Here is a 121,896-nt window from a genome sequence, read left to right on the forward strand (position 1 = left end):
GCTCAAACTGTTTCCAAGTAACATAAATGTATCCCAGAACAAAGCCCAAAAATGTTTATACAAGAAAACCACAGCACAATGGCATGCAATAAAAAATTAGAAGGCATTCCAGCAAGCAGGCAAATACAGCCTATAATGAAAAAAAAATTAATAGAAACAGCCCCAGAAATGACACAGGTGACAGAATTAGTTAAATTAATTAGGAACATTAAAACAGCTATTATAATACAACTCCATATCTTCAAAAAGTTAGAGGAAAGTGTGAGCACGATAAGAGGTATGTAAGATCTTAAAAGGACCCAAATCAAACTTCTGGAGATGAAAAAAGAAGCAATGCTTAAAATGAACGATACTCTGAATGAGATTAACAGCAGATTGGACACTGCTGAATAAAATGTTAGTAAGTTTAGGGTGCTCAGCTGGCTCAGTCAGTACAGTATGCCACTCTTGATCTCAGGGTCGTGAGTTTGAGCCCCACGTTGGGTGTTGGAGATTACTTAAAAAAAAAAAAAGATTAGGAAACTTGGAGACACAACAATAGAAATTATTCAAAATGAAACACAGAAAGATAGAAGACTGGGGTAAAAAAGAACGAAGCATCACTGAACTGCAGGACACCATGCAGCCTAACGTATGTGTCCTTAGAGTCTCAAAGGGGAGGAGAAAGATTGATGAATGGAATGCATATATGAAGAAATCATAACCCAAATTTTTCTATTTATGATGAGAAGTATAAACTCACAGATCCAAGCAACTAAAAAAATCCCAAGCAAGAGAAAAATGAAATAAAACACAGCAATTCAAATCAAAATGCAATTGTTGAGGACCAGTAACAAAAAGGAAATAATACAAGCAGGGGCACCTGGGGGGCTCAGTCAGTTGAGCGTCCAACTTCGGCTCAGGTCATGATCTCATGGTTGGTCAGTTCGAGCCCAGCATGGGATTGTTGCTTTTAGCCAGAGAATCCCTCTGCTCTAAAGCAGAGCCTGCTTTAGATCCTCTGTCCCCCTCTCTCTCTGTCCCTCACCTACTCATACTCTCTCCCTCAACAATAAATAAAAACATTAAAAAAAGGAAAATATTAAAAGGAGCCAGAGAAACGAGATACAAATACAGAGAAACAAAAGCAAGGGTGACAGGAGCGGTGCCAGAGTGCACACAGAATATCCTTAAACTACTGCAAGATAAAACCATTAACGTAGAATCCTAGACCCAGCAAAAATCTTTTAAAAATGGAGTCAAAATAAAGACATTTGTAGACACAGAAAAGCTGAGAGAATTCATCACCAGTACACCCGCTGAAAAACAGAAAAAGGAAGCTCTTCAGGCACAAGCTAAATGATAACCGACTGTAAATATGGATCTATACAAAGAAATGAGGAGCACTAGAAATGGCAAATATGGGGATAAATATAAAAGACTTTTCCCTTACTTTAAAGTTATCTTTAAAATAATGATCCATTTAAAGCAAAAAATAATAGCCATGTATTGTGGGGTCTATGATACACGTGGAAGTAAATACATATGACAACAATAGCATAAGGACTGGGTGGGGACAAAAGGAAGTATATGGTGGTAAGGTCTTTATACTATACGTGAATTAGTATAATATCACGTAAGGTAGACTGTGATAAGTTAAAGATGTATACTATGAACTCTAATGCAGCCATTTTTTTTTAAAGTTTATTTACTTATTTTGAGAGAGAGAGCGTGAGTTGGGTAGGGGCAGAAAGAGAGGGGTGAGAGAGAGAATCCCAAGCAGACTTCGCACTGTCAGTGCAGAGCCCAATGTGGGGCTTGAACTCACCAACTGCAAGATCATAGTAGAAATCGTGAGTGGGACACTTAACCAAATGAGCCACCCAGGCACCCCTCTAATGCAGTCATTTAAAAAAACAACATGTATTGCTAATAAGCAGATAAAGAAGACAAAATAAAATCATCAAAAGTGTTCTGATTAATACAAAAGAAGATAGGACCAGAATAAAAAGCAAACAACAGATGAGACAAATAGAAAACAAAAAGAAAAATGATAAATTTTAACTCAATTGTATCAACAATTACAGTAAATGTAAATGGTCTAAACACACAATGTAAAGCCAGAAATTGTCAGAGGCAAGCATTAGCCTAACACCAAAACCAAAGACATTTCAAGGTAACAACAAGAACAACAACAACTATTGTCTATATATCAATATTCCTTACGAACATGGATTTAAAATTCTAGCAAATCAAACCCAATAATTTATAAAAACAATAATATTTCATAACCAAGGAGGGTTTATCTCAGGGCTGCAAAGTTGGTTTACCATTTGAAAAGTCAAACAATGTAGTTCACAACTTTTGCAGACTTAAAAAGAGAAACATTTGATCATCTCAATAAAAATAATTTGACAAAATTAGTATCCACTTATGCTAACACTCTCAGCAAACCAGGAATAGAAGGGAAATTCATTTAATTAATAAAGGGCATGTCCTGAAAACCCATAGCTAATATCATACTTAAAAATGAAAGACTAAGTGCTTTTTCCCCATTAGATTGGAAACAAGACAAAGTTGTCCTTACCACTTCAGTTGAACATTTTACTGGAAGTCAGAGCTACTGCAATAAGGCAAGTAAAGAAACAAAAGTTTATAAATTGGAAGAGAAAAAGTAAAACTTTTTCTGAAGGAATCAATAAGAAATCTACTAGTACTAATAAGTGAATTTGGCAAGATTGCAGAATACAGGTCAATACATAAATATCAATTGTACTTCTATATACTAGCAACAATCAGAAATTGAAAACAATTTTAAATACCATTCATTAAAAACATTAAAATATGAAATGCTTACCCACAATGATATGGTCAGCTAATCTTTGACAAAGCAGGAAAGAATATCCAATGGAAAAAAGACAGTCTCTTCAACAAATGGTGTTGACAAAACTGGACAGTGACATGCAGAAGAAGGAAACTGAACCACTTTGTTACACTGTACGCAAAAATAAATTCAAAATGGATGAAAGACCTAAATGTGAGACAGGAAACCATCAAAATCCTAGAGGAGAACATAGGCAGCAACCTCGGCCTCGGCCTCAGCCATAGCAACTTCTATGGCCTCGGCCATAGCAACTTCTTACTACACAGGTCTCTGGAGGCAAGGGAAACAAAAGCAAAAATGAACTATTGGGACTTCATCAAGATAAAAAGCTTCTGCACAGTGAAGGAAACAATCAACAAGATTAAAAGGCAGCTTAAGGAATGGAAGATATTTGTAAGTGACATATTTGATAAACAGTATCCAAAATCTATAAAAAATTTCTCAGACTCACCATCCAAAAAGCAAATAATCTGTAGCAGCTGGGTGGCTCAGTTGGTTGAGCGTCTGACTCTTGATTTCAGCTCAGGTCATGATTCCCCTTCAGACTGTTGGGCTCTGTGCTGAGCATGGAGCCAGTTTGGGATTCTCTCCCCCTCTCTCCCTCTGTCCTTCCCTTGTTTATGCTTGAATGCTCTGTTTCTCTCTCTCTCAAAAAAAAAAAAAAAAAAAAAAAAAAAAAAAAAAAAAAAAAGTACAACTACCTTAGCATCCAGCAATTGTACTATTAGGTATTTACCCAAAAGATACAAAAAGACTGATTCGAAGGGGGCACATGCACCCCGATGTTTATAGCAGCATTATCAACAATAGCCAAACTATGGAAAGAGCCCAAATGTCCACTGACTGATGAATGGATAAAGAAGAGATGGTACATATATACAATGGAATATTACTCAGCCATCAAAAAGAATTAAATCTTGCCATTTGCAATGATGTGGATGGAGCTAGAATGTATTATGCTAAGTGAAAAAAGTCAGAGAAACAAATACCATATAATTTCACTCATATGTAGAATATGTAGAATTGAAGGAACAAAACAGATGGACAAGTGGGTTAAACAAGAGAGGGAAGCAAACCATAAGAGACTCTTAACTATAGATAACAAACTGAAGTTTGATGTAGGGAGGTGGATAGGGGATGGGCTAAATGGGTGATGGGTATTAAGGACGGTACTTGTTACGATGAGCACTGGGTGTTATACGTAAGTGATGAATCACTGAATTCTACTCCTGAAACCAATATTACAGTATATGTTAACTAACTAGAACTTAAATAAAAGTTTGAGGGGGCACCTGGGTGGCTCAGTCAGTTGAGTGTTGGACTTCGGCTCAGGTCATGACCTTGAGGTTCGAGAGTTCAAGACTCATATTGGGCTCGCTGCTGTCAGCACAGAGCCTGCTTGGGATCCTCTGTCCCTCTCTCTCTTCCCCTCCCCTGCTTGTGTTCTTCCCTATATAAATAAATAAATAAATAAATAAATAAATAAATAAATAAATGTTGAAACAAAAAACACAATGAAATGCTTAGGAATAAACTTAACAAAGGAAGCATAAGACCTGTACACTAAAAGCTGTAAAACATTGCTGAGAAAAATTAAAGACCTAAGTAAATGGAAACACATGCCTTATTCTTGGGTCAGAAAACTCAGCATTGTTTTTTAAAAAGATTTAAAAGTAATCTCTACACTCTTTGTGGGATTCCAACCCTCAATCCCGAGATCTAGAATCAGATGCTCCACTGACTGAGCCAGCCAGTCGCCCCAGAAAACTCATATTGTTAAGATGTCATTCCTCTCCAAATTGATCTATGGATTCAATGTAATCTCAATGAAAAAAATCCAGCAGGATTATCTGTGGAAATTTACAAGTAGATTCTGAAATTTGTATGGAAATACAAAGGGCCTAGGGTAGCCACAAAATTTTTGAAAGAGAAACAAAGTTGGAAGATCTACAGTGGTAGTAGTATTTAAATGGTAGTAAATCCACACTATTGAACACTATTCATCAGTAAAAAGGAATAAATTATTGATATGTGCAAAATGGATAGACATTAAAATCGTTATGCTGAATGAGAGAAGTTTGACAAAATGTATACAGTATGGTTCCATTTATGTAAAGCAAACTAATCTATCACAACAGAAATCAGATTAGTGATTGCCTGGGACAGGGGTCAAGGGAGGGATAGATGACAAAGAAATAAGAGAAAACCTTAGTGGGGATGGAAATGTTTGTCCTCTTGATTATGGTAATGGATTCAGAGGTGTATACCTATGTCATGGTACACTTACTGTACTTCTTGCAGATTATTTTATATTGATTACACTTCAATAAAACTGTATGGTTTGACACCAGTATTAATATTAGATGTAGTACTTACAAGACCTAGTTAGAATTCTAAATGTGTATATTAATAGAGCCTGCAAATTGGTTTCTTCAGTGTTTTACCTGTAGAAATTGTAGTCCTTTTGCAGTGATCAAAGATATATTTTACCAGTGCTACTCCTTTCCTACCCAAGAGCCTTCTGACAGTTTTGGGTATGTATGCATCTATGTGTTCTGGTACCTATGTTCAGTTACTGTTACTAAATACAGGAAAAAAAAGGACAGTGTATTCAATTGCTTTTAGGCCTGCTGCCTCCTTGGTTTTTGGGCAGCTTGCCTTCTTTTAGACCTTTGTCAGTGAGACATGTTCCAGATCTTGTTTCATGACTATAGTCATAAATGGAAAAGTTATTTTCAGTGCTAAAAAATGTATGAAGGCTCTGAAAATGCTAGACATTCATCCAGGATCTCCAGTGGATTTGCATGGGTGGAAGAATAGAAGACCACTGGTTTACACTGTTTTCAGATAACTTTATGATCACATATATATAAAATAGTGAGAGTACTAAAATGATCTCATTTCTTCTAATGAACCTGAGATTAGCATAATTTTTAATGTAATTATTTGCTTTCTGAGAATCAAGCATGTACTTGTTAAGCTAAGTATAGGTAGTCTTACTTCATGATTTAATAATATAAACACTGCTGTGCTAAATAATTACCCAACTCTTATAAGGAGAAAGCCACAGGTATCACTTACAACCTAAAGTAATTTTGGTACCTCATTTTTTTTACTTTAACAATTTTATTTAGATGTAATTCATATACAATTTCAACCATTTAAAGTGTACCGTTGAATGGTTTTTCCTCTATTCACAGTTATGCATGCAGCTATCACCATGATCTAATTTTACTATTTTTATCACCCCAAAAAGAAACCCCATACCTATTCATAGACACTTCCTATCCCCTCTCTTCCCCCTCCCAGCTCTAAGCAACCACTGATGTACTTTCTGTACATTTGCCTATTCTGGACATTTCATTTAAATAGAAAGATACCACATGCGATCTTTCATGACTCGTTTTGTGACGTGATCTTTTGTGACTCGTTTCTTTCACTTAGCATGAAGTATTCAAGATTCACCCATGTGCTAGCATGTATCAATCCTTGGTTTCTTTTTATTCTGAATAAAATTCCATGGTATGGAATTATTTATACATTATTTATTTATCCATTTACTAGTTGATGGATATTTGTTTCCCCACCCTGTTTTTTGGCTATTTTAAATAATGTACTATGAACATTTGTGTACAAGTTTTGAGGTTGGATGTGAGTTTTCCATTTTCTTGGGTATATATCTAGGAGTGGAATTGGTAGGTCATATGGCAACTCTATGGCTAACATTTTGAGGAACTACCAAACTGTTTACCATGGCGCCTACCAACTTATATTCCTACCAGCAATGTAGGAAGGATCCAATTTCTAAATACCAACGTAAAATACTTTGCAAGCTTCATTTTACCCCATAAATTGTGGGTCCCATGTTACCACCAAAATGCAGATCTATTTTAAGGAAGTTGCTTTTTCCCACTTGGCAAAGAAGTTCCAGATATAATTTTCTTTCTCTAAGAAAATGGATTTGAACTGGTTTATCCTCAGGTAACTTCTAACTAAAAACCTGTGCTTCTCCAAATTCTTCATCTTGCAACAGAAAGAATGGCTCTTCTTATTTGCACCTTGCAGTCTGACCTAAATAATAATAATGTTTGTTTGGCAAGGAAAAAATAAAGCTGGAATCCAAAACCTGAGTCATTGTTTTAGGTAAATTATCTATAGTCTGAACTCGTTACCCTTTCTGCCTGTGAACCAAAATCTTGGCATGTTTTGTCTTCAGTTGCTTTTGAAAAGTTCAGGTATTATTTTACAATGTATGAATAATTTAGTAAGTGGACAAAAAGGAAGAAATTGAACCTACTTTTTATATAGGTAACTTTCAATGTAAAAACATTAATTTTATATTAATAAAAATATAAAATTATAATATATAATTATATTAATAAAATATAAAAATAATATTAATAAAACATTAATAATTTCCATCTAGGATGTTATAATCATAGTATTAATCAGTATCAATTATAATATTAAAGCCCTGTTGTACCTCTCTTTCATACAAAAGCCAAATGTGATCTATGACCTAGTTGTCACTTTTCCTCTTGGTTTAAGCATCCACCAGATTTATAAATCACACCTGTAGCGGGGTGGGGGGAGGGGAAAATGGGTGATGGGGATTATTGGGAGCACTTGTAGTGATGAGTGCTGGCTATCATATGAAGTGTGGAATCACTATATTATACATATCTGCAACTACTGTTATACTGTATATGAACTAGCTGCAATTTAAATAAACTTAAAAAAAAACACAGTTGCAACCCACACATTTGATAATTACTAAAGCAATTCTCACATTGATGAGGAATCCAAAGGCAAAATAAGAAGTTTCTTCTCTCCATAATAATCTGTTAATTTAGTGGTTAATATTAGACTATGAAATTTAAGAGAGAGGCAGCATAACAAAAGAGCATAGGCTTTGGAGTTTAGATAGAAAATAGAATTAAATCCTGGCTGTGCCATTTACCAGCTGTACAACTTTTGGAAAGTTTCTTACCTTCACTAAAACTCAGTTTACTCATCTGTTAAATAGGATTAATAGCTCCCACTTCATTGGGTTGTTGTCAGGCTCAGTAATGCATCAAGTACAAAATCTGTATTGATGAATTTAGGGTGTTTTTTGTTTTTGTTTTTTTTTACCTGAAAATCTTTCTTGATGGCTCAGCATTTAAATATATATTACTTCCTGATCTAGAAGTGTGTCTTTTAAAGATTTAATGTTTCTTTGTTTTTGAGAGAAGAGAGAGAGGGAGAGAGAAACATGAGCAGGGGAGAGGGCAGAGAGAGCTGGAGACACAGTATCTGAAGCAGGCTCCAGGTTGAACGTCAGCACAGAGCCAGATTCAGGGCTTGAACCCACTAACCGGGAGATCATGACCTAAGCTGAAGTCGGATGCTTAACTGACTGAGCCACCTAGGCCCCCTTAGAAGTCTGTCTTTGATTTAGGTCAGTACGGATGTGCTTTAATAGAGCCTGGATTTCATAGCCTGTGATCTTTTTCTGCCATTAGATTCAGATTTTTCATACATTTTTTTTCTTCTTAGCCTACAGGATTATATTTTCATTAATCCATATTCAATTTATTCCTAGGTTACCTTGGGCACATTTTTCTTTTCCTTATCTTCCTCAAAGAAAGTAGAAATTTAAGAAAACAAGATTGGGAGAATGTAACAACCAATGATCATCATTGCTGGCAAAAAGAACTTGAATTTGAAAGCTCTTGGAAACAAGAATCCTTGATACAATTATGATTATTATATCTATCAGTTTTCTTGGGGCATGTCTTTAGAGAGACTAAAATCAATTTCAATTTGTATTCTATTTATGTGCTCTTCCATGTGTGTATCTCAAGGTAGTTATGATTCAGATAATGTACATAATACTCCTGTGAAACTCATGGTCCAAAAACATTAATTAACTTAATTTACAAGTAGGTAAACTACAGCCTAAAGTGGTTGGGTTGCTTTAGGCATCTGGACAAGTCTAGGGAATTTACAGCTGCCAAACAAGGCTGGTTTAGTTAATATTGTTTCTCAGAAACGAGTTCTGAAAAGGAGAAATCTTTTACTATGCTAGCATGTCCCCAGTGAAACCTTTAGGTTTTTTTCCCCCCCTCAGCTAGATTCTTCATTTATTTACATGAAAAATGTTTGGAACTTTATGCCCCACCCAAATCCTTCTCTTTAATGCTAATTAATATCCTGTTTTGTGTGGTGTGTGTGTGTGTGTGTGTGTGTGTGTGTGTGTGTGTGTGTGTGTGTGTGTGTGTGTTGGCAGGTTCCTTTTTAAGCTATTGTCATAATTTTTGCCTCCTAGCATTCTTTTTTGCCAAAATACTTAGTATTTAACTATTTTCATGCTGATAGTATAAGGTTGCATTCAGTAGATTTCTTGCTATTATCTTTTGACCTAATAAACTTGCTGTAATGCCACATTGATTTTCTTATGTATCTTCATAAATGTAATTTTTAAACCCTCTTCAATTCTGGGTTTATGTACTCCCTAACAAAGAGCTGAGACCTCCTAAATACCTCTTGACTCTTTTCTGTATATCCTTGGAGACAATGTCTTAGCTCATGCCTACTCAGTTCACTGGACCACCATAGTGGCTTCTATAATTTTATTCTGACCATATCAATATGCTGCTTAAAATCTTTTTTTTTTTTTTTTTTCTCTGCTTAAAATCTTGTAATGGCTCGCCCTGACTCAGAATAAAATGTGATCTCCTTTGCTTGGTATACCATGCCCTTCCTGGTCTGGCATCCATCTATTTCATGGCCCTCATGTAATCCTTCCTACCCTGGGGTCTAGTCATACTGAAATACTCTCCATCCTTTATGCCTCTGCACATGCTGTTCCCTTTACTAGGAACATCTGTCCTTACCTTATATCTAAACTTTTTAGAAAAAAGTTCTAAAAACAATTTTGTTTTCTATCCAGTTTAACTCTTTCATCAAATTGGTCACATATTTTAGGAGGTAAAGAGTTAAATAATTCAGACATTTACTGTAATCTTAATGTTTTTAGTAGTCTGATCACTAGTAATATGAAAAAATGTTTTGTGATTTTTTTCATTTGGCTGCTGAAATACAGAAATATCTTAGCTCCACCACCCTTTTTCCCCTGAACCTTGTGAGACACACAAGGAGTAACAAACTGGAGCGTAAAATTCCATAGATGAAAAATTTTCCCCAAGTGAGAAACTAGCCTTTTTAATGACAGTATATGTCTAGAGATATCTAGACAAACATACAGACATTTCAAAGTCTATACATAAAAATCTATATTAAAGTCTATATTAAAGAATTTTACACACAGAATTTTAATACTGGTGTAAGAATGTCTCCTCAATATCCTATAGTTCTAATATTTGCCTCATTTACTAAAAACTGTATTAATGGCATATTACATAGAATAATTTCCAGTATTTTGTATTTTATACATTTGTATACCTTCTTTTCCATTCCATCAACTAAAGATCCATAGTTTAACACAATTAAAATAGTTTATATATAGTTTAACATAACTAAAATCATTGCAGTGACAACAGTATTTAAACAATGGTTGGGACATCTGGCTGGTTCAATCGGTAGGGCAACTCTTGATCTTGGGGTCATGAGTTCAAGCCCCACATTTGGTGCAGAGATTACTAAAAAAAATAAACTTAAAAAAATAATTGTCAATTTTTTCTGTAACTTTATGCATGTATCTATGGAAACCACTGATATTCTATGCTCTTGAATATATTCTACTAATGATAGCTGAATATTTATTTTTATTTTAGAGCTTAGGGGCTGAATGATTTACAAATAGACTTGTCCCTTCATGTGTTGCTAATGTTATCTCTCTTGTCCTGCCCAGTGCATTCTAGAATGGGAGTTCTGGCATATACCCAGGGCCAGAGCAAGCAAATTTTGCTTTAGAAGTTCAACAAGCACTAGGACAATTGGGAATCAGAGTTTAGAAAATACAGTTTCTTTCTCTTTCCTTCCTTTTTCTTTTTTTCTTTCTTTCTTTCTTAGAATGTGATTGAGTGTGTGAGTAGGGGAGGGGCAGAGAGGGAACTCCAAGCAGGCTCCAGCACAGAGCCTGACGTGGGGCTCAATCCCAGAATCGTAAGATTGTAACCTGAGCTGAGATCAAGAGTCAGATGCTTAACTGACTGAGCCACCCAGTTGCCCCAGAAATATAATTTCTTAAGAAAAGGTGCCCAATTGGTATGCTTGGGTGGGTTTGAGCCCTGTGTTGGGCTCTGTGCTGACAGCGCAGAGCCTGGAGCCTGCTTGAGATTCTGTGTCTCTCTGCCCCTCTCCTGCTCATACTCTGTCTCTCTCTCTAAAATAAATAAATATTAAAAAAAAAACCCTATTAAAAAGAATAGGTACACAATCAAGTGAAATTCAATAATCGTTCTGTAATTATGCACCGTTACTAATAAACTTATTTTTTCATGTGTGATTACTATTTGTATCTTATGTATTTGCTACATTAATATTGTTTGTTGTGTTTGAAATTTAAGTGCCTAAATATATGCTATTACAGTAAACCGATACATTTAATTATGTATAAAATAGTCATACAAATAACAGCTATAAGTATCTTATTTTTTATTTTAGTCCTTCTGCTAGCCTTTTCACATAAAGCTGTATACAAGGAATCTTATAGAATACAGATCTAATAAATGGGATCTAATGTAACCTACCTTCTTCCCCTCTACCCTTCTTTTGTGATAAAAACACCTTCTGATCTTTTTTGTCCTATCTGGATTGATATGCAGAGTTAGTGACTAAAGAAAGACATATTTATGTGGTTTGTCTGTTTATTTATTTGAGAGAGAGAGAGAAAAAGGGGGAGAGGGGCAAAGGGAGGGAGGGAGGGAGGGAGAGAGGGGGAGAGAGAGAGAGAGAGAGAGAGAGAGAGAGAGAGAGAGAGAGAGGGAGAGAATGAATCCCAAGCAGGCTCCACCCTCAGCGTGGAGCCCAATGTTGGGCTCCATCTCACGACCCTCAGATCATGACCTGAGCTGATATCAAGAGTCGGACATTCAAGGAACTGAGCAACCCAGATGCCCCTATATTTATGTTTTAAACAAGATAAAAGAAATGGGAAAACCAAAAATATTCTGATATTTAATTAAACTATCACAGAAATCAAAGTTGTATAGAGACACAACTATGTGTCTATACACAACTATGTATATTTATATATACCCATGCAACTATTTACAAATATGTAAACATATATACAAAGACTAGAAAGGAAAATACAGAAACATATGTTAGGGTATTGGGGGGATTTTTAAAAAATAAATTTCTAATATACACCACAAAACATTACACTGAGATAGGACTATTTTAATGTCACAGAATCTTATACAAATGAATTTGTTCAAGAGCTTCTCTGTCAATATGCTTTTCTGGGTATACATCGTAGTTCAATGGTACCTCTTCAACCCAGGGAGAGAACTGTATATTAATCTGGAAGAGAAAGATTATAAAAACACATGTAAACTGCAGAATGATCCTGTTCTCTGGAACTCAAGAAATCATGATGAACTAAGTAACTGAATACAAGAGATTTTTTTTACAATGAGCAGGACTAAGTTTACATAGTGTTATATGAACAATATTTTTAAAGTTTATTTATTTATTTTGAGAGAGACACAGAGAGCACAAGTGGGGGAGGGGCACAGAGGGAGAGAGAGAGAATCCCAAGCAGGCTCTGTGCTGCCAGCGCAGAGACTGACGCAGGGCTCGAACTCATGAAACCATGAGATCATGACCTGATCCAAAACCAAGAGTCAGACACTCAACTGACTGAGCCACCCAGGTGCCCCTCATATGAACAATTCTTTGCTGTACTACATGGCAGGTCTGCGGATTCAGGATTTAATTTACTATGATTTTGGAACTTGAAAGAAAAAAGAAAATGCAGAATAGAGTAATTGTTTTAATGTAACTAGTTTAATAATTATTATTAGGTTTAAACAATAAAACACTAGAACAATGAGAATACACAGAGAACAGAAAAAACTATTCATACATACACAGTGATGGTGCTAAGGGACTGCATGAGAGGGGCTAATCTACTCCCCCCCATAACTTTTATCTGCTCCCCCCACCTTCCTCTGCATTGTAAACTTGAGTCTCCATGGCACAGAAATTCTAGAGACACCAATGAATATATCTGGTTAAAGAAGATTCATTAAACAGTAAAGCAATAAAGTTATTAAAAAATTTATGTATAAATTTATGTATGAATACTTATGTATTCTTAAGTAATAATTTCCAGTGGTTATCTAGACAGATCTACATATTTAGCGTGAAAATTACTATTTTGTTAAGTGAAAACTCACCAAGTTACTTCAAATCTATATAGAAATAATAAATTGGAGACCACATATTTAAAAGACACATTTTTATAAGTATGGAAAAGTATGGTAGGATCATACCACTCATGAGATGGGTCTCTCCGGAAAAGAATTAAATGGAGGGAATGGGGAGATTAACATCTTTTTTTAATACATCTCAGGATTATTTCCCTTTTTATGGCAAACATGAATTACTTTTGTAATTTAGATGATTAACAAAAAGTTCTTACAGTATTATTGATGATTGTTTAGTCTTTTTTTAAGGAAGAAATAGATACTTAAATTTGGCAATGCTTATAGGTAAGGAAAGCGCTACTAAAAAAAACTATAGCACTCCATTACTGAGAAATACAACAGTATCTTTCATCTGGGGGTCTCTAAGAACTTTATAAATACTAATGAATCTTTATATAAAGGTCAATTTATTGGGTTGAAACTTAGTAAGTATGGGCCTTACTTATTTTTAAAAATCTGTCCTTTTCAAAAAAAATGTTTATTTTTGAGAGAGAGAAAGCCTGTTGGAGAGGGGCAGAGAGAGAGGTAGACAGAGAATCCAGAGCAGCCTCCACCCTGTCAACACAAAGCCAGACATGGGACTCAAATCCATGATGAGATCACGACTTTAGCCAAAGTCGTATGTTCAACCTACTGAGCCACTCAGGTGCTCTGGGCTTATTTTATATGGAGAATCTGAGGAACAAAGAAGTGGACTGCATAAGATTCCAAACTACACAGAGTACATGGACCTCCAATCTACATATCTTATTCTAGAAGCCTTGAACAACTCTGTTCCTTTTGTTCTAAGGGAAATGTTATGATGTGGGTGTTCTAAGCTTCTTACAAACATTTAAGAGCATTTGTTAACCTAAAACTGTAACCCCCCAGTTGGAAAAACCAGGTGGAGAAGCAAAGGAATCAATACCAAGATAAGAATTGTAATTTCTGAGCTCTTGAGGTCAATGAAAAAACTACAAACCAGTTCTTAAGCCATAGGCTTTTGCATTCTTTCAATCATATGTCACTATATCCAGAAAAAGCATTTCCAGAATATTGTAATAGCTACCAGAAAAAAGTAGAAGAGGGGCACCTGGGTGGCTCAGTCGGTTAAGCGGACAACTTCGGCTCAGGTCACAATTTCATGGTTCATGGGTCTGAGCCCTGAGTTAGGCTCTGTGCTGACAGCTCAGAGCCTGGAGCCTGCTTCGGATTCTGTGTCTCCCTCTCTCTTTGCCCCTCCCCTGCTCATGCTCTGTCTCTCTAAAATAAATAAAAATGTTTAAAAAAAAAAAAGAAAAAAGTAGAAGAAAAGTTTTGACAATAAAAATGCTGGGAAAGAGGCTTACATACCTGAAGACTTGAGAGAGAATCTTCAAGGCTTGGTACTGTTACTAATAAGGATCCTTGTTTCCTTACATTATGGCTGATATATTCCCAGGCTCTGCAACATATTAAAAACTTGTATTTTAGGTTTTACCAGATACTGAACACATAAAAAAAAAAAGAAAATGACAAGAGAAAATGCAGCATAAGCAATACCTAGAAATCCAGGTGGGCAAAAGTGTTTGCCTGCAGGAAACAGGATTATAGCAGCAAATTAGAAATTGGGAAATTTTTCAGTTCAGTATTGAAGAGATTTAGCAAGATGGGGATTTGTGTTACTACCAGGTACTGTAAGCCAAAAACTCAGTTCTCAGGACCAGTACACAAGGTAAAGGTGGATCAGCAGTTAACGCCCCTTAAACTCTTGATGAAGTGTGTCAAAACTGGATCTGCGGATGGAAAAGGGCTGGGGAGAGGAAGAGAGGGGAGAAGGGACGTAGAGAAAGGCCACAGAAGCCAGAAACCAAGAAAAAGCTAACAATAAAGCAGAATATGTAGATTACATTTTAAAAATAACATCAAGAGTGAAATCATACTTTATTTGGTTGTCAAAAATATTTAATGGAAAGACTTCTGGACAATATGGTTTAGTGGGGCCAGCCTGGTTGAAAGCACGACAAAATACCATGTACATATGTATGTGCCAGAGGGCAACATCTGAGCAGTTCTGACTCACTTTAATGCAGACATGAACTGGATTCTCATGTACATGAGTCTCGACAGTGCACCCCGCTACTGGGGAGTGATGGTCAGCAAAGCAGGGATGGGCATCCCTTGCAACAGGCACGTGGACAGCAGTGTCATTTGTATTTATTTTAGTTACAACAATTTATTAGGTTTAGTATTCTGGAGTTTATTAGGCAAAATGATACAAATGTTCTTTTTTCTTAGGCTAGATCTAAAATCACGTAGCAGTGCTTGATAACAGTCCCTGTGCTTGGGTTAGAGCTATTGTTTTGATGTGGTGCCTTAAAAATGATGTATTTTACAAGTTTATTTAATAAGAATGAAGAAGCTGAGTAAATTGGCACGGTTGGTCATGGCTCTCAAAATACTGGTAAGCTGTCACTGTAGGAGTTGTATCTGTTTTACCTAATAAAAAAATGCATTGAGGCACCTTTGAAACTAACAATTACTCTACAAATCTGGGGTGTTACCCTGCAATGAGATCTAACTTATTCTGAAGCCTCAGACTTTCCTGAGTACACATTTTCTATTATTATGATATATTTCTGTTTTCTCTTATATACTAACTCCTATAGCAATATCATCCCACTTGTCCCAGATTCTAATTAAGACTACAAGTCTTTGGAGGCTATATGTAATGCCATCTGTTCCTTTTCACTTAGTACAATACAGAATTAATACAGCTAAATGATCAGTTTCTTCAGAATGATTCCAATGTCAGAATACTTTACTATGTGTTCTAAACATTCTCTTATATACTGTCATTCATGACTATAACCTGCATATATTTAGACTTCATTGCACTAGACTAATTTAGGAGAAATGACCGAACCAACATATGTGGCCAAAACCTATTCACTGAACAATGAGAGTTTGTGACTGAATGTACCAAGAAAGCTTTTAAAACAGCCCAAACATTCAGCAGTATTTCCAATATCAAGTTCACCAGTAGCTTTCACCAGTCTTCAGTAGTCTAAATCTTTCTACAATGAATCTCCAAAGATTTTAAGGTGTTTTTCTCTTTTAACTTCTTGTACAACATAAACCTGGTTAATATTTCATTCTCCAACAATTATGTAATGTTTTGGCTAGTGGTCATTAACTTAAAATGGTAAAGAGCTAATCATACTTTGTCCACTGGAAATTAAGTTTAAAGAAAGCACCATTATTAAAACAACTTTGCTCATGTTGTGTTTCTGGTCTTTAGCCTGTGACCAAAAATTGTCACTCACTGTGGCTGAGCTTTGACTATATGATTAGCTTTCTGTTGAACTAGTTTCTTTCTTTCTTTTTTTAATGTTTACTTATTTATTTTGAAAGAGGAGAATGTGAGCAGGGGAGGGGCAGATAGAGAGGGAGAGAGAGAATCCCAAGCAGGCTCCACAACTGGCACAGAGCCTGACGATCCCATGAACCATGAGATCATAACCTGAGCTGAAATCAAGAGTAGGATGCTTAATCATTGAGCCACCCAGGCGCCCCTGAACTAGTTTCTTTTTAAAATATTTAAATTGTTAATTTCATAGTGACCTTAACCTACTAGTAATGGGTATGGAAATATGTATATATTTTTTAATATGAAATTTATTGTCAAATTGGTTTCTATACAACACCCAGTGCTCCCAGTGCTCATCCCAACAGGTGCCGTCCTCAATGCCCGTCACCCATTTTCCCCTCCCTCCCACCCCCCGTCAACCCTCTGGATATAGGTATTTGTGTGTGTGTGTGTGTGTGTGAGAGAGAGAGAGAGAAAGAGAGAGAGAGAGAGAGAGGGAGGGAGGGAGGGAGGGAGGAAGTTGGGGGCAGGGTGAAGGTTAAAGGTAAAAGGGTGGCAGGATGAAGAGGTTTAGCCATTTGAGAGTCCACTTAGTAATAACTATTTATGGTCTGTAACTATATGCCTTTTTATTTCTCTGCAGTAGAAACCTTATTGATACACTAATCCAAACATTTGTGTAATTCCCTTTCATACATATGGAAAGGAGCTTTCCTGCATCTAGAGTACACATATGCCATTATGATAAATAAAAAGCCAGCAATCCTAACTAGCCAGAAAAATCAGTGTCTCAGACTATGGACCACAGGAATTTTCCAATTAGAGGAACCTACTGGTCTTGATGGATCAAAAAACATCAAACTGTGGCAGAGAAGTCAAAAAAGTGGTAACAGATTTGCTGATTTTTCCATTACCTGAAGAGTGGAATAACTCTAGGAACCAACTATTACCACCTTAAAAATATTTTTAGTTTGATAATTAAGCACTATTTTGGTGAATATTCTTATATCTTGCTTTATACTCACAAAAATTAATTCCCATCATTTTGTGATAGAATAGCACATGAGATGTTTTTTCAAAGAAAATAAAACAGAAAAGAGTAAGTATAAACGCCCACTGGAAATAGATATTTTATTGCATCCGTGATTGCTAAGCAGGTGCTTGAGTCATGATATAATTTTATATATACCCTCCCCCCTGCAAATTAGATGTGATATTCTACAAAGTTAGACAAAGTTTATTTTTATTTTATACATAATGCATTTCCTTGTTAATATAATCTTGTTGAGGTTGTTTTAAAAAATAGTTTAATATGAAAGTATTTCTACTTTATCAATCCTGAATTTTTTAAAAAAAATATGCATTTATTTAAGTAATCTCTACACCCAGTGTAGGGCTTGAACTCATAACCCCAACATTAAGAGTTGTCTGATTGACTGAGCCAGCCAAGCGCCCCACTAACCCCTTTTCATACTTTGCTGAATATAGTTTAACAGATTCTTGCTTGAATAAATAACATACCTGGCCTGTTCTGCCTCATCAAGAAAATATTCGAAGACGTTATTCATTATAATAACATCAGCATTTTGCAGAAGTGAACCTTGGGTACAGATGTCTGCATGAAGCACCTAAAGAAGAATGAGTTCATTTAAGAAAACAAAGATACCGTATCATATAACCAAAGAAGAAATATTTATTGGTTCAATGATGTTGTTGAGGCAATATGAGAAGTTAACCTACTTAAAAGGGGAGAAAGAACAGTGTATTTAATAGTACTGTCTAGGGGAGATACTTGATATCTAATGAAAACCATAAACTTGTGAAAATTTGTTTTAGATGGATTTATTTATACATATATACATATATAAAATTTATTCATATAATTATAGTCTTTTAATCTCCAGTTCAGAGCTTTTTCTCACTATGATTATATCATTAATTGTTAAGAGTCAAAGGCCCTAGGGTCAAATTCTGGCTCCATCATCAATGGAGTTTGTATACTTAGGCAGTCAGTATCCTCATAAATAAATTGGAATATATCTATTATGATTCACAGAATCAAATGGGATCATATAAAAACAATAAAAGTAATTGATACATTGTAAAATGTTAATATGCTTATTGGCTTTGTCTAACTTTTCATCTAAAATTTACTTGATATATTATTTATCTAAAAAAGCTAACAAGATAATTTATTTAAAAACTATGTGCCTAGGGGCACCTGGGTGGTTCAGTCAGTTGGGTGTCTGACTTCGGCTCAGGTTCTGTGCTGACAGCTCAGAGCCTGAAGCCTGCTTCAGATTCTGTGTCTCCCCCTTCTCTGCTCCTCCCCTGCTTGCACTCTGTTTCTCTCTCACAAAAATAAATCAACACTAAAAAAAAAGTTAAAAAAAAATTTTTTTTAACTATATGCCTCATACCCCAAACAATAGAATACCTAGGAATAAATTTATTCAAGGAGGTTAAAGACCTGTACTTTGTTGTTTTTTTTTTTTTTAATATATGAAATTTATTGTCAAATTGGTTTCCATACAACACCCAGTGCTCATCCCAAATTGTGCCCTCCTCAATACCCATCACCCACCCTCTTCTCCCTCCCACCCCCCATCAACCCTCAGTTTGTTCTCAGTTTTTAACAGTCTCTTATGCTTTGGCTCTCTCCCACTCTAACCTCTTTTTTTTTTCTTTTTTCCTCCCCCTCCCCCATGGGTTCCTGTTAAGTTTCTCAGGATTAAAGACCTGTACTTTGAAAACAAACACTGATGAAAGAAATTCAGGATGACACAAAGAAATGGAAAGACATTTCATGTTCATGGGCTGGAAGAACAAATATTGTTAAAATATCTATACTACTCAAAACAAGACTTAATGGAATCCCTATCAAAACACCAACAGCAATTTTCACAGAACTAGAACAAACAATCCTAAATTTTGTATCGAATCACAAAGGATCCTAAATGGCCAAAGCAAACTTGAAATAGAAAAACAAAACTGGAGATAACACAATTCTAGACTTCAAGTTGTATTACAAAGTTGGAGTGATCAAAACAGTATGGTTCTGGCACAAATATAGACACCTAAATCAATGAACAGAATAGAAAACCCAGAAATAAATCCACAACTATGTGGTCAATTAATCTTTGACAAAAGAGGCAAGAATATGCAACAAGAAAAAGACAGTGTCTTTAACAAATGGTGTTGGGAAAACTGTACAGCTACATGCAAAAGTATGAAACTGAACCCCTTTCTTACACCATATGCAGAAATAAACTCAAAATGGAGTAAAGACCTAAAGGTAAGACCCGAAACCATAAAAATCCTAGAAGAGAGTACAGGTAATAATTTCTCTGACACTGGCTATAGCAACATCTTTCTAGATAGATCTCCCAAGGCAAGGGAAACAAAAGCAAAAATAAACTATTGGGACTATATCAAAATAAAAAGCTTCTGTACAGCAAAGGAAACGATCAACAAAACTAAATGACAAACTCCTGAACGGGAAACGATATTTGCAAATGACATATCTGATAAAGGGTTAGCATCCAAAATCTATAAAGAACATATAAGACTCAACACCAAAAAACCAAATAATCCAATTAAATGGGCAGAAGACATGAAGAGACATTTCTCCAAAGAAGAAGTATAGATGGCCAACAGACACATGAAAAGATGCTCAACATTACTCATCATCAGGGAAATGTAAATCAGAACTACAATGAGATATCACTTCACATCTGTCAGAATGACTAAAATAAAAAACACAAGAAACAACAAATGTTGGCAAGGATATAGAGAAAAAGAAACCTTCATGCACTACTGGTGGGAATGCAAACTGAGGCAGCCACTGTGGAAGACAGTATGGAGGTTCCTCAAAAAGGTAAAAATAAGACTACTGTATGACCCATTACTCGCAGTACTGGTAGTTACTGAAAACATATAAAAGCACTAATTCAAAGGGACACATGCACCCCTATGTTTACTGCAGCATTCTTTACAATACCCAAATTATGGCAGCAGTCCCAGTGTCCACCAACAGATGAATGGATAAAGAAGGGGTGGTATATGTGTGTATGTGTATATATATATATACGTACATATGTATATATATATATACGCACACACAATGGAATATTAGTCAGTCATAAACAAGAATGAAATTTGCCATTTGCAGTAACATGGACGGAGCTAGAGAGTATAATGCTAAGTGAAATAAGTCAGAGAAGGACAAATACCATATGATTTCACTCAAGTGTGGAATTTATGAAAACAAATAAAGGGAAAAAAGAGAGAGACAAAGTAAAAAACGGAATCTTAACCTTAGAGAACAAACTGATGGTCAGCAGAGGGGAGGTGGGTGGGAGGATGGGTGAAATAGGTGATGGGGATTAAAGAGTACACTTATCATGATGAACACAGAGTAATGTATAGAATTGCTGAATTATTATATTGTACACCTGAAACTAATCTAACACTGTATGTTAACTATACTGGAATTAGAACAAAAAACTTAATAATAAAAAATAAAAACTATATACCTCAAAAAATTAACCTAGACCAGAATCAACAAATCTTACAGAGCACAGGCAAGATAACAAGAGAAAACATCTATTTTCTGAAGAGCAAAACAAACCTCTTTTCTTTAAAAAAATTTTTTTAATGTTTATTTATTTTGGAGAGAGAGAGAGAGACAGAGTGTGATCAGTGAAGGGGCAGATAGAGAGAGAGACACAGAACTGGAAGTGGGCTCCAGGCTCCAGGCTGTCAGCACAGAGCCCGTCTCAGGGCTTGAACTCACGAACTGTGAGATCATGACCCGAGTTGAAGTCGGAGGTTTAACCAACTGAGCCACCCAGATGCCCCAGAATAAACCTCTTTTCATTTTAAAAAGAAGAGAAAAAGTTAAACTATTTTGTATCATATGATTTCTTTGGTCTTACAAATAAATACTGTTCAGAATGTTGTAGAGTCTGATTCTTAACATATTAAAAAAAATTTATTTTTAAGTTTTATTTATTTATTTATTTATTTATTTATTTATTTATTTGGAGCGAGCATGAGCAGGGGAGGGGCAGAGAGAGGGAGAGAGAATCCCAAGCAGGCTCCGTATTGTTAGTACAGAGCCTGACACAAGGCTCAAACCCATTAACCGAGAGATCATGACCTGAGCCGAAGTCAGATGCCCAACTGAACTGTGAAATCCCGACCTGAGCCAAAATCAATTCAGACGCTTAATCATCTGAGTCACCCAGGCACCCTTGATTCTTAACATATTTTATTCTTTAAGTAGTAAAAATACTAAAATAGTTTAAATTAAGTGGGTCTGTAGTCTCTGAACCACACCTTTGACATGTTGTTCCTGAACACACTTAGAAAACACTCACTTTAAAATTTCTTTAAAAAAAAATTTTTTTTAACGTTTATTTCTGAGAGACAGAACATGAGTGGGGGAAGGGCAAGAGAGAGGGAGGTACAGAATTTGAAACAGGCTCTAGGCTCTAAGCTGTCAGCACAGAGCCCGATGTGGGGCTCGAGCCCATGAACTGTGAGATCATGACCAGAGCCAAAGTCTGACACCCAACTGACCGAGCCACCCAAGCTCCCCTCACTTTAAACTTTCTAAACATGTTGCTGAGATATGAAATAGGTATGCAAATTAACCTATGGATATAGTATAGCTCTCATATAGTTTCCTCTTTTTCTTTCCTATCTCTGTTCACTCTCTCACACCTCATCCCACAGATAGGATAAAAAAATATGGTGGATCAATTAATTATGGCAACCAATAGAGGTCCCAGGGCAACCCCTCAAAATGGCTCTGGACAAACTGGAATGCTAACAAGGCAAAGGCCACAAGGCAACCAAAATCAATTTAACCAATTTTTAATGGGCACCTCCTATATATAAGATACTATGCAAGGAGATATAACATGATGAATGAGATACACTATCTATACTCAAATACTTTATAATTTAGTAATGGGATGAAACAGCTATGCTGGTAACTCTAAATCCCATCAAAGGAATAAGCAAGATATGAATAAAGGAAAATTCACCTTTAGCCTAAAAGAAAGGGAAGAATTTAAATCAATGGGTCTTTTCATAAAGTGCATAAGACACATGGCATGTACTCTAGTACTTTCCTGAAACCCCATTATAATAAAAATATGGCGTTTTTAGAAAAGAAGATGTATACCTACAAGGAAGAAGAGAATAGGAAAGCAAACAACAGACATAAAATTTACAAGTTAAGGAGGTGCTTTGGCCGGCTCAGTTGGTAGAGCATGAGACTCTTGATCTCAGGGTTGTAAGTTCGAGCCCCATGTTGGGTGTAGAGATTACTTAAAATAAAATCTAAAAAAAATTAGTATGTTAGGAAAAAAAGAGGAACTAATAAGGAATTTAGGACCAGAAAAATCTGATTTCTAAGTAGATTATGTATCTATAATTCTAAATATTCTATACATATCTATAATTCTACATATTTAGTTATATACATAATTCTATACATATATCTATAATTTTATATAGAATAAAAATATGTATCTATATATAAGCACATATATATCTATAATATACATATATTCTATATATTCCTAGACATATAGAAAGCAAAGATCCAGCCTTGATTTATACTACAGAATCTTAAAAAGGCTTATATTTGGTGGTACTGGGCATTTCTGGGTGAAGGAGTACAGACAAATGCTAAAAATAAGGTAATTTGGTTGAAAGTCAGTTTTAGAAGCACCCAGACCCCTATACACCTCTGCCCTGCCCCAGCAACAGAGGTTTATTCTCTGCAAAGGATAAAATGCAAAGGTGTCTGGGTCAGGGGATATCAGGACTAGCTGAAAGAAAGGCTAATGTACTGAAAACAAGGGAAGTAAGGAAATAACGCAGACAGGATGCTGTGAATCCCTCACGTCTCAATTCTTTTCCTCTATCCCTCAGTCCCCAGGATGTTGTTTGCCATTTAGTAAGGAGACTGGAAAGGTTTTCTCTGGGCAATCAGACCAGCCCAAGAGGAAAGATCTTAAGCTACTTCATCAGATATTCTCCAACTAATTAACTACCCAAACAAGATCACTCAACAGTGAAGCCCACAGTGCTCAGAATCCCCACCTAAGGGCTGAGAAATTCAACCAGCCTTTTTGTTTCTCACTTTCAAGTATGAACAGACAACCAAGGATTCTTAGACTTCTGAGGAAAGTCCTGTCAAAAAAGACCAAACACAAACTACAACAAAACAAAACACAGAGACTGAGCCTTAAAGGGTGGATGGGTTTCAACAGATACTATAAAAAAATAGTCCTACAATTCCTTTCTGTTGATCTTAGGGCCTCTCAAACACAACAATTATCTTTAGCATCAAGGAAGGAAACTGTGAAGGTTGCCAATAAAATGGTATAAAAACAGCTTTCTGCCATTGGGTTACTAATAGCCACCAAAGCCATAAGCTGGGAAAGTATGTGGGATGGGCATGCATCCACATATACTCCTTTGAAAAGTAAGGGGTAAAAATCTTTTAAAATGTAAATAAATGCTTTTTTTTTTTTTAAAGTTCATTTATTTAGAGAGAGGGAGAGCATTCACATGAGCAGGGGAGGGGCAGAGAGAGACAGGGAGAGAGAGAATCCCAAGCAGGCTCTGTGAGGTCAGCACAGCACCCCATTTGGGCCTCAACCTCACAAACTGAAATCATGATCTGAGCTGAAATCAAGTCAGATACTTAACCAACTGAGCCACTTGGGCACCCCGTAAATGTTTTATATAACTTTATCATCTTCTTTAAAAAAATAATAATAAAGTATTTGGTTGTCCATTTATAAACTATGATTCTCAGAGGTCCTGATTTTTATTTTTTATTAAAAAAAATTTTTTTAATGTTTATTTTTGACAGAGAATGAGCACGTGAATGGGGGAGGGGCAGAGAGAAAAGGGTGCAGAGGATCCCAAGCAGCCTCTGCTGACAGCAGAGAGCCCAATGTGGGGTTCGAACTCATAAACCATGAGATCACGACCTGAACTGACGTCAGACGCTTAACCAACTAAGCCACCCAGGTGCTCCAGAGGTCCTAATTTTTAAATCTCAATTTCCAATTAAATCGACACTACTGTTAATTATGTGATTCTTATTATCCAAGAGCAATGTGTTTTCGTTCACTAAATATGGGATAGTGAGAACAACCCATGAATTTTTTTACTGGACAATAAATTTACTTTAATCATTTGTCTATTTCTAAGATGAGAAAGAGACAGAGAGAGAGAGAAAAAAGAAAGTTTGGAAGGAGGAAGACCATGAAAAAATTTCCTTCAGTAAGAAAGGGGAAGACTAGACCTCCATTGTACTGAGATGTCTTTCAACATCAGATTGCCCTTAACACCAGAGAGCCTTCGATGCTCAATATTTCCCTGCGTTGCCACTAGAAGTATAAGATTGTCAGTCAAAGGGTAAGAATTACTGCATTAAGCAAAAAACTTCCTTTCCCCCTTTTGGTTATTTTTGCCCTTACATACAGAAAAAGAGAAAATTTCTGTTGTAGCCCAACCCAGGGCATCATTCCCCTTGAACCGCCATTCTGTGGCATCCACAAAGCCTCCTGAAAGCTTAGAAAAAGAAGATAAAGAACTGAGAGCATTAATTTTTTTGCTTACTTTCAACGTAAGAATTTAATTAAATACACTTCTGACCAACATCTAGAGGTTCAAAAATGCTACCAAAACTGTACTAAAGTGGAGATGAAAGAGATTAAGAAAAAAAATTCCACTTTCTAATAACACTGGGGAGGAAGAGAAATAGGAGTGGAAGATAATTATAATTACATTCATCTTTATTAATGTTTTAAAATATTAAGTCAACTCCACCTATTTCTACACAACAGCAACCAAGAATAGATTCAAAAAGATTTTCTAACTCCAATTCAGAAGAAACTTGGCTAAATTATGGTATAAGATAGACAACAGAAATATACACATATATATTTAATCTTTAATGTTTATTTATTTTTGAGAGAGAGAGAGAGTGAGCAGGGGAAGTGCAAAGAGAGAGAGACACACACACACACAGAATCTGAAGCAGGCTCCAGGCTCTAAGCTGTCAGCACAGAGCCCGACGTGCGGCTTGAACTCACGGACCGCGAGATCATGACCTAAGCCGAAGTCAGACGCTTAACTGACTGAAACACCCAGGCGCCCCTATAACAGAACGTATATTTAAAAAGGTACCTTTAATACAGCTTAGGAAACACAGTCAATGGTACTGTAATAGTGCTGTGTGGGGACAGATGGTACCTATGCTCATGGTGAGCACAGAATAATGTACAGACTTGTCAACCACCATGTTGTACACCTGAAACTAATGTAACACTTTGTGTCAACTGTCCCTCATAAATAAATAAATAAATAAATAAATAAATAAATAAATAAATAAATAAATAAAAGGGTACCTTTATTCTGTCAGTGAACTGGTATTTTTTAATAACCATTTCCTGCAACTGGCAAAAATCTCCATTCAATTCTACTCCATATAGTTGCAGTGCTGAACTGTAAAGATAACCCTGAAAAAGAAGACACACTGTGATGCAAATGAATTAACTGTGAGTTCATTTCTACCTAAAATTTAAAAAATCAAACTTAAAAAAAAATGGAATTCAATAAAGTAAAAATAAAATGAAAGATAAATAATAACTTGTAGTGTATGTAAAACCTACAACTTCAAGAACTTAAAGACTCTTACTGATCAAGACCTTGATTGTAGCTTATTAATTTCTATTATTTAAAAGCAACCATGTTTTGAAAGATTGATCTCTTCTTACTTTTCCTGATAAAACCGTGCATTCAACAAAGTTGGAAGTGAGAAAAGTGGTCACATACAGATTCTCTGTTTAATACCCTATTTCTGTAATTTCTTGGAAAGTTTTATCAGGGGAAATCAAGAAAGGAGTTAACCTGTGGGGAATACAATGGAAAATCATGCACAGTCTGACACTAGAGGAAGGTGGCTGGAGATGTGTCCTGTTGGGCTTAGGGAAGTCAGTCTGGGTCTGCAATCTGCCAAAGATAATTGACCAATCAGTCAACAAGAACAATCAAGAAGTGACTAGATATTATAACGTATCCATTTTTGGTTGCAATAACAAAAAAAATAATATGGAAGGAAAGGCAAATCATATTCTGAATATTATTTTACATCAACTAACACCCATGTATAAAGCAGATTTGTATTCACAGCTCATGATGGATTTTTAGAATATGTTCAACAGAAAGCATGTAGGTACTCAAAAATTTCTGTTGAATCGGTAACCATATTAATAGGGAGAAAAATGACAATATGTTTAAATTTATTAATGCTGCCACATACCTGCACAGCCAGATTTCTTTCAGCTATATACTCTTCCAACAAATCAGAAAATGGACAAGAGTGGAGAAAATATGGTAAACAATCATAATCTCTAATGTTCTCCAAACAAAACCATCTGACAATCTGTATTTTCTACTACAGATATCATTACTAATTATAGAATGTAAGTCTTAACACTAAAACATAAACTAAGTTCTAAAGAGTTAACTTTCTGATTAGAGCAGCAACGGATGCTGGGAACTGATGGTGCCTGTTTCTGGTATGAGTCTCTACTGCTGTTGGCCACATGTTTTAACAAGTCTGCTAATGACAACCAGAAACCACATTTAAGTTTTTTGATAAAACCATTTAAGAACATTAGAAATACTCGTGATTTGAATTTTTTTTTAAAAGCCACCTTGAAGTGATACTTCAGAAACAAATGTCTCTGTTCAAACTTGAATCACAGAAAGTTGGAGCAAGATGTGTCCTTGGATATTATTTAGTTAGCTTATTTACAGGTGAGGAGCTTGAAGCCAGGGTGTTAAGTGACTTGGTTATGGTCATATGCAATTTCCTAGGTTAGGTAAATTTTATAAAAGTTTTACTAAAAGCTCTTACCAAACCTCAGTCCATCAGTAGTGATGGGCAAAATAGCAAAGTGTTATGAGGGTCACCTGCTTCTGTTTTGTTGCTATTCCTTCATTTGTGTCACAGAGACAAACTAGTAAAGGATATCAGAGAGCTGGCCTTTGAAATTCCAAGTCCAGTATACTATTTTAACCTCATTATTCTGTTACTCTAATAAATAAAGCCAAGCTGTCACCTTGGATGGTGGCAGGCAAAATTGTTGCTAGCAGGAAAAGAAAGTATTTTCCAAATGTTGAGTGTGTCCACAAGCTGGACTTTACCCCATAAAGGACTGCGCCAAGCCTGGAGCCAACGTCAACCAAGACCTTTCCCGACAGATCAGGGAGGACATGATGATAAATGAACTTCAATTCCATGAGGGAGAAGGAATGAGAAATAAATCCTGGAGAATTAGAACAGAATAAACATCAAATTGTACTTGGGTATTAAATATTCTCTTCTGTATTTTTAATTCTTTTAACCAAATTTATAAAGCATATTTCTTTTTTCTTTTTTTTACTGTTATTTTTTAATGTTTTAATTATTTTTGAAGGGGAGAGAGAGACAAAGCATGAGCAGGGGAAGAGCAGAGAGACAGGGAGACACAGAATTCGAAGCAGGCTCCAGGCTCTGAGCTGTCAGCACAAAGCCTGATGAGGGGCTTGAACTCACGAACTGTGAGATCATGACCTGAGCCAAAGTTGGACGCTTAACCGACTGAACCACCCAGGCACCCCTCTTTTGTAATTTTTTAAAATGTTTATTTTTGAGACAGAGAGAGAGAGAGAGAGAGAGAGAGAGAGAGAGAGAGAAAGAGAGAGAGAGAGAGAGAAGGAGGAAGGGAGGGGCGGAGAGAGATGGAGACACAGGATCTGAAGCAGGCTCCAGGCTCCGAGCTGTCAGCACAGAGCCCGACGTGGGGTGCGAACCCACAAATGGTGAGATTATGACCTGAGCTGAAGTTGGATGCCCAATAGATTGAGCCACCCAGGTGCCCCTATAAAGTATATTTCATGTTTTTCTCTTCATCAACAAAGGCCATTCAGAGGTTATTTAGAAAAAATTAATGTGATAATTTTGTATTCATTCACTCTGACCTGTATTAGAGAAGAATAAACATGAAGTCTCTGACATTTAGGGAACAGCTACTTAGCAACCTGTCCCTATCCCTGTGCCCCTCACTTCCTTGTCCTTGGTTTTTCCCTTCTTTTCCCTAGGACTCTTATTCTGTAGGATGCTTCCTAACTCCCATACCATCTGGCTTTCTCCCCTTATCCCAGAGCAACCACAGAACAGCCACACACTACTGCATAGAACACACACTATCAAATGAATGACCATCTCTGGAGTTGTGCAGTGTGGCAGCCCTGACCAACCTAAAATGTGTTGTGGAGTGCAGGAGGAGGATGGTATGAGGGGAGGCAAAGACATTCCCATAAATTATTTTTGTTTCTGAGTTTAATTGCTACAATTTTTTAACTGTTACAAGCCTCCTAGCTCATCTCACTCCATTGTTTGTGTAATCAAGTATCTGGAAGAGCCTGAGTATATTTTTTAAAGACTTGCTATATTATGTTCTACATAATACAATGGTAGGAAGGGGAGATACTTTGGCTATAAAGTAATAGATGGTGGCAAAGAAAATGGGAAGCAGGCAGGCTAATCCCTTGGAAGGAAATAAAGCGTTTGACCACTACTATCCTTTTTTGCCTAGAATCCTCATCCTCACTACCCTCTTTGTCACATTAGTGCTTCTGCCTTGGGTTACAGAATCATCATTAGTGTCTTACAGCTAGACAAGCCCCTTTTCATAGAAGGAGAGTTCCACAAGATGATAGTTTTTTCAGATTCACTGTAGTTATATGGGCTGGCCTGCACACCTAGTCACTATTTACAACCTGGTTTCTATGGGAAAATGCATCTATTTTCCCACAAAATGCTTTGTAATTTTCAAATTTCTATGTGTCAAACATATCTCTTCTTTAGACTTCTGCAAATCAGATCTGATATGGTATTATAGTTGTAATTCACTTTTTAGTTTTCCTTTTATGGTTCTTATCTAAGTCCTTTTCTATTCTTGAATTTTAACTATCTCAAATGGAAATTGTGAGTACTATCTAAAAATAGAATCTTAAACAAGTAAATCAGGGAAGTTTAATTCCCCATTATAATATAGAGACAATATATTTGTATTAGCAGCACATTACAAATTTGGTAGTAGTCAACTTTTGACAATGATATTATCTGAGATCAGTAATATCAACACAAGATTACTTACCTGGAGGGGTAGGCCACTATAAGCAATAACTAAATCTAAGTGACCAGGAAGATTGAAATAGCATGTCTAAAGCAACAGCCTACATGATCATATCCAATTTGAACAAAGAATATATTAACAGAAGAGTTAGCACATTAGCAGCATGGGGTTAGTCTAGCTTCCCATTTGAGACATAAGTGTTGCATCTTAGGGGCAGAGATGCAAGAGACTTTCTGTCACTAGAGCTGTACTCTCTTATGGACTGGAGATGTTTCACTAGGTCAAATCATGGCCTGAATAAACTCTTTCTCAAGATCATCTTTTTAAGAAAAAAAAAAAAAAAAGTTTTTTTTAATGTTTATTTATTTTTGAGAGAGAGAGAGAATGTGAGTGGGGAAGGGGCAGAGAGTGAGAGGGAGACACAGAATCCAAAGCAGGGTCCAGGCTCTGAGCTGTCCTCACAGAGCCCAATGCAGGGCTTGAACCCACGAACCATAAGATCATGACTTGAGCTGAAGTTGGACACTTGATCGATTGAGCCACCCAGGTGCCCCTAAAATTTTTTTTAAATGTTTATTTACATTTGAGAGAGAGAGAGAGAGAGAGAGAGAGACAGCCAGCCAGCCAGTGTGAGTGGGGGAGGGGCAGAGAGACAAAAGGGGAGACAGAATCCAAAGCAGGCTCCAGGCTCTGAGCTGTCAGCACAGAGCCCCATGAGGGGCTCAAACTCATGAACGGTGAGATCATGACCTGAGTCGAAGTTGAATGCTTAATCAACTGTGACACCCAGGTGCTCCCAAGATTATCTATCTCTGTCCTCTGAATCCATGCCCATCCAACAATATCTGGTTACTATCTTTTTTTTTTTTTTAATGTTTGTTTATTTCTGAGGGAAAGAGAGAGACAGAGAGAGCGCAAGGAAGAGACAGAGAGAGAGAGGGAGACATAGAACTCGAAGGAGGCTCCAGGCTTTGAGCTGTCAGCACAGAGCCCGACGTGGGGCTGAAACTCGTGAACTGTGATATCATGACCTTAGCCGAATTCGGACGCCCAACCAACTGAGCCACCCAGGTGCCCCTATCTGACTTCTCAAGTAGATGCTTTTATAAGAACATTTCAGCCCCCCTGCAGTTATAGTTCTCATTGTAAATGAATTAGCATTATGGTTTATCTATGAATTTCTTGTAAGTTTGGAAAGTATAAGTTGGTTTCCCTGTACTCAGTTATTTCTGATTAGTTTCTGGACCTGAAAAGTCACTTCTGTGAAAAGCAGAGAGACCCTCCCTGGAGGCATTAAGTGGCCTAACTTTCCTGGGTTAGATTTCTATTTTGCCTCCCTAAACTTCAATAATTGCTAATGGCTATGTTGGAGGTTGGCCTTTTTCTTTCAAAAACCATTGAATGCCTTGGTCAAGAGTTTGCATACTCGGGCAACTGGGTGGCTTAGTTGATTAAGCGTCTGATTCTTGATTCGGCTCAGGTCATGGTCTCACAGTTGGTGGGATCAAGCCCCATGTCAGGCTCTGTGCTGACAGTGAAGGCTGCTTGGGATTCTCTCTCTCCCTCTCTCTGACCCTCCCCTGCTCACAAGTGCTCTTTCAAAAATAAATAAAATAAAATTAATTAAAAAAAAAGAATCTGTATTCTCATGAAATGTAAAGAAAAGACACAAAATCATCAGGTTTGCATAGTTGAATGCCCACCTAAAGGTGCAGTCTGGTGTGAGCCACACACCATACAGTAGTTTCTGCTCATTTTTCCTTCCTCACATAATGAATCAATAAAGTCTTCATCATAAAGGAATGCATCAACGTGAACTGTGGGTTCTGGCTGCTGCTGTATCTGGTGGAGAGAAGAAGAACTTCAAAAGAAACAAAGTACAAAGGAGTCTCTTTTTATTGCTAAATAAGGCAAAACATCAGTGGTTCATATGCTAAAAATCTGAGAGCAACAACAAGGCACAGAAAGACAAGTTTCACTTATTGAAGGGCAACCCTGTTCTTCTTTCATTTTATTTCTGAGACAATTAGAAACTTTTAAGTTGATGCAAAATGATATAAAACATGGCCATGAGAAATATATAAAATTTGAGTTAAAGGAGTATTTTGAGACCATCCTGTCCATCCTAAGTAGTTTATTTTACAGACAAAGAAACTGATACTCAGATTTCTCCAAAGAAAACGACCATAAGAAAGAATTGAAACTAAAACTAATACCACGTTCTTCTGAGTCCTACATGTCAGTGACTACCCATCAAAATACTTAGCAAGTAATCTTAGCCCAGAGACAAAGTTTTCAAATAATAAAGATGTTAGTAAAATTTCTTGCTGACAATTAATAACCCTTTATTAATACTGGCAAAACATGATATAATAGCAAGTGGCTACAAAGAAAAAATGTCTGATTCTTTTTACCTTAACTATAATAAAGAATCAACCTATTTACTTAGAGACCTACAAAATTATATCTATACCTACACATACATGAATCTGTTATATGTGTGTAAAATGTATGAACATAACACAGGGACCAGAAAGAAACAAAGGAAGATAAAAATCATTTGTCAGAATAAGGGATTATGGGTCAATGATTACAGGCAATGAATATACTTTTCCCTTGTTTCATATATTTTGGTATATCATGCCACTGATACAGTACTGTCTTATTAATAACATCCAAACTATATTACAAATACTCTCTCAGTTTTTATACTATTCACTACTTTCCACCTTTGAGAATCCACTCTGAATGACTGGATGTTTACTAAGATTTGCTAAGTGTTCACAATGTGCACAGCACTATCAAAAATTTATGGGATTTAGTTCTTCTGCTTAGAAACTTGCATGCTGAAAAACCACATAGAGAGTTGCTGTTTTCAGATTAGTGGGAGAAGGATTATTATTAGCTTTGCTTTAGGAAACAATATTCCTAGCATATGTACCCCATAAGAGTTGAGATCTGAAGGGACTTGAATGAGAGGGTTGTCTGGATAAGAAACATGGGACTTATTTTAGGAATAAAGGAACTGAATAAGCAAAAATTGTACAGTGCAAAAGCAGGAGAAGGAAACAAAAAGATGAATTTCACCTTTGATAAAAGTGAGGGAAATGGAACAGGAAACAGAAAACCAGGACAATGATGTAGGCAGGACCAGATTATGGTTGGGCCTTGTTCTGTAGGGGGGTGGGGATGGGTTAAGTGCTTGGCAAACAGGATGCCCTCATAAAATATTTGTTGAATGAATGGGAGGCAGAGGGTTACAGACTCAAAAGAATTAGGGACATGGCTGAAGAACCAAATGAAATACTGTTTAAAGCAGAATTCAGGACAAATTAGACCAGAGAGGCTGTGGGATTAGGGAAGAATAGGAGTATCCTCAAATAGCACTGAAAGTAAATTAATTTAATGTATTTACTTTTTGGAGTGCTAGATGTTCTGAGGAAAGCATGGTTTCTAGAGGTAAGCAATTCCGAAGGTCTTCTGCTATGTTTTTCAACATAATGTCATTATTATCTTGAGTGAACTCATCAAAATCTCCTGGGGAAAAAAAAAAAAAAGAAATATCTTTTATGGTTTTGGTCATACCTAAATTAATACAATGGACATATTTTTCATCAGAAAGCATCAATTTATAACAATAAGCCTTCTAACCAATGAAATATTCAAATTCTAATAAACGTTCCATTTCAAATAGTGAATTTTTCTTTTTCCCAAATTGTTTGAAAATACAAAACTTGACTATTTCAGCCTGTTCAAGAAGAACAAAGGAATTTAAAATATATATAACATTTTAAGGGCACCTGGGTAGCTCAGTTGGTTAAGAGTCTGACTTCAGCTCAGGTCATTATCTCTTGGTCCATGAGTTAGAGCCGTGCATCAGGCTCTGTGCTGACAGCTCAGAGCCTTAAGCCTGCTAAGAATTCTGTGTCTCTCTCTGCCCCTCCCCTGCTTGTGCTCTCTCTGTCTCTTAAAAATAAACATTAAAATAAGTAAACACATGAATAATATGTAGTATTTAAACTATTTTTACTCGAAAATAGCACTGCCATTAGTTTTTTAGGGTCTTAAACTCACCAGCAAGTGGTTAAATATTCCTTCTCAGACCATACAGATCTTAGTGTAGGAGGATCACAGAGACTGCTAAGAAGATAACTAAACTGAGTATCCCTGCCTCCAACAAAATGTACCTAAGCCTTAAGATAATAAGCACTAATGGCTGACACCAACTATGTAATAAACTTAACAATGACCGTGATGCTCTGCTGCATTTGAGCAGCAGGTAAAATTATCATTAAAACTGTATTTCTGGGGGTGAGTGGCTGGCTCAGTTGGTGGAACATGCAAATCTTGATCTTGTGGTCATGAGTTTGAGTCCCTTGTTGGGGTGTAGAGCTTACCTAAAAAAAAAAAAAGCATATTTCTTTTTTGAGAGGGAGAGAGAGAGAGGGAGGGAGAGAGGATCCGAAGAGGGCTCTGTCCTGACAGCAGTAAGCCCGATGCAGGGCTCAAACTCACGAACCTCAAGATCATGATCTGAGCCGATGTCAGACACTCAACCAACTGAGCCACCCAGATGCCCCAAAAGAAAATATTTCTGATGGCTATGGCCTACTTCTGGATGATCTGGCAAAAAGTGGAGGGGTAGATGAGGTAAGGGAGAGTATGTGTAGCAATAAAGATGGGGAAGGTCTAGTTAAGAGATTGACAGCTGATGAATCTAGGTGAGGGTATAAAAGGGGTGTTTATTGTTCAGTTGTTTCTACTTTTAGGCATGTTTAATATTTTCTGGTTCTAAAAAAGTATTATTTCCAAGCAGCTCATATGTAATTTTAAATAGAATGTGACTTATCTGAAAGTAAAATACTCATAAAGTTAGCTACCACTTGGGATGCCAAATGTAGACTGGAAAGTACTACTAATGAAAATATTTTACCTTTCTCTTAAAAGACTTTCTTATACTGAACTCTTACTAGAGTAAAAGCATGCCAAAGGGTCTGTTTCAAAATAGCTGTAGAAGGAAAACACGGAGATCCTGAAGGTTAATGTCATCTGTCTCCACATTCCCTGCCCCCGAATTGTGGGCTGTTTGTAAGTAAGCTCATGATTTGTTCTTAAACAAAAAAATAATTCTTGTGTTGGTTCAGAATGCTATTATCCTGTCACTAATAACAATTAAAAGTTACAAAGCAGGCCAATGGCAGCATAAGGAAATAAGCGGAGGTTTTCTGATTCTAAATAAAGATACTCTTCTTTTTCACTGTATTATTCGGTGCCTTACACACAAAGGATCTTTCTCTGCATAACTTCTCACTGAGCAACAGTAATACAAAGATTCAGTTTGCTGAACTGATGTGAGAAGGTCTTTGAGCTTTTTTTCTTTCCTCACCTATCTAGCATAATGTTCTAAGCTGTTGCTTAAAGTTATTTCTAGAAGGAGACAAAACATAAAATTATAGAGAAACAAAAATACTATTAAAATTCATTCCAAACTCTTTTAGGTGGAACTTAAACAGCATCTGATATGTGTTTTTCAAAAAATTGGCCTTTTTAATTGTATTTGTAAAATCTGAGTTTTCTCAAGGTGTCAATTAATATCTAACATCTGCTTAGCTTCCTTCCCTCCTAGATAGAACACTGTCTGGGAGTCTCTATGACTCACATTAATTCTAATAATATCACTCCCACCAGTGATCCTTAGCAGGTTGTCTCAATTTGTAAATGGTATCACTAGAAAAGCCAAAAAAAGTCTCATTATGTTAAACTAAGATATTTCCTGTCCCAACTTCTTTGGATTTAATTCTGTAACATAAGCAACCATATTAATAAAACATAGTTTTCATGTGGGTCTGCCTTATAAAAGGCAGCCCAGAGACTCCTGGGTGGTTCAGTCAGTTAAGTGTCTTGACTGTTGATTTCGGCTCGTGAGACGGAGCCCCGAGTCATGGAGCCTGTTGAGGATTTTCTCTCTCTCCCTTTCTCCCTCTCTCTGCCCTTTCCCTGCTCATGTACCTGCATGCTTCTCTCTCTCAAAATAAATTAAAAAAAAGTCTTACAGTGAAAAAGGAACTTAGACTATGACCTATTACCAAATGGCCCATCCATCTATGCATCTCTGATATATACATATGCATACACAGACACACACAGACACACAGACACACACACACACACACACACACACACACACACACACACACACGATAGTTGTTTAGTCTTTGCTTGAACGTATTCAGGGACAGAATTCCTTCCTCATGCTGAGCCAGAATCTGACTCTCTATAACATTAACTCATTTTTTCTGAGAGGAATCATCACCTTTAACGCTATACAACATTTACTGAATGAACACTTGAGGCATGCTAGACTTGGTGCTTTTCACACACTATCATTTAATCCTAAAAATCCTATAGGTGGTAACGATGATTATTTCTATTTTGTAACAAAAACAATGAAAATATGAGGTCAGAGGTTCAGTTACTTGCCTCAGTCATACTGGCCAAAAGGTGGAGTTGGGGTTTAAATGCAGGGCTTAGTCTGAACTCTTAATTACTACATCATAGCAAAGAAGGCAGCTGGCTAGTAACAGTTCTCCTATCGCTACCATAATCTTCTCTTCTCCCCACCTCTGACCAGTTCTCCATATGATGTGGCAGCCATATCTTTTGCCATCTGCTTGCTGTCTTCTGGACTTGTTCAACAAAACCCTTTAAATATAGCCTTGGAACTCACATTGCCAATCTAGTTCTCTAATCCATGGCTACCTTCGTTTATTCTCTTCTTCTATCACATTGTGGAGGCTAGGGCCCTGATTACTACTGCTACTGGGTGATTAATAAATTTGGAAGCGATGGTGGCAGTGGAGGCCAAAGAGTGTCTTCAATAGTCATATGTAAAGATCAAGGAAGCTGGAACAATGACGGATGGGAATGGCTGCAAATTCTAAGCCATCACAATCGATTTCCAGCTGTCTCTCTGGTGAAGTATGTTTATTTGAGAGTCAATACTTCAATTAATGTGAGCATTACCAGTTGAGAGATACTATGAAAAGGTGTATTAAATTCAGTCATTTAAAAAAGGTAGTTATGAATGAAGACGGCATTTGTTTAACCCCAATACCAAGGATACCAAGTGAAAAAGAGAACTGGCACCTCTTACCCTGAACAAACTCTGATTCAACCACATTCAAGGGTAAAGAGAGATTTTTTCAGTTACAGCAATGATTCCTTTTTTTTTTTTTTTAAGTTTATTTGTTTTGAGAGAGAGAGAGAGAGCACAAGCAGGGGAAGGGCAGAGACAGGGAGAGAGACAGCATCCCAAGCAGGCTCTGTGCTGTTAGCATGGAGCCTGATGTGGGGCTTGAACTCATGAACTGAGATCCTGACCTGAGCCGAAACTGAGAGTCAGACTTAAACTGACTGAGCCACTCAGGGGCCCCAAGCAGTAATTCTTCAGTGTGGCCCTAAAGAGGATCTACATATGGGACTTATGTGGTCCTTAAAGGGCCTAAAGCTGTATGCTCGGTTGTATACATAAATATGTATATTTTTCCAGGAAGAAAGTTCTTAAGAGGTTCAATAATTATAGCTAATATTATCGAGCACTATGGAAATTTTTAGTTCAAGAAGGCTAAAATTAGTCTTAGTATCTGTAGTGGTTGGCAAATAACTTATGAAAAGAAGAGCAAAACATTTTGCCCTAATAATGGCTATAAGACAGGTTAAAAAAGCATGATATGATAGGATATTACTGAAGTGTGTAAATCTGAACTTCACGTTATATCGTTAACTATTTACTCTGTTATTAAAGTGGAATTCCTTAAAACATCATTTCTAAAGGCTGTGCAATATTCCACCATTGTGTATTTATTTAACCATTCACTTCTAATGCACATTTAGATATAGCTCTAACTATGAAAAATTAAGGACACTGCAACTGACATTTTGGCATTCATCTTCTCTTGCATTTCTGATTATTTGCTTATTGTAAATGGTTAGAACTAGAAGTACTTAAACATTTTAAAGGCTCTTGCTACGTATTGTCAAATTTCTTTCCTGAAAGATAACACCAATTTACTTTAACAGAAAAGAATATGTGTTCATTAAACCCTGCAGCAGTAAATATTACCATACAAACTTTATTGTTTTAATTTGCATTTCCTTAATTACTGGTGAGGCTGACATCTTTTAACATGTATAATAGCTATTTCAGAATGTGTGGTAACAGTATTATGCTTGGAAAAAGATTAAAGAAAGGTGTTAGTTGCTTGACAGTAAAGTTTTTCTCAAATTACACATGTAGGTGGGAAGGGAGTGGAGAAAGAAAAGTTGCTCTAAAGGTCAACATTAATTCTTTAAAAATTTCCTACCTATATTTAACTAAATATATGAGTAAACAGAAGTCAACAAAACTGATAGTCTACGAATCAAGCCCCACTTTTTATACCTGGTCAGTATCAAGTCCTGCCTTTTTTGCTTGTAAAACCTACTTCCTCTTTATTCCCACTCCAACCACCTCAGCCACAGTCATCACTTCACACTTAGATACTAGGACAAACTCATGACTAGCCCCTTGATCTTGGTTCCCCTACTATAACATACCTTGTACATCTATTTTAAACTAATCTCACTGAAACCTCACTTTCATATCACTTGCTTCCCTTACAATTTTTGGATGTCTTTCTACTTTTCAACCTATCAAATCTTCTACTAGATATTTAAGGCCCTCTATATCAAGAGTCTAACCATCCTATTTTCTATCCTTATTACCCCTAACATAATTTCTGCTCAAGACAGGCAAATCTTGGGGTGCCTGGGTGGCTTAGTTGAGTGTCCGACTTCAGCTTAGGTCATGATCTCGCAGTTTACAAGTTCAGGCCTTGCCGTCCTGCTCTGTGCTTACAGCTCAGAGCCTGGAGCCTGCTTTGGACTCTGTGTCTCCCTTTCTCTCTGCCTCTACACTGCTCATACTCTATCTTTCAAAAACAAAAGAGGCAACTCTCCCCAGTTGTTTTCCATAGTCCTTCCCATTCATACTGTTCCTTTCAACTGCATGACCTAGCTTTTTGCAATAAGGGCCTGTCCAAATTATTTTGTGTCCATGAATTGCTTCTTTTTTTATTAAAAAATTTTTTTAACATTTATTTTTTGAGAGAGAGAGAGAGAGAGAGAGGGAGAGGGAGGGAGGGAGGGAGACAGGGTGTGAGTGAGGGAGCGTGAGTCCCCAACATGGGACTGGAACTCGCAAACCGAGAGATCATGACCTGAGCCCTCCAGGCACCTCTCCATGAATTCTGACTTTCGACCTCTAGCCTTAACTTATCCATATTCTTACATCTAATGACTTACAATGCATAAATACAAGGTTTTATACACACACACACATAACCTATTATTCATTCATATCATGTATTACTCTGAAGTCCCTACTGAAATTTTGAAAATTTATTGAGGGGACTTCTGGTCCCAGACAAGATGGCAACTTTCCTCACTTTCCTTTGTTCCTCCCCTCTAACTACAACTAAATACCCTGGAAATAATTCAACAGGCAATTATAAAATAGGAATTGGAAAGCTAGAAAGAAGGTGAACTGTCTAGGGGCCTTAGGACTTAAGAACAGTCACTGCAGTGAGTTCCCTGGATTTTCTTTTCATCTTCCATGTAGCTTGGACTAGGTACCAGAGAAACCAATACCAGAACCACTAACAGGCATAGGAGGAAAAAAAAAAGTATTAAGAAAAGTGTGTTATCTCTTGCCAAAGACTGGTAAAGGGGACAAACAGAGACCTACTAAGGAACCCTAATGCCCACTCCACACCTGGGCCAGCAGCAGACTGTACAGTCTTCGGACCCTCTACCCAGGGGCATAAAAAAACCCAGGTCTGGCACCTCTTAGCCATCTGCTCAGTGGTGGAAAGCAAACAAGGTCCTGAATCGCTTGTCTCCTATTCTCACTATTGGAAGGCAGCCTAGCAAGACAGGGCAGCCCAATGTGTTTCCCCATGCAGGTGACACCAGCATAGATTGAACAAGAACTGCAACAGTACTAGAGAACAAGGCAAAGTTGAAAACACTGCAAGAACACTGAAAACCAAATTGTTATCACAGACACAGCCCACAAAAGCAGGCCAGAACCAACAGGTTAGAACTAAGCAAGACAACAAACCGCCTGTTGATAAAAAAATTTGAATAGGAACAAAAGTCTTAGCATAACATCCAAAATATCTGAGATATAATCAAAATGATCCTGGCATGATATCCAAAATATCTAGGATATGATGGAAAATCAATTATTATACAAAGAACAGAAAAAAAAAGTCTTTAACCTGTAAGGGAAGACAGATCAGGAACGCAGCAGACCTATCCAGAGAAACTTGACAGACCAGAAAGGAGTGGCAGGATATATTTAATGTGTTCAACTGGGAAAATATGCAGCCAAGAATTCTTTATCCAGCAAGGCTGTCATTCAAAATACAAAGAGAGAGTTTTCCAGACACACAAAAACTAAAGGAGTTTATGAGCACTAAACCAGCCCTGCAAGAAATTTTAAGCGGGACTCTTTGGAGAAAAGACACAACAAAACAAAAAAGACCAAAAGCAACAAAGATTAAAAAGGACCAGAGAATATCACCAGAAACACCAACTCTAAGGGAACACAATGGTACTAAATTCCTATCTTTCAGTACTCACTCTAAATGTAAATGGACTAAATGCTCCAATCAAAAAGACAGCGCAACAGAATGGATAACAAAACAAGACCCATCTATATGTTGCTTATAAGAGACTCATTTTAGACCTAAAGACACCTGCAGATTGAAAGAAAGGGGACAGAGAACCATCTATCATGCTACCGTACTTATATCAGACAAACTAGATTTGAAAATGAAGACTGTAACAAGGGGTGAAGAAGGGCATTATATCATAATTAAGGGGGTCTATACACCAAGAAGATCTAAAAATTGTTAATATTTATGTTCCCAATGTGGAATACCCAAATACATAAATCAATTAATCACAAACATAAAGAAACTCATTGATAATACCTTAATAGTAGGGGTCTTCAACACCTCACTTACAGCAATGGACAGATCATCGAAACAAAATCAGCAAGGAAACAATGGCTTTGAATGACACACCAGACTGGATGGACTTAACAGATATATTCAGAACATTTCGTCCAAAAGCAGCAGAATACACACTCTTCTCGAGTGCACATGGAACATTCTCCAGAATAGATCACATACTGGGACACATATCAGCCCTCAACAAGTACAAAAAGATTGAGATCATACCTTGCAGGTTTTCAGACAACTCTATGAAACTCGAAATCAACCATAAGAAAAAATTTGGAAAGACCATGAATAATTGGGAGATTAAAGAACATCCTACTAGGGGTCGCATCACTTCTGCTCAAGTTCGGCGTTTCGTCTGTGAGAACTCACGTGGTTTCAACATGCCTATTGAGAAGTGTTATTTCTGTTCGGGGCCCATTTACCCCAGCCACGGCATGATGTTGTCCGCAACGATTGCAAGGTGTTCAGATTCTGTAAATCCAAGTGTCATAAAAACTTTAAAAAGAAGCGCAATCCTCGCAAGGTCAGGTGGACTAAAGCATTCCGTAAAGCAGCTGGTAAAGAGCTTACAGTGGATAATTCATTTGAATTTGAAAAATGTAGAAATGAACCTGTTAAATACCAGCGAAAGCTATGGAGTAAGACTATTGATGCAATGAAGAGAGTTGAAGAGATCAAACAGAAACACCAAGCTAAATTTATAATGAACAGATTAAAGAAAAATAAAGAATTACAGAAAGTTCAGGACATCAAAGAAGTCAAGCAAAACATTCATCTTATCCGGGCCCAACTTGCCGGCAAAGGAAAGCAATTGGAAGAAAAAATGGTGCAGAAATTACAACAGGATGTGGACACGGAAGATATTTCTTAAAGATCTCACTATTTCTATAAGTGCATTTGAAAATCTCCTTAGGAGACCAAGAACTTCTAAATGATCTTTTATATTTTACATAAGGTCACTCAAATGAAAGGTATTTAAAAATACATCTCTTCTATGTTGCTCATTGCTGTCTGTAAAACATCAGATATTATGGATGTTAGATTGCATTTCCATTGTTAAACCTTCACTGATAGTTACATTTATGTAAATCATGCAAATTCTCTTTGTAAATACAGAAGTGAAATGTAGGCATAAAATGTTCCTGCCATTTGGGTAATGGCACTATGCAGTATTTATGTAAGAACTAATGACAAAAATATATTTTACATATCCCTAGCCATAAATTTTCTTTGCAGTAAAATATTAATTTTACTTTGTTAACATTATAGAAGGGGGCTTAAAACAAGGAACTAAAACAACCTGTATGTATGATAATTAGCCTTAAGTAATCTTTTATTTTGATTTCAGTATTTGTTTTGGTTTCTTAGAAGAGTATATGAAGCCTAATTATGTTGGGGGTGAGAGCTGAATAGCTTTTTCCTGAAATGGCACTATATACTTCCCACTTTGGAGAACACTCAATTCTGAGATTCCTGATAAAACCAGATTTTTTTTTTCCAGCTTAGCAGTGGTTTAGAAGTGGAGGAATCCCAGTGCCTTTTAGGATGTTGTGTGGTTTCATTTAAAAAGCTCCTAATTGTTTTTGGATAATAGAATTTATGGTTTTTGTGTCACAAATTATTTGGACCTAAGTTCATATTTTTTGTTTAAAAGCTACTAAAAATGTATTCATTAGCAGGAAGAAAATAACTCCCACATACTACTGAAGTAGGAAATACAATTAAAGAAAAATATATACTAAATAATGTTTTTATATTTCTACATTTTTTGCAACTTTAAGGATATTAAGTAACTCACTTTTTATATTTTTAAGGACAGAACTTAGAATAAATTATAATCTTAGGGTTATAAAATTATAAAGTAATGGCTAAATTTTTACTTCAGTATTAGTGAAAAAGTGATCACTGGACAAAGTGTTCAGGACAAAGATCTGAATTCCAGTGTGATTTTTGCCCTTGTGTTCTTATTTGTTAAATATGGGTCACTGATAGACAACGTTATTGATAAAGCAATTAGGGGAAATGATATATGAACTCAAAGACATTTGTTAAATTACTTGAAGTTTGTACTCCATACTAGATTTATGTTTGTTTTAATATCAACATGTTTAAGGGGTGCCCAGGTGGCTCAGTCGGTTAAGCATCCGACTTCGGTTCAGGTCATGATCTCACAGTTCATGGGTTGAACCCTATGTCAGGCTCTGTGCTGACAGCTCAGAGCCTGGAGCCTGTTTCAGATTCTGTGTCTCCCTCTCTCTCTGCCCCTCCCCCACTCATGCTCTGTCTCCCTCTGTCTCAAAAATAAATAAACATTAAAAAAAAAAAAAAAGAACATCCTACTAAAGAATGAATGGGTTAACCAAGAAGTTAAAGAGGAAATTAAAAAGCATATGGAAGCCAATGAAAATGAAAGTATGACAGTCCAGATCCTTTGGGATGCAGCAAAAAAGGTCGTAAGAGGGAAGTTATAGCAATCAGGCCTTCCTAGAGAAGGAAGAAAGGTCTCAAATACACAATCTAATCTTAAACCTAAAAGAGCTGGAAAAAGAACAGCAAAAAATTCTGCCCCAAACCAGCAGAAGAAACGGAATAATAAACATTACAACAGGAATCAATCTTGAAATCAAAAAACCAGAAGAACTGATCAATGAAACCAGGAGCTGGTTCTTTGAAAGAATTAACAAAATTGATAAGCCCCTAGCCAGAATGACATAAACCCCTAGCCAGATTGATCAAAAACAAAAAGGAAAGGACCCAAATAAATAAAATCATGAATGAAAGAGGAGAGATCACAACCAATACTACAGAAATACAAACAACAATAAGAGAACATTATGAACAATTATATGCCAATAAATTGGGCAATCTGGAAGACTGCCCAATGGACAAATTCCTAGAAACATATAAACTACCAAAACTGAAACAGGAAGAAATAGAAAATTTGAACAGACCCATAACCAGTGAAGAAATTGAATCAGTAATCAAAAACCTCTCAACAAACAAGAGTCCAGGCCTGGATAGCTTTCCAGGGGAATTCCACCAAACATTTAAGGAGTTAACACATATTCTTTTGAAGCTATTCCAACAAATAGAAATGGAAGGAAAACTTCCAAACTCATTCTACGAGGCCAGCATTACTGCGATTCCAAAACCAGACAAAGAACCCACTAAAAAGGAGAACTACACAGCAATTTCCCTGATGAACATGGATGCAAAAATTCTCAACAAGAAACTAGCAAACCAGATCTAACAATACATTAAAAGAATTATTCACCACGATCAAGTGGGATTTATTCCTGGGACGCAGAACTGGTTCAATATTCGCAAATCAATCAATGTGATACATCACATTAATGAAAGAAAGGATAAGAACCACACATTCCTCTCAATAGATGCAGAAAAAGCATTTGACAAAATATAGCATCCTTTTTTTTTTAATGTTTGTTTATTTTTGAGAGAGAGAGCGCGCGCGCTCGTGAAAGTGGGGGAGGGGCAGAGACAGGTAGACACAAAGAATCCCCACCAGGCTCCAGGCTCTGAGCTGTCAGCAAAGAGCTTGACGTGGAGCTCAAACTCATGAACAGCAAGATCATGACCTGAGCTGAAGTTGGATGCTTACCTGACTGAGCTACTCAGGCGCCCCTAATCCTTCTTCGATAAAATTCCTTAAGAAAGTAGGGATAGAAGTAACATATCTCAAGATCATAAAGGCCATATAAGAAAGACTCACTGCTAATATTATTCTCAATGGGGAAAAACTGAAAGATAAGCCCCTAAGGTCAGGAACATGACAGGGATGTCCACTCTCATCACTATTATTTATTCAACATAGTGTTGGAAGTCCTAGCCTCAGCAATCAGACAACAAAAAGAAATAAAAGGCATCCAAATCGGCAAGGAGGATTTTTTTTATAATCAAGGTACAGAAATCGTATGCATCTTTTTTTTAAATATATTTCTTATTTAAATGTAAATACAGCCACAGAAATACATTAATTTTTGTAAATGTGAAAACTCTCTTTAGCTCTAATACCTGTAATCTCAATTTAATGTGTCCACCTTTGACTGTACCTGGTTATGTTTTCTTAATTTTTTTTAATGTTTGTTTATTTTTGAGACAGAGAGACAGAGCATGAACAGGGGAGGGGCAGAGAGACAGGGAGACACAGAATCTGAAGCAGGCTCCAGACCCCGAGCTGTCAGCACAGAGCCCAACGCGCGGCTCGAACTCACAGAACTCACAGACCTGAGCTGAAGTAGGAGGGTTAACTGATTGAGCCACCCAGGCGCCCCCATATGCATTTCTATACACCAATAATGAAGCAGCAGAAAGAGAAATCAAAGAATTGATCCCATTTACAATTGCACCAAAACAATTAAATACCTAGGAATAAATCTAACCACAGAAGTGAAAAATCTATACACTGAAAACTATAGAAAGCTTATGAAAGAAATTGAGTAAGACACAAAAAAATGGAAAAACATTCCATGCTCATGGATTGGAAGAACAAATATTGTTAAAATGTTGATACTACCCAAAGCAATCTACATATTCAATGCAATCCCTATCAAAATAACACTAGCATTCTTCACAGAGCTTGAACAAACAATCCTAAAATTTGATGGAATCAGAAAAGTCCCTGAATAGCCAAAGTAATGATGAAAAAGAAAACCAAAGCTGAAGGCATCACAATTCAGGACTTCAAGCTGTATTACAAAGTTGTAATCATCAACACAGTTTATGGTAGTGGCACAAAAAGACACACAGATCAATGGAAGAGAATAGAGAACCCAGAAATGGACCCACAAATGCATGGCAAACTCATCTTTGACAAAGCAGGAAAGAAAATCCAGTGGAAAAAAGACACCCTCCTCAGCCAGCGGTGTTGGGAAAACTAGACAGCAACGTGCAGAAGAATGAACCTGGACCAGTCTTTTACACCATACACAAAACTAAATTCAAAATGAATGAAAGACCTAAATGTGAGACAGGAAGCCATCAAAACCCTAGAGGAGAAAGCAGACAACAATCTCTTTGACCTCAGCTACAGCAAATTCTTACTTGAAATGTCTCTGGAGGCAAGGGAAACAAAAGCAAAAATGAACTACTAGGACCTCATCAAGATAAAAAGCTTCTGCACAGCGAAAGAAACAATCAGCAAATTTAAAAGGCAACTGATGGAATGGGAGAAGATATTTGCAAACGACATATCAGATAAAGGGTTAGTATCCAAAATCTATAAAGAATTTATCGAACTCAACACCCAAAAAACAAATAATCCACTGAAGAAATGGGCAGAAGACATGAATAGACACTTTTCCAAAGAAGACATCCTGATGGCAAACAGACACACGAAAAGGTGCTCAACATCACTCATCATCAGGGAAATACTAATCAAAACCACATTGAGATACCACCTCACACCTGTCTGAATGGCTAAGATTAACAACTCAGGCAACAGATGTTGGTGAGGATGCAGAGAAAGAGTATCTTTTTTGCACTGCTAGTGGGAATGCAAACTGGTGTAGCCACTCTGGAAAAAAGTATGGGGGTTCCTCAAAAAATTACCCTATGACCCAGCAAATGCACTACTAGGTATTTAGCCAAAGGATTCAAAAATGCTGATTCGAAGGGTCACATGCACCTCAATGTTTATAGCAGCACTATAGACAATAGCCAAAGTATGGAAAGCACCCAAATATCCACCAACTGATAAATGGATAAAGATGTGGTGTATACACAATGGAATATTACTTGGCGATCAAAAAGAATGAAATCTTACCATTTGCAACAACGTGGATGGAATTAGAATGTATTATGCTAAGCAAAATAAGTCAGCCAGAGAAAAGCAAAAAAATCATATATTCCACTCATGTGGAATTTAAGAAACAAAACAGATAAACATAGGGTAAGGGAAGCAAAATAAGATAAAAACAAAGAGGGAGACAAACCGAGAGACTCTTAAATACATGAACAAACTGTGGGTTGCTGGTGGGGTGTTGGGTGGGTGAATGGGCTAAATGGGCGAGGGGCATTAAGGAGGGCACTTGTTGGGATGAGCACTGGGTGTTATATGTAAGTGATGAATCACTAAATTCTACTCCTAAAATTATTACATTATATGTTAACTAACTTGGATTTAAATTTAAAAATAAGTAAATAAATAAAAATAAAATAAAAACTCTGTTAAGAGGATGAACAAACTACAGACTTGGAGAAAATACTTGCAAACCACATATATGTTCATAAAGGGCTTATACCTAGAATACATTAAGAACTCTCAAGATGACAGTATAGAAAAAATACAATTAAAATTGGGCAAAAGACATAAACAGATATTTCACCAAAGATGATATTGAAATGGCAAATAAACACATGAGCAGATGTTCAACAACCTAATGATAGATCACTCAAATAACAGAATGGCTAACATAAAAAATATTGATAGGAGCGACTGAGTCAGTTAAGTGTCTTGAGTCTTGATTTTGACTCAGGTCAGGATCTCATGGTTTGTGAGACTGAGCCCAGTGTTAGGCTCCATGCTGATAGCCTCTGCCCCTGTCTCTACTTGCCCTCTCTCTCTCTCTCGCTCTAAATATATAAATAAACATTAAAAAAAATATACTGACTGGGGCACCTGGGTGGCTCAGTCGGTAAAAGTGTTTGACTTCGGCTCAGGTCATGATCTCCCAGTCTGTGAGTTCCAGTGCAGCCTCAGTCTCTGTGCTGACAGCGCGGATCCTGGAGCCTGCTTCAGCTTCTGTGTCTCCCTCTCTCTCTCTGCCTCTCCCCCACTCACACTCTGTGTGTCTCGCTCTCAAAAATAAGTAAGTATTAAAAGAAAGAAAAAAAACTAATAGCAAATGCTGGTGAGGATGCAGAGAAATCGGATTACAGTATGTTTGTATTAACATAAAAATGGCTCAGCCACTCTGGAAAACAGTTTGACAGTTTCTATAAAACTAAAAATGCACTTACCATATGACCCAGCAATTGCACTCTTGAATATTATCACAGAGAAATGAAAACTTAGGTTATCACAAAAATCTACACACAAGTGTTCACAGCAATATTATTTGTAAGAAAGGTTTGACTGGAGTGGGCATTTCAGATGGCTTCTTTACTCCTATGTCTGGTGTCTAGGCAAGGATGGCAAGAACAGTTACAGCCTGGTTGAGCATCTTGCTGTCCATAGGCTAGCTGGGGATTCCTGACAGTTTGATAATCTCAAGGTAGTCAGACTACACATATGATGGTTACCTTCTCCCAGACCAAGCATTCCAAGAGAAAGAAAGTAGAAGTTGCCAGTTTCTTAAGTCCTGGATCTGAAACTGACATAGTGTCACTTCTGCCATATTCTATGGGCCAAAGCTGTAACAGAGCCCATTCAGATTTCAAGGTAGAGAATATAGATCAGACCTCTCATGGAATGAGGATCAAAGAATTTGTGGCCATTTTGTAAAAAGTTTTATAGAAGAATTTGTACAAATAAACTATACATATTTCAAGTGTATAATTATATAAACTTTGTCATATGGATACAGTCATGAAATTATCTCTACAATCAAGGCAGTGGACATATCTGTTACCCCCAAATGTTTCCTTTTGCCCATCTGTAATCCTTCTCCAATCCCTCCACTCACTCAGTTGCCACAGATGTATTTTCTATCACTATAGATCAGGCTGCGTTTTCTTGTTATAAATCAATGAAATCATGCTGTATACAGTCTTTTTTAGTATGGTTGCTTTCACTCAGTATAATTTATTCATGTTGTTGGGCAAATACTTCTTTCCATTTATTTGCTAAGTAGTATTCCATTATAAAAATATACCACAATTTGCTCATCCATTCACCCATTCCTAATTGAAATGCCTCCCTCCTTCACTTGTTCTTGAGATACTGTACTGACTAGAAGCTGTATTATGATGCTGGATAGTAGCGATGAGTGCACATCTTTGTCATTTCTGATCTTAGGGGAAAGAACTCAGTCTTTTCACTTTTAAGAATGATGTTAGCTGTAGATTTTTCATACATGTCCTTTATCAGGTTGAGAATGTTCCCTTCTACTCCCAGTTTGATGAGAGTTATCAGGAAGAGGTGTTGGATGTTGTCAAATGCTTTTCCTGATCTATTGAGGTAATAATATAGTTTTTCTTTTTACTGAATATGGTGAATTACATTGATTGATTTTATAATGTTTTACTCATTTATTTTTAAAAGTGTTTATTTATTTTGAGAGAGGAAAGAGAACATACGAACAGGGGAGGGGCAGTGAGAGAGGGAGAGAGAGAATCCCAAGCAGGCTTTATGCTGTCAGTGTGGAGTCTGATGCAGGGCTTGATCTCCTGAACCCTGAGATTGTGACTGGAGCCAAAATTAAGAGTCAGACACTTAACTGAATGAGCCACCCAGGTGCCCCTGATTTTATAATGTTAAACCAACAGTGCATTCTTGGGATAAACCCAGTTGCTCATGATGTATTATCCTTTTATATATCCTGCTCATTTAAAAAAAAAATCTTTTTTTTTTACATTTATTTTTGATAGAGAGAGAGCACAAGTGGGGGAGGGGCAGAGAGAGGGGGAGACACAGAATCTGAAGCAGGCTCCAGGCTCCACGCTGTCAGCACAGAGACCAACGCGGGGCTCAAACTCACAAACCGCGAGATCATGATCTGAGCCGAAGTCAGACCCTTAACCGATTGAGCCACCCAGGAGCCCCTATCCTGCTCATTTTATACACAACAATATATTAAAATACAAAAGTACTTTATTCTCTTTTTTTAAAAAATGTTTTATTTATTTTTGTGAGGGAAAGCGTGAGGGGGGAGAGGCAGAGAAAGAAACAGGGACAGAGGACCTGAAGTGGGCTCTGCAATGACAGCAGTAAACCTGATGCCAGGCTTCAATTCACAAACTGTGAGATCATAACCTGAGCCAAAGTTGGATGCTCAACTGACTGAGCCACCTAGGTGCCCCAAAGTACAAAAGTACTTTAGAGAAAAGGATAATTTTTTTGTTTAAAGTTTATTTATTTTGAAAGAGAGAGTACGTGTGCATGCACGTGGGGGAGGGGCAGAGAGAGAGAATCCCAAGCAGGCTCTGTGCTATCAGCACAGAGCCTGAGACATAACTCGGTCTCATGAATCAAATTGTGAGATCATGACCTGAGCCAAAACCAAGAGTCAGACGCTTAACCGATCCAGACACCCAGATGCCCCAAAAGTGTAATTCTTTTTATTTGATAGAAAATTTTTAAGAGGTACCAATTTAAGAGAGGTACCAATTTGCTTAGTATACCTTGTTAGTTTTTGAAAAAACAATCTATTTTTGTTACCTCATGTTCTTGGTAACTTTCATTAATTCATATGGTCTCAATGAAGATTAGAATATCTTTGTTATGATACTTCCTCAGTGGTAATGCAATATGGAACTGAAGCAGTATACTGTCTGACAAATGTAACTAGAAACCAGACTTTGCTTTTTAGATTTGTGGGAATTTCAAAGAATTTCTAACAGCTCTGTAGCTGCTGCTCACAAACAGGTCCACTTACGGTCAGTGAAGATATACCTAAAATATAGGATACAGTGAAGCTTCTAAAAGCTTCTAGTCATCTACTGTTATCTTCTTTAAGCATTAAATATTTTTTGATGATTTTAATTTTCTTAGAGCAAACCCTAATTTTCTACCCTTTGTAATCTGATTCTTAATAGAAACTCTTTTGGGCAGTGTGTTTGACTTCTTCATTTGTATTTGCATATCCAAGAAAAATTTGGTGGCTTCAGAATAGCATATGTTAACATACAGTTGTTCCAATGTACTTTTTAAAAATATGCTTATTGGGGGTCCCACTTGCAGTTTTGGCTCTCAGCTCTCCTCACTTAATGGATTGCAGTCACTCTCCTACACTTTGAAATCTAGATCAAGAGCCCATTTTATATATATATATACAGGAAATAGAAGAGAACAGATGTTCTGCCACAAGATCAGAATCAATTAGCTGAGGTCCTGCTGTATTTTTTACTTCATTCATTCATTCATTTTGGGAGACGGTATCTTTGTGTGCTTTGCCCTTCAGACTGGGTGTATCCTTCTACGTTGGTATTCATTTGTTTCCTAGATCTTTGGCCTAAGCTGTACCAAGGTAAAATGTAGGCTCCCATCTATTTTTTCTACATCTTCAGTTTATCAGGCATTGACATGTGCTTGGCTCTGCCCTGGTCCATGCTTCTAGTTCTACCAGCCTGATCCTAAATGACTCCAGGTGTTGGTGTGATAATCCCACTATTCCTTCAGAGATCAAGAATATTATTCTGGGGTGCCTGGGTGGCTCAGTCAGTAAAGTGTCTGATTTCGGCTCAGGTCATGGTCTCATGGTTTGTGGGTTCGAGCTCCGCATTGGGCTCTCTGCTATTAGTGCAGAGCCCACTTCAGATCCTCTGTCCCCCTCTTTCTCTGCCTCTCCCCTGCTCGTTCTCTTTCTCTCTCAAAAATAAACAAACATTAAAAAAGATTATCCTTCCTTTTGTGTATCTAAAATGATTATGATTTTAACTGTTAGCAACATGTTTTTCAGTTTCAATAAGCATTGCAAAACTCAAAACCAAAGCCATACTCAATACCTACTATTGTCTCTTGCTATTTCATTAAACAGTATAAAAATTCAAGGAGATTTACACTTATTAAATGTCTAAGAAAATGTCATACAAATAAGACATTATGCAAGTGACTTAATGCTAGAGATAAAAGATAATTTTTTTTTTCCTAGAAGAAGGAAATTAGTTAGGAAAATAAAAAATGGTTGACTGGAAGAATCTTTTGTGCTCTGTTTAGAGCCACTTCATAAAAAAGTATACTAAGAATTTCAGCTTGGGAAGATGAGAAAGTTCTGGAGACAGATGTGATGGTTGCACAACGTAAATGTATGTAATGTCACTGAACTGTACACTTAAAAATAACTTAAAATGGTAAATTTTATGTTATGTATATTTTACCACCTAAAAAAGGTATACTAATAAGTTGCTTTTCAAGATTTATGCTAAAACACTCCATTTAAAGCAAAGTGACACCCTCATTTCTTACAATATTCATGTTAATAAACATTTTCAGAAATTCACTGTCGTTTTCTAAATCATTTAATAAATTGCATGAGCTCTCTGACTACAGGATCTGCTGGAGAAAGGCACAAAAAGAGCTTTTAAAAAAGTAAAAATGTACTCTAAAGTCAGTGATCTTGGGTCTTCTTGTTTACAAAATTATCACCCAAGACATGCTTACAGGTTTTCCTGATTTTGAAAAATGGGGCTCTCAACTGATGTCTCTAAAACTGGAAATTTAGATTACAAATGATTCCACAAAACTGAAATCTTGAGGATAACAATATTTTAGTAACTGTGCAATTGCCAGAACCAGGCAGTAGGTGGCATTTTTGTAGGCACTTAGGGCTTTTGGAATAAAAGATCTTGTGCTGAGGAATGCAGAAAAAAACAAACGGAAACTACTATGGTTTTTATAATCAATCGGGATATGATAAATAAAACTAGCAATACAAAATTTAAATAAGGAGACTCAGCATATTTTGACTCAGCAATTCCTATCTTGAATCTACCTGTCTGGTTTTCTCCACTTTCTAAAAGGCTAACTCTATCAGTTTTCCAAGTTAATTTCATTTTGGCCTCTCATCTAAAATGATCCCCCCAAATGTGTAATAATAGTAAAAATACCCAATCCTACTGATTGACTAATAACATCACAAAGAAAGAGAGTTCTAGGAAAAAGTTACGTTTGGAAGTTATCAGCACATATGAATATTTCAAATCATGAGTCTGGATGAAAATAAACATGGGAATCAATGTTTAGAGGTATAAAGGTAGCATGGTTTTTTGGCATTGTTCTCAAACAAGGAATATCCTGTTATCTTGTGCTTTCACCAGGCTTCACTTTGCCAAAGCAGTAACCATTCTTCAATAAATGGACCTGACTGCCACATTTCCTCAATTCTAAGTTGTCCTTTTTTGTATTATTAATTTTATTAACAGCTTAAAATCAAAGTCGTCACCCCCCCAATCTCTCCCTTACCTCACCCTGGAAAACTGCTATTAAATTGATGGTCCATTTTACAACTGAGAAAATAAATGCACTAGCTACAGGTGACTTTGCTTGTAGGGTAAAAGCTTCCTGCCCCACAGACTGAAACACCTTTTGCAAAGTGCTTTTTCAGGTAGTAACTAACCTTACTGGTAGCCACAAATTCGTGGGAGTAATGGCGGTGGGGAGGGCAAAACCCTCCACCCCTTCTCTTCCCTCAGAAAAGGATTAGGCACAAGGAGCCTCTAGGTGGCTTGTCTGAAGTCTGCAGCACAATCACAAACAACCCAGAGCCAGGTCTTCCTGCACCCAATTCCAAACTGGACTCTGAACCTGCTAAGGTTTGAAATGTGCCCCCCGTCAACCTCTCCTATAGAGAGGAGCAGAGACCGGCACAGCGACCCCTAGGAGGCTTTCGGCCTCATGCTGTCTTAGGTCCCCAAGCTCAACACCTATAGTATATCTTTGCCCCAACCACTTGCGTCTGGCTCTGATCGCTTACGGGTAGTTCTCATCCACTCGAGCAGCGCTGGGAGGTCTGCCGGAGCCACCGTACGTAGCAGCTGCATTATTGCTTGCCGCGCGGAGCGGAATTCCATCTTGGAGCAGAAAACAGCGTCGGGGAAGGTTCGCAATGCGCACGCGCAAGCAGAGAGCGGTCTCCACTCCAGATCCGACACGGCGGAACCCGCCTCCCCAGGCTGCGAAATCCCTAAGCCCCGCCTCTTGTTGGTGTTCACACGTGCGCCTGGGGACGAATTGCATCTCTCATGATTCTCCTTTCAGCTGGCAGTGCACTGCCCAGTCACTTTTTAAGGTGACTTCTCGAGGCCGGAATTATTTCCTGAGATCGCATCCCTAGAGAACATCCTGTACTGCCACTTTGCTGCCGCAGTGATTGGGCAATAGGAAACGGAATGTCCCAAAGCCAGTCGAAGCAAAGAAACATCGCAGTAAACCCTTTCAGCGAAAGCACTGAAAGTACGCGGCAGGTGCCCCGGAAGCGGAAGTGTATCCTTTTCATAAGAGGCTGGACTACGCCGAGTGGTGACGTTTCCTCATTGGGCGGAAGGTTCGGTGGCAATCGTCGGTCTTCCAGCTGGTGGGAGTTGGCGTCGCGGTGCTGGGCGCTGGAGCCCTAGTTTGTATAGTTTGGGAAGTCGGGCTGTGGGATCGCATCTGTCTGTCTGATCCCTCCTTTTCTTGGTTTCCCCCCACGTTGCGGGGGCCTCGCGAAGGAATACCCGGCCCTTTGGGCCACAGCGGTAGCGGTGCCTTTTGCGGTAAGTGTCTTGCTTTTTCCCGCCCCCGACCACGGACTGGCAGCTAGGGGCAGCCTCAGCCCTGCTTGGGGGCTAGAGACTCCAGAGGGAGTAGGCTTCTCTGGCCACCGACTCTCGTCACCGAGATTGAGGTGCACTGGCCCTTTTTCATCTCGTATGCCCCGTCAGAAGTTTTATTAAAGGATGCACTGTGACCCTTTTAAGTTGTCTTCAGATTTACCCGAGCCAAATTAGATGTAAGCAATTACAGGCCTGGCTCTTTGCTTTGCTCTCTTGATCAATAATTTAGATGTGGCTACTTCTCCGAAAACCTTTTGACGTGTACGAGATTTTATTTTTCCGTGTCCGTTGTGCTCGACACATTGTTCTGCATATAGTAGGCGTTCAATAAACAATACGGGATATCAGTTCAATGCCAATGGTGACTTCAGATATACGATGGCTCTTTCTGTACATTTGACACTTTCTTTAAACTCTTTCCCCTATTGTCTTTCTTGATGCTATTCTCACCTAGTTCTTTCATATGCTTAATTCAACAGTATTTACTTATTCCTATCTATAGGGATATTGAAATGAATGACAAAAATACTGCCATTGAGGAGCTAACAGTACAGTGAGAGAGGCACATAAATATACATTATAGCAAGATGAGTAATGAGAAAGTTTAAAGAGCCATGATAGCTATGGGAACACAGATGAGATTGTTCAGGGGGATTTGTGGCCCTGAGCAGGTTGCTAGTCCAATCCAGTCTCAGTTTCCTCATCTATCTAATAACTTATTATGGGGATGAAAGATTAGGTGATATGTTCTGGGCAGTGTCTAGAATATAGCAGTGTTGGTGCCAAAGGGTAGAATTATTTCCCTTAAAACTCTTTCTCTTGATGTTTTCATGTGGTCAGTTAGTATTTTCTAATTTAATAAAAGCATCTTCAAGCCCTTCTTCAAACAGATCTTGCCTCTAATTTCACCTAACTGGGAATTCTGGATCCACCTCTGGAATTTAATAAGATAAATATAAATGGTAGCTTTAAAAAAATTGATTTTCTTCTGTATGCTTTTGGAGAGGGTAAGGAATTAGTAAGGGCTTCTATCCCTGTTAATTATTCTCAGTCTTAGTTGACTACTTTTTGTTGGCTCTTTGCCATCCCTGTAACCCAAACGGTCTTTCACAGTCTTCTTGAGAATTATCATCTACATCCATGGCTTCTATGGCATTATCCTTGTATGCCAACCATTTCCAAACTTCTGTAACTTCTTTTTTTTTCCTGTAACTTCTGTCTCATGAATGATATCGTTTTTTAGTTTCTATAAATTTAGTACGTCCAAAACCAAGCTTACTACCTCAACTTTCCTTTTTTTAAATTCTTTTCATTATTACTATATGATATATACATGTTTTTGACTCCTTGTTTGTACTTGAATTTTGTGATATTTGTATGTTCAATTTTTAAGGAATAATAAAATGAATGTGCACAGTATCCAACTTTTAGTAGAACATTACAAAATATTTTAGTAGATGTGCTCAAAATCCAACTTTAGTAACACTTTACAAATACAACATTACAAAACCTTACAGCCCCTTGAACCTTTTCTGTATTAACTCTTTAATTTTCCAACCAGTTTCTCTTTTGCCTTCCATTCTTTGGTTAATGGCATCATTGGCCATCTGGTTACTGTTTGAGACCTTGGAGTCACTTTTGCCTTTTTTTTCCCTTCATTTTCCACAACCATTTGGTCATTATGTCCTGTAGCTTGTTTTACGGGCTTGACTTGAGCCATTTTGCTTTCTGCTTCCCTGGTTTAAGCCCACGTCTCCATTAGACTTTTGGGATAAGATTAAGTGTACGTAGTCTCTTTGCCTCTCAAGTTTTTCTCCCTCCAAAGTATTTGCTATTTGACTCTAATCTTTTTAAATTATGGAACAGATTTTTCTTTCTCTGTTTTTCTTTGAAGAATATTGCTTCATGCAATGGTTATTAAGCCTGGCTGTACTTAATATGTAGCCAGTGAAGTTTTTCAAAATCTGATGCCTTGTTTCACTCTCCTAATGAAGAATTTAGATGAGGCCACTTCTGCCAACACCTTTTGATGTTACTATCCCTAGAGGTTGATTGAATATCTAATTTTTAGCTGATAGGTGTTAGCTAAACGTCGCTGAAATAACCCATTGCTTGAAATAGCTCATTCCTCCTCTTCCGTATTTTCAGTCTATGTTCAACTTCAGGACAAACTGTTTCCAAGGAATTCTTTTGACTTGTTTTAATCTTGGTAAAAGTTTACATAAAAATTCTTGTTATAATTGACCTGATAGCCAAAAAAGTATCTTAAAGGAATGATTCTCATTGTTTTTGAACTGTTACCTCTTGTTGCTAATTGAGTTTTTGGTACGCCTTTTCTGTTATCAAACTATAAAGTGTCGTATTGTTGTTGTTTTTGATTAAAAGGAATTTTAAAATTTGGAAACAGATTATTTTAATGAAGAGGGAATTTCCTGATACTTTTCGATGTAATTGAATATAACCTTTGTTGCAGAATTAAAGCAGGTAAGTCAGTGATGGTATGATGTATAATTTATCTTCTGAAGTTAATGGAGGAGTTTTGTCTGTGTTAAATTGATGTAATTTATTGATTTTGGAGTTAGAGCTTTTCTCATGCTGGGACAATTCCTGGAATACATACTAGGTGTTTGATGAATGAATAACTAAATGAATCCATGTGGCAACTTCATCTCAATCCCCAGTATAATAGCATTGTAATTCTCACAAGGAGAACTTTGAAAAATAATTAATTTTACCTTTGACTTAAAAAATAATAGTCATACCAAAAATTTGTAAATTACAAAAAGATGTAAATAAGAAAATAAAAATTCACCATCCAGAAATGATAAATGTTATTTGCTAACAGTTTTATTGAAATAAAATTCACATATCCTACAATTCACCTAAAGTATACAATTCAGTGCTTTTTAGTGTGTTGACAGAGTTGTGCAATCATCACCACAATCAATTTTAGAACATTTTCGTCACTCCATGAAGAAACCCTATACCCATTAATAGTCACTCCTCATTTTCCCCCAACTTCGGAGCCCTAACCAACTATTAATCCACTTTCTGTCTCTGTAGATTTACTTCTGGACATTTCATATAAATGGAATCCTAGAATATGTGATCTTTTGTCACTGGTTTCTTTCATGCAGATTATGTTTTCAGTATTCATCCATGTTGTAGCATGAATCAGTACTTCAATTCTTTTTTTTATTTAAATTCAAGTTAGTTAACATAGAGTGTAGTCTTGGCTTCAGGAGCAGAACCCAGTGATTCATCTCTTACATGTAATACCCAGTGCGCATCCCAAGTGCCTTCCATAATGCTCATCACCCGTTAACCCATCCCCCCACCTGCTTCCCCTACAACAACCCTCTATTCTCTGTATTTAAGAGTCTCTTGTGGTTTGTCTCTCTTTCTGTTTTTGTCTTATTTTTCCTTCCCTTCCCCTATGTTCATCTGTTGTGTTTCTCAAATTCCATATTTGAAATCATACGGTATCTGTCTTTCTCTGACTTACTACGTGTCGTATGATATACTCTAGTTCCATCCACTTTGTTGCAAATGGCAAGATTTTGTTCTTTTTGATTGCTGAGTAGCATTCTGTTATACACACACACACACACACACACACACACACACTCACTCACCACATCTTTATTCATTCATCAGTCAAAGGACATTTGGGCTATTGTTCATATCACTGCTATAAACATTGGGGTGCATGTGCTCCTTTGAATCAGCATTTTTGTATCCTTTGGATAAATACCTAGTAGTGCATTTGTTAGGTCTTAGGGTAGTTCTATTTTTAATTTTTCGAGGAACCAACCTCCTGTTTTCCAGAGTGGCTGTACCAGTTTGCATTCCCACCAACAGTACAAAAGGGTTCCCCTTTCTCTGAATTTTTGCCAACATCTATTCTTTCCTGAGTTGTTAATTTTAGCCGTTCTGACAGATATGAAGTGGTATCTCATGTGGTTTTGATTTGTATTTCCCTAATGATGAGTGATGTTGAGTATTTTCCTGTGTCTGTGACCCATCTGGATGTCTTCTTTGGAAAATTGTCTATTCATGTGTTTTGCCCATTCCTTCACTGGATTATTTGTTTTTTGGGTGTTGAGTTTGGTAAATTCTTTACAGATTTTGGAAACTAACCTTTTATCTGATATGTCATTTGCAAAGATCTTCTCGCATTGCCTGTTAGTTTGGTTGATTGTTTTCTTTGCTGTGTTCATTTCTTTTTATTATCAAATATTCCATTTTATGGATATATCACATTATTTTTACCCACTCATCAGTTGAGGGATGTTTGGGTTCTTTCTACTTTTTGGCTAGAGTGAATAATGCTGCCAATGACCATTCATGTACAAATTTTTGTTTGGATGTATCTTACTTTCTCTTGGCTTGTACCTAGGAGTGGAATTGCTGGGTCATATGTAGTAACCCTGTGTTCAACATTCTGAGGAATTACCCAAATTGTTTCCAACGGGCTGTACCATTTTACATCCCCACCAACAGTACATGAAGGTTCTGATTTCTCCACATTCGGAACAACACTTGTTATGTCTTTTTGACTATATCCATCCTATTGTGTGTGGAGTAGTATCTGAGTGTGCCTTTGATTTGCATTTCCCTGGAGGCTAATGTTATTTTTTGATATTTTTTTATAGATAAAAATGGATTATACAATAAATACAGTTTTGTATTCTGTCTTTTGCATTTAAGCATGTTTTTAACATTATCGAGCATGTTTACAAAAGAATTTCCCTCATTACTGCTTCCCTTTTCATTACCCCAAATCATAATTCTTGAGAAAACTTGCCTCACTTATATGCATAGAAAATAAAATCTGTAGGAACATGTACTAAATTGTTATTGGTTGCTTATCAGGGGACAAGAGGGTGTAAGATTAGGGGAATTACATTTTCTGCCTTTAGTATTTCTGTAATGTTTGAATTTTTACAGTGAACACGTATCCTCCTGTAATCACAAAACATAAACTATTATGAATTATTTCCTTGGAGGACCAAGATTCAGTATGAAAAAATATCCACAAATTTAAAAGTCATAATTAACATTATATTGTTGGTTATTCAAATATAATAATTTTAGCAGATAAAATACAGATAGTCCACTTTGTTAAATAAATTTACTTTTCTGTTATCCTAGAATGTGAATACATATGACATACACAATTTATATATCCATATATTTAGTATTATAGTTAGGAAAGCAAGTTTTGGTTTGGGCTATTGACTAATTTATGGAAATGTATATAATGTAGAAGTAAATTTTCTAAAGATATTTACTACTAATAATATATTTATTTAGTTTTTTAGTCTAATACTGATCCAATAAGTTAGTCACTGACTAGGGCTAAAAATAACTTTTTTATAGGGATTTTCATTGTAATAGGATTTGAAATCTCTAGTCATTAGGATCTGTTTATAAAATCTCAGATCAGGCAAGGTTCTGGCAGGCATATTTATAATTGTTTATAAATAATATAAAGTGGCTGTTTGGATACTCCAGCTTCTGTTGAATAATAGAATTACAGGAACATATAATTGGCATTAAAGATTCCTGGGGTGGTTCCTAGGTAATGGGATAGGAAACTTAGTAGGGTAAGGTTTTTAAGAAAATTTCCAGTTTACTTACACTTCGGATGAAAATATAGGGAGAGCCAGTTGGTGTCATTCAAGAAAACAAGGAAGTTTTATATTTATTGTCTCATTTAACCCTCACAACATCCCTTCAGGGTCACTATCTTGATAATGGTATTATCTCCATTTTGCAGGTGAGGAAAGTGAGGCTCAGAGAGATTAAGTAACTTGCCCACAGTAACTCAGCCAGTATGTAACAGAGCTGGGTTTGAATCCAAGTCTGTCAGACTCCAAAGCCCATGCTCTTTCCAGTACTTCACACTGCAGCAGGTAAGTATGATACTTGGCCTTGTGCTTGCCTTATGAGGGCACCCAGACTTGAGCCTGTTTCCATCACCTCACTATCCAACTCCTAGTCAGATTCTTGTCAGAACATGTGACTCAGATGAAGCTCCGTCCTCACACATCTGATTGCAGTGGTCCTCATCAGTTCTTTCTGGACATTGCAGTTATTCTGCCATGGAGAAGAGTGTGCATTTTTGCTTTCAAAAGATGATTTCCTCTGTTGTAATATAGCAACAAATTTGACCCTGGAGTTTGCCAGCAGGGGCATTCAACCCTATTTTTTAAAGTATCATTCATACTATAGGGCCTAAGACTGGGTAGCCAAGGGACTGTGGGAAGTCATTTTGCTTTTTTTTTTTTTTCCTTCTAGGGAAGAGCCATTCCCTAACCTGCTTGTATCATAAAATTGTTGTGAGGGTGGAATGAGATAATAGATGTTAAATTGAATGAAATACTATACAGTAATTTACCCTTACCTTTCCAATAGCCTCATCTAAGTAGAGATTCCTTTTTTGTGAAGTTCTAACACACACTGCTTTACTTCTGTAAATCTTTTTAGTTGAACAAGAGAATTTTGAGGGAGTGTTCTTGAATTGTAAATTACTCTAATTTGAGATATAGGGTTAGCTAGTAACATTAAAAAAGATGTTTTGCATTTTAGTGTGCATATAAGATCAAGGTGAAGGTTATTTTTAAGAATCTTGTTGGAAATTTTTTAGAGAAATTCTAAAAAGTTATAATAAGTGATGGCAAATGAGTATTAATTGTACAATATCAATTACATAGGTCATTGACTTTTTTAAATTTATCATCTTATCTTCACTGGTTTATTTTAGTCGTCTTAAAGGAGATATTTGAAAGGCCTTTCATGACTTTGGATCCCTAGTCTTGCTTTATTCCTAAAGTCTTAAATGTTTTCATTTGTAAAGTTCATTTTCAATACATAATTCTGAGGATACATAAAGCAGTGAGCTCATAGGGAGAGCAAAAGGGGGAAAAGTCCCTGCCCTCATGCAGCTTATATTTCAGTTGGGGGATATAGAGCACAGTGTGAGTAAATCATATGTCAGTTGGTAGTGGAATGATGAGAAAAATAAAGAGAAGGCAGATTGTGATTTTAAACAAGTGGTTAGGGAAAGCCTCACTGAGAAACTGCGTCTGGACAACCACCTGAAGGAGATGGGGGAGGGAGCTGTCTTACCCATGTGGGCCAGAGGAAGAGCATGCCAACCAGTACAAAGGTCCTGAGGTGGTATAGTGCAGCATCAACAGCAAGGAGGTCCATGTGATTAAAACTGAGTGTGTGTGTGTGTGTGTGTGTGTGTGTGTGTGTGTGTGTGTGTTTGGGAGTGCCTTACAGTCCATTTTGAAGACTTTATCTCTGCATGAAATAGGAAGGCATTGAGGTTTTGAGCAGAATTCTAATACCGGAGTTTTCACAAACATATCCTTGGAAATTGCAGAGGAAATACTATATAAATAAAAGGTACTATTAGGTATCATTATTCCTCTACTGAAATGCAGGTTTTTATAATCAGTCAAATGTGTAAGAAAATGTGCTGCCAATAAGTACTTACATAAGGAAAAATGTATTAGAAAATTCACGGAGGTGCCTAGGTGGCTTATTTGTTTGAGCATCCGACTTTGGCTCAGGTTGTGATCTCACAGTTCATGAGTTCCAGCCTGGCACCGGGCTTTCTGTTGACAGCACAGAGCCTGCTTCGGTTCCTCTGTCCTCTCCCCACCCCCGCCCGCCCCCCCTTCCCTGCTTGCTCTCTTTCTCTCAAAATTTTTTTTTAAAAAAGGAAAGGAAACTTGACAAGCTTTTTAAAAAAGATCTGGCCAATATGGGAAATAGGTTTATTTTAGTTAACTAGTATAGCTTTTTAAAATGGAGGATGACATGTTTATGACATGATCTCTAAAAAAGTAAATTGTGGTGTCATAATTAGGATTATATCTCTCCTGGTAACACAGTGGTAAAGGAGATGAACTGAAACATCTGGCTCTTACTTTTTACCTCAAGAATATTTACTTAAGCAATAATAGTATAAGGAGTATGGGAGAAGAAACAAAAAGTGCTGGATCTTTTCTATGAAGTAGTTGGTCTTTTAGGTGAAGTAACCATGTAATTGTAAACAAGTTATGGTAAGCAATTGTTTTCAATTCCATCAAGTATTGTTAGTAATTTTTTAGGTTCTAAATTACCTAATTTTATGTGAGTGGAAGTGTAGTGTTTAATCTGGAGCTCAACCTGGAATATCTCTTTGCCAGTGATAAGTCCTTGAGTGCGTTTCCTTTCCTGCTTCTTTTGACTCCCCTCATCTCCTCTTTCTGGATGTTGAATGAGTCAGCAATTTTGTCCTTCTGTTTCTCTTATTTTTAATCTCCTGTATACTCTCTATGTAGGATCTAGTCTAGATTATCTTGGTTGACTATATTAGATTGGATTAATTCAGAAGAGTTACTCAATTGTTTTGAACAAATGAACTTTTCTGCTGATACTACTTATTTATACCAGATAATTGATACTTTTTAACGTGGTTTCAGAGCCCTTTACTAACTGCATTTCCTTTTAATTAGATAGCCCACTGTCTGACTAGAATATATAATTTACTGTCTCCTAAATAATGCATATTTAATAATCTACAAGTCCATACATATGTATATGTAAGTTGTAAGTATGTCCCAGGCTTTTCCATGTCTCAATTTCTGCTTATGCCATATCATCTTCAAATTCCTTTTTGTCTTCTTTTCCACCTGCCCATGTTCTACCTATATTTCAGGATCAAATTCACATTCAAACTTCTCTGTACAGCCTGTTCTGTCTCCTTGAGCCTGTTTTTTCTTGCTTAGAATTTTTATAGAAATAATCATTGGCCATTGATCATAAAGTTTCATTACTAACTTTGAACTCATACTTTACTGGTGTTATTAAAGGTCTCCACAAAAACAATAGGATATGTGTGTATATTTACATATATGTGTATATATGTGTGTATATTTATACACACATTTATATATATACACACATATATAAAAAGAGACTTATTATAAGGAATAATAAATGGTTCATGTGATCATGGAAGCTAATTAAGCCCCAAAATCCTTCAACTTGGCAAGCTGGACACCTAGGAGAGCTAAGCCAGTGGTGTAGTTCCAGTCTAAAAAGGCTGGCGGGCTTGAGACCCAGGAAGAGCTGATGTTTTGTTTGAGCCTGAAGGTAGGAAAAAGCCAATGTCCCGGTTCAAAGTCAGTCAGGCAAGAGGACTTCCCTTAGTATTTATTTTGCCATTCATTCATGTGCCTTGTTTTACCAGCTAGTGGATAAGCAACTTGAGGGCAGGGACCACCTGTCATGCTTGCTTGCTTACCGTCCATAAATCCTTGCATAGGACTTAAGTGTAATGGGTATATCTGCATACTTTATAAAACTGTAACGTTTTAGAGCTGGATAGGGTGTTTGAGGTTATCTTGTTTCAGAGTTGGGGAATCAAGAACAGCTTTAAAATGGGAAGATTAGTAATATACCTCTTTCCTTGGTTATTAGAAGAGTAAGATGAGCTAATATAATGTGTGTGAAAAGTTAGGTGTCCTATTAATTAAAACTTTTTTTTTTTTTTGGCTTAGAGCATGAATCAAAATAGTTTACAAAAGTCTTTTTATGTGATAGATTAGACAATATTTCTGGGTGGAAATCCCCTTTTCTTTCTCTTTCTCATATTCAAATGTATGTTCAAAATGTCCATGTTCAAATGTATCTCCAGATTTGAGATCATACCATCATTTCCTCAAAGCATATTATCTGATAGGTTAAATTTGCTGATTTGTATAAAATATTCCAATTAGGTATACATCATCAAGTGGTAGGTTTAGCTTTTGGGCATGCCTATATTGAAGTGGCAGATTGAGGCTATAGAGGTTGAGGTTACAGTATCTATTTTTTTTTTTAATTTTTTTTAACGTTTATTTATTTTTGAGACAGAGAGAGACAGAGCATAAACGGGGGAGGGTCAGAGAGAGAGGGAGACACAGAACTTGAAACAGGCTTCAGGCTCTGAGCGGTCAGCACAGAGCCCGATGCAGGGCTCGAACTCACAGACGGTGAGATCATGACCTGAGCCGAAGTCGGCTGCTTAACCGACTGAGCCACCCAGGTGCCCCACAGTATCTATTTTTTTTAATGTTTGTTTATTTTTGAGAGGGAGAGAACACAAGGGAGGGACAGGGACGGAGAGAGAGGGAGACAGAGGATCCGAGGCGGGCTCTGCACTGACAGCAGCAAGCCCTATGTGCATCCTGAACTCAGGAACCATGAGATCATGACCTGAGTCAAAGTCGGACACTCGACTGACTGAGCCACCCAGGCACCCCAAGGTTACAGTATCTGAAGACTGAAGTACTTTATTTGAATTTAAATACTCTTTTTTAGAAGTCTCCAGTTATGGGAACCGGTATTGATTATTTTCAAATGTTTTTATTTAATTTTTTCTTTCCTAGATTTTCTTGTAATCACATCTACCAAAGCCTTCAAGATGGTACTAGCAGACCTTGGAAGAAAAATAACATCAGCATTACGCTCATTGAGCAATGCCACCATTATCAATGAAGAGGTATGTAAAATATGTGAAATGCATGTGATAGCACATCATTACTAGCATTGGGGAGGTGAATTATTAGTAATCTCTCTGTTTATATTTGTTCTGTTGTAGATTTAATCATTGTAGGTAAACACTTAAAACTGAAGACACTAGTTAGTGTCTTTTATTGAGTTGACCGTCTTACTGTTTAACTTGCTATAAAGAATTATAAAAAAAGAAACAACAACAACAAAAAACCGAACCTTCACTAACATGTAAAAATGACATACATTTTATGTTTTAAAAAAGGGCTTAGGTCTGGAGATACACTTCTGCTTTGTCTCTTGACATAGGCCTAAAACTTCATTGTCCTGCTTCTTTTTTCTTGGCTAGGCATGTGTGTGTGTCTCACCTTTTTCTCTTTGACTTCTACTTAGCATTCTTGTTAAAGGCTAGTATTTTTATTTTGTCTACTTTGATTCATTTTCTCTGAAATCTTCACTCAGTTGTTTTAGAGATTTTGTAAGCTGATTCCTTGTATGGTGTCTGAAATACTCTTCCTCCTGGCTTTTTTGTTTTAAGTTTAAAATATGTCTTTCTGGGGGTGTCTGGGTGGCTCAGAAATTTGAGCATCCAACTCTTGATTTCAGCTCAGGTCATGGTCCCAGGGTCTCAGGACCCCCTGTTGGCTCCATGCAGAGTGTGTTAGTCGTTTTGATCATAGAGTCTGCTTAAGATTCTCTCTCTCTTTCACCCTCCCTCTCTGTCTCCTCTTCTGCCCCCCTTTCTCTCTAAAATAAAAAAATATATATTAAAAAAAATTCTTAAAATATTTCTTTCTTTTTCCCCCCATGTCTTGTGTCTTAATGATTTGTCAATTGAAAAAAGATGAGAGTCCACAAGTGTACTTTATATTTTGTGGTACCAATAGGAGAGTACTGAATTTGGTTTTAGAAGACCTTGTTTAGTGACCTACTTAGTAGCTTGTGATAGAAATCTGGGTAAGTCAACTTCAGATTCTTTAATGTATAAAATAAGAAAAAAGCACTTACCTTATAAGATGGTTTTAAGGATCAAATGAAATAATAGATGAAAAGTACTTTCTAACTTGAAAGTTTGAAAAAAAAATTTTTTTTTTTTTTAATTAAAAAAAATTTTAATTCCAGTGTGGTTAACAAACAGTGCTATATTAGTTCAATACAGTGTATAATACAGTGATTCAGTATTTCTGTACATTACTCAGTGCTCACTGGGAAGAAATTCTAATGCAGAATTTGTTATCAATATTTTAATAAGCTAATGGAATTGAATAATTTTGGGACCATCTTTGAATTTAGCTAGTCCAGCCTCTTAGTTAACAGCAACAGACAGTCAGTTTCACATGTTTATTTATTGGAAGAACCAGGATTAGTGTCTTTTTTCTAATTCCTCATCCAGTGCTTTTTCTAATAATTAAAACCATTGTTTAGTCTTTGGAATTCAGAATAAATAAAACAACAGCTTTCAAAACAGTTTTCCCTATTGTGTAACCTTTATGCTGTTTATGTTTATAGTGGAGAAAAAAAGAAACCAGGGAAAAGAGCTTAGTGGGAAGTAGAGTTAAAGCTACTGCTTGAATTAGCAAACTTCTCTGTTCCTAGTACTGTGCTGCTAGGGAATTAACAAGAAGAAATCCCTCTAATGAAAGATCAGTTCCATTTTTATCAGGCCCTTTTAGTGAGAGATAGATCTGATAAGCCTCTCTAGGATGTACGAAGTGAGTTGAAGATGGGAATTCATTCAAGAAGATTTGAGGGACTACATTTTTTTTTAAAGATTTTATGTTTGAGTCATCTCTGTACCCAGTGTGGAGCTCAAACCCACAGCCTGAGATTGAGCATCACACCGTCCACTGACTGAGCCAGCCAGGTGCCCCAAGGAATACGTTTTTGCTGGCACCAGGGATTTGGCAGTGACAGAATAGACTACAGAATCCCTGTCCTCATGGAGCTTACAGTTTAGTGTGTAAACACTTATTTACATGAGCAACAAAGGCCTCACCTTTTTTAAGACTTTATAGTTTGTGACCTTTTAACTGGCCTTGTAACTCAGCAAATATGATAGTTTTTTTTTAATTTTTTTTCAATGTTTATTTATTTTGAGAGAAAGAGTGTGGGCGGGGGAGGGGCAGAGAGAGAGAGTGAAAGAGAGAGAAACCCAAGCAGGCTCCCAGCATAGAGCCTGATGCATGGCTCAAACTCACAAACCGTGAGATCATGACCTGAACCAAAATCAAGTGGGGCGGTTAACCGACTGAACCACCCAGGTGCCCTGATAGTGAGTTATCAATGGAGGATAGTTTTCTTTTCAACTTTGTTCCTCTGCTCTGAGTGGAAATAGTAAGACTGCTAGGTCAGACTTGGTTATTTTTTGTTGTTGTTGTTATATTTTCCTCCATAGTAGTGCAATTAAGCAGATATAGTGAATATAAAGTGCTGTGTATCAGCCACAGAAGGTGTTCAATAGCAGCATCTCTTGCGTAGTAACTTTCTTTGGCTTAAAGAAAAAGTCTTTACTACTGTTACGTTAATATAGGAATAAAATTGTGATAATATTTGGTTGAATAAAACTAAATAGAATGTCTTATTTTGACAACATGATTAGACATTTGATAAAATGCTCTTTCTAAGGCTAATTGAAAAACTTTTTTCCTATAATAGTGTAGTATTATTTTTATTAAGTTATGGTAGTATATGATGAGTAATCAGCCATTGTTTTTATAAGATTGAAATGATACACGGGAGTGTTAAACTTTTTTGGGGGATTGTGTTAAATTTTTATGTATTTATTTATTTGCAGGTATTAAATGCTATGCTAAAAGAAGTATGTACAGCATTATTGGAAGCAGATGTTAATATTAAACTAGTGAAGCAACTAAGAGAAAATGTAAAGTAAGTTAAGTTAATCAGGTAAAAAGCAGGCAAAACTGAATTTAGTTTACTGAGATGAGGAGCTAACCAGAAAAGTCTGCTATATCAAGAAATGTTTCTGCTTTAAGCATTTGAAAAGAATAGAACTCATATGTTGCAAGACTGTATTTATAGTATGTTTCCGTAATGATGTTTCAAAGAATAAACTACATGTGGCTTTCATTTAATTACGGATTTCTTTCCATTTTACTCCTTTATTTGGATGGATTCAATCATATACAGTATAGTATTTCAATATAAAAGCCTTTTAACAATTCTTCATACAAAAGTGGTGCCAGTTTATCCTTTTCAGGCTTAAGATGACATTAATGAGCTTCCTTCATTATTGGAGAATTGTATTCATTTCTTGTTCTCCTTTTTGATTTTCTGTCCGTATTTGAATGAAGGAGTAATGTGTGTCATCTCAGTTACTGTGTTCACTGGGAAAGGCACTGACTGGGGCAGGGCTCATAGAGTAATACAGGCACCTCAGTTAACTTCTTGAATCCTTGCCCTTGTCATGTCCAGGCCATCTTTCCTTTTCATACTGTTAGACTGGGTAATGAATGTAGAACTGCTGGCATTTACACATTTAGAATTAGAGAAATTAATCCTATTTTCTGCTGGGTGTAAAGATGTATAAAGTATATATGTAAAAATAAGTAAATAAAATTAATACTTTGTGGTGATATGAGGACAAATTAATATTTAGACTTAAAAAAAAAAACCTTGAAAAACTAACCAGTCTTGCGTCTAATATTTCCTGATCAGTTTTTTAGGATATAGACTTATAAATCTGTGGTAATTATATGCATGTTAATCAGAGGGCTACTAATGTGAATGATTGAATATTTTTACATTCTCTGGAGCAGAAACTTTTTTTCAGAACGTCTTAACTGGCTTTTCTCTCCTACCCACAAATAACCATCATCATGAAGGTCTGCTATTGATCTTGAAGAGATGGCATCTGGTCTTAACAAAAGAAAAATGATTCAGCACGCTGTATTTAAAGAACTTGTGAAGGTAAGAGTATATCAGGATTGTGCTGTGATTCTCTGTAGACCTCAGTGGGTAAAAATACATTAGCACTGCGAACAAGAATATTATTTCAGAATACTTACTTACATTTTTATAGAATATTCATCTGTATTAAAAATATTAACGGAAAGATTATTAACTTTTCTAAAGGGGCCTATGTTTATTATTGACTTTTCTGAATACAAAGTTCTGAGTATAGATATGAAAGGCCAGTACTATTCCTGCAACAATTCCCAAAACCAGGTTACAAAAAGTAAAACTGCACTACAGATTAATGGATGGAAGGGCCTCTCTTGAGTTTATCCTCTTTAGCATCAGGTTTTACCTTATTGGTCTTACTTTTGTATGGAAAGTCACTCTTGGCAAGTCGTCTTTTCTGAACTGTTCATTGTTTACAGAATTCCCTTTGAAAAGACCAAATATCCCAACTCTTGCTTAGATTATGAGCAATTGGTGAAATTTTATTTTGCAAGTGGTAAATATAGCCTATTACTTTGTATCACCTTAGAACTGATTTTGCTTCCATGGTCATGAAAATTAAGGTGAGAATCTTAGAGCTTTAAAAAATATGTATGGGTCTTGGGGCACTTGGGTGACTCAATCAGTTAAGCATCTGACTCTTGATTTTGGCTCAGGTCATGGTCTCATGGTTGGGAGATTGAGCCCCATTGGGCACCATGCTGTGCATGGCGTCTGCTTAAGATTCTTTCTCTCTCTCCCCCCACCCCTACTCCTTCTGCTCCTCTTTGTGCTCTCTGTCTGTCTCTCTCTCACTCTCACTCTCTCTCATTTTCTCAAAAAAAAAAAAAAGAAAAAATAGGGGCCCTTGGGTGGCTCAGTTGGTTGAACGTTCAACTTCAGCTCAGGTAATGATCTCACAGTCCGTGGGTTCGAGCCCCGTTTTGGACTCTGTGCTGACAGCTCAGAGCCTGGAGCCTGCTTTGGATTCTGTGTCTCCCTCTCTCTTTGCCCTTCCCCTGCTTGCGCTCTGTCTCTCTCTCTCAAAAATAAATAAACATTAAAAAAAACAGATATAGGTTCAGTGGTAGGGGGAGAAAAGGAAGGAACTATAAAAACTTTTTTTAGAGCAACAGATGTCTGCTAGTGGTCTTCTAGTATTTTTCCATTTATTGTGTGAGTAGTTTCATTTATTCCTTTGGTTTCTTATAGACTAATAAATAAAAAAAGAAATTCAGACGTAAATGAGGTCAGAGAATTTATCCAGTCATGCTTCTTCATTTGTAGTTGAGAAAAGTGAGACAGCTAGTTAGTGGCAAACCCAGGTCTGATCTCTAAACTCTGTAGGATTCCTCACATTATTTCCAGTTTGCTTTTTATCTAGAATCTAAAATAGAAAATTTGCCTCTGTAGGCAAAATAGGGAAATAGTCAAGTTTTATGGGAATGGTAGGATTATGGTTGCCTTTTATACCAAAGTGCCTTTAAATTATTTTTACAATTTAGAAGTTGTGGCGATAGGGGTTTTGAATGTAAGCATATGTTAACCCAATCTTATTAATTTATTTCTGGTACATAGCTTGTAGACCCTGGAGTTAAAGCATGGACACCCACTAAAGGAAAACAGAATGTGATCATGTTTGTTGGATTGCAAGGGAGTGGTAAAACAACAACATGTTCAAAGGTAAATTATACTTAGTTTTAAAAAAAGTCATGGAACATATATGTTTGTATATATCAAGTTTTATGTTAAAGCCAGGCTAGAATGCTCGCTTTACAATTTTGTGTTATTTGATGTATCTTATTATTTTTTTGTAATAGCTTTTTGTACGGTAAGAAGAAAGAATCCCAGAGTCTCCCTTGTGATTGCTTTTTATAAGAATCGTAGACTTCTACATAGCTATCCTGTTTCTTTTACCAAAGAGACTGTTCCTGTACTTCAAGGACATGAGGATATGATTTTTGGAGAAGAGAACATGGAAAGTTTAGCTTATCTCCTGTGGTTCCAGGCTCTCTTTTCACAGTGTCCCCCCGCCAACATAATCATAGATCTTTATTTTGCATATCCTTCTACTAATTTTTAATTCATTATACCACCTCTTTCTTCAGAATTAAATGCCTCAAGTTTTTTACCGGATTTTGTTTCACAAGCCTCAACTATGTTATAGTCTATAAAAAAAGAAAAAAGGATTATTTCTTAGAGGATTCTATTATTATTTATTTTTACTTAACATTAATAGTAGTTAGTATTTTTCACTATGGTAATGTATTGCTTGATCATTTTATGTCCTTTGAATGTTACTGTATGGCAGTTAGAATTTAAACTCTTTAGCAAATTCGCCATGTTCAAAAATGTAGGGGTGCCTGGGTGGCTCAGTCAGTTGAGCGACTGACTTCGGCTCACATCATGATCTCATGGTTTGTGGGTTCGAGCCCTACGTCGGGCTCTGTGTTGACAGAGCCTGGGGCCTGCTTTGGATTCTGTGTCTCCCTCTCTCTCTGTCCCTCTTGCACTCTGTCTTTCTCTCTCTCTCAGAAATAAACATCAAAAAAATTAATGAAATGACATGAGTGGAGCTAGAGAGTATTATGCTAAGTGAAACAAGTCAGAGAAACACAAATACCATATGATTTCACTCATATGTGGAACTTAAGAAACGAAACAAATGTGAGCAAGGGGAAAAAAGAAAAGAGAGACAAAGAAACAGACTCTTAGGGTGCCTGGGTGGCTCAGTCGTTTAAGTGTCCAACTCTTGATTTTGGCTTGGGTCATGATCTCATGATTTGTGAGATTGAGCCCCGTGTCAGGCTCTGCACTGACAGTGCGGAGCCTGCTTGGAATTCTACCTTTCTCTCTCCCTCTCTCTCTGCCCCTCCCCTGCTCACGCTCTCTCTCTCTCTCTCTCAAAAATAAAGAAACTTAAAGAAAAAAGAAACAGACTCTTTAAACTATAGAGAACAAACTGATGGTTATCAGAGGGGAGGTAGGTGGGGTGATGGGCAAAATAGGTGATGGGGATTAAGGAATGCGCTTGCTGTGATGAGCACCGGGTGTTGTATGGAAGTGTTGAATCACTGTATTATACACCTGAAACTAATATTATACTGGTAACTAACTGAAATTAAAATTAAAACTGTTAAAAATGTAATACTACTACTCTCAGGAGAATATGAGCAGTTTTACTTCAATCCTTAAGTAAATAACAAGAGTAAACAAAAGTATTTTGTGTATAATAATTTGTATTTATTGATATTGTATTTTTTAAATCTTATTTTCCCAGTTAGCATATTATTACCAGAGGAAAGGTTGGAAGACCTGTTTGATATGTGCAGACACATTCAGAGCAGGTAATGTGTTGAAATTTGAAAACCGTTCTCTGTAATTTTTATTTTCAAGTCTGAGAACTCATTAATTCTTTATTTTATAGGAGCTTTTGACCAACTAAAACAGAATGCTACCAAAGCAAGAATTCCATTCTATGGAAGGTGGGTTTCTGGTTTTTATTTTGATACTCTTGTCTTCTCTAAGTTTTTATTTTATGCCATCTTGTGACATTTTTAATATTTACTTAGAAGTTTAAATCTTTCTGGAACTAAGTAGGGTATAATTAATAAATTATCTTTTATTATTGTACCATGACTCTTCTGATCCAGCCTTATAGATCAGAGTGGACATTATTTAGTTCATAATTCTGCCTGTATTTACCATCCTGCCTTGCATGCCTTCTGACTTGCTTCCCTATTCCTGTTGTTTCTTTTAAGACCTATCTGAAGCATTCCTCGATTAAATACACACTGGTGAATTCCATACTGTTTCTTTAGTACATAATTTTAAAAAGTTGTGTTTGAACATCTTAAAATAGCTTATAATTTGTCATTAACTCAGAGATTCTGATCATTGCTGTCCTTCATTTGATACAGTAGTTCAGGTAGGTAGTTTATACATGTTAGAATGATTGATGAAAAAAATCAAGTCTAGATTGATTTTAGGACTTTTTGAGAGGATAGCATTTTTTTTAACATTATTAATATAAATGGTTTATTATACCCTTAGAAAGAAAGTTTAAAGAAGCTAAACTTTGAAGTAATTAAATGAATGATATCATTTTGTTAGTCACTGCCTTCTACTTTTTGGCTGGCCAGAAATGCGAATGAACTTTCGCTTTCCATGTATTCTTTGTTTAAATTTTTTTCCTTTCAGTTTTATTTATTTATTTATTTATTTATTTATTTTTATTAATTTTTTTTTAACGTTTATTTATTTTTGAAACAGAGAAAGACAGAGCATGAATGGGGGAGGGTCAGAGAGAGAGGGAGACACAGAATCCGAAACAGGCTCCAGGCTCTGAGCGCTCAGCACAGAGCCCGACGCAGGGCTCGAACTCACGGACTGCGAGATCATTACCTGAGCTGAAGTCGGCCGCTTAACCGACTGAGCCACCCAGGCGGCCCTCCTTTCAGTTTTTTTATGATAATGTCTTACAGGTAGATTAAAGAATAATGTTAGGAATTTTATCTTTTTAGGATAAGAATGGTTTCTAATATAGATTTAAAAATCAAGGGATAAAAAAATCAAGGAATAGTAAAATTTTATCTTTAGGGTTCAAAATTTGTAAACAATTTAGCTGATAATTACTTGAACTATTGGCCAAAGCCAAACCATTTTCTTTTAAAGTTTATCTTTTTTTTTTTTTGCGAGGGAGGGGAGGGACAGAAAGAGGAAGAGAGAAAGAGAATCCCAAGTAGGCCCCACATGGTCAGCACGTGGGACTCAAACTCACAAACCGTGAGATTTCACCTGAGCTGAAATCAGGGGTAAGACGCTTAAATGGCTGAGCAACCCAGGCGCCGTTACTTATTTATTTTGTGAGAGAGAGGGTGCACGTGTGAGCATGAACAGGGGAGGAGGCAGAGAGAGGGAGAGAAAGTGCATGCAAGAGAATCCCAAGCAGGCTCTACATGGTCAGCGCAGAGCCTGATGCAGGGCTCAATCTCACAAACTTTGAGATCATGACCTGAGCCAAAATCAAGAGTTGGATGCTTAACTGACTGAGCCACCCACGGACCCCCAAAGCCAGAGCATTTTTAAACAGTTACCTCAATACCATTTATTAAATAATCTCTCCTTTGCTCATGTAAACTTAAGAAACATCATGTATGTGTGGAGTAAAGTATTAGTGTATCATTGTTTCCTCTGGGAGGACTGAAGGGAGTGACACTGAGGAAGAATTTGAACTGCATCTCTGCTGTTAAATTTACATATTAGCATTTATTTTAGGGGGTGGTACATGTAGGACTGTTTGTTATATTATCATTTGTTCTGTGTTAAAAAAAACTATTTCACATAAAACTTTTAAAGAAGTGAAAGCACTAACAGTTTCACTTCCTAGTTACCAGTTTTTAGTGTGTCTACCTGTGCTTTTTTTCTATGTCAGTACAAACAACCACACAGAAAGATAATTTGAAATTGAAATGGAGTGTTACAGTGCTTTGTACCTTGATTGTTGTGGTAGTGGTTATATGTAAATTTGTCAAAACTCATCAAAATGAACATTTAAAATAGTGCATCTTCCTGTATATCAGTAGACCACTGTAGAGTTGATTACAAGTGGGGTCTTTTTTTTTAATTACAAATGAGATCTTATGACCAGATTGTGATTACTCTTCGGAGGGAGTGTGGTGCTGGTTATTGTTTTTTGATCTGGGTGTGTTTGCTTTGTGAAAATTCACTGAGTTTATAATTTGTGCAGCTTTTCTATATATATATTATACTTCGTTAACACATTTACCAAAAAAATGGGATCTTAATAATTCTGGAATAGATAATATACTATTTAATGTAATTCTTTTTTATGACTTTTTTTTCCAACATTCTCTTGCCTAGTCTCACCTGCTTATTTTCCTAGATTAAATTTTAAAATTCCTTATTAAGTTCCAAAAAGAAAAATCTCTCTTAAGATTTTGATTGGAAGTACATTGAAACCAATTAATCAACTTAGTGAAGAGTTGACATCTTTACTGTATTTGTATAGTTAGCTTAGAAACCTACTATGTCATTTTTGGTTTAAAAACTTATATCCTTAAATATAGTAATTTTCTTCATTTAAATCTCACACTTATTTTTATCAAATGCCTTCATACCTGATTTTTATTGTTAATTTAGGGGGAAAACTTTTTTTAACATATGTCCTTTCATCTGACAGTATTGATCTGTATAAGAAGTTGCCGCTACTGAAAACAGTGCAAATTAAAATGGGATTTCATTTCTTTTTTTTTTCTTTAATTTAAATGTTTATTTATTTTTGAGATGGAGAGAGAGAGAGAGAGAGAGAGAGAGAGAGGGATAGAGGGAGATGGAGGATCTGAAGTGGGCTTTGTGCTGGCAGCAGAGAGCCCAACGCTGGGCTTGAACTCATGAACTGTGAGATCACAACCTGAGCCAAAGTCAGACATTTAATTGATTGAGCCACCCAGGAGCCCTGGGATTTCATTTCTTGATTTTCAAGTTGAAAAGAGTTTTGAGAATTGTGAAAATGTAGTGAAATAGGAATGAAATTAAAATTTTATGGAAGACATTTTCCTCTTAGGAGCCAAAAGCCTACCATCAAATGTAATAACATTCAGGTTATAGGAGTACCAGAAGAAGAGAGAGAAAAGGGGCCAGAAAATTTATTTGAGGAAGTAATAGCTGAAAACTTCCCTAATCTGGGGAAGGAAACAGACATCCACATCCAAGAGGCACAGAGAACTCCCATCAAAATCAACAAAGAAGAAACAAAAAGCCTAAATTATCATATCATTTGATACAAATTCAAGCTGTAAGAATATGTCATCACAATTTCAAAGAAACAACATTATGAACTCTTCATATTGACTATGTTTTTAATACCAAGAAATTGAAAAAACCTCAGATGACCAACAATAGGGCATTTATTCAAGAAATGATTGCATAACCATATGATGGAATGCTATATAGCCTAAAAGTCATGTTTTACAAGAATAATGGTTTTATAAAATGCTTAAGAAAGGGTGTTAAATGGGAAAACGTGTGAAACACTAACTCAGTCATTTATTTACGAAAATATAAAAAGTATCTGAGGAAAACACATTCAGAGAAGACATGTGGCAGAATCACATAGAATTTTGTGATTGGAAAACTGGATATTGCTTGATGATACTCTAGAAGTAGTTTGCTATTTTTATTTTTTTTTGTTTGCTATTTTTAATATTTATTAGATATTGTTATTCTAAATTGCAGTTGTGATCATTATGACTTTTTCAGAATGCATTAATGGTGTAGAAACAGTTTCCAAATTATTAGTATTCATAAGTTTTGCTCTTGTGGTTGTTGTTAAATCATTTGTCCTTGTTAAATAGCTATACAGAAATGGATCCTGTTATCATTGCCTCTGAAGGAGTGGACAAATTCAAAAATGAAAATTTTGAAATTATTATTGTTGATACAAGTGGCCGCCATAAACAGGAAGACTCTTTGTTTGAAGAAATGCTTCAAGTCGCTAATGCTATAGTAAGTAGCTTTCAATTTAATAACATTGTAAGGACTTTGGTTAACTTAATTGCAAAACCTGACTGAATTTATGATCCATGTAAATTTATAAGTTATTTTTTGCCTGTATGATAGATTCCAAGTAATTTATTTCTATTTTGGGTACGTATATCTGTATGGTAAGGACTTAATTTTCTCTAACTAGGTATGAAATTTTCATAAGTAAGTATCAAAAATTTCCTTTCTTACTTACTTATCTTATTAGTATATATAAGAAAAAATAAGAAACAAAAGTTTAGAATTAACTTTTAATATCTGTTGAATTTCCTTTCTGTAAATTATTTAAATTGGAACATTTACCTGAGATGAATTTTGAAAGATTTTCAAAATGAAGCACTTAAAAATGTTAATCATCATTTAGTGTCTCTTTAAAATTATGATGGAAATAATCTGGGGAGAAGAGGCGGTTTGTAAATAATCTGTAGCACATATTTTGCCCATGAACCCATGTTTTGCCATCGAAGAGTTGGCAGTGATTCTTTAGTTAATGGTTAATGCTAGTGAGGTTTTCTTTAGGCATGCCATTATTTTGACCTAGTTGAGCAGAGCTTAGGGAAAGAGCCTCACCTCTGTTTTATTAATATTGGTTTTAGTGCATACTCTTATATGTTTTTTCCTCTGATTTACTTTTGCTATTCCCTTTGCTTAGAATGTGATTTCTCCAGATCTTTGCATAACTTTTTTCCTCTTTATTCAGGTCACACTTTAGCTAAAACGTTACTACCTTCAGAGAGACCTCCCCTGGCTGCCCCACCTAAAGAAGCCTCCCACATCTCAAAACTCATACTCTCTATCTCATTTTAATTATCGTACATCTTAAAGTTTACTTGCCCATTTATTATCTGTCTCCTTTGACTAGAATGCAAGTCTTATAAGGACTAGGATTTACATATTCATCTCTTTGTCTCAGGACCTAAATGGTGCCTAATACATAGTATTCCCTCAGTAAATATTTACTGATTGAATGAATAATTATTTATAATAAATATTTTTCTATAGCTTCTAATGATGAAATTTGCTTAAGAGCAGGAAAAATATGTATTGTTTTCATTTAAATTTTCTAGCAACCTGATAACATTGTTTATGTGATGGATGCCTCCATTGGGCAGGCTTGTGAAGCCCAGGCAAAGGCTTTTAAAGATAAAGTAGATGTAGCCTCGGTCATAGTGACAAAACTTGATGGGCATGCAAAAGGAGGTGGTGCACTCAGTGCGTAAGTACCATTGATGCTGTTGTCCTAAGTCTTGGGCGTGTGTGTGTGTGTGTGTATAAGTGTATGAGTGTATTTATGGCTTTCTTTTTGATCATTAAAAATATATTCAAGGTGGGGCACCGGGGTGGCTTAGTCCGTTGAGCTTCCAACTTCGGCTCAGGTCATGATCTCACAGTCCGGGAGTTCAAGCCCTGCATCGGGCTCTGTGCTGTCAGTTGAGAGCCTGGAGCTTGCTTCAGATTCTGTCTCCCTCTCTTGTCTGCCCCTCCCCCATTCATGCTCTATCAAAAAATGAATAAATGCTAAAAAAATTTTTTTTTAAATATATTCAAGGGGCCCCTGGACGGCTCAGTCAATTAAGCACCCGACTCTTGATTTTGGCTTGGGACATGATCTCGCAGTTCATGGGATTGAGCACTGTGTCAGGCTCTGTGCTGACAGTACAGAGCCTACATGGGATTCTCTCTCTCCTTCTCTCTGCCCCTCCCTGCCTCCAAAGTAAATAAACATTTAAGAAAATAAAATATATTCCAATATATACTCAAATTTAAATAATTAAAAATAAAATAAAAATATATTCAATAGTGGACTTAATACGGTCTATAAAAGAAGTTTAAATTGAAACAGAATTTTGGAGTCTTTCTGGTATAGTTCTGTTTTAATAGGTGAAAAGAAATTTGAACTGTGTACCTTTGTCTAAATACTCTGTAATCTGCTAGAAATTTGTTTGCCTTTTTGAGATTATTTTATGTTTTCTTTTTCTTTGCAGAGTTGCTGCCACAAAAAGTCCAATTATTTTCATTGGTACAGGGGAACACATAGATGACTTTGAACCTTTCAAAACACAGCCTTTCATCAGCAAGCTTCTTGGTATGTACATTGGTAGGGGATATAGAAAAATCTCCGAAAAATAGCATAGATCTTTGGGATGGATTAGGATTTTAATCCTGCCCTCTCATTGACTAGTTCAGGAAAACCATTACCTTCCGTGATTTATCTCCCTCACCTGTAAAAAGTAAGGGTGATGGTTTTCTGCTTCTTGTGGTTAGAGTGGTAGAATGAGCTACTCAATGGAAAATTTTTAGGAAAAGTTTTAGAGCACAATACAAAAATATGTGGTTGTGGTAATAGCAGGGGTAATGGCAGTAAAACTTTTGTACTAGGTAATAGAGTTAGAGAGCATGGAATTTGGAACCCTGGGCTGGAGTCCCTGCTTTGTCACTCTAGGTTCAGTTTTCTCACCTGTAAAGTATGGTAGGAATATCTGACTTGCTATCTCACATGGTTATTATCTATGTGCATGTATTTTGTATAATGTAAAGCAGCATATGCTATTGTTAATTTTTCTCTTTTTGGGTCTTGTAGGTATGGGTGACATTGAAGGACTGATAGATAAAGTCAATGAGTTGAAGTTGGATGACAATGAAGCGCTTATAGAGAAGTTGAAACATGGTATATGAGTAGCAAAAAGCATTTGCTCTCAGATGTCTTCCCATGATTTCTTTTTGATAAAGCTACTGTTAATTTGTTTGAAATGATAAATCTCTTATTAAAGTTCTTCAAATGTTTATTTTCTACATGATTTGTATGCAAATCATTTTAAATCTCAGATATGTGAGCAGTTGTAGAATTGAGTATTTTTATTTTCTTTCTTGTAATCAAATTGCCTTAAAATTAAAATTGAAATGGAGTTTCTTGAAGTAGAACAGGTTAAATATAGGTTAGAACACTCTTCTAAACTGTTTACTTGTAAATTAAATGTGTGTGTGTGTGTGTGTGTGTGTATTATTTACATTATAAAATATAAGGAAATTTAAAAGAATGAGATTAATAAACACTTTTTTTGACTCCACATTAAAGACCACTCTTATAGAGAATATATGTTGTGATTAAGAACTCAATCAAGTTCTTAAATCTATCATACCTGAATTTATATCTGATCTATTTTCAGCTGTATAACTTTTTCAAATTACTTAACCTTAATTTCCTTACCTGTAAAAAGTAGGTAGTACTAAGTATCTTCCTCATGGAGTTGTGAAGATTAAATCAGCTGATATATATAAAATGTCTAACACATCAGAAGCATTCAACATATACTATTATTGACCATTCTGTTTTTCTCAAAATGATCTTACTTTTAGTTTCCATGGTCACATACCATCCTGCCTCTTTCCTCTTTCTCACTCATGTTGTCAGTTACCTATGCCTTTATTCCTGTTTTAAATACTGGTGTTTTTCAGGGATCATGCTAGGTCACCTTCTTTCTCTGGAGCTTCAGACTCCTATCTGTATGTTTATTAGACCATTCTTGGATGTTCTATAGACACTTCAAATTCAGCATATCCGTATCTTCCCATCCTAACTTCCCACCCCCTTGTTACCATCAATGAGTGTTAACATCATTTGTCTTATTGCCAGAGTTAGGAACTTGAGTATTGTGATGGACTCTCTTATTTCTTCCTCACCCTGCCCATTACTTTTCCTGTCAGTCATCTTGTCCTACTGATTTTACCTCCTGTCTTCATTCCATTCCCTTCTCCAGCTCCAGTAATGATGCAAGTTTACCTCTTGCCCAGATTGCTTATTCTGTCTTTTATCAGATCTTCTGGTTTCTTGGATTCTTCCCCTTGGATCTATTTTTTATACTGCAGCCAAAATGATCTTTCAAAAATGCAAGTCTGATCCTACTACTGCCTTTCTCAAAATCTTTCAGTGGCTTCCCCTTGGCCTTAGAATGTTTTTACATGAGTCTACCATCAGGCTGGCTGGCTGGCTCAGTTGGAGGACCATGAAACTTGATCTTGGGTTTGTGAGCTTGAGCCCCATGTTGGGTATAGAGATTACTTAAAAATAAAATCCTTCAAAAAAAAATGACTCTACCATCTAGCCCACATCCTCTACATCATTTTTGATGCTGTTCTTCATAGGATTCTGTGTGCCAATCATGCTGAATTTCTCTCAGCTTTTAAATGTACATTGCTATCTGTCTCCTCTGTGCCTTTGCCTATTAGGTATCTTCTTCCTGCCTCCACCCTCCTCTCCCCAGCCATACTGGGCAGCTTCTACTCATACTTAAGTTTCTCCTTCTTTAAAAGGGACGTTTTACCTGATCCCTGGACTGAGAACTCTCTGCTTTATGTTTCCATCGTGCCCTCTAATTTTTGTATCATTCATCACAATTATTAGATACCCGTCTTCCCTGCTTGAAAGTGAAGGTAAGTTTCATAGCTGTGTTCCTCACCTTTTATGTTTACCGTATCTAGCAGTTTCTGACACTTAGTAGATCTCTAATAAATATTTATTGAATGAATGAATCTGTCCCTCATGGCCTGGCTCTTTTCCCCTGCCTTCCTCTATCTTGAACAGTCCTACCGCTGCTTCCACTACCACACTAAACTGGGTAAAGTGTCCCTACTCAGTCTACTTTTTGACTCTTAGGTCTCTCCTTATGTCCGCATTTTGCTTCTGCTCTTAGCATTCTACTGATTTCTGTGGTCACCAAGGGCAAAACTAGTAACCTTTCTTTTTTCCCTTGGTTCCCAGTATTTAAGTGTTATCTTTCTTTTGTTTTCAAACTCTTGGGTTCCATGACAGTGAGTTTCCTTTGTTATCATGGCTTCAATTGTCATGTATGTATAATGACCAAATAATATTTCAGCCTTAACTTTTTCTACCACTGTTTAATTCTGCATTTCTAGCTGCCTGCTGTAACATTTCTTTTAAAATATTGTACTGCCACTGAAATTCAGAATGGCTAAAACCAAATACCTTTTCCATTTATATCTTTAGGACATAAATAGAAAATACTCTGGATGTTTTTGTCATTGTTAATTGAAGTTAATTTACATGTAATGAAATGCTTAGATCCTAAGGGTATCATTCCATCAATTTTGACAAACGCATAATAACCCATATCCGTCAGGAAACAACATTTCCATTATCTAGAAAGCTTGCTTATTCTCCTTGCCAGTAAGTACTTCATAGTATAGGAATCCTAGAGTATTCCTTTTTCCCCCACCTGGTTCCTTTGACTCAGCATCATATTTTTGACATTCATCCATGTAGTTGCATGTGCCTGTAGCTTGTTCTTTAATTGCTGAGTAGTAGTTCATCCACAGTCTCTCCATTTTCTTGTTCACAGATAGCTAAGTTGTTTATAAAATGCCAAATGATGTTCTAAAGTGTTTTTGCCACTTTACATTCTCACCAGCAGTATATGAGTATTCTGCTTGCTCCATGTCTTGCCCCATATCTTCTTTAACTTTTGGTGTTGTCACACTTTTTAATTTTAGTCACCCTAGTGGGTAGAGTTTATCTGCCTCGTTTTCGTGTTTTTTGTTGTTTGTTGTTGTCCATTTTCTCTGATAGAATGTAAACTTCTCTAGGATAGGATCTGTCTGTGCATCTGTGTATCCTGTACTGCATTCATCCTATGATCTTGCCCAGAGTAACTGCTCAGGAATATTTGTTGATTAGATGTTTTGTAAGTGTGCTTCAGGATGAACCCATGACTAAGGAAAAGATTAATTTTATTGAATGGAAATGTACACCTTCTAATATATCTGAATAATTTATATTTCAGGTCAGTTTACGTTGCGAGACATGTATGAACAATTTCAAAATATCATGAAAATGGGCCCCTTCAGTCAGATCTTGGTTAGTTATCCTAAAAAATTTGTTTATTTTCATCTTCTTTTGTTTTTCATTAAAATTTTAAAGAGTAGATGCATTTACTTTCATTATTTTTGCTATTTACATAAAAATGCTTTAAAAACTTAGTGTCAAAATTAAAGCTGAGTACTTAAATGTGAACATTGTGAACAGTTTAATCTCAAGCTGTTGTTGATTTTATGTTTAAATATATCTGTTTTAGGGGATGATCCCTGGTTTTGGAACAGATTTTATGAGCAAAGGAAATGAACAGGAGTCAATGGCAAGGCTAAAGAAATTAATGACGATAATGGATAGTATGAATGACCAAGGTAAGATGGCAGATTACTTGATTTAGAGACAATGTTCTGAATATTTACAAGTGGATTCACTGTGTTCTTGTGGATAAGATGGGGAAAAATTTAGATTGAAAGATTGTTAGGTAGATTTGTAGCTCTTTGAAAGCTCTTACTCAAAGCATTGTAATTACTGGATTGACTTTATCAGAGAGAGAAATGTCTAATACAGTTCTCCAAATGAGTTTCATGAAAAGAACACTAGCTCTTCATGATGATGATGGAAATAACTTGAAAGGAGAGTTCTGTAATCAAATAAATTTGGGGGAATTATGGGCTAAAAAAACTATTATTATAAGTCTCCTTAGTGCTGTCATATACTAACATGAATTGGGAATCTGTCAGAAAGATAGTTTAAGCAATGTTTACAAACTCATTTTATACTGAAACTCTCGGGCTTCAGTCTTATTAGAGATACACTGCTTTCCGGGTGCCTGAGTGGCTCAGTTGGTTGAGCATCCGAGTCTCCATTTTGGCTCAGGTCATGATCCCAGGGTCATGGGATTAAGCCCCACCCTGGGCTCTGTGCTGAGCATGGAGCTTGCTTGGGATTCTCTCTCTCTCTCTCTCTCTCTCTGTCTCTCTCTCTCTCCCTCCCTCTCTGTCTCCCATGTGTGTGGGTACTCTCTCTCTAAAATAAAAAAAATTTTTTAAAAAAAGGAAGAAAGAAAGACATACACTGTTCTCTGTAATCCTGCATTATACTTCCAGGTCTTTTATGTTATCCTTAGCTCATTAACATTTATAGTACTATGACCCCTTTATCTTTTTCCCAGTTTTTTAGCACCCTTTCTGATGCAGCCCAGAAGATATGCCGAACAGTTTTTAGGTCTAACTCTACCATTTGACCTCTGACTTCATTTACAAAGAAATACAGGCTTTTGGCCTTGAACTTCCTCAACCATTGGCTACCTTACCAATATGATTGTGGCAGCCACAAACCACTCTTCAAGCTTTTTCAAGGACCTTAGGTCTCCTTCAGTACAATTCTTTCCTGGATCTCTAGTCTCTTCTCATCTTTTGACTTTTCTTTCCCATCAGCATATAAACATTAAGTTTTTTGAGCTATACTTCTCTCTCATGCTTTTTTATTCTTTTTCTCTTTCCAGTCAAACTTCTTCAAAGAACGGTTTGTATTTTTCTCAAACTAGTGAAATCTGACTTCTGTCCCTACCACTGCTTGGAAATAGATACTAAGATTTCCAATAACCTGCTGGGCTGCTCCAGTGGATCCTTTTCAGTCTTTTTCTTGACCTTTACAACATTGACTGTTGTTAATCACCTTTTTTTCTTGGCTTCTGTTATATCATCTCCCCACTTTTACCCTACTTTTCTTGTTAACTCAGTTACTTTCCCAGCCTGTCCCTTAAATGAATACATACTACAAGTTTTGTCCTCTGCCAATGCTTCTTCTCATTCTGCTCATTTTCTTTGAATAATTCATCCACATCTGTGCTTCCTCTACTGCTTCACTGATTATTTTTTGTATTCTCTACCTCTTTCCTGGGCTCTAGGCTTTCATAGTAACCCAGATAAGACTGTATCTTTCTCATCTCTGAATCTTTAACACCGTGGAAAGTTTTGTATGTAGAATTAACAATTGCAGCCATAATTGGAGTATTTACTCTGTCCTGCTACTGTCCTGAGCACTTTACATAGATTAACCCATCTAATTATCACAGTCACTCTCAAGAGACAGTTCTGGGGTTAAAATCCATTATTATGTAACTTTTGTAGATTAGGAAACTGAGATATAGGAAAGTTGAGTAATTTGTTCAAGGCTACTAGCTACAGAGTAGAGAGACTGGGCTTCAAACTCAGGCATTTTGGCTCAAGAGTCTACACTCTGGACCACTTCCTTTCTAGATGCTCACTAAATGGTGGACAGACATCTTTATTTACATAATTGAAAGTTTTCTGAGGCACAGATCCAAAATGTAGTTTTTCTCTCTTGGTGAGTGACGCTTCATCTATCTAATAGATACCTATTTACTCAGTCACCTAAGCTAGAAACTGGGGTCAACCTAGATTTGTCTCCTTGCTGATTTTCTATCTAGTGGTTCAACTGATGACAGAGGTAAACGTATTGAAGTGCCTAACTTTTTCCTTTTAGTTGTGTCAGTTTTCTGTCAGGTAAGCTCTTTTGTTGGGTACAATACATATTTAGGATTGTTGGGTCTTCTTGGTGAATTGACCTTTTTATCATAATGTCTGTAATGTCCTCCTTTGTCCCTTGTCTATTTTGTCTGATTTTTAAAAATTTTTTTCACGTTTATTTATTTATTTTGAGAGAGGGAGAGACAGAGTACCAGCAGGGGAGGGGCAGAGAGAATCCCACGCAGGCTCCGTGCTGTCAGCACAGAGCCCAATGAGGGGCACAATGTCAGGAACCATGAGATAATGACCTGAGCTGAAGTCAACAGTTGAATGCTTAACTGACTGAGCCACCCAGGCGCCCCTGAATAGTTTTCTTAATGGTTGCTTTAGGTATTATAGTATGCATACATATTTAACTTAAAACAGTCTACTTCTATCAGTATTTTACTACTTTTAGGGGAATAGATAGGAACCTTAACATTATCTTAGATTTACTGAGTTCCATTTCCTTAATATTTCTCATATCTTCCCTCTTCTCTTTGTCTCTAAATCCCCTCCATTAGTTCATACACTCATCATTTCTCTCTTTTTTTTTCACACCCATCATTTCTTACCTAGATTGCTATCATAGGTTCCTAACATTTCCTTTTCTCTTTTTCATCCCTCTTTTCAGTTTGTATTCTTCATTGCCACAAGAATGGTCTTTCTAAACATAGAAAGTTCTGGGGTCAAACTCCTTCAGTGGCTCTTTAATGTTGTCATAATGAATTTGAAACTCTTAAACCTGGCTTACAAGTTCTTTATAATCTTGTCCTTATCTACTTTTGGAACTTTCTAAATCTCAGCTCTTACCCAAGCTTGGTTTCTTCTACAAAAAACTATTTTTATTCTAGAAATCCATGTTCTGCTTCCTAGAATGTCCCTTGCTTTCTCTTCTTTACTTAACCTCATACTTGTCCTTTAGGACAAGAGTTACCTTGTTACTCAGTTAAAGAGAAACCATCAGCATGGAGCCTTTCCTGACTTTCTTCTTTAAATTATGTCCCCTTTTGCTATTTGCTTAAATCTATCATGTTGCTTACCATGATATGCTGTTATTAGCGTGTCTTTTTCTTCACTACACTTGAGGTCTTAGAATGCATATTTCCCAAATATTTTATAGTGAAGATGGGGCTTAAAAGCTGCATTTATGAAATGGATTTAGGTTTTAATGACTGTAAGTTTATTATGAGACAATTTGCTCTTTATTTATATCTCATTGGTAATCAAATTTCACCTGGATTTCAGTTCACTTCTGGATGATATGCTTAGAGGGCATAGACAAATTAGAAGATATATTTAGGAAATGTTATTTGTAACCTAGAGGAAATTCACAAGAATTTGAAATAGTCTCTCAAATTCTCAAATATTTGAGAATATTTGAAAGCCTTATTCTTTGTGCCTGGCAAGGAGACATGTATGCAAATAGGAAGAAGTGCCATAGAAACATACTTCATTTTAATATGTGAAAAGATTTTCCATAATTATAGGTATAATAGGATGGTATAGATTACTATATTTTATTATGTATTTATTTTTAAAGTTTATTCATTTATTTTGAGAGAGTGCTCACGTGTGCATGCACGTATGCATGAGTGTGGAAGGGGCAGAGACAGAAGGAGAGAGAGAATCTGAAGCAGGCTCCATGCTGACGTGGGGTTTGATCTCACAAACCATGAGATCGTGACCCGAGCCAAAATCAAGAGTCGGACACTTAACCAACTGAGCCACCCAGGTGCCCTGGAAATATTTTCCATAATTATAGGTACATTAGAATGGCATAGATTACTGTATTTCAGATACTGGGTCACCTCTCCTGGGGATATTAAGATGGAGACTAGGTGACCATTTATTGGGGAATGTTGTAGAGAGAATGAAGACATAATAGAAATATTGACTAAAGTCCATCCTGTTCCTGAGATTGTATGCAGCTAAAGCCAGAAGAAATACACATCATACTCATAGAGTTATAAAAATGCTGAAGGGGTGGGGCGCCTGGTTGGCTCAGTCAGTTAAACGTCTGACTTCAGCTCAGGTCATGATCTCACAGTTCGTGAGTTTGAGCCCAGCATCAGCCTCTCCACTGACAGTGCAGAGCCTGCTTGGGATTCTCTCTCTCCCCCTCTCTTTCTGCCCCTCTCCCACATGTGTTTTCTGTCTCTCTAAAATAAATAAACTTAAAAATTAAAAAAAAAAAATGGGGCCCCTGGGTGGCTCAGTCGTTTAAGTGTCCGACTTCGGCTCAGGTAGTGATTTCACAGCTTGTGAGTTCGAGCCCCATGTAAGGCTCTGTGCTGACAGCTCAGAGCTTAAAGCCTGCTTCAGATTCTGTCTCCCTCTCTCTCTGCCCCTTACCCGTTTGCACTCTGTCTCTCTCTCTCTCTCAAAAATAAACATTAAAAATTTTTTTAATTAAAAAAATTATTCTTAAGAAAATAAAAATAAATTAAAAACTAAAAATGCTGGAGGGAATTAACTCATTATGTTATAGAAAGGATTAAAATACTAATAATAATTACTTGATTATAAAAAATACAACCATTATTTTGTTGATGATAGGTAGAGCCTACCTACTTCCACTTGCTTAAGTGCCTAAATTTGTGATTTAAGTGTTACTAGTTATTTAGAAATGAGCAGTTTTCTTTTTTGAAAGACACCTTATGCTTCTAATATATGCTCTGAGGAGCAGGCGGATATGAGATATGGAAAAAGTGGACATGGGTTTCAAGGGTTTTCAGAATGCTTTATTTTACTTAAACTGTGGGGTGAGTACATGTTTATTTGTTTTAAAGTTTATTTATTTATTTTGGGAGAGAGCACATGTGAGCAGGTGGACGGGCAAAGAGAGAGAAGAGAGAGAAAATCCCAAGCAAGCACCTCCTGTGGGTTCAGAGCCTGATGCGGGGCTCCATCCCGTGAAGGAACCATGGGATCATGACCTGAGCCAAAATCAAGTCAGATGCTTAACCGACTAAGCTAGGAGCCCCTGTTTTATTGTTTTCATAGCTTATGAATATTATAAATGTTCTTTTGAATATATTCCATGTTTAATTTTTAAAAATCAGATGCAAACATGGCAGATGATAATAACATTTGTTAAATTTGGTGGTGACTTCATCATTTTGTTTTCGTGTGTGTGAGGTATTTGTACATAACTGTTTTGATAATGAATGTTAATTGTATGTAAGTGATAGTAATTAATCCTCGTCTACAGAACTTGACAGTACTGATGGTGCCAAGGTTTTTAGTAAACAACCAGGAAGAATCCAAAGAGTGGCAAGAGGATCAGGTGTGTCGACTAGAGATGTTCAAGAACTTTTGACACAATATACCAAATTTGCACAGATGGTAAAAAAGATGGGAGGTATCAAAGGACTTTTCAAAGGTAAGAAAAGTAACAAACTCCTCTTTTGTTAGTACTGAAAGTAAAGAAAGAAGGTGAGAAATTAAAAGCCAGGAGTGCTACCAGGATTGGCAAACACTGCTGAATTTCATGTTATATTCAAGTACTTCTTGAATGTGATCTGTGATTTATCTGTTTGCACAAAGTAATAAATACTAATGTTTAAAAAAAAACAAATTTAATGACTTTATTTTTATGATGTAATATATATTGAAGACAATTTAGAGCATATAAGAAAGAATAAGAAAAAAATCTTAAAGCACCCATTACCTTTTCTCTCCAGAGAATCCTATGGGTTTTATTTTAAATAACATTTGGTAAATGAGTGCTTTCTTCTGATACGTCATGACTATTTTTCTGTATTGTCAAATATTCTTCAAAATATAACTTTGAAGCACTGAATACTCTCCCAGGTATGCTTGTATCTTCATTTAGTGCAGTGGTTATTTATGTTGATCCATTTGCTCCTATATCAGTATCAGTTCCTGCATCAGTTCCTGTGCAGTCTTCCATGAGGCCAGGGATTTTGTCTATTTTAATCAGATACATAGTAGATGCTGAACGAATTTTGTAATTATTATTTCCAGTTGGTGGTTAAATGTTTTCTCAGTATGTGTTTTTTAAATTACCACTCAAGTTTAACATCTCTTCATACATTTTTTGGTTTGAATTTCTTTTGTGAATCACCTCTTAGGTTCCTTGTTTATTTGTCTCATTTTCCCCCCTATTGCTTTGTAGTAACTCTTCGTTTGTGTCTGCAAATATTTTACCCAGTTTTCATTTGCCTTTTATTTTATTTTTTTTAGTGAAAGGAAGCTTTCATTTTTAATGTAGCCAAGCCTATTTATCATTTTCTTTGATTTCCTTTATACTCATAAAAGCCTTCTCCATGTTGGTACCACAATAGCCACCTATACTTTCTATTTTGGTTTTAGTTTTTAACTCTTTATCCCATCTGAAATTTATTTTGCTGTGTACTGTATAAAGCAAAAAGATGTTTACTTTTCCAAAGAGTTAATCAACTGTCCTAATCCTCTCTTAAAATTTATTCTAATTTTTTTTCTATATTTTCTATATTAAAATTTTTTTCTATGTTTCTATATTGTTCTATATTATGTATAGAAGTTTTTACTGCCTTTTGTCCTAGACACTTATTTTCCATGCTTGTTGTATTCTATTTTGTTTTTTGTGGCAGGGAGAAAAGTTAGACTAACATGTTTAAAATTGTAATTCCTAACATCACATGCTGTTTCAGATAGTGATTATTAAACACATTATGTCAGTTTAACATCTTTCCCAAATAACGCTGACTATTCTTGATAGAACTGCAGATCTAAGCACTGATTACTCAGTAAAGGCACAATCAAGATGAAATGAGCAGTGGATGTGGCACACATTCTTGTCATACCAAGCTCTTGATATTCTTTTAGAAGTTTTAAGTCCTCGGAAACAAATACATATGACAGTTTACCAATAGACACAGAATTCATGTTTTACACAGATTTATTAATCATGAAAAATTTTTCACGGATTTTACCATGTTTTATAAAAACATATTTTTCATTCATATATCTTAATTCATATAACTTATTCAGATTAGTCAGCTTTGATGCTCATTTTCATAAATACTTTTGAGAAGCACCAGAGTTATGTTCCTTTGAAATAATTTTGCTTGAAGCAGCTCTGCTTACTCATTATTGTTACATAGATGATCTCTTTTGCTTCCTGTCTCTTAAGACCACAGCAGCTATTCTCTTAAAGGATGCTCTTTCCTGTTTTGCCTCAGAGTGCATCTCTTTTATTGGCTTCCTTTTTTCCTGTGGAGTTTCAACCAAGTGTGTGGAAATTCATTGGTAAATGGAGTTGCATTATTTGTCTTTCTCTTGTCTGAAGCTTTTCATTATTTTTAATAGCTTCTTAGATATATGCAAATCTTCATGCTTTCTCAGAGTCATTATTTCATATTCATTTACCAGCAATCCAGGCTCATTCCTGATTAACTCTTATCTATAAAGTCAGTTTTTTGTTTAGCATTCTCCCGTATGACTATTAAACAATTGTTTTTATAGCTTACTGTTAATAACCACTGGATACAGTTTTAACAAAAATAGCCCTTAAAAAGTCCCTTGAATGTCCCTTAATATAGAATTTTAATATAGAATTTTGTTCTTTCTCAAAAATATGTATGTAATTGAGATAAAGATTAGAAGGGAATATGTATAAATAGAAATAATGTGTTCAGGGTAATAACCTAATACCTAAGGTTATGGGTGATTGTTTAAAAATTTTACTCAATTCATAAAATTTTCTTTGATACCCTGATTATATTACATTCTTACATTCTACATTGACTCAAAACCTTTTTATTTTTTTTCAGGTGGTGACATGTCTAAGAATGTGAGTCAGTCACAGATGGCAAAATTGAATCAACAAATGGCCAAAATGATGGATCCAAGAGTTCTGCATCACATGGGTAAATATAAAATTGTTGCCAGTTTATAACATACAGTTTTAATTTATAAAGGTTGAGTTTTAATAAGCCTTCTGTTGTGATACTATGAAAATCTGTTCAAAGATGTATGGTTTAGGGAAATGGCCATCTGAATTCTAAGTTGAATGGTTGTAATAGTGCTATATAACAGAGGTTTTATTTACTCTTCTGCTGCCATTGGTGTGATTTTTTTTTTTTTTTAATCTTTATTTATTTTTGAGAGAGGGATGGAGTGTGAGCAGGGGAGGAGCTGAGGGGAGGGAGACACAGAATCAGAAGCAGGCTCCAGGCCCCGAGCTGTTAGCACAGAGCCCGACGCGGGGCTCAAACTCACAAACCGTGAGATCATGACCTGAGCCAAAGTCGGATGCTTAACTGACTGAGCCAAAGTCGGATGCTTAACTGAGTGAGCCACCCAGGCGCCCCATTGGTGTGATTTTTGAGCAAGATACTTAATCATCTTCTGTTAATGTTTGAAGACCTTTTGCCCTAGTTTGGAATCTGGGTATTTTCAATGAGGAGACTTTGAAATTATATAAGGATTCTGAAACCCAGTTATACTTTTGCCATGTGACCTATGAAAAGTTCCTTAAACTTTCTGAAACTCACTTTCCTCTTTTGTAAAATCACAGATAATAGCTCATCAGGACATTGTGAGCTAATATATATGAAAGCATTTAGTACAGTTCTGGGCATACAGATGTTCAATAAATGGTAAATTCTTTTCTTCCTGTAAGTCCTGTGAAACAACTCCTCTGCTCCCCTGAATTGGTCGTGATTTACAACAAGAGTCTTTTGGACTTCCCAGAAAAAATTTTTTTGTTTAGTTTTATTGACTTCCTATTGTGTACCAGGTATTGTTCTAAGATTCTTTCATATATTATCTCATTTATTCCTTATAACTTGATGAGATATGTTATTCATTCTGTTTTACAGATAAGGATATTGGTGATAATACAAAATTTTAATTGGTTTGTTCTTTAAGGCTGATGACCAAATTGCAGTCAGATCCCAGTAAATTTTTAGAAGTTAAAGTACTTCTTAGGCAAAAGTAATGTTTCAAGTTCTGCATAATAATTATCTGAATTTACTCTACTTTCACTCTAGGTGGTATGGCAGGACTTCAGTCAATGATGAGGCAGTTTCAACAGGGTGCTGCTGGCAATATGAAAGGCATGATGGGATTCAATAATATGTAAAGAAGATGCCTTAATATAAACTGACTCAGTTGATTACATTATTTGCTGAGACCTCAGAGTTTCCCTCCTTTTTGCAAACAGGAAAAAAAAAAGTATTTTTCTTGCCTGTCTTGCTCTTTTTCTTCTTCTCATCTTTTTTCCCCCTCCTTTTCTTCTTCCTTCCTTCTTTTCTCCTTCCCTTTGATATAAGGGAGGAATATATAGTTTTTGTGGAATCATTCTATTTTTGCTTTAGATTTTCTTCTGTTAGTGTTCACCACCATAATACTTCTTAAGTTAAACAAATCATGATGTAAAATTTAGTACTTAAAAGTTTTTAATTGTCTCAAAGGCCAAGCATTACATTTGTAAACAGTCCTGGTCAGTAGTTACATGATGTCTCAATAAAAGTGCTGTAAAATAAACTTTAAACTCGTTATAAATTAAGGGGTTGTTAACTTTCTTATGATTTAAATTTATCAATGTATCACATTAAAAGGCAGACAGAAAAACCAATTGCTATGTCACTTAAAACTCGTCCTACATGTATACCTTTAATTGGAGATATCATAGAATAATTTAACCATTAGTATTAGGGATTTTTGTTTAACTTAGAATAATTACGGTAATTTTGCCATACAAATCTTAGGCCTGCTATTTAAATTGAAATTGTGAATTTGGTTAGTTTACAATATAATGTTTTGTATATAGCTTCCATTTTCATATCTCATATTTTTGAAGACTTAATGACAATATTTGGTTTTTTTTGAAAAGCCAATTTTGTTTCTTGCACACCAAAAAAATCTGTTTGATGAAACTGATGTACTTTGTTAATAGTTAATGTATAGACCTCCTAATGGGAAAATAATTGCATATATTAGGCTGTTAATACATATTAAAAATAATGAGACCATGACAAGGTTGATCTGGTTGTTGGTTACTTTGGATTGCTGCATAGTACATTTAGAAAAGTGGCTTTTAAATAAGTTATGAAATTAAAAATACTAGAATAATTATTATACTTATTCATTGTTGATCATGAAGACTAGATATGGTATAGTTGTGTATTTTGAGCTATAGTGAATTGATCTTCAGCACAGGATTGATTTGTAGTAGTAGGAGAGGATATTTTTATAGTATTAATTTTTTATGACTCAAGCGTTTCAAAAAGGTCTTATAAGCCAAAGTATCTTTTAAAAATAATTACAAAAAGAGTGCAACAGATTTTCTTGTTTACTTGGGCACAGATTTTTATATACCACTAAATTATTTTTACCAGCTAAAAATTAGCATACTCCTATAAAACACTGTATACCCTATATAAATGATGTATCTTGTACTCTGCAGAAATGTCATAAGGTCCAGCTATAGAAATTTGACAATGAGAAAATGCTGTTTTCCAAATTAGTTTCTAATTAAACTGATGCATACCACCTTTTCTGGGCAAGCATTTTTGTGATTTCTGTCCTCGGGGTACCACTTTTCACTTTGACCAAAAAAGGAAATGAGACACTTGGCCAAACTTTATGACTAAGGTGTTGCCTTTAAGTTTTTTTTGTGTCTGGTGCAAATTATATTTTTCAGAAGCAAAAATAACAGTGGCAAAGGACAGCTGAACACCTGTTCAGCTTCCATTTCCTCTTTGGTAAGACGAGGGAACTGGAGATGCTCTCTAAACTTCTGATTTCATTAATTCCTCAATCTGACATCTTTAGTTGCAAAAGCTAGCCTTCCATTCTCACGGTTTTTGTCCAAGTGCAAACAACGTAAGTTTGACAGCATAAATAATTTGACCAAATTTCCTTTTATTTTTCACTATTGTTAAAATTGGTTCCTAAGCTTTTTGGTACCTGTTATATTCCCAACTTAGACCCCTACGTAGATCTACTATTGTATAACATTGGATTCTTCCTGAAGTTTATTATAATATGTACAAAAATAAAACTAGGTGTAGTTCCTAAGCTTACAATGCTTATGTAATTATAAAACAAAAACTTGGAAATTAATTTCAACAAACTATAATACCAACAAAGGGCAAATTAGTGGGCAATTTCATGTGATGGATGTCAGTATTTTTCTGGAAGTATCGTATTTGCTGGCATATAAGATACAAGGTAAGTATATACAATGCATTGCAATTTTATGGAGTAATTTATTGGAAAAAATTTAAGTACCTTTCATATGTAGTAAAAATGATTTCAAAGTGTCTTATATAAATCATTATTTTGTTCAGATAAATACAGTACATTATAATGAGAAGAGTTCCTAGGTGTGACATGCAGTAATATACTATCTTGAGTATAGTGTCACGTAGCTAAAAAGAAATGTAATATTGTCAATAAATACTGATCTACAGAGGTAACAAAAGCAGGAAATTTACTAGAACTAAAGTCTCATTATGCATATTCATATAGGTAGAACATATAATATTAACACCTTATTTCAGTGAATGTAGAGGGTTTAAAAAGTAAGCCACAATATAAAAATAAAATTGAATTTCTTTTATATATAGCTTTAGTACATACAAATATTTCAGTAAAAAATGGAAAAAGCATTTAAATGCGAAGGAATTTTAGCTTGATGCTTGTGTATGTGGTAAAAGTAAGTATTTTATAGTTTGTATGAGAGAGTAACCAAGGAATTTGAAGAAGTTCTAATAAAGACTAGATCTGTGAGAACCATGGCTAAATAATAACAAAATGTATGTAACTTTTGATCTTCCTTAAAACCCAGAAATAATTTTAATAAAGCCAAGTAAGTTATATCCAAAACTAGAAATCGATCATCACACCTCATATTTAGATAATTTTGTTCATTGCTTGTATTTACCAGATTCGAAACAGAGTGGTCATCTTCAAAATTTTGCTCTAAAATCCAATTACCATACTCTCAATGTTAAGCCATTGCATTAAAGTTGAGCCTAACATCTTCTTTGCTTTTGAGTCATGAGTTACAGGAATGATGAATTTATATCTCCTATGTTGGGGGCTTAATTTAAATTTAACTTCTAGAGAGTTGAGTAGTCTAAGAGTTATCTTTGTTAAATAGTTGTTGATGTGATGTGAAATTTTGCTATGATAGTTTTTTTCCCATACTTTGCAATTAGAGGGGAGTAACTTTGTGTTCAGTGTCAAGTAGTTGCTAACCCAAGAATCTAGGCCCTGTCTCTACTGACCTGGTATCTCTGATATGGGTATACTGAGTACGAGGTAATTTCCAGATACTTTTAAAGTGAAAATATACCTTGTAATCTGGTGATTATGGCGTATTTCCTTTGATAATGTGCATGTGGTGCCACTCAAGTTCTTTTGAGTTTGGCATGCCTATGCTACTATCTGCAATTTTCTCATTACTTTTCTTCTCTCCATCTGAAATTATCATTTGAAAAGCATATATCTTTTAGCTTCATTTGGCTTATAGGGTTCTCTCAGCCTAAAACAATGCGTTTCCTGGTACCAGTTGAATCTAAATGGAAAAACAGTCAAGTAATTACACAGCAGTACCTACCTGTAACAAGGATAATTCAGATGAACCTGATCCTTAGACAATCTCCTACCTCCTCTGACACTGGGGCATAAAGGCTTTACCTTCTCATGGGAAGCAGAAGGGAGTAATACCCTGTGACTATGGTATATTTTTAAGCAACACATGGCTAAAGTTTTGTGAGCTTCTTTACAGAGATAGGTCTCCTGTCTGCATCAGTGAGGACAACATGCAATGTCTGCCTACCTGCATAGTTTATGAACCATGCTTGCTTGCTTTTTATGATTTTATAATTGAATGAGAGAAATTTGTTCCTCAGTGACCCAAAAGAGGTAAGAGTTGTTATTGGATATGTTCACGGGTCCATAATTTCTGACTTTGGGAAATCAATTAAGGGGGTCAGAATTTCATTTCTGGTAGAAGTGGTGCAAGAAATATCTGCTGGTTTCTTCACACTCAAAATATAGGAAGTGTGAAAACCTTCAGTTGATGTGTCTCTTGATTTTCTGCAGTTTCCTTCTTACTGTGTTAAGAGAAACAGTGGATAATCTTGCCCTGAGATAAATGGCATCTTTGTTTCCCCAGTTTTCTTGAAAAATAATGGACATAGGTCACTGTATAAGTTTAAGGTTACAGCATGATAGCTTGATTTACACATATTATGAAATGATTACCAAAATAGGTTCAGCTAACATCCATCTTCTCATGTAGGTACAATAAAAAAGAAGGAGAAAAAATTTCTCTTTGTGATGAGAATTCAGGATTTATTCTTAAGTTTTCTATATATCGTATATCAGTGTTAGCTATAGTCATCATGTATGTTACATGGAAAGATCCTTAATTGTGGCAGTCCCTTTATTTATTTATTTATTTATTTATTTATTTATTTATTTTTATATTTATTTTGAAAGAGAGCTGGGAAGGGGAAGGGAGAGGAGAGAGAGAGAAGGGGAGGAAGAGGGGGAGAGAGAGAGAAAGAATCCTAAGCAGGTTCCACACTGCCAACGTGGAGGCTGATGTGGGGCTCCATTTCATCAACTATGATACCATGACCTGAGCCAAAATCTAGAGTCAGACGCTTAAGTGACTGGGCCACCCAGGTGCCCCGTTGCAATCCTTATTACAGCTTTATACTTGTTTTTTTGATTATTGCCAGAAGACTCCTAGTGTTCTACGGACTTCAGATTAATATGTACAGTTTTCAACATTGAGATTACTGTGTTTAGGCAGAGTATACAAAGAACCTAATATTTTATGACTAATGCCATATAAAAGATTCTGCTAGTTGAATATCAGTAGTCTATTCTTGAGACAAAAAAAATCTGACCAAATTGCAATGAGAAGAAATGTGCTCACATGGCATCAGATAAAACCTGCTCACTTGGTATTTTCATTTGTTTCTTAAATATAGGGCTTGCAAATGGCTGTATCTTAGAATAGACTTCAAAAATATACACACTTTGATAATTTGCCTCCACATCTTTTCATCTATCACATTCACCTTTGATGTAGGGATTTTCTGCCCCTAATAGCCCATTTTCTGACATTTTCTTTCCCAGAGGAGTGGAGTAGCTAAGAGTATAGGCTTCAGAAGCAAACTGCCTGACTTTGAATCCTTGCTTGGCTGCTTACCTGCTGTGTCCATGAGCAAGTTTCTTTCTTCCTTCCACCCCCTGCTTTTTTTTTAAAGTAAGAGCATGGGCAAGAGGGTCAGAGTGTGAGAGACAGACAATCTTAAGCAGGCTCCACATTCAGCACGGAGCCCATCGTGTGGATAGATCCCACGTCCCTGGGATCGATGACCTGAGCTGAAATCAAGAGTCAGATGCTCAACTGACTGAGCTACCTAGGAGCCCCATGAGTAAGTTTCTTACTCTCTCTAAGCTTTTGTCTCCTCATCGGTAGAATGTTGGTAACTATAGTAGTACCTCACAGCTGTTAGAAGTGAGGAAGAGTTCATACAAGGAAAGTCCTTAGCGCAGTATCTGGGCTCCATAAGTGAAGCCACTACTATGATTTAAAAATTTTTTTATGCTTAAAATCAACCTAAAGTGCATTTTTCGTTTTACCACCTTATTTTTTCTTATGTGTCATTGATAGTGATTCCTTATTTGAGGGATGGGATAACTTAAAAACATTTTCTATTAAAATATGTATGTAGCTATGATAAAACCATAAGAAAATCTTGTTGTTTTATTTGATGGACATTCCTGGTTATCAAGTTTTAGCTTTGTTTTCCTAGCTTTTCAGAGAAATAGGTGGATCCAACTACACCTTTTTAGATCTATAAGCACCATTAAGTGATAAATTTAGGCCACAATTATGTTTTCAAGTAGATATATTAATATCTGGATGTGTTTTTTTTTTGTCATAGTGATATAATACAACTTACACTACCAAGGTAAATGAAGGAAAGATTTGACATATTGCTTTGTTTGCCCACTTTTAGTTGACCTATGGCAGTCTGGAATAATGACAAAAATGTTAATGCCCAAAATAAAACCATTAGAATTTCTATGCTTTTCTGTTGCTATCAGTCCTTCATTTGTAATAGACTGCCCTTCAAATGCTAATTTGTGTTAAAAAAGTAATTCTTAGGAAATGCTTCCAGTTCATATTGGGATATGACTTGCATTTTGAATTTTCAGTTAACTAAGAAATACACTTGTAAACTATGAACACAAGTCCTGCTTCAGCAGTGAAAATTGTAATTTGATGTTTAATCACCAATTTGCAAAATAAAATCATGCATTTATAAACATTCCACAAAATTTTTAAATAATATCGTTGATGTCGTTAAGAGGAAAGGGATTTTGAATACAAGTAATGCAGAACTGTTCTTGTTTATGAAAGCCAAATCATAAGGTCTTTAACAATTGGCTCTTTTTCTTTTCAGTTTATTGCAGAGATTGTTTTTGCTGTTTTGGACTGTCTCAACCTTTGCTAATGACACTAGGCAGCCTCAGATCATATTACTAAAACCTGTTTACCTTAGCAACAAGCTAACTTAATTTTATTACCAGAAAATGGATTATGAATTCCCAATTATTAAAATGTTGGTTTTCAAATAATCAACTTTTGTCTTTAAGGTTTTTGGTTTTTTAGGTTATAGTTACATGCAGGATAGAAGTGTACAAAAATATTAAGCAGAGAGTAAGGAAAAACAATTTTTGTACAAGAGAGAAGGGAATATTTAAGATTACAGGGGTGTGGACCTTGTTGGGGTCAGGTAGAATTACAGATACACTACGCCATAACTTTGGAGAGTATTTCTGGATTTTGACTGGCATAAAAATGGAATTTAAAGTATCATATAACGCTCCCTGTGGCCCAAATAATGTATTTTATTTTTGACCTCTACAATTGACAAAACCTTGTGTGAAAACTTTCATACTAAAACTACAATAAAAATAATTTTAGTGGAAATGCTCCAACTAGTTTAAGTAATACTGTAATCGGTGCAATCATGACTTTAATTTGGTTGAACATTGGGAAAAACGGGAAAAAAATCCCCTTATACATGCACACACGCTCCTAAAACATAATAAAACATGCCTTGTATTTGTCAAAATGGAACCTTGGGGCTGCCCTTTGCCCTCCTTCAGATATCACTTAACTTTTTCTCTAGTTATACTTAAGTATTTCAGAGAAGTGTAAACAAAATTTACCTTTCAGGCTCTTATTTTACGGGTATTTTGGCTAGACTGTCATCCATGTTATGTATGGAATATGCAGCATGAGCCGTACATCTTAAAATCTATTTGACAAACCTTTGAAGCATACTACAAGGCTGTTTGGTTTTACAAGTGCAGAAACCAAGATCTGGGAGGGTGACTGGCCAAAACGCAGCTGCTGCATGGCTGCCCCGGGATCCCCAAGGCCAAGCTCCAGGTGCAGGTACGAGGCATGACGTCACCGGTGGTGCCAGGCGGCTGCTCCGAGAGCTGCGGACGTGGGCTGGGCCGGAAGCGGTGCTGCTGGCGGCTCTCCTCGCTCCGCCCCACGCGAGCTGGTCGCTGAGTCGCCCAGGCCCCGGTCTGCAAAACCGGAGTTGGGGGCGAGGCGCCGGCCGGCCCCGCCCCTCAGGCAGGTCCCACCCATCAAGGCAGCCCCACTCCTCCTGCCTTGGCGTGGCCGGGCGCGGCGCGAGGTGGGCGCTGCCGGTGAGTGCCAGTTCGTGACGGCCGGCTCGGTCCGCGCCTGGGTGGGGGAGGCGGAGAATGGAAATGGGCTTATCGGCCATTACGTTCTATCTTGCCAGCGCCAGCAGCCCTGTAGCGGTGACAACGATGGACCCAGAGCCTCTGAGCCGTGCGGAGGGAGAAGCAGTAGGAGCCTCTGGAGCTGCGGCCGCCGCGACGTTCAGGGAATCGACTCGGCAGGTAGGTGGGGCCGGCGAGGGAGGTGGCGGCGCGGAGGCTGGGGCTAGGAGAGACTAGCTGAGAGGAGACAGCCCTCGTCCGCCGGCTGCCCTCTTTGGCCTGCCCGGTGTTGTGTTCCTCCCAGCAGGCCGCCCGCCGGAGGTGCGTTTCGGGGTTCGTCCTCACGGTATCCTCGCCTCTGCCCAAAGGCACCGGCTTAGGGCAAGGGGCGAACGCCTCGCCACAGCAGGGCGTCCCTCACCAACCCTTTCCGCTGGCAGCTCTGCGGACTGTGGGGGGCTCCCGGGGGTGCTATTCCATCTTGGGGTCTGCGAGCGAGGAACGAAGGCGTGGCTCCGAAAGGCTGTCCTTAGAGTAGCTGGAAGCCAGGTGACGGCGGCTTCAGACACTTCTCTGCCTCTCCTTGTGCAAGCGCCTGAGTGTCTTGTTTGTGCCCTTTGGTTAGCTAATAGCAACTATGTGCTGAGCGTTTACAGGCTTTCTTTCACTTAATCCTGATAACTTCTGCATGATGTGGGTGTTATCCCCATTTCACTCGCGGGGTAACTAAGGCTCGGAGCTGCCCAATAGAAGCATAATGGGAGCCACATTTTCTAGTAGCCATTACTTAAAAAGTAAAAAGAAATTTTAATTTTTATTTGTATATTATTAATATTTTATTAACCTAATTTAACAAAAAACTTAAATATGTAATTAATGTGAAAGTTAACAATGAGATATTTTACGTTCTTTTTGGTACAAGGCTTAGGAATCCTGCGTGTGTTTTAGACCTATTGCACATCTAAGTTTGGGCTATCCTCATTTTAAGGGAGCATTAGCCACATGTGGCTAGTGGTTACTGTGTTGGACAGCAGAAGTTTAGAGAGGTAAGGTCTGGAGGTTTGTTTTGTTTTCAGTTTGATAGTTTAAAGTAGTAGTTTAGGGGAGCCTAACTGGCTCAGCTGGTGGAGCATCCAACTCCATCTCAAGATGGTGAGTTCAAGCCCCACTTTGGGTGTGGAGCCTACTTTAAGAAAAATAATAAAGTGTTCTTTTATTAAAAAAAAAAGGAATAGTTTAGGAACTTTGGCCAAGTAAAACTAATGAAGAATTTGTTTCACCTGAAACTAGCTTATTAGTACAGTGTGGGCCATTAAGAACCTCGAGTTTCTCCTACGTAGAAATCTTTCCACCTTCAGTGGAAATGAAGCTTTTTGGGTAGCTTCAGTTTTGAGACTAACCACCACCTGAATGTTAGTAAGACATTTCCCCCAAACTACAGTTTCCTAGGGAATAGTGCGTGAATGCGAGTGTAGCTTCTTGTAGTATAGAACGTAGTTTGCATGAACAAAAACTTTTCTCCATACTAGTTTTTATATGGAATTTCTTGTTTTTCTCCTACTTGAGAAGGAGAAAAGTCATCAGCAAGAAGGAATTCAGGGACAACACTAATTGATTAGGGAGCCTCTTTTCATTTTCAGTAGAGACCTGTTGCTGACAGGTACATGTGAACTGGACCTTTAAGTCTGTAGTGTTCGATATATTTTCATTTGGTTTTTCCTTCTGTTGTTATCATTGTTTTCATCACTGCTTCAAGCTTTGAATCACTCTAATAGCAAAGTAAACATACCTGTATTGATTTATCAGCTAAATATTGTTTGAAGAGAGGCTCTTTGTTTTTTGGTTTAGTGATATTATATTATTTTCAGATTCCTGGTTGAAACATAATAAATATCTAAACAGTAAAGGAGGCTGTTGAACAAAAAGTAGGAAGTCATAAGAATACCCCCATCGCCAGTATCTCACATTCACTTTCACCAAAAGTAAGTTTCTGTTGTGATCATTCTGAGATTTCCTATGCATATATAGTCTCTTCTGCATTAAACATAAATAGGTTCATACTATACAAACTGTTTTCTGACTTTCCCTTTTTTGCTCTCTCATTCACATTCCTGAAACAGAAACATCTCTGGGAACCCCAGATCTATGCCTTTGAGCATATTTAGAGCAAAGAGGTCCAAGTGGGGACCTGGGTGGAAGGAGATCCTCCTGTCCTTGATCAGTTGTCTGAACTGAACAGTGTAGGGAAAGGAGTAAGAAATAGGAGCTTGGCTTTGTATTTAGAATTTCACCTCAAATCAGGCCATTCAGTACCTGTTGTGATATCCTATCAGGCAGGTTCTTTGACTAGACTTTTAATCAAAATCTGAGCCTCAATATTATTAAAGGAGTGAAAATTTTAGTGCTACACATTCATTTATGTAGCACCTCTGATACCAAGAACTTATGATGTGCTAGGAACTATCTAGTGAAGGATACACACTCTGCCTACTTCCATGTTGCTACCTAGTTGGGGACGGTGACACAGAATAAATTCCATGATGTGCAGTACATGTTTTAAAGAAGTTCTTGGTGCTAAGAGACTGTGTAAAAAGAAAATTGCCGTTAAAATCAGGCCCCGAGGAACTAGATAAGTTAATTTACAGTCTAGTCTGGTTAACTATAAAATGTGAATTGACAATGCATCTATTAATTTCCTGATGTTAGGAACCTCTTTTTTCGGATCTTTGGAATTTGTTAAAATGGAATTTGTATTATGGACAGTGAAATTTTTCTTACTAAGAGGTTTATTGTTTATCAGTAAAAAAGAAACATTTGCAAAATTCAGAGAATAACTTTCATTTATAATTGTTGGGAATTTTGCACCAGACTATTTTCATTTTCTGGTTGGTTTTACTCATCAATGCCTCCCTTCACTGTTCCGCCTTTCTTTTTCCCTAGAGGTTGGAATCACATGTCATAAACTGTCTTTCACAGGTTTTTTTACTTGCCACTCTCGTTCCTTAAGATGATGGGTTGACCAAACTATAGCCTATGGGCCAGATTCCCACTAGCCACTATATAAAGTTTTTTTGGAACACAGCTGTACCCATTTATTATGTATTGTCCATGGCTGCTTTCACAGAGTTGAGTAGCTGTGATAGAAGCTATATGGCCTGCAGAACCTAAAATATTTACCATCTGACCTTTACAGAAAAGGTTTGCTTATTCCTGTTTAAGAAGATAAACCTAAAACTTGGGTTTTACTGTATCAAAAATTAATATTAAATTTTTAAAAGGAAGCCATTAGATAAAAGTCTCTTTAATAAAAATCTTTATATGAAATGTTACTAGAGCAAATAAAATGCCATTTTTAATTCTATATTGTGTGTAGAGAATATTACTCAAAGTTTTGTTTAAACTTAACCTCGGTGTTGGAATGAAAAATAAGAATCATGTTTCAGCCTTCACCTTTGCAGGTTTTAAAAAATCTTTTGGAAGGAATATTGCCAAGAGTCACAGCTAATGGAGATAGTAGCTAAGTTTATACTAATTGTTATGAACCAGCCAGAATGTTTTGATGTATTCAAGTTGTCCAAGGAAGGAAGGTAAAGTAGTTGAGCCAATGAGAGATATGCCTTCTCCTTTGCCTTTATCTAAGAAAGGAAAAATTAAGCTGATGAGAAATTACCAGAGGGAGCAGTGAGAAGCTGCTTCTGCTCTAATGGGGGTGGAACGGGACATGGTGATGTGCTGTGAAAGGTCTCAGCTCTGTCTACCGACAGGGACTGTTGCTTTGGCATCAGATCCATCCAGATAGTGTGATGACTGGAGATATAACCCAACTCCTCTGACTTTCCCTTGCTTGTGAAGGGATCCGCAGAGCTGAGTAATGGTTCAGAAGGAAATATTGACATCAGAACACCTATAAACCAAATCTTATTTCAAGGGGAAAAATGAAATTGAGTAGGAATGGCTCACTGTGCCTAGGGACCAGGTAAACCTGGTGGACCATTTGTTGTCCATTTTTTTTGTGGACATAATAAATGGGCTGGTCTTCCTTTATTAAGGGCCAGGATTTGTTTGAACCTTCAAGACAGGGTAGGGAGAATTGTGGCTTTTGTTTTTTCAGGTTAATCCAAAGATAGCCCCTGCTCTCAAGATTTTCATGATCTCAGTTCACTGTACAGGAGTCGTAGATGCTGTCAGTGATGTCTTCGTGTGTCGTGGAGCAATGTATGTGTTCTTTGAGTTGGTTATAGCTGGATTCAAATCCTGGCTAATGACTAAACTTACCTTTGGGAAGTGAAGAACAAAGAGGCCATATATTTTTTCGAAGAAGGAACTTAGAGGATTAGAGGAAATAATGCAAAAGTAAAGTTACTTATATTTGTATAACTGGGCAGTTCTAGTCCACTATTTTTATCAGTATAATCCCATCTCTGCAACTGCAGTTCAAAGAATTTTCCTGTTGGTTGAACAACATTCATGGTTTTAAATTGTTTGGTCATATATACAAGTGTAAGACTCCTTATAGAGGACGAAATTTTTGAACTCTGGACTATTCTAGAGAATCCCACCAATGTGGACTCTAATCGTGGGAGTCCTGTAGTCCTATATCATTTTGTTCATTTAGTCATAAAATTATATCAGTAATACATGAACATAGTCTCATCACAAAACAAAGAAAACAACAAAATACAAAAAAAGAAAAACAGGCCCCCTTGACTACTCCCTTGCCTCAACCTCTGCCCCTGTCTTAGTACCTGTCCCTAGGAGTAACCACTTGCCAGATTTTTCTTCACAATTGCACTGGCCTTTTTGAAATATTCTAGTAAGGAGATGAAATAAAGCCTTTCTTAGGAGTTTAAACTTGAGGCAAGATGACAGTGAAAAACCTTGTCCTCTCCCACAATGTGCATTTACTCTGAGTTTGGAACATGGCTATATATGTGAAGTAAAATTAGTATTTCCCTAGGAATGAAATTTGAGTGTAATTAGAATTCCATACACACTGTTATACTGAAATTTGTAAAATCCTTTTACTATCAGGAAAACTGTTGTCATCTATACATTATTGACTAAGAAATATGGAAATTTAGAGATAGAACACTTATGGCCTGTTTTCCAGATTTGATTTACAAATGAGTTTTATTTGGACTGCACAGTTTAAAATTTTTTTTCAGTTTGAATGTCTTCATGGGGGATGCTTTCAACCCAGGGTCTACCCTTCCCTATATAGTTTTGCTCACTTTTGGTACCAGTTGGCGTTAAAAAGCATTTTAATTAGGAACTTTTGGGTAAAGGAGAGATACAGAGTTAAGTTATACTAGTTTTGTTTTGCCCACACATAGCTAAGCCCAAATCCAGAGATGTAGAATTCTCTGCCATGAACTGTTATTTTATTTTATGTCTCTACTGTATGTATATGTGCATCTATATGATTTTCCTTTGATATTGTACATTAATCCATAATTAGCATTATTCTTTAAATGAGTGAAGTCCAGAGTATCTCCACATATTATATAGCATTGGAATTGCTATGACTTAAAGTGCAGTGCTTGATTTCTTAGCTGTTGACTTCAAGAACGTTTATTGGTTAAGTTCTATTTTTTACCCTCAGTAGTGAGTGTGCATGTGTTTGCTTTATTATTCATTAAACTCCACATTTATGCTGACACTCTTGTGTGTATGTGACCTCTTTTAAAAAAACATTTAAGGGTTGGTTTATGTTTCTTAATTCCCTACAATACAGCAACTAAGAATCTTTTCGCCATTTGAAAGATTAACCTCACTTGAAACTCATTATCTTATTATTGACATTAGATGAATAGTGAAAGAGGCTTTGAAAATGTAGAACTCGGAGTCATAGGAAAAAAGAAGAAAGTCCCGAGGAGAGTCATCCACTTTGTGAGTGGTGAAACAATGGAAGAATACAGCACAGATGAAGATGAAGTTGATAGCCTGGAGAAGAAAGACGTTTTGCCTACTGTTGACCCGGTAAGTTTGATACTTCTGTCAGTGGTTTTTAAAATTGATTTGTTTCCCCTTAAACATTGAATGAAGGGGCCTTTTGAGGTTTAAATTAACTATATATTGATTATCAAATTATACATTATGATTTTGGTATAAAATAGTATTTTTACAAATATGGATGGAAATATTTCCTGCATTTCAGTAGTGTGAAATCATTTGAGTGTCAGAATTCTTTGTCAGTGTAGCTAGGTTTCTTTAAGAGTTATCTTACTGAAGAGTGTTTGAATTCCAGTCCCTTTGAATTAAGGACTATAATAGTTTCCACCTAAAACTTAGGATTTGTCAGTTCTTTTTATATTGCCTCAAAGTTTGAGTAGAAGATGGGAGTGTACAGGGATGCCTGGGTGGCTCAGTTGGTTAAGCATCCGACTTCGGCTCAGGTCATGATCTCATGGTTCGTGGGTTCAAGCCTATGGCAGGCTCTATGCTGACAGCTCAGCGTCTGGAGCCTGCTTTGGATTCTGTGTCTTCCTCTCTTTCTGCCCCTTTCCAGCTTATGCTCTCTCTCTCTCTCTCTCTCAAAAATAAATAAACATTAAAAAAAAATTAAAAAGAAAAGAACATGGGAGTGAATAGTTCTTAATTTTATGTGCCTTATCAGCTAAATTTAAGAATTTCTAAATTATACATGATGTACTATAAAATTATAGGACTAGCTGTACATTCTTAAAAAGGAGTGTTGTCCTTCTAAGTAGGTTTTTGAGAGTTTAGTTGATCAATATTTACTGACTTTCTAATGGGTTCTCTTTCAGGCACTGGTGATACAGCAATGGGTACATAAATTTCTATTACATGCTAGTGGGCAGACAGGTAATAAATACATACTATAATTATTAGACTGAAAATTGCTATAAAGAAAATAAACCAGGATAACAGGATAGAGAATTATTAATTTGTATTCGATTTTAAAAATGTTATTACTAGTTTTTTATTAGATTCCACTCTTCATAAATTTTGGTTATTAAAAAAACATCAGATCCAGAGTCTCTACTATAGAATATATTCAAAGGACTGTGCAGTATACTCTGATGGCATTTCCAAATGTATGCAAAACATTGCAGAGGTGTTTCATGCATTGGGAGAATTGTTGGAATAAGTGTTTTTCTTTTAAATTAATTTGAAGGGATTCTTATTTATATACATTGTGTATATATGTATGAATTTAATTTAATTTAATTTAATTTTTATGTTTATTTATTTTGAGAGAGAGAGAGAATGAGTGGGTAAGGAGCAGAGGGAAGGGGAGAGAGAATCTAATGTAGGTTCCGTGCTGTCAGCATGGTGCCTGACGTGGGGCTCACAGACTGTGAGATAATGACCTGAGCTGAAATCAAGAGTTGGTCACTTAGCTGACTGAGCTGCCCAGGTTCCCCTTAAAAGTCCTTGTCTCAAAAGTTGCTCTCTACTTACAAAGAAACTGATAATAAAAGCATTGTGTAGAAACGAATGCATTCTTACTACTTTCCTAAAGACTAACTCTTTTTTAAAAAAGCTTTATTGAAGTGTGCCTCTGTGGCACAGTCAGTTGAGTGTCCAGCTCTTGATTTCAGCTCAGATCATAATCCTGTGGTCATGGGATCAAGCCCCACATTGGGCTCCACACTGAGCGTGGAGCCTGCTTAAGATTCTCTCCCTCCCTCCCTCCCACCCTCCCTCCCTTCCTCTCTCTCTCTCTCTCTCTCTCTCCCTCACTCTCTCTCACTTTCTCTCCCTCTGCCCCTCAACCCTTACTCTCTCTCTCTCTAAAAAAAAAAAAATTAAAAAAAGGAAATAAAAGCTTTATTGAAATACAGTTCACTTGGCATACAATTCACTGATGTAAAGTTACAGTGACCTGGCATTTATTTATTTATTTATTTAAATGTTTTATTTATTTTTGAGAGGAAGTGCACAAACAGGGAAGGGGCAGAGAGACAGAGAGAGGATCTCAAGCAGGTTCCGTGCTGTCAGCATGGAGCTCAAACTTACAAAGCAAACCATGAGATTATGACCTGAGCCAAGATCAAGAGTTGGACACTTAATCAACTGCCCCAGGTCTTTGATCTGTTTTGAGTTAATTTTTGTATATGGTTTGAGGTAAGGGTCTAACTTCATTATTTTGCATGTGGTTTTCCATTTTTCTCATTCTTTTCTCATTGTATGATCTTAGTATTCTTGTCAAATTTGATCATAGAATGTGGTTTTATTTCTAGACCCTCAGTTCTCCTCCAGTGATATATGTATATATGTCTTTCCTTGTACCAGTACCACACTGTCTGGGTTACTGTTGCCTTATAGCAAATTTTGAAGTTGAAGGCATTGAGACTTTCTACTTTGTCCTTTTTCTCCCAAGATTGTTTTGACTATTCTGGGCCCCTTTCAATTCCATATGGATTTTAGAATCAGCTTGTCAGTTTCTGCAAAGAAGTTAGCTAGGGATTATGTTGAATCTGTAGATAAATTTTAGAGCATTGATGTCTTAAGACTTTTGATTCATGAATCTTTAACTTCTTTAGATCTCCCTTAATTTTTTTCTATACTGTTTTGTAATTTTCAGAGTATAAGTTTTATACTTCATTCTTAAATTTATTTCTAAGTTTTTTTTTTTTTGATGCTACTGTAAGTAGAATTGTTTTCTTACAGTTTTCTTCTCTTCCAATCTGGATGCTTTTTATTTGATGTTCTTGCCTAATTACCCTAGCTAGAACCTGCATTACAATGTTGAACAGAAGTGCTGAGAAGTGGCCATTCTCATCTTGTTCTAAATCTTGCGCGAAACTGTTCCATCTTTTACTGTTAAATATGATGTAGCCATGAGTGTTCTGTAGATTCCCTTTATCAGTTTGAAGAACCTCCCTCTATTCTTAGGCTTTTTTTTTTTTAAATCATGATGCAGCCTTGAATTTTGTAAAATGCTTTTTCTGCATCAATTGGGGTGGTTTTGAGATTTTTGTTCTTTATTCTATTGGTATAGTGACATTAATTGATTTTTTGGATGCTAAACAAGCCTTACATTCTTAGGATAAAACCCACTTGATCATTGTATATAATTATTTTTATATGTTCCTGATTTGGTTTGCTGGTAATTACTGTGAATTTTTGCACCCATATTCATAGAGGTCTGTAATTTTCTTGTAAGATCTTTGTCTGGTTTTAGTACCAGAGTAATACTGGTCTCCTAAAATGAGTTGGGAACTGTTGCCACTCCTGGTTTTTTGGAGGGGCTGTAGGGGGGAAGAGTTTGTAAGAATTGGTATTCTTTTATTTTTTTAAGTTTATTTATTTATTTTGAGAGAAATCAGGGAAGGGACAGGGAGAGAGGGAGAGAGAGAATCCCAAGCAGACTCTGTGCTGTCAGTGCAGAACCTGATGTGGGGCTTGATCTCATGAACTGTGAGATCATGACCTGAACCGAAATCGAGTCTGATGCTTAACTGACTGAGCCACCCAGGTGCCCCCAGAGTTGGTATTAATTCTTATTTAAATGTTTGGTAGGCTTTGCCTGTGAAGCTGCCTAGGCTTTTCATTGTGTCTGGTTTTTTGTTTTGTTTTGTTTTTGTTTTTTTTTAAAGTTTATTTATTTTGAGAGAGGGAAAGAGTACAAGTGGGAGAGTGGCAGAGAGGAGGGGGAGGGAATTCCAAGCAGCTCCACTGACAGTGCAGAGGATGACTTGGGGCTTGATCCCATGAACTGTGGAGTCATGACCTGAGCCAAAATTAAGAGTTGGACGCTTAACCGACTAAGCCACCTGGGCACCCTGTGTATACTTTTTTTTTATTATTATTACAAAATTGTCTTCTTTCTTTTTAAGTCCATTGTGGCAGTTCTGTTTATTTCTTATAGGTAAGTTATCTAATTTGTTGTCATGCAGTTGTTCACAGTATTCCTTTATAGTTTTTTCTGTTTTTTCATTTCTGATTCTAGTAATTTGGGTCTTCTTTTTTCTTGGTCAGTCTAGCAAAAGATTGATCAATTTTGTTGATCTTTTCCAAGAATGAGCATTTGGTTTCATTGATTTTCTCTTTTATTTTTTTTCTCCATTTCATTAGTTTTCACTCTGGTCTTTATTATTTCCTTCCATCTGCTTGCTGTAGGTCTAGTTTGCCCTACTTTTTCCAGTGTCTTGAGGTGGAAGGTTAGGTTATCTTCTTTCTTAATTAGCTATGAACTTCCCCTTCTAAAAAAAATTATTTTGGAGAGAATGTGTGAGCAGGGGAGAAGGGCAGAGGGAGAGAGAGACAGAATCTCAAGTAGGCTCCATGCTCAGCATGGAGCCTGACACGGGGCTCAATCCCATGACCCTGGGATCATGACCTGAGCCAAAATCAAGAGTTGGTCATCCAACTGACTAAACCACCCAGGCGCCCCTGAAATTCCCTTTTAGAACTGTTTTAATTACATCTCATAAATTTTGTGTGTTACATCTTCATTTTCATTCATCTCAAAGTATTTTTTCTTTGACCTATTGGTTTTTTAAGAATATGTTGTTTATTTCCCACATATTTCTTTTTTTTTTAACTACTTTTTTTTTTTTTAAGTTTATTTATTTTTGAGAGGGGGGAGACAGAGAGAGAGAGAAAGAGAAAGCGTGCAGGAGGGTTAGAGGGAGAGAGGGAGGCGGAGAATCTGAAGCATGCTCTGTACCATTAGCTGATTGCGGAGCTCGAATCCACTGACCATGAGGTCATGACCTGAGCTGAAATCAAGAGCCAGTTGCTTAACCCACTGAGTCACCTAGGCGCCCCTATTTCCCCCATGTTTCTTAAATTTTCACATTTTTTTTTCTTTCTTGATTTCTAATTTCACCCCCATGTGGTTGGAGAACATACCTTGTATTCTTTCTCTCCTTTTAAATCTGTGGAAGTTTGTTTTATGGATATCAGCATCTGGTCTGTCGTGGAGAATGTTCTGTACATACTTGAGAAAAATGTATATTCTGTTGTTGTTAGGTGGTGTGTTCTATAGATATGTTAGGTCTGGTTGGTTCATAGTGTTTTTCAAGTCTTCAATTTCCTTGTTGATCTGCCTGATTGTCCTATTCATTATTCAAAATGGGGTGTTGTCTCCAGCTGTTATTGTTGAGTTGTCTATTCCCTTCATTTCTGTCAGTTTTTGTTGAGTCCCTCTTCTGAATTTTTCATTTTAGTTATTACACTTTTCAACTACAGAATTTCTATCTGGTTCTCATTAATAATTTTCATTTTTTTAATGATTTTGTCTTTTTAAAAAAAAAATTTTTTTTTAACGTTTATTTATTTTTGAGACAGAGGGAGACAGAGCATGAACAGGGGAGGGGCAGAGAGAGAGGGAGACACAGAATCTGAAACAGGCTCCAGGCTCTGAGCTGTCAGCACAGAGCCCGACGCGGGGCTCGAACTCACGGACCTTGAGATCATGACCTGAGCCGAAGTCGGACGCTTAACCGACCAAGCCACCCAGGCACCCCTGATTTTGTCTTTTTGATACAACATTGTTATTCCTTCCTTTATTTCTTTAATTATGTTTTCCATTACTTTGATGTTTTTTCTGTTAAATCCAACATCTAGTCACTCATGGGTAGTTTCTGTTGCCTGCTTTTCTTCCTGTGTACAGAGTATACTTCTCTGTTTCTTTGCATGACTCTTAGTTTTTTGTTGGAAATTGTACATTTTAGATAACATATTGCAACAACTCTGGGTACTGCCCCTTGCCTTCTCCCTCTCCTCCCTCCCACCCAGTCTTATTATTTGCTTGTGTTTTTGTTTTGTTTTGTTCTGTTTAGTGACTGTTGGATTATTTTAGTGAAGTCTGTCTCCTCCCCATGTCCTGTTCTCTCCTACAAACTAGCTGGCCTAAAAAAAAAAAAAAAGGGGGGTTGGCGCCTGGGTGGCTCAGTCGGTTGAGCATCTGACTTCGGCTTAGGTCATGATCTCACAGCTCATGAGTTCAAACCCCATGTCGGGCTCTGTGCTGACAGCTCAGAGCCTGGAGTCTGCTTCGGATTCTGTGTCTCCCTCTTTCGCTGTGCCCCTCCCCCATTCATGTTCTGTCTCTCTCTCAAGAATAAATAAAACATTTAAAAACATTAAAAAAAACCCAAAAAACTAGCTGGCCTATAGTTTAGCCTGCATCTTTATAGGCTCTAAGAACTTCCTCTCAATTACCTTTCACCATAATCTCTACTGATTTTGAGAGCACCCTTTGGGCTTGAACTTTTCCAGCTCCGTTACAAATGAAGTCAGTTCCTTTGGGAAAAGATTAGGAACTATCTGTTTTATGGCTTATTCTCCTGGGCAAAATCTCTTAACCAGAGCTCTGAAGTTGGTGGTAGGGACAGTGGTGCATTTCTGAGTGACACACATACTTTTTTTTTTTTTTTTTTAATTTTTTTTTTTGATGTTTATTTTTTTTTGAGACAGAGAGAGGCAGAGCATGAACGGGGGAGGGTCAGAGAGAGGGAGACACAGAATCTGAAACAGGCTCCAGGCTCTGAGCTGTCAGCACAGAGCCCGACGCGGTGCTCGAACTCACGGACCGCGAGATCATGACCTGAGCCGAAGTCGACCGCTTAACCGACTGAGCCACCCAGGCGCCCTGAGACACACCTACTTTAAGAGCTGACTGCTTGGGGGAGGTGGGGAGCCTTAGATCTTTTTGGGTTTTTTCACTGCCTCATGAACCGGGCCTATTAGTGCCCCAATATTCTTAATGGCACCGTGCCCATGGTATAGCCTCCATTCCATGAATGGGGGCTGACAGAAGGAATCCCCTACCTGTCAACTGCATTTACCTGGAACTTAGTCTCAGTAATAGGTGGCTTGTGGGCAGGATCAGAAATGCTGATTGATGGCCTATCATGCAATATTTGTCCTTCTGAGACTGGCTTATTTTATTAGCATAATGTCCTCAGTTTCATCTAGGTTGTTGTATATGATAAGATTCCCTTCTTTTTTACGGTGAATTTTTCAATTATATGTATACACCACAATTTCTTTATCCATTCATTTGTCAGTGGACATTTAGGTGTTTCCACATCTTAGCTGTTGTGAATAATGCTACAGTGAAGATGGGAGTGGAAATAACTCTTCAAGGTCCAGATTTCAGTTCTTTTGGGTAAATGCCAATATTGTAAATGGGAAAAACAGCAGGATAGAGAAAGTATGACAGTGTTGTAAAAAACATACACACTTAGGAAAAGACTGAGAAAATATACTAAAATATTAATGATAATTATTTACAGGTAGTGGAAAAATGGGTGGCTTAGATGTTCTTTATATTTTGCCCCATTTTCTAAGTATTATACAGTAAATAAGCATTACTTTGTAATCTAAAAATAAGTTGTTCAGTCCCAAAATTTGTATGGAACCAAAAAAGACTCCCAATAGCCAAAGTAATGTTGAAAAAGAAAACCAAAGCTGGAGGCATCAAATCCGAGACTTTAACCTGTATTACAAAGCTATAATCATCAAGACAGTACGGTACTGGCACAACAACAGACATATAAATCAATGAAATAGAATAGGAAACCCAGAATGGACCCACAGATATATGGCCAATGAATCTTCAACAAAGCAGGAAAGAGTATCCAGTGGAAAAAAGACAGTCTCTTTAGTAAATGGTGCTAGGAGAACTGGACAGCAACATGCAGTAGAATGAATGTGGACCACTTTTACACCATACACAAAAGTAAATTCAAAATGGATGAAAGACCTAATTGTGAGACAGGAAACCATCAAAATCCTACAGGAGAAAACAGGAAGCAACTGCTTTGACCTCGGCCACAGCAACTTCTTACTTGACATGCCTCTGGAGGAGGCAAGGGAAATAAAAGCAAAAATGAACTATTGGGACCTTATCAAGATAAAAAGCTTTTGCACAGCTGGGGTGCCTGGGTGGCTCAGTCAGTTAAACATCTGACTACAGCTCGGGTCATGATCTTATGGTTCGTGAGTTCGAGCCCCACATCAGGCTCTGGGCTATGGAGCCTGCTTCAGATTCTGTGTCTCCCTCTGCCCCTCCCCTGCTCTCTCTCTCTCTCTCTCTCTCTCTCTCTCTCTCTCAGAAAATGAATAAAACACTAAAAAAAAAAAATCTAAAAAAACCAAAAAACTTCTGCACTGCAAAGGAAACAATCAACAAAACTAAAAGGCAACTGACAGAATCGGAGAAGATATTTGCAAATGACATATCAGATAAAGGGTTCGTATCCAAAATCTATAAAGAATTTATCGAACTCAACACCCAAAGAACAAATAATCCACTGAAGAAATGGGCAGAAGACATGAATAGACACTTTTCCAAAGAAGACATCCGGATGGCTAACAGACACATGAAAAGATGCTCAACATCGCTCATACCAGGGAAATACAAATCAAAACCACAATGAGATATCACCTCACACCTGTCGGAGTGGCTAAAAATAACAATTCAGGAAACAACAGATGTTGGTGAGGATGTGGAGAAAGGGTAACCCTCTTTCACTGTTGGTGGGAATGCAAACTGGTACAGCCACTCTGGAAAACAGTATGGAGGTTCCTCAAAAAGTTAAAAATAGAATTACCCTACAACCCAGCAATTGCACTACTAGATATTTATCCAAAGGATACAAAAATGCTGATTCAAAAGGCTACATGAACCCCAATGTTTATAGCAGCACTATCAACAAATAGCCAAATTATGGAAAAAGCCCAAATGTCCGTTAACTGATGAATGGATAAAGAAGATGTGGTATATATATATACAATGGAATACCACTCAGTGATGAAAAAGAATGAAATCTTGCCATTTGCAACAATGTGGTTGGAACTGGAGGGTATTAAGCTAAGTGAAATAAGTCAGAGAAAGACATCACATGATTTCACTCATATGTGGAATTTGAGAATCTTAACAGATGAACATAGGGCAAGGGAAGGAAAAATAAGGTATAAACAGAGAGGGAGGCAAACCATAAGAGACTCCTAATACAGAGAACAAACTGAGGGTTGATGGGGGTGGGGAAAATGGATGATGGGCATTAAGGAAGGCACTTATTGGGATGAGTACTGGGTGTTATATGTAAGTGGTGAATCACTGGATTCTACTGAACCAAGACTACACTGAATGTTAACTAATTTGAGAATAAAAAACAAATAAAACATTTAAAAAATAATAAAAAATAAAAATAAGTTTAAAAACCAAAAAGATAACAAGTCTCAATAGTTCTCTATTAAGGAAGAGATGGATACTTTATGCAGGAAGAGATTGATACTTAAATTTTTGTAGAAAAAATGAATCAGCTTGAGTTTGCATCATAAACTGGAAGTCTTGAAGACCAAGATCTAGTCCATTTTTCTTATTACTGGGATGGTGGTGGCGGTAGCGATGCTGGCAGTAGTGGCAAGGTTCCATTGTAGGCTTTTGAGTCATCTGTCCTTTTGATTCAGTGAGGTCAGTGTTTAAACAAAGAGCCCTATACGTTCATTCTGTATAATTGTGTGTGATGATAGATGTTATTCGGGGATCCTTATCCGGTTCCTCAGCTCTGGAGCAGGTTTGACTTTTTGGTAGTCACCACATGGTTATTAGCAATTGTTCTCTCTAGAAACAACCCCAGGAGAATTGGTCCACTTAGAAATATATGCTTTCCTTCAAAAGCCTGCTTAATCCCTTTCTAAGTAGTTTCTTGGCCCTATCATTGTAATGTGTTATAGAAACTGGTTCCATTCCCTAGATTACTGCACTGTCCCATTTGCTGGAAGGACTATAAGGTAAACATGAAGGGGGGCCTGGGTGGCGCAGTCGGCTGAGCGTCTGACTTTGGCTCAGGTCGTGATCTCGCAGTCTGTGAGTTCAAGCCCTGTGTTGGGCTCTGTGCTGACAGCTCAGAGCCTGGAGCCTGCTTCGGATTCTGTGTCTTCCTCTCTCTGCCCTTCCCCACTTGCTCTCTCTTTCTCTCTCTCTCTCTCTCTCGAAAATAAGCATTAAAAAAAAAAAAGGTAAACATTAAGATGAGAGCATCTTAAACAGAGTCCCTAAAATAACCCTTATCCTCAAATAAGAGAGATGCTTCCTGCTCTGAATGTAGAAGATATACATATATTAGATTTGATTGAGGAAAACATAAATATACAGTATTTTCTTAGTTGAATGTATTTGCTTGGACACTCATTCTTGTGTAAATAGAAGTGGAGGAGCTAACTCACTTCTGTGTCTTTCCAAGAATCCTGTCACAGAAATTTGCTTACCCACTTTTCATGAGAAGATTGTGTTATATGTTTCCCCCTTTTCTCTTTAGTTCGTCTACCCAGTTACAGATATTCCCGTGTTTGCTGTTTTAATAACCTTATAATCATGAACATATCTTAGCTAAGAATGTTATCTTTTTTCTCCTTCCTGGAAACAGTATTAAAATAATAATAATAATTGTTATTTGATTGCTCTCTACTTCCTTTTGGTAAACAAAAATATTGGTATAGTGAAGCATGCTTATATTACTGATTTCATCCACAGAGGCAAACTGTCATCTGTGTGGCAAGCTTCACAGAAGTATTCTGTGGGAAGTGCAGCATCAAGATTAACAGTGGAATTGTACAATGTAGATTGCATTCTATAAATATATAGTCAGCTTGTCTTGGGCTATATGGTCTAGTCCCTTTATAACCTTTAAAGAAACAGAAAAACTCATCTTGTTGCTTATTGGTCATTTATTTTCCCACCATTGAAAGTTCATTTGATATACCCTTACTTAGTCTGCTTCATTTATCTGAATCTTAATTTGCCTACTGTATCATAAAGTATGTTGTACTGTATGATTTAAAAAATGTTTTTGAATTAATTTATTTTTAAATTTACATCCAAGTTAGTTAGTATATAGTGCAACAGTGATTTCAGGAGTAGATTCCTTAATGCCCCTTACCCATTTAGCCCATCCCCCCTCCAGCAACCCTCTGTTTGTTCTCCATATTTAAGCATCTCTTATGTTTTGTCCCCCTTTCTGTTTTTATATTATTTTTGCTTCCCTTCCCTTATGTTCATCTGTTTTGTATCTTATGATACAAAGCCATATGATATTTGTCTTTCTCATACTGACTAATTTCGCTTAGCATAATATTCTCCAGTTCCAACCAGGTGGTTGCAAATGGCAAGATTTCATTCTTTTTCATTGCCAAGTAATACTCCATTGTATATGTGTATATCACATCTTCTTTATCCATTCATCCATCATCGATGGACATTTGGGCTCTTTCCATACTTTGGCTGTTATTGATAGTGCTGCTATAAAAATTGGGGTGCATGTGCCCCTTCAAAACAGCATACCTGTATCCCTTGGATAAATACCTACTAGTGCAATTGCTCGGTCATAGCGGTAGTTCTGTTTTTAGTTTTTTGAGGAACCTCCATACTGTTTTCCAGAGTGGCTTCACCAGTTTGCATTCCCATGTACTGTATGATTTCTTAAGGTCCCTTTCTATTTATTGCATCATCTCTCTGATACTGTGCTTATCAATAATAAAGACAAAAAAACAGCAAGACAGGAGAAAGGCTATAGATTGTCAATTCATAAATAATCAAGACTATGACTTACCAACTCCATTTTTAGGGGCTGCTGCTTTTTTTGGTTATTCCATGGGTTTAAGGTGGTGGTAATTAAATGGGTAAATATAAAATGTCTTTGTAGAATTCTGTCTATAAAACTTTTAAATTTTTAGTTGGATTGTAGTCTATAGTACTATCTATAGAATGTTTTATGTGCCAACCAAGTATTTGATTACTTCATTCTGGCCTAAATATACAGAATGAGTTTAGGTATGAATGTTGCTAACCTGACTTCTTGTTGCAGACAAAACTTACCTGGGGCCCCTACTTATGGTTTTACATGCTTCGAGCTGCCACATCAACCCTTTCAGGTACTACTTTTCTGTTTGAGTATTGTATAACTATTATAATATGCTCCAAAAACAGGAGCTTTGCCAAACGGGGTGTTTCCAAAGTGAAGGAGAAACAATAGGGAGGTAATTACTTTACTTTCAGCAGCTAGCTAGCATTAGAAGATGTTAATCTAATCTTCAGCTTCTGGTTGTGGTGTTTTTTTTTTTTTTTAAAGAACTGAAAAATGGCTTTATTAATTTATTTTATATTTTTGTGTTTTTGAAACTTAGTTCTGTCAGCAGCTATTTTGCTATTTTGTTACATGATTTCCTACTGATACTGTTGTCATTCTGTCTGCTTATTCTAGAGCCTGTAGTTACAATTCATTTATATTTTAATTTCATTAATATTTCATATCTTAAGTTGAGCTGTAACTAAGTCATATTTGAAGGAAATGAATTATCACCTTATGACTTAATCATGCTAACTTTAAACATAGGTTTTAAATCATAAAGCTTTCCTCTGTTTCCAGTTTTAACTCCCTCATAGCTTCTGTCATTTTCTGCTTTTTACTAGAGCTAATTTTGAACAGTAATTCATACGAGAAACGTTTACTGAGCACTTAATATACCTACACAGTGTGGTGTAATGAAAAGAACATGAGCTTTACATTCAGACCTGGATTACATTTTGGATGTGCTTCATCAGCCCTTCTGAGTCTAACCTTTCACAGTGCCTGGCATGTGGCAGGCACTCAGTGAGTGTTAGAGAACAAGCCCTTCCTCTCCTACAGCCTAATGGTGTCCCAACTCTCTAAGAGTATATGTTTTTCTTTAAAAAATAGACACATAATAGATAATTATAATACATGGTGATATGGGTTATAATTAGAGGTATAAGGAGAGTGTTGTTAGGAACAGAAGGAGCCACTACTGCCTCTTGGGGAAATCAAGGAAGATACACAGAAGAGATATATTAAGTGTTCATAATCTCCCTGAGGGCAGAGACTGTAACTTTTGTATTTTTACAGTGTCTTGCACATAGAAAATACTTAAAAAAAGTTTATGGAATTGTGTAAGTCATCTAACTTTTGTATCCTTAGTGTGTGACTTTCTTGGAGAGAAGATTGCATCTGTTTTGGGCATCAGCACCCCTAAATACCAATATGCCATTGATGAGTATTACCGGATGAAGAAGGAGGTGTGTCTCCTTTTTACATTTTTTTCATTCAGTTCGGTTTACTGTGGACTTCATGGGTTGTGTAATGAGCGTATATATCGTCCTTAGCTGCCCAAAAGAGAGCTCCCTTAGGATAGGCATTTCATTCTAGTGTTATTAATTTATCAACTTAGATATTTTTAATTTATGTATTTTTTAATACTGAAATTTCTCTAGGATCTTGGTGTGAAACTAAGCTAGATTTCATTGTGCTAGGTGTTATGTGAGGTGTTATTTAATCTTCATACATCTCTCTTTGGATTATTTTTGCAATTTTAAGATGAGCAAAGAAGACTTAGTCTCTATACTTAGGATATATAGATGTGGAGGGTTAGGTGCACAGAAAATTACAAGTATTAGAAATGTGTAAGTGCCAGTTGTTAAGGCACAAAGAGGTGAAGCAATTTTGTCTGCAAATGTAGTGAGGTCTTAGGGTGGGGGTAAAATGGGTTGAGCCTTAAGGAATGAGAAAAGTTTAGCTCTCAAGAGCATGGGCTGAAGAACCAAAGGGTCTGAATTCGAGTTTTGACTCTGCCACTTCTAACTTAGTAACCTTGAGCAAGATGCTTAACGTCTGTAAAGCCTCAGTTTCTTTTTTTTTTTTTTTAATTTTTAAAAATGTTTATTGATGTTTTGAGAGAGGAAAACAGAGTGTGAGTGGGGGGAGGGGCAGAGAGAAGGAAACACAGAATCCGAGGCAGGTTCCAGGCTCCGAGCTGTCAGCACAGAGCCCAGTGCAAGCTCGAACTCGTGAACTGGGAGATCACAACTTGAGCCAAAGTCAGGCACTTAACTGACTGAGCCACCCAGGTGCCCCATGTAAGCCTCAGTTTCTTCATCTTAATAATCAGAAGTGTGGCATCCATGTTCAGGGTTGCTCTACAGATTAAATGAGTTAATATGTAAAATGCTTAGAAAAAGCACCCAATGTATATAGATGAGCATGGGATAAATATTGGAATCTTTTATTATTTTCCTTCAAGCAAATGGGGAGGGCAGCTCAGCTAAAGCTAGAATGTAGAGGCATGAAGAGAAGTCATGTATCTGGAGAAGTGGCAAGAATAGTACTTTGTCACTGGAGCAGAGTGCAACGGGAGAGTGCCTAAGGCAGCTTACTTTAGATTTGTTATATGGTTTCAAAAATGTTTTATGAACACATGAGTGTTTTTAACACTACCAGCCTTGTTTACAGTCTCATTACCTCACCTGGACTAATAAAGAGTCCTAAGTGTTCTCTTTTTCTTGTTTTCTCTCAAGCAAGCTCTAGAGTGATCTTGACAGGTTACTTATTCTGTACTAACTACCCATATTGTGTTGACTGATACAATTGCCACTTCTTCCATGAATTTAGTAGTTCTGGAACTAGAAATTACTTACTGTCTAAATCTCTATAGTGCTTATTCCTTTCTGTCTTAATACTCTTTTTACATGTCTTAACTCCCCTCCTAGATTGTAAACTTCTTGAGGGCAGTGACTGCCTTATCTGTATACAAGCTGCTTACAGAAGCATTAACCATGTTATACCATTTAGTGAATAGACCACCCTATTCCATTGAATAGGCTGATATCCTATAATTGAAGTGATACAGTATTCAGCAATTAAAAAATTTTTTTTAATGTTTATTCTTGAGAGAGTTAGAGCATGAGTGGGGGAGGGGCAGAGAGAGAGAGACACACACAGAATCTGAAGCAGGCTGCAGGCTCTGAGCTGTCAGCACAGAGCCTGATGCAGGGCTCGAACTCATGAACCACGAGACCTGACCTCAGCTGAAGTCAGACACTTCTTCAGCTGGCTGAACCACCCAGGCGCCTCTAGCAATTTTTTAATTTAGATTAGAATCTGAAAAGATATAGGCTTTGTCAAAGTTAATTCAGGTCCCATCTAAGGGAAGCAGTGCTGTACCGTGTTTTAAAAATAACATCACTTTCTTTAAAATGTTATATAATAGTTTCCATTTCAGTTTGGGAACAGGGGACAGGGAGGTAAGTCTTGTCTTAATTTGACCAAACTGAATTGGACATGACACTAATGTTTTAGTTTAAAAAAAACAAAGGCACAAGTAGTTGAAAGCAGGGGAACAAATATTTCTTCTGGGCATTTATATTTCAACAATTCTTGATATTTCCTCTTTTTAGGAAGAAGAAGAAGAAGAAGAAAACAGGATGTCTGAAGAAGCAGAAAGACAGTACCAGCAGAGTAAACTGCAAGCTGATTCCATTGTCCAGACGGATCAACCAGAAACAGGGGCATCCAGTTCATTTGTGAATCTCAATTTTGAAATGGAGGCAGACTGTGAAGTAGTTATGGAAAACAAACAAAATCCAGTCTCTGTCCCACCGTAGAATGAAATGACTATCAAACTTCAAACTCTAGGGTTTTTATAATACCAGGAACTTTCACATTCTTTATTCAGTGGGACTTAATACAATTATTTATATTTTAAATTATTATCTGGAAAGGGAGAAATGTTTCTTTATTCTTAGGCTCTATCTAGCAAAAGCCAGATCTGAAATTTGGGCATTTATATTATGCTTTTACTGTATGTCAAATTAGTGCTTTGGTTTTAAAATATTCTTTAAAAAAATAAGGACATTCTAGAGCCGTAATTGCCAATTAAGAGTTAAATTATCAAACGTGTCTGTTATTTGTGTTTGTAAGAAAAAAATAGTTAAATTACTGATTAAGACTAATTGGAGCTGATCTTCCTGGTCTCAGATTAAAATGAGGACTTTCCCCCATAGATTTTCTCATGTTGTCTTACATTTATACATCTAACCATTAATTTCATACTAAGGATGGTTTACCGTGTGTAATAAAAGGAGCAAGACAAAAGCACTTTGATTTTTCTTTCCTTGAGAATATTTTATGAAAAGATGATAACACCAATTTTAAGATGGGTTTACTTTTTTTAATGCAGGTTACTACTTAATCTTTTTCTTTTTCAGTACTCAAATAACTAGCTTTGAAAATTATGTTAAAAACACTAGTTATGGGATGAATTTATTAATGTGTTTGTATTCAAGTGGTAACACCTAGTGGTTATCCACGTGGCATCCTGGTTTTGTCACTCAGTGGACCCTGAATGCTTCCAATGGGATAAGTCGTTGCAGTGAGGTGGGTGGAGTAAGGGACAGATGAAGACTTAACCCTTCAGGGGCTCACTGTTGAATGTTGTATAAGGTGCCATGGTAGCGTAGTGGTGACTGGTTATTACCTTTTCAAAGTAACAACAGTAAAGTGGACAATTTACTTAACCCAGGTATGGTCATCTCTCTAGAGTCCACTGTGCTATTGGCAAAACTTACAAAAGTGTAATATGAAACTGATTTTGAAAATATTCCTAAGTATGTGCTCACAGTCTTACAGATATCTGTATGATTGATTTATAACTAAATGTGGGTAAGGAAGAATGTGTGGAGTATTTCAGAAAC

The 121,896-nt window shown here is 36.7% G+C and overlaps 2 protein-coding genes, 1 long non-coding RNA gene and 1 pseudogene across 14 annotated transcripts in view; 2 read left to right on the forward strand and 2 right to left on the reverse strand.

The window, feature by feature from the left end:
- The window catches only part of LOC106987107 (uncharacterized), a 19,551-nt gene extending 18,093 nt beyond the window's left edge, over positions 1–1,458 (reverse strand). For both annotated transcript variants that reach the window (XR_008299363.1, XR_008299364.1), the window contains exon 1: positions 1–1,458. This exon is cut by the window's left edge and continues 918 nt beyond it. This is a non-coding gene — a long non-coding RNA (uncharacterized LOC106987107).
- A 1,633-nt stretch (positions 1,459–3,091) lies between these two features.
- On the reverse strand, positions 3,092–53,697 carry LOC106987102 (uncharacterized). Of its 6 annotated transcripts, XR_008299362.1 has the most exons (9): positions 53,450–53,697; positions 33,209–33,330; positions 31,497–31,635; positions 27,818–27,939; positions 26,014–26,124; positions 18,092–18,198; positions 14,575–14,665; positions 4,156–4,313; positions 3,092–3,508 (listed from the first exon to the last, which is right to left on the reverse strand). XR_008299362.1 is itself a non-coding variant. In XM_027065584.2 (8 exons), the coding sequence occupies exons 1-8, from the start codon at positions 53,544–53,546 to the stop codon at positions 3,482–3,484; spliced, it is 816 nt and encodes a 271-aa protein (XP_026921385.1). In that variant the 5' UTR covers positions 53,547–53,697; the 3' UTR covers positions 3,095–3,481. The 6 variants fall into 6 exon arrangements, 5 of the variants coding, with proteins under 5 accessions (XP_026921385.1, XP_026921384.1, XP_053080338.1 ...); XM_027065584.2 differs by lacking the exon at positions 4,156–4,313 and having other exon boundaries at positions 3,095–3,508; XM_027065583.2 differs by lacking the exon at positions 3,092–3,508 and having other exon boundaries at positions 3,545–4,313.
- On the forward strand, positions 41,129–43,146 carry LOC106987104 (probable ribosome biogenesis protein RLP24; annotated as a pseudogene).
- A 310-nt stretch (positions 53,698–54,007) lies between the features above and the next one.
- LOC106987098 (signal recognition particle 54 kDa protein) lies at positions 54,008–121,306 on the forward strand. 6 transcript variants are annotated; one of them, XM_053224360.1, is made up of 18 exons: positions 54,008–54,230; positions 60,073–60,208; positions 64,724–64,836; positions 67,642–67,733; positions 68,690–68,774; positions 70,326–70,430; positions 72,028–72,094; positions 72,175–72,232; positions 76,124–76,274; positions 77,378–77,526; positions 78,296–78,396; positions 78,892–78,978; positions 82,109–82,182; positions 82,400–82,508; positions 87,883–88,053; positions 90,449–90,544; positions 118,349–118,446; positions 120,601–121,306. In XM_053224360.1, the coding sequence occupies exons 2-18, from the start codon at positions 60,178–60,180 to the stop codon at positions 120,805–120,807; spliced, it is 1,794 nt and encodes a 597-aa protein (XP_053080335.1). In that variant the 5' UTR covers positions 54,008–54,230; positions 60,073–60,177; the 3' UTR covers positions 120,808–121,306. The 6 variants fall into 6 exon arrangements, with proteins under 6 accessions (XP_053080335.1, XP_014940826.1, XP_014940827.1 ...); XM_015085340.3 differs by lacking the exons at positions 118,349–118,446; positions 120,601–121,306 and adding an exon at positions 91,670–93,178 and having other exon boundaries at positions 54,011–54,230; XM_015085341.3 differs by lacking the exons at positions 60,073–60,208; positions 118,349–118,446; positions 120,601–121,306 and adding an exon at positions 91,670–93,178 and having other exon boundaries at positions 54,011–54,230.
- The last annotated feature ends 590 nt before the right edge of the window (positions 121,307–121,896 follow it).

This window comes from Acinonyx jubatus, chromosome B3 (assembly GCF_027475565.1).
Source record: "Acinonyx jubatus isolate Ajub_Pintada_27869175 chromosome B3, VMU_Ajub_asm_v1.0, whole genome shotgun sequence".
NCBI lineage: Eukaryota > Metazoa > Chordata > Mammalia > Carnivora > Felidae > Acinonyx > Acinonyx jubatus.

Excerpts from the sequence above, each read along its gene's own strand:
- LOC106987102 (XM_053224363.1), bottom strand. The coding sequence starts at position 53,546 with ATGGAATTCCGCTCCGCGCGGCAAGCAATAATGCAGCTGCTACGTACG. Across the intron at positions 33,331-53,449 it reads CGAGTGGATGAGAACTACCC|GAGATTTTGATGAGTTCACT; the intron begins GTAAGCGATCAG and ends TTTTTTCCCCAG. Across the intron at positions 26,125-27,817 it reads TTGGCGCAGTCCTTTATGGG|GGTTATCTTTACAGTTCAGC; the intron begins GTAAAGTCCAGC and ends CTTCTTTTTCAG.
- LOC106987098 (XM_053224360.1), top strand. The coding sequence starts at position 60,178 with ATGCTCTTTCCAGTACTTCACACTGCAGCAG. Across the intron at positions 67,734-68,689 it reads CAACTAAGAGAAAATGTAAA|GTCTGCTATTGATCTTGAAG; the intron begins GTAAGTTAAGTT and ends ATCATCATGAAG. Across the intron at positions 88,054-90,448 it reads TATCAAAGGACTTTTCAAAG|GTGGTGACATGTCTAAGAAT; the intron begins GTAAGAAAAGTA and ends ATTTTTTTTCAG.